The sequence below is a fragment of the Talpa europaea genome, assembly GCF_964194135.1.
Source record: "Talpa europaea genome assembly, chromosome: 4".
In the NCBI taxonomy this organism is placed as follows: Eukaryota; Metazoa; Chordata; class Mammalia; order Eulipotyphla; family Talpidae; genus Talpa; species Talpa europaea.
The window spans coordinates 71,393,133-71,537,311 of record NC_140070.1 but is presented as its reverse complement, the minus strand read 5'-3'; the positions used below and the strand labels follow the sequence as shown (position 1 = coordinate 71,537,311).

At 41.7% G+C, this 144,179-nt stretch overlaps 1 protein-coding gene across 1 annotated transcript; it reads left to right on the top strand.

Moving 5' to 3' along the window:
* Positions 1 to 66,513: 66,513 nt before the first annotated feature.
* On the top strand, positions 66,514 to 115,649 carry SLC7A14 (solute carrier family 7 member 14; the record flags this gene model as incomplete). Its single annotated transcript, XM_084231626.1, has 7 exons — positions 66,514 to 66,817; positions 86,071 to 86,307; positions 88,496 to 88,713; positions 97,733 to 97,879; positions 100,391 to 100,599; positions 102,720 to 103,597; positions 115,327 to 115,649. 7 exons carry the CDS (start codon positions 66,514 to 66,516, stop codon positions 115,647 to 115,649), a joined length of 2,316 nt encoding a protein of 771 aa, XP_084087752.1.
* Between the last annotated feature and the right edge of the window lie 28,530 nt (positions 115,650 to 144,179).

Genomic DNA, 144,179 nt, shown 5'->3' with positions numbered 1-144,179 from the left:
CAGTACTATTTGGTGACATTATAAGACCCTCTAGAGATCCAGTCCTTCATTTGTAAAATGTGGACGAGCATTGCCATACCTATATCTATCTATATCTATATCTGTATCTATCTATATCTATATCTATATCCATATCTATATCTATATCTATCTATATGAGACTGAAAGTGCAGCTATAAGAATAAAGGTATTTTGTAAGAAACATTTTTGAATCTGTAATGGTTGATCATTGCATTTAGATAGAACATGGTGTAATGCAGTGTAGTAATGAACAAATAGGGCAATTAACCAAATGTATTTCTGAACATTTTTATCCCTGGTATCAATGTATTTTGATTTGTTGTCATTTTTTCAGTGAAGTGAAAAGTAGAACACTGAAGAAAAAAATATTTTTGGTTGTTGATATTTCCGGCTGGTCATGGTCTATTAATTTAAACACTGTGTATTGTTTGTGGTTGTTTAGTTTGTTTGGTCCTAGATATTTCCTTCCGGTTCAAAATAATAGTAACTAAAAGCTTGCAGTTGTTCTGAAACAGCTTTTACTTTTTAACTAATGTTTTTCAATCAATTGCCAATAATTTCCTTGTCATAATAATAGTGGTTCAGAGATAATAGAAAAAATATTATGGATATTCCTCAGTAAGAGCTGGTAAGAGAGGTAACATAAAAGGAATGTTTTTACTAATTATAATGAGCTTCTACCCATTTCATAAATCAATGAGAAAATAATACTTTCATGAATTAATTAACCCAAAATGTAAGAAAAGATCATAATTCCTGAGGTTACACTGAGGTCCTGACCTTAAATAAGAAATCTTTAGACCATCCATTCTCTAAGGTAAAATTTGTTAGGGTCATGTAGAAGCTTAAGCAACTAACTGACCTTTATTCCCAAACCTGTCACCTACTGCCGACTTGCACCTTCATTTATGGTGTTTATGTCTCAACTAGGAGGCTTTTGTATATCCCTGACTGGGTGAAGAGATGACACTAAAGTAGCCCTCATTTTTTTTAATTGCTTACTATTTTGATACTTAAATAATTTTCTCTTACAACATAGTACTCAGACATTATAGAAAAAAGCCTACAAAGGAAGCTATTTCGTCAGATGCTTTTTAATTATATTTATTATGGTTGAAATGTCATGAATTATTGAAACTTCTTGAAAACTTTAAAAAGTAATTTATTTTAATTGTTTAAAACTTTTTTTCTTTTTTTCAAAGCAACTGAGAAATCAAGCTGAAGATGGTCAATGACTCTAGATTCAATTTGGTTCCAGGAGATCTGGCAGGCTATTTCCGTTCAGGATTCTAGTTAACCTTTGTTAAGACTTAACAATGTCTTAAAAAAAAATGCATGGATGGTGTCATGTAAGATGCTCTGCTGGAGAAATAGTTAAAACATGTTTTCAGTCATGTTGATGACCATGCCATTCTCAGGCCTTTGTTCCAAAAGGAATTCTATTTCTAAAGGAGAAATTAGTGAGATTGTCAACTCTAGCTTCTAGTACATCATGCTGGCTTCAATGATAAATGGCTTTTGTTGGGAACTGTGTTTTATACTTTTTATTAGACTTGTTTATCTCTTAAAAGGGCCTCACTTTTAGAAAGGGAAATACACATTACCTCAGCTGAAAAGAGTTTAATTTCCACTGTCTTTAGCTTGAGGGATTTCACTGATTTTATATTACTGATTTTTATATTTTTATATTTTATATTTCATTGATTTTTATATTAGGAAATAAAGAGAACAGAAAACGTAGCTCTAAAATTCATGCTTGTTGCATGCAGTTGTTTAAACATAATCAGTAAAGTACCTGAGGAGTGTCTCACATTGGCATGTAAAGGCTTGGACCCTTGCTGCTTGGAACTCATACAGTCCAGGACAGAGGCACTGAATAAGTTTGTGTTGAATTCAGGCCATTGTCCCAGGTCAGTTCATGCCATGCAATCATCTAGTGGAGAAATGAGTGTTCCCTGCGGCACTTTGCTTTAACAAATAAAATAGGAGACAAAGAGAACATCAGCTCTTAGCCTGACATCCACACTCCTAGTCCTTCCAGGGCAGAGAGAGTGATGGCCAAGACAGGCTGCTCCTGAGAATTGCATCCTGCTGCCCTCTTCCAGGGAAAAAAGGACACATGGGTGCAAGGGTCTTGATTTCACTGTCATGAAGCAACTTCATTATCTCGACGTTTAACTAGTTATATTTTACTTTCCATTTTTATATTAAAGAGATGTTTGTTATTTCCTTGAGAAAATATTTGATTGGCCCTCCTGATTGTGGGCAATTGTCATTGTTTTTAAATTCAGAAAGAGCTTAGCTTAGATTGAAAGCACTTTATTAATTAGAGAAGAACAGAAGATATCACAGTTTTGGCAGGTCACAGAATATTATCCTTTTCCAGCAATAATTTGTCCTCCTTTTAAGAGTTTTAACTGGGGATTACTGACAAAAATGAAAGAAAAACAGATCATTTGGTGCTAGCAAGTCAATAAGCAAATGCCTGGAATTAACTGATTCTCACTTGCCAAAGGCAAAATAATCCAGCCCAATACACTGTCCTACAAATGAACAAGCTGGCTTCCATTGCTTGTTCATTTTTAAATTTTGTTTGTTTGTTTTAAAATAATCAGCAAATTAGAAAACAATTGCATACAGGTGTTGGAACATCCTGATGACAAAATAGCTTCCATAATTGTAAAGACTTGATTGTTCATTAAAGATTATATTTATAATATCTATCATGTTACCAATATTCTATACAAGTACCAGTGTTCTTTATAACCCAAATCTTCCATTTTACATAGAAACTGAACCTGAGGATAATCACTTACATTAATAGCCTCTCTTCCAAACCTCTGCTCTTTGAATCTTTAATATCATACATTTTTTCACTAGCCATGAAAACTTACTTAGTCAATGTCAATAAAGTTTGACTTTGTTGACTCTTCCATCAAAGTTTTACCAGAGTTCCTAGCAGTAGGAAAGTGAATGTATTTGTATGTCAAGTTATTTCCCTTCACGCTTCCAGGTGAAATAGCTACTGGTTAAAGATAGTTTACAAAAATTTCATGATTGGAAGTATGGGCTAGAAAAAAAGGATTCAAACCTTTTTTGAATACTGGTTGTAAGAATTTGGGTTGAATCCTGGTTGTAGAATCCTGGTTGTAAGAATTTGGGCAAAGATTTAACTCCTCTTACCTTCATCATCTTCATCTCTAAAATAAAAGAAATTTGATTAGTGTTTTAGGTCCTACAAACTAAATATTCTATGGTTCCATAAAATGGTACCAAGGACTTCAGAAACCCATGTTCTAGTTTGTTCAGTCCAAAAATTCAAAAATAAATCAAGATTCTTATTTTACATCATTACATATTGAAAATTCTGTCATTGTATATTAGAACTTCACTCAGTAACAATTATATTAATAACAATAGCAATGGTGTTGGTGATAATAATGATAGCTAATGCTCATTTACTTATTTACAGTCATTGTGATCCTAAAATATCGGTACATGCATAGTCTCCATTACCGATGAGAAACCTACATCCCAACATAATTAAATAATTTCCTATTTGTGTAAATAATAAATTTGTGCTCTAACCAGCATGCTACACTGCCTCTTTGAAAGCCACAGCTCTCAGATAACTGGTGTGCATTGTTTATTGTCCACTTACCACACAAGCTCCTACTTTAGGGGAATTTCCATTTTATCTACATTTTCTAGGCTAGGAAGGTAATACAGAGGATGAATAGAACCTTGGATCCCTAGCTCTGATGAAACTTTCCAGGGACCTGTATTTCTTTCTGTAAGATGGCTCCTTGTCCTTTTGCATCTGATGCCATTATCTATGGTTCAGTATCAAATATTGATTGTTTCCAGGCTACTGCATGTAATGAGGACCACTATGTTGCTTTCCCCAGAATGTATAGAGGAGCTGCATTGCCAGAAATGGATAGAAGCTGGTGTAGGATCCAGTACCTCCTAAAGCTACAAAAGTCAGCCCAATACATCTTCGTTGTTGAGTGGAGTCTTAGATTCTGTATCCAGGTTTTTGACTCAAAGTGACACCCTAAATAGTTCTTAAGACAGAGAGGAAGAGGTTGCAGGGTATCATTTCCTGGTGGGAGTCAAGTGTAAGACTAAAACTTTCAAGATCATGTGTGAGATTCTATTTTTTCTCATTAAATCTACCTTACCAAAGTAGCCATAAATATAGTACACTACAATGCCCATCTATTTCACTGTGGGTTTTAATGTGTGCTAAATCCGCTAATGGGCATCCAGCACTTAATAGGGCATAGCTAATATGCTGAAAATGCTTTGACAGCAGCCAAATGTATATATCGTTTTTCCTTAGCTCTTGTTTCCAGCTTGGTAATTTAGCCACATATCCCAACACCAAAGCCAATAATAGCATGCATAACTACATCTGCCTCTGTGGTTTTATAGATATTTTGTGAAGAGTGGGGTGGTCTAGGAGTCAGATGGTTTCCAGTTTCAGCTTAGAAATGGCTACAAGACTTGAATCCACATTCAACTTCTTCAAGACTCAGTTTCCTTACTTTATAAGATTTATCCTTCTAGCATAAGAAAGGCCAATGAGAGGCCATTTGTTTAACTCCCTGTAACTATAAAGTCTATATAAAAGAAAGGATGGGGATTTCTATCCTATTAGTGCTTCTCAGTCAAAAATAACTTTCAAGTTACTGACACCCAGTCTTGAACGAAAGTTGGCAGTTAACACGAAGTCTTCAAGATTAAGAAGATCTTGAATCTAAACTTGCATGTTTGGAGAATGATGTTTTACAGTATGGGAGGCCTCCTGTTTTCTTGTAAAATCAGTAGCTGTCAACCTGGGGCAGAGCCATCTCACCAAAGAGTATTTTTTATTGTCACAGACACTGGAGATAGATATTACTGCTGGCTTTTGGAAGAATGGAATCCAAAATGCTAAGTATCCTACTGGGCAGAATAATCCTACACAATTTTAAAAAACAGTCTCACCCAAAATGTCAATAACATGCCTCGTCTTCTGAGAAATACTGTTCAAATAATGTGCTAGTCATGGTCCCTAATTTTCCTAATGCGGACAGTATTTACTTTTGGTCTCCTCGCCCAGGTGAAATCCAGCCATACTCACATGAGCTCTGTAGCAACACAGAGGCATTACTGGTTCCAACAATTTTATTGAGAGGTAAAATAGGGACTAAAAGATCAAAAGTTTTCAAACTGATCCTCAGAAATTTTTGCAAGAAGTCCCCTACAACTTCAATAGGGCCAAGGAGTCCCAACAGCTTAACAGACATGGCTCTAGCTTAGCCCTGAGCACAGTCCCGTCTCTCAAGTCATCAACAGTCTGACAGTAAACAGATAAAAAGTCCATATATTATGTATGCAACGTGACACTGTACAGCATGTCATGAGGGAGCCTCTAATGAGAAAACAGGAATGATTCACCTGCACAGAAAAATTATAGTTGATCTGCACTTTGAGTGATGTGTAATGTTCTCTCATTTGGATAAATGAGAGAGGAAGCTGTTGTATGAATGAGAAGCGCATGAGCAGATGCTGGAAGGATGAATACAAATGACACATGTTCAGGCTGATGTAGTTAGTGCCCTGGCTTGATATGGTGGGAGGACATACAGGAAGGACTCTGAAGGGATTTGGATGCAGCCTAGAGTTTATCCTTTGAACAGCATTTTTATGCATATTTTAAGAATATTATTAAATCCAGGGCTGGTTCAATGCAATACATCACAACCATGAAGTCTAATCTCACAGCTAGACAGAACTTCAGAAATCATCCTACCCTTCTCCCTTCCCTATGTTTTGTAGTTGAAGTAATTAAAACCTAGAAATGTTCCATGATTTGCCCAAGGTCAGCCAGCGAGTTAGTGACAGAACAAGGACTGAAGTCTAGTCCAATCTCTTAGGTCATAGCATTTGCCTTGCTCTGGGCTGCCTTTGGGAATTTTACTCAGCTTTCGAACATAATCCAGTGTAGCACACCATGTGATTATTAAGTTTTTATGAAGCCCTAAATTTTCCATTGCTCACTATGAAGATGCAGTTTCTTCATTAAAACTAGGTGGTAGATCAGAGCCTGGGCAGCTGTACATGAGAGCATTCTCTTCCGAAACGGAGACAAACAACAAATCCAGCACATGGGTATGCTATTCTTCCCCCGCCTCGCACGCAGGCCCGCCCCTGCATCATTCCTTTCAAACTGCCAGAGATTATGCATGCACAGCCTGAACAGAAGGCATCTTAATCTCTGGTGGTTCTGTAAATAATATGCGGTTCATGCTTGTGTACAAGTGATCACAGCCTATTTTCTAGATGGGGAACCTTCAGAAAGATGAAGTTGCCTGCACACAGAGTGCAGCAGAGATAGGGCTGCAGAGTGCCGGCCCTCTGCAACAGTGTTGAAATTTTCAGCTGTCTGCACACTCCTAATAACTTATCCAGGTTTATGGTCTTAAATTTCATCTCATAGTTGAGTTAGTCTGTCCATAGTTAGGTTTTTGAGGTTGGTGATTTCCCACTTACCTTTCTCCAGCCACTTTCCTCACCTTTCATCCCGTGTACCTCCAACAGAAATACTGAGAACTGGAGTGGTAAAGCTAATTGCTTGAGGTTGTACAGCTAAAAGCAACACTGAGAAGAGATGTCCTGACTCCCAGTCCAATGCTTTTTCCTCTACACTAAGCTATTGCTTCCTAAGTATATGAGAACATAGAAATCCCCCACTCTCTACCACCCCTACCCCCATCATTGCATAACCCCATAAAGGATGGATAGAAATGGCTGCTTGCACTGTGCTCAGAGGTCCATTCCAGAACCTTGTTTTGAATGCCCCCTGTTATCCTGCATTCTGCATTGGTCCATCTAGCATAGTGAGAAGCTGGATATGGAGGACCTGAATACATTTTCTAGTCTAGAGGATACATATGACTGAAGCCATTACTCAGGTGGAGACTACCACAGAAAACTGTGTGCCGAGGAAGGAAGAGGGCAGAGTACGTGACTCCCATCATTTGATAACGGAGCTAAGTTCATCCAGAGTTCACTGTAAGTGTCAGGTTATTAGATTTATAATCCCAGAGGCCAGGCAATTGGGTAATTGGATGGATTTAAGTAAGATTAGTAGCGGCCAAGAAAGTAAAATAAAAAGAAAACCCAAACCATTTCTGCTTCAGGGGCAAGGTGCTTTGGCTGGATTGGTCAGGGGCAAGGTGCTTTGGCTGGATTGGTCACACATTTAATTTACAGAGCAAAATTTACAGTGATAGATTTTTTTTAAATAAAAGTCAATGGAGCCCAAATTTTCTGTCTAAATTCTTTCTGAGGAATCATTTTAAGACAAAAACAGGTGTTTTTTTTCAGTACAGTATATTTTGAAATAAAAAAAGAAGCAGGGAAGAGAGAGTAGGAATCCAAGAATTAGCTTCTCAAGCAGGGCTTTGTCTCAGTCCAAGCAGGCAACTTGATTGTGTCAGTTCTATGGAAAGTGATCTAGCTCTGCAGAATCAAGCCATGCTCCCGAGATCCCAGCAGGCTGATTTATAAACAAGATGCCAAAGTAGTCCCAGGCAATAGAGTACGTTATGTTTGTTGCCCCAGTTATTCCCTTCCTGGTGCTAGGGGAGTGAGAAAGTCCAATGAATGGTCAAAGACATTTGGTGAGCACAGCATCAGGATTGACAGAGTTGGACAGTCCTTGAAAGGTGCTAATCAAGCTACAACAGAAACTAGAGATTTATTCCAAGTTCTACCCAAGAATACCTTTAAGGTTACTGGAAGGTGTTTCTGCTTCTCCCAGTGCTGGAGACTTTGGCAAATTCTTAAATGGAAGATAGTTACTTTCTCTAGTCTCTATCCAGTCCCTGTCTTCTATGAGTATATTATTTCAGACATTTTGTAACTTCTTAATTCATAGTCTATCTGACATCAGTTACATGCTAGTCTCCTTTAGAGAGTTTTAGTAGATGCCCAGCAATCAATACCAATTGCCTAAGAGCAGCTACCTTTGTGTTGAATATGTGTATTCCTCCTCAGAGGGTACCATGACTCAAACTTGCCCCGGGACCACTAGGTCTGGTTGATCCTGGTCAGTAATCTCTGTGTGTGGACCTGACATTTGAAGCTGCATGCATTAGTCACTCTCAATATAGGAAACATTCACGGGGTGACTATGACTCATCCACAAAATGACAAAAGAATCAACTCTCAAAAGAATTTTTTTAATCATATAACATTGTTACCACTGAAAGAGGCCAACAACCATTTTGACTATTTTTATTTTCCCCTGAGCTGACTGGTTATCCTGGTTCCCAGCAGGCACAAACTACACAGACAGTTTGGAGATCATTTTAAGTTCTTTCCTAGTCACACAGACTTTTGACACACTTTCTATTCCAGCATCAGAACCCAGAGGAAGAAAATATCTGAATGAGTATAGACTGTCATGCCAGAAATAAATTCCTAATATAGAAAACCAAAATATGTCACTATGGAAGTTAGTCGTCAAAATAGAATCAAGACTTGTCTGTTTTGATGTCATCTTAGTGATTAGCCTATGTTCTTCCTTTCTGTCCCCAAGTCTAGCCCAAACTGCAGTTATAAATACAATGGTGCCATCACAGAACATTTACAATCTGGGGAGAACTTGTCACTTGAGCATCAGATGTTATCTCTAATACAAGTGATTTCAATATGGCAAAGTTTTGAGTGTTCTTCTTGCAGTCAAGGATAAATAGCTCTATCATAATCCTGATAATAGTAACTATAGCTCACAGTTTCTCATTGAATCCAAGGAAGTAATATGATCATACCAACTTTATATGCGAGGATATAAAATTTAAATGACTTTCCCAAGGTCTCACAGCCAGAGAGGGTCCAATACAAGATTCAAAATGCTGTGTCACCTAACCCCTAAATCCTCCCCATCTGTACTGCCCATTCATTGCTTTAAAATTCTCTCCAAAATAAACCAATTTTGTGTATTTACATAAGTACTTGGATAAAAGGAATAACTTTGCAGGTCTACTTAATCAGTGTAATCAGTGGATAAAAACCAAGGATCCAAAGACTCAGAATGGGACTTTGGGAAAGTAACTCCATTTCTAGGCCTCAGTCACTCCATCTAAGTAAAAACAGAGAAATAGAGTCTTTTCATATATTTATTCATTCATTCATTCATTCAACAAATATGCTTTAAAATGATGCTATAGTGGGAAAAAGCAGTCTGGGGAAATAAAAATAAGATCCAATGTGGAGAATATTGCTGCTGAAATAAAAACAAAACCAATTGCCTTGGGTACATGGAAAATTGCTATCAAGATTGGTTGGTTAGCTTTGGTTTTCTTAATCAGTAAAATGATTTGAATTCTCATGCAACTGTCAAATAAACAAAAGCATCGTCCTAACTGACTGATGTAATGCAAGTTACTACTTTATAAAAAAAGTAAAGGCCTCCATCCTTAAGGCTTCAGCGACTGGTTTGTGGAAGACAAATTTGCTCTAATTGACAGTGACACACACTACATTTCTTGACTTAAAATGAATTAATATTGTAGAACTTCAAAGTACATTTTCATTTGCCCACAGGAACTTATTCCTTTCACTAAAGACTGAGATGGTTTGATTACCCCAAAGCAAGAACACAGTACAGGAAGACTAATAACAGTGATGGCAGAACTGATGGCAGAAGGGATCTGTATTAAACAAATCAGAATGGGGGATTTGAAATAAAGGAATTTAAAAGGCCATTTTTTTTCAGTTGAAGAGAATTCTAAAGTTTAATCTTGCTGATTGATAAGAATGTGTTAAGGACATGGTAAATGAGGGAATAAAAAAGAAAAATGAACAAAAAAGGAGGGGGAGAGAAACTACATTCTTCCCAAAGTGTCTCTCTTTAAAGAGAGAGTTGGGGTTGAGGACCCCAAGCATTTTACAGACAGGAAGAGGTGAAGACACCTTTCATCCTCTCTATTCAAAACTTTTGCCTATGTCCCGGGTTTGCAAGAGGTACGTCTCACACCAAAATAAACAGTTGGCTCTTTCTCAGTTCATTTTACAAATGAACAAACTGAGTCATTCAATTTGTTTCCAATTTCAGAAGTCACTTGCAAAAAGCGTCATCGCATAGCCATTAACTAATGAGCATGCTGCACCAAACCTTATTTCTCTATTTGTACTTATTGTACTTTTAAGGTGATGTTCCTCTTCTTAAAACAAGGGGCATCACGCCTTTCCAAGACCAAAGACAAAACCAAGCCCAAGACCAAAATGAACAAACATATTTAAGGTGAAGCCACTATCCTTAGAAAATGAACCAAATTTTCCAGTCTAAGCTCACAGCCCACTAGACAGGTAGGGCCAGTTTCCGTGGTAGATGGAATGTTGAAGGAGAACTTGGGGCATGAAGCTATCATATCACGCAGAGCAGAACATTTCAACTTTTCTTTAAAGCAAAGGGTTGGCTTTAGGTTTTGTTTGTTTGTTTTTATTTTGTTTTGTTTAATGAACTATAAGGTAATCCTCACCAGAATTTGTTGAGTGCTCACCTCCTTGGAGTTTTTTTAGAGAAACATTCATTACAAGCTCTGTGGCAACAAAATGAAGGAAACCCATCTCTCCTGAAAGCCAAATGCTGAGCTGAGAAGACTAGGCTTTGCCACAGGCAGTGGGGTTCACTGCAGGTTTTGGTGGAATTGTGACCAGAAGACAGAAGTTTCTGGCAAGGGGGATAGAGAAAGACAGTGGAAATAGAAAAGTCAAGTCAGAAGATTAAACAGAAAATGCGCAAGAGAAAGAGCATTTCATGGATGTAGATTCAGGGGTCCTTGCTGTGCTTCCTGGCTGGTACTGAACCGTGTCACCCAAATCTTACTGGAGATGACCGTAACTCTGAGGACTGGGGAGAGAGAGTGCCTGGCTTCACGTCTGACTTCTGTGGCCTTCCTATCCCTCAACTGGCAGGCACCACTTTTCACTCGAGGTGAAAGGGTTTCTGGGTATGGGCAGAAGTGAGGAAAGGGGAGAAACTATGAGGTTGGCGTGCCTGGAAACAAAACAATTCCAAGGACACATACAGGGAAGTGGACTGCGGTGGTGGTGCCAGGCCAGCCCTCTCCACACACAGGTCCCTTTGCTTCCTTGGGCCTGGGATGTTTCATTTATAAGACGGGGAGGCTGCCACAGATGACTGCCATGGCTCTTTCCAGCTTGAAAATTTATAGCATCAGGAGCACATTATTAATTTAAAGGTGCACTTCATGGATCATAGTCAATTCAATTCAACTCCAGAATGAACCACTCTACAAAATACCAAAGCTCCCATTTCTTGTGGGATTTTATTCCATTACTTTTTATGTCACAGTGTTTTCCCTCTCTCCCCATTTGTCTTTTGTTTGTTTTCTAAAAGCAACAGGGAAGGGCTGTTTCCATGGGACAAGAAACTGAGATCATCTGCCGTCCATAGGACAAGGAGGCACCAGGGGTCTAGCCAGCCAGTTCTTTTCACACCATTCTACCCTGACCCGTAGCCCTGCACCAGCAAGAGAGGGAAGCTGAACTCAGGTTCTGTTCTGACTCATTATATGACCACTGCTTTCTCCGCCAAGCCACAGGCTTCCAGATATTCTAGGCAGCTCTCTTCCTCACTACCTACGGGCCAAGGAATATGATTGTTGTGACCCCTTCCCTAGTAAAAGTGATATAGATGGAGGTGATTACTATAGTTTAGCTTGACAGTAACCACTACGCACTTGCACACATACACACAGCCCCAGCCTCCCATCTACAACTGCATCTATATAGTCCACTTTGGCCTGCTCAGTTCCAACAGGTCTGCAGAGTGACAGAGGCTGCATTTCCAAGGAAAAGACTAGACCCCAGATTTGTCATTTTCTAGTCCCTTAGCTATGAGGGGGACAATCAACAACAGTCTGTTTCTCCTGGTCCTAAGGGCCTGCAGAATCTAGAGCTCCTCCTAAAAATCCAGGATTCTCCAGTAAAAACCAGTTTGGAGGGTAGTTAGAAATCCTTAAAAAATCGAAGTCTCAATTCCCAAGAGACCTGCATGGAACCCAGATCTACATAGAACCCAAGGCTGTGGCAAAGAGGAAACACTTAGTTGTGTTAGGAATGCAATTTACCATTAAAGTTAAAGTTAGTAATTGGTTTAACTCCATCTCCTCAAACACTACCAAAAACAGCATATCTGCATTTAGTCTTGTACCTACCAGGCACTTCATATCCATATGAAGGACATGGGCAATAATCTTACCAGGTGGGTGAATTCTCTCAACCTCCCGCGCGCTTCTGATTGTACCCAGTGCTTGTATAAATAAATAAATAAATCTTTAAAAAATAAAAATAGGGCCTCCCCGGTGGCACAGCAGTTGAGCGCTGGGCTGCGAAGCTGCCCGCAGCTTCTGCAGCGCCAGTTCGATCCCGGGCCAGCCAGCAAGAGTCCCACATGGCATGACAGACCTCTCCTGCTGCCCGCTGCTCCCCTCAGCAGTGTATATCATTAGTCTGCCTGTTCTACTCCCTGCTCTGGCTCTGATGAGTTCTCTCACCCTCCCACACTTCTGACTGTACTCAGTGCTTGTATAAATAAATAAATAAATAAATAAATAAATAAATCTTTAAAAAAATAAAACTAACTAAATAAATAATCTTACCAGGTGGACATTTTTATTCTCATCATTTAGATGAATAGCTGAGACTTATGAAGATGGTACACTTGTAACAAGTGGGACAGAGATTCTAACACAGGTCTGTCTGACTTAGGAGACTATTACTTCTGCATAAGGATAAACCGATAGAACTTAAACTTACTAAAATAAAACCAGTGAACTGGTGTCAGACCCAGGGTCCCAGGACCACTGCTTCTAACTAGTGATATATTCCTTTGAGACTTCATTCTCCTCATCTATGAAATGGTATCAGGTCTTATTCTTTTTTTCTAGCTCCAGCACCTGGGAGTGTGCTTCCTAGAGTCTGAGTGCCTCCTCCATGGGGCCAGCAGCTATTGATAAAACCTTTCCCAGCACAATAGATCTCTAACAACAGGAAGTGCCACTTCAGAGGCTCTGGAAATGACTCAGAGAATAATTCTGTTCTCCAGAGAGAACCTATAATTTATATGACTGTGATTACCCACTGGCCAGGGCTGGCCTAGGTAACATTCACTGCTGTTTATTCCTCCATCACTCCACTCCATGGCACGCTCTAGCAACAGGGGAAGAGGAGCTGTGCTCAATATTTGTCACCCACCTGTTTAAAGAGGCAATGACTCAAAAGTGACAGGGTGAGGAAAGATAAATATTACACACCCAACATACGTTCTATGAACATCCATTACAAGAACACATTAAAAGCAGATGGTGCTGCAAGTATTTGCCAGTGAGGAGTGTTCACTTAATAAAAAGAAACCAGGTTCCTACTGTATGTCTACAATCCGTCAGAGACTAAATTTGATGGAGAGATAAGTATAAATCCAAAGTTGACTAAATGCAGATCAAAACCAAAGGAGGGACAAGTGTTATTTAATATAAATAGATGATACTCTGTTTGCAAAACTTTTTTACATGCAACCTGGAGGAGACAGCATTTGCTGAACTGATGTGAATGCATCTTTATCTGGCAGGAAGCTCGCTCCAGGAGTCTATGCAGAGAGGCTGGGTACACACTGGTGAGGGGGGGAGGAGAGGAGCAGAGAAGAAATGTGAGTGAAACCTGTTTCTGCTTAGAAAGGCTTCATGTTGGCAAATGTTTTGACTTTAAAAGACACTGGAAGGATATTGTTAGTAGAGAAGATGATATTTGCTTAAATGCTTTGAATGAAGAAACTAAAGTAAAGCTCTATCTGATCATCAAGAACAGCAGTAAGACCATTTTGGTCTTGTTAACCATTAAAGGGAGTTTGAAAAGCAAAAACAATATTTCGTGTAACAAAACCAGCAACCGTGGCCTCCCTTGTGTTGCAAGGGGTTAAGATTCAACAGGAGTTCGATCCCTGTCCAGGGTGCTAACCTACATGGCGCAGCAGACCTCTCCTGACTTGCCTGCTGCTCCCCTCAGCAGTGTATTTCAGTCAGTCTGCCTGTTCTGCTCCCCACTCTGGTGAGTCCTCTCACCCCCCACACCTCTGATCTGTACCCCACTTCTTGTATGCATAAATAAATCTTTGAAGAGGAAAAAATAAACCAGCAACCAGACAATACCACAATAACCTATATTTCCCAGGAAAAATCAAGAAAATCTTATTGCTGTCTGTGTGTTTTGCCATGTCTTGACCCACAAACAACAACATATTATCAGCTGCATACTATGGACAGCCTCTTAAAGTTCATCCCACTTTTCTGGATGCCCTTTCTCATATAATCCCCATCAGAACCTTGTGGAATGACCAGGCAGATATAATGTTCTGATTTTGTAGATAAGCAAACTAAGGTTAGAGAGGTAGAATGACTTGTCTAAATTTTTCTATAACAGATTAGATTTCTATAACAAATTTCTATAAGAGAAGTGATAAACCTGTAACAGATTTTCTATAACTGTAAAACTCTGGATTTCTGACTTCGAGTCCAATGCTCTCTCCACAACACCCCAGTAGGACCTGAATTGGCATCATTAAATCAACTATATCAGTTAATTGGAAAACTGCTTATATCTATAATATGTATCTCATATATTATATATAAATAATATATATTATATGAAGATACACACACTGAAGAGTTTGTGGCTCCATTAGCAAATATTCAGCAAGAAATTTAGTATGTTCTATATTAACCCTGAAAAAAAACCGAAAATGTGTCATACCTCAGAATCTGACAGCTGTAGAGCTAGATTGTGAAGAGACTTGAGAGCACAGATGTACAATGAGAAGTAGCATGAGCAGCAAATTAAGGGTCAGAGAATGAAGAGGGGAAAGTGCCAGAACTGAAAAATGGGAGCATGTTCTTGCTGGTGTGAGGGGATGAAACAAAAGAAAACTCAGGCCTAAGTGTTGGGATGGCAAGGCCCACGCAGTAGAGACCGTTGGAAGGGGAATTAGAACTGAGAACTCCACATAGACCTAGGATTCTCAAATCACCCCACTCTCAGTGAAAAAAGGAGCTAGAAAAATCCTACCCACTGCATCAGTGATCATCAAGGATAATTGTCCCAGCCCAGTGTCCTGAATAGAGAATCAAAAAAGACTTGCATGAAATCAAGCTATTTATTCTGCAAAAAAATCAAAGCCTCAAGCCTTTCCATGCAAGAGTTTGAAGTCCAGGGCCTCCCTGATGGCGCAGAGGTTGAGTGCTGGGCTACAAAGCTGCCTGTAGCATCTGAAGTGCCGGTTCGATCTCTGGCCACTGGCAAGGGTCCCACATGGTGTGCAGACCTCTCCTCCTGCGCCCGCTGCTCCCCTCAGCAGTGTACTTCGTCAGTCTGCCGGCTCTGCTTCCTGCTCTGGCTCTGGTGAATTCTCTCACCCTCCTGTGCTTCTGACTGTACCCAGTACTTATATAAATAAATAAATAAATCTTTGGGAAAAAAAAAAAGAGTTTGAAGTCCAAATTCACACTAGGTACTGTTGTAAGACTGAGAATTTAACATGAAAGTTGGACCATGGGTACCCATATTGCACCTGGCAGAAGAAAAATGCAAAACAACTCTGGGGGAATATTCCCACAAACCAGGCCAGATAAGATACCCCCAGGGAAAATAAGTTCACAATCAAAATTGATAACACATATAAAAAACATATAAAGAAATGTCTTCCTGAGTAAGAATGAATGAACTCAAAGAACTGGAAGCTAATAATCCATGAAAATCTGAAAGAAATTATGAAATAAATGAGTTTAAAATAACTTAAGAACTAAAAGACAGTGAGAGTGGAGAGCACAAAGAAAGAAAAGAATGTAATGAGAAAAAAAACTAATTGGTTTGGGAAAAAAACAACTGAATTTTTAGAAATGAAAAATATGGTCATTGAAATTTGCAGCTTAAGGAGAAAATTTCATAGCTAGTGAGCGAATCATTGAACTAAAAGATCCAGTAGAGAAAGATAGGAGATATTTGAAAACACCATCAAGAGATAAGGGGAATGAGATGAGGATGTTAAGTGTTTATCAAATAGGCATTTCAGAAAGAAAAATCAGAGAAAAATGTGTGGGTCACATGTCTGAAAACAAAATCTGAGAATTTTCCAGGAATTAATAAAGATGTGAATTTTCAGGGATAAGGATAATCTCTAGCTCTAAGCAAGATAAATAAAAATAAATCCACACCTAGACATACATAATAAATTTCATATTCTCAAAGACAAAAGGAAAAAAAATCCTAAATGCACATAGTTTTGACTGCGAATGGGGCAGTTGCAATATATAGGCGAAAATAAAATAAGTCAAATAGATTAAGTGAATATAATTTTTCATCAGAAATTTTAAAAATACTGTCCAACTATGCTTAGGATTATCCTCTGTTATTTAGAAAAGTTGCAAATACTGAATAACTCTCAACTCTTGCTCTTGTTTTCCATGAACCAGACCTTGGTCAGTTATGTGAGGTTATGGGGGGGGCAATGCTTGTTTTGTCTTTGGTGGAGGCTCATCTCCCAGATAAGCAATTTCTTTTGTTGTTAGAACATAAAAGTTTTTTGTTTTTTTTTTTTTAAGATTTATTTATTTATACAGGAACTGGAGTACAGGCCAGATGCGCTGGAGGGTAAGGGGATGATTCACCAGAGACAGAGCCGGGAACAGAACAAGCAGACTGACAAAATACACTGCTGAGGGGAGCAGTCTCTAGGTCTCTAGACCTAGAGACCCATAAATCTCAGAAATAAAAATCTGAGTCAAAAAGCTTGTCGACACTATTAATAAGCATTTTGAGCACACACAAAATAATAAACTATATGGGTACAACTTGTGTAGTTAAAAAAGTTTTCAACAGGGCCTGCCTGGTGGCGCAGGGGTTAAAGTCTCCACACTATCACACTATTTGCAGGAGAGACAAGAGAGGTCTGCCAGGACATGTGGGACCCTCGCAGGCCGGCGGGATCTAACCGGCGCTGCAGAGGCTGCGGGCAGCTTCACAACCGCCTGTGCCACCAGGAAGGCCCCATAAGAGTTTTTTTAAACAAATTTTTTGAAAGAATACCAGCAGTGTTAGATAAAGAAAATCCAATTTCATAATCCCTTCTTTGTTTTTTGGTTTTGGCTTTCTCTTTTGGTAAAGCTTCTCTCCTTGGTATTTTCACAAGAAATAAGTGACAAAGCATTATCCCAACTAAGTTCCCTTTTGGAGCAAACGTTTCTTAAGCTCTCAAGGTGGAGCAAAACATCACCATAAAGCCCACATTTGCCATGCAAATCTAGAAGCTTCCATTTTAGGTTCTGAAAACCAAGCTCTGTTGGGAAAAAAAATCCCCGTTAAATTTTAAGATTCTGTCGGAAGGATAAACACAATAGTTGTAAGTCTTCTCAATACCATAATAAAATGTACTTAAAAAGAGGAAAAAATAATAACCTCTTTTGATTAATACTTGAAAATGTTGATTTTTTTCTATAGCTTTATATTAAACCTTTCTGTGCTTCATGCTTTTTAATGATATCCCTTATAAATAAAATATTAAAAAATTCTCCCTTAGAATCTTAAAAATTGCTTTTTAATCAGTTTATATTTATTGCGTTACTGGTATATTTAGATTTAATTCCACTATATTATTTCCATAGACCTGGAGAAGACAGAGTCGATGCATATATTTACCAAAGGATTAGCACAAATCATACATATTTTAAAATTCCTACAGCTGTATAAGAAAAAAGCAAACAACATGGCAAGAAAATGAGCAATGGTTAGGAACAAGCAATTTACTAAAAAAGGAAATCTGTGTGGTGAAAATCCACATAAAAAGACTACTAAATTTCACGAATAAGCAGAGAAATAAAACATTAAATTCATCGAAGCCACTTCAAACTATCATATAAGCAGCAGTTTTAAAATATGATGCCACTAGATACTAGAGAGGATTTGCAAAAAGAAGAAGTCTTACTTGTTGCTGGTGGAAGTGTACATTTTCTACAATGACTTTGGAGAGCAATTTGGCAATATCTAAATAACCTAATAAATATCTAAAATTAAAGACCCCCTCCAACCTTACAGTCCAGCAATTCCAACCACAGGTGATTAAGGAGGCATCGTCTGCAGGGTTATTTATTCACTGCAGCCTTGTTTGTATTGGTGGTGAAAAGACAAGCAACAAAACCACCAGCATTAGGAGAAAGAATCAGTAAGCCACACAGAGGTATTACACCTGAATTCAAATGGATTTTCTAGACCTAGAGACCCATAAATCTCAGAAATAAAAATCTGAGTCAAAAAGCTTGTCGACACTATTAATAAGCATTTTGAGCACACACAAAATAATAAACTATATGGGTACAACTTGTGTAGTTAAAAAAGTTTTCAACAGGGCCTGCCTGGTGGCGCAGGGGTTAAAGTCTCCACACTATCAAGCTATTGCCAGCCACTCTGTCCTGTGTTCAATCTCCAGGCAGGGGAGCTAACCCACATGGCGCAGCAGACCTCTCCTGTCTTGTCCGCTGCTCCCCTCAGCAGTGTACTTCAGCAGATGTGCCTGTTCTGCTCCCCACTTTGCATCTGGTGAATCTTCTCACCCTCCCCGCCTTCTGGCCTATGACCCAGTTCTTGTATGCATAAATAATTTTTTTTTAAAAAGTTTTAAACATCCCTGGGAATGAGACAATGGTCACCTCTGTGGTAAAAGAGGGAAAGATGAAATAAAGGAGACTTAGCCATTAATTGGTACTTTTTTCCTTTTCAGGAAGAGAGATGACAAAAATGTTAACAATCTATTAAATAAATTCATTGCTTTCTATACATTTACATATGTCTGAGATATTTAATAATTTAAATATTTTAATAATTTTTTTTAGAGGAGAGGCACATGCTCTGTGCCTAGCCGGGTGTTAGGACAACAAAATGGCCTCAGTGAGGTCGGGGGTTCCTAACTATTCCTGAGCTAGAGAATGTTGGCAGTCACAGTAGTGGGGAGAGAGACAGAGAATAACAGGACCAACAGGCACTCAGTCAATCCAATTCACACTTGTTTCTTCAGAGTCTTGACATCCCATCTGCTTTAGCCACACGTGCTTTGTAATGGAAGCAAACACTTCCTTGGGATTACTCCTGGCCCCCATGATGACCACTCGTTCAGGTCAGGGAGATGGCAAAGACTCGGCCAGTCCTTCTGATGTGACAGTTCTGTTTGGCTGCTGATTGCACACTGTATAAGCCTGGAGTGCCACCAAAAGCCACGTTTGTGGTCCTCCCACAGTCAGGAGGGGGTGGTGGAAAGAGAAGTTCTGTGTGTGGCCCATGGGCTCTATTTGCTTGATTTTTTTAATCCAAGTGTTAGAATTTTTAATCCAAGTGTTAGTGATTTTTTAAAGATCTATAGTATTTAATTCGACCACGGACTAATCAATAAGCCTTTCTTAAATAATGAAAACTAATTAGGGGTAAAAATGTTGGAAAGTGTCACTTTCTGGGAATCCTTTCTGAATGTCAAAAATGTGACCAAAGATGTATACTCAAGCAACTTTATTTTTTTTTGTTTTTTGTGGGACCCTCGCTGGCGGCTGGGGAACAAACTGGCGCTGCAGAGGCTGCGGGCAGCCTCGCAGCCCAGCGCTCAACTGCTGCGCCACCAGGGGAGGCCCACTCAAGCAACTTTATTTTTTTTTTTTAAAGATTTATTTATTTTTATACAAGATTTGGGGTACAGGCCAGAGATGCACGGGAAGGTGAGAGGATTCACCAGAGACAGAGTGGGGAATAGAACAGGCAGATATACGAAATACACTGCTGAGGGGAGCAGCAGGCGAGACAGGAGAGGTCTGTCCCGCCATGTGGGTTTCTCTCTGGCCGGCTGGGAATCGAACTTGTGCTGCAGTGGCTGCGGATTGCTTCATAGGTTGCGTCTTAACCCCTGTGCCACCAGGAAGGCCCTCAAGCAACTTTATTTAGCATTATTTGTGAAAATTTGATAGGAGCCTAAATAGCTAATAACAGTAACAATAAAGCTGACTACATGAATTATGGTACAATTAAACAATGGAACATTGAATAGCCCTTAAAATATTTTACAAGAATATTTTCATGATCTGAACAAATATCCTAAATATAAGTGAAAATAGTATAGTACAATTTGAGCATCATTTGGACAATTTTGGACCAAAATATTAATGGTGACTGATTCTAGGTGGCAGGATGTAGTGATTACTATTTTCTTCCTTACAATCCCTCTATTTTATAAAAAATGCCAGAGATAAACAAAGGAACAAAAATTTACTCAGTGAATGCTACATCTTATATATAAAAATAATTTTAAAATTGGTATAATAGTCATCATGTGAACATGATAGATATAGGTCTTTTTTTCGACTTTCTAAATTTTCTAAAATGATAATTACTACTTTTCTAGTTACCAAATTTTAAGAAAAAGGGTTAATGTCATATTTCCAAAATCAATTAGTCTGACTGATTAAGAGAAATGACTCTTTTTAAGTAACCAGAAAAAATTGTACAATCACTTTAAAATATCAATTTTAATTTAATAATAATCTGCCTCTTTAAAAGAAAAAGAATTACATTCTATATTCTCCTCCGAACACATTTAGAAGTTGTAACAACCCTTTGAAATTACTAATGTGTATTTAAATGGGTCCTTTATCATTATTAATGCTGGCAATTGATGAAATATGTGAATTAGTAATTTCATGAGGTACAGGTCCAGAAAGAAGTGTCACTTGTGGGTTTTGAAGCTGGCTGTACCGCAGTGGCATTCCTATAGAAACCTCTCCTGCCAGTCATTCACCCAGGCAGTTACTAGCATAAAAATCAACAGTTGCCATCCTTCAACTGAGCAGGGCCACATGCAGACAGATCTATTTATACCAGGGCTAAGCACTGTTATAACAAAAAAGAATTGCCACCCTTTCTGTGTAAGGTGTAAGTAGAAGCTTAAACAAACCATTCTTATACTATAACCTTATGTTTATAGCCAGTGAAAAAGCCCAGTCATTGAAATTCAACTTTGTAATTCTCCATTCAGAATGACACTGTAGGAAAAACATCATGTTTAACTCTATCATTTGACATTTTTCATATGATGTGGGTGTGTTTTCTATTGGCATTTCAACCACATAGTCTTATTACTGAGCCACTCACATCTACCATAGGGATCTGAAAATAAAACTGGCTATTTGCCCAAATACCTCAGTGTGCTTTGTAAAATACAGCAAGGTGGAAGGAGAATAGGGAATTAGAAGTGGAGAATTGTAAGTACTTAAATTTAAGTACTTAAATTTCCTGTAGTCCCCGCATACACCTTTTTTTAATTTTATATATATTTTTACATCATTCTTTATTCCTGTACAATGTATGCTTTCTCATCTTGGTTATATTCCCCATGAAATTCCCACCACCAAGTCACCTGTGTACCATCACCATAGTCCCTTGTGCTCTTCCCTCCCCTGTTTTGATCCTTCTCCCCCTCTGTAGAATGTCTTTGGTTCATATTTACTTTATTATAATTACTTTTTCCCCCTGATACTTCATTTGGATCCTCTACATTCCTCCTAAAAGTGAAACCATCTGGTATTTTTCTTTTTCTTTCTAGCTTATTTCACTGAGCATGTTCCCTTCCAGCTCCACCCAGCCACATACACCTTCTTGAACCCAGTGGTAATACCACCCAATTTCCCCTTGATGACCAGGTCTAATCAGTCTAGCAAATACAGTAATCCTCTTCCTTCTCTTTGACTCAGAGGCATGAGTCTTGCCCAGGATTACAAAAGTATTCAGAGGAAGAGAGGAATTCAGGTCTTTGACCTCTCAATCAACAGTAGCAACCAACATTTACTGATGCTTACTATCAGCCCTGCATTTTGTAAGCAAGTTCTATGAAGCATCTCACTTTTTTTAAATATTTTATTTTATATAACTCTTACATCATTTTTCATCTTCACACAATGTATGCATTTTCATTATGGTTATATTCCCCATACAATTGAACCCCCCCCCTTATTTTGACTCTAGTCCTTCCTCTCCCTCTCCCTCCCCTCATAGTGTGTCTGGTTTATAGTTGCTTGTTGATTTTGATTTTTACTTTGTATTGATTAGTCTTTTTCCTGGTCTCTTATTTAGATTTTCTAAATTCCTGCTATGAGTGAGACCATCTAGTATTTTTCTTTTTCTTTCTGACTTTTTTCACTGAGCATGATCCCTTCTAGCTCCATCCATGTTGCTGCAAACTGCATGTGTTTATCTTTTTTTGATTGCTGAGTAATATTCCATGGTGTATATGTACCACATATTCTTGATCCAGTCATCTATTTTGGGGCATTTGGGTTGTTTCCATAGCTTAGCTATTGTAAATTGTGCTGCTATAAACATAGGCGTGCAGGTGCTCTTTGGAATTGATGTTTCTGTGTCCTTTGGGTAAATACTTAGGAGTGGAATTGCTGGATCATATGGAAGCTCTATGTTTAGTAGGTCCAGAAATCTCCACACAGCTCTCCATAGTGGTAGGACCAGTTTGCACTCCCACCAGCAGTGCAGGAGAGTTCCTTTTTCTCTACAACCTCGCCAACATTTGTTGTTGCTAGTTTTTTTAATATGAAGCATCTCACTTAATCCTTACAATAATACTTTTAGGGGATCTCCCTGATGGCCTAGGGGTTAAGTCTCAGAGCTATCACCTACCACTGCGACAGTCTGAGTTCAATCCCCAGCCAGGTAGCTAATCCACATGGGGCAGCAAACCTCTCCTGTCTCACCCACCGCTCCCCTCAGCAGTGTATTTCAGTAGATCTTCCTGTTCTGCTTCCCACTCTGTCTCTGGTGAATCCTCTCAAACCCCCCCACCCCGTACCTCAGTTCTTGTATGCAAAAATAAATAAATAAATAAAATCTTTTTTTAGTTATTTTTGGGGACAATACTATTGTTACCCTCATTTTACAAAAGGAAAAATTCAAACTGAGATGAGGAGAGCTCCAATTTCAGGTTAAGTAGCTGGTCAGTGACAGGTGGTTTGAATGGAGGTCTGGATGGCAAAAATGCCCATTGAGTCACGCTGCTTCCTTCCCATCCAAGTCTCCCAATCCAGTGACATTTGCTCTCCAGCTAGAAGCACCCAAATATGAGATCCCAGCACCCAGTGCAGGCCTGAAACAGAGTCATCACTTGTTAAGAATTTGATGAATGGCATTGAACTTCTCCAGGAAACAAAATTAGGCAAATTCAGATGCACTTATCTTAAAATTAATACCAAATTTCCTAAGTCAGGGACAGTGACAAAAGAAGACTGAAAACTTCCTGTCCTGAAGTCATGATATTTTAAATAATAGAAAGGTTTGTTCATGCAACTGTCTGGGTTTATTTTCCTTTTTCTTTTTTTCAAAACGGAAGTAACATTACACTTTAACATCATGCAAGTTTCAGAGTCCAATCCTTCCCTTCCCAGTACCTTGCTCCTTTTCCCCAATTTACTCACCGTCCTTCCCCTTCTTTCTGATAACCGTTAATTGGTCCTATAGTCAAAAATTTTATTTTTGTATTATTTCATTTCTCTGTTTGACCTATTACCACCTAATTTTCTTTCTCCACATGACTGACCTCACTAGAAAGAATAATAACCTCTCTGTCCATCCACGTAGAGTGTGTTAGCTTGTTTTCTTAGTTCTCCCTAAGAAGTGCTATGCTAGCACTTCACATACGTTAGTCTATATAATTGCTCACGACGAGCCCGTAAGATAGATGCTATAATTATCTGTAATTTATACATGGGAAAATGAAAGCCATGGAGAGCTAGAATACTTGCCCAAGACCCCAGAGTAAATGAGGGGAGAGATGCTTTCAGTACAGGTAATCACACAGGTATACCTCATTCCAGTGTGTGCACTAGACTACTGGCAATATAAGATCTATGTTTATCCAGCCATCTTGATATTTTTCCCCAAATACCCTTATCAGCTTGTTAATATAAAGACTAGTATTGAAGATCACACGCCTGCTGCTCAGTGTGGGCTCAGCATGGGGCCCAGCTGCTGCAAGGGGAAAGGCACCAAGGGCAGTGCCAGCTCAGAGGGAATCCAGGCCAAGCTCCCTCCGGAGAGCATGGTTCTGCCTTTTCCTCTGACATATAAACAGTAAGGATCTGGGCAATGCCCAAGCAGCAAGCACTCGTATTACTCATCACCTGGCCCCAGGCCTCCTCAGCCATGCTTTCCTCCTTGACTGGGCTGACTCAGCCTCTGATGCCTCCATCCTGTGAACCCTGGCTCAGCTGGGTAGTAGGTCCACCTACCATTATGTGACTTCTAGGAAAGTGGATTCCATGTACCAAAGGATGAGCTTACCAGGGCCTCCCTGGTGGCACAAGGGGTTAAACACAGCGCTGAAGCTTTCTGCAGCTTCTGCAGCATGAGTTCGATCCCTGGCCAACCAGGGAGCTACCCACATGGTGCAGTAGACTTCTCCTGACTTGCCTGCTGCTCCCCTCAGCAGTGTATTTCAGTCAGTCTGCCTGTTCTGTTCCCCACTGTGTCCCTGGTGTCCCTGGTGAATCCTCTCACTCCTGCACCTCTGGACTATATCCCAGTTCTAAAAAAAAAAAAAAAAAAGGAAAGGAAAGGAAAGGAAGGGGAAGGGAAAGGAGGGAGGGAGGGAGGAAGAGAGAGAGAGAGAGAGAGAGGGAAAGAAAGAGAGAAAGAAAGAAAGGAAAGAAGGAAAGAAGGAAAGAAGGAAAGAAGGAAAGAAGGAAAGAAGGAAAGAAGGAAAGAAGGAAAGAGAGAAAGAGAGAAAGAGAGAAAGAGAGAAAGAGAGAAAGAGAGAAAGAGAGAAAGAGAGAAAGAGAGAAAGAGAGAAAGAGAGAAAGAGAGAAAGAAAGAAAGAAAGAAAGAAAGATGAGCTTACCAGGGAAGCCCCATAACACATTCCACTAGAAAACCCTGGCCGTCTCGACCAACTCATGCTACAGAAGTCAAGGAGTTACCACAACAGGAGAATTGTGTGTTGTGATCCACCTGGAAGCAACTAGAAAAAGCCTAATCTGGCTCCCTGTCTGATTAGGATTAAAAGATTGGTATAATAGGAAGAAATCCCTTAAGAAACCAGAAAGTTGTCATGAACACTCTTATAATTGAAGCTCTCATTTATTCATTTATTCCTCTGGACTCTTCTAGGCCTCTTTGCTTGTTTTTCTCCTTAGTATTTTACTGGCTTTAATATCTTGCTACAAAGGAGGTGATGAGAATGAGGGAGAACATAGTAGGCTATTCCAAGTGAGGGTATGTAGGTCTTGAAATAATTTACCTGAAAAAAAAAAGAAGAATTGGCTTGGCTGTGTCTGTGTCTATCTATGGAAAGGCAAATCAGAACCAAGGTCTCCAGATGTTGGAGAAAATGTCTAAATAGGACCCATGTCTAGCTTTTCTATTAAAATCACACATGCAGAAAATAGGCTTATAGGGTGAATCATCTTTCATCAGGCTGATGTTGAAAAATGATTAATGCCTTCCGTGGAGAATCACCCTGAAATATCAAACTTTTGATATCATCCAGGGCCCATGAGGCCTATATAATTTACTGAAATGTGTGTTACAATAATAGCTATGAAAATTCAAATACACTATCATGAGGAGTCCTACATGTATTATCCCATTTAGTATTCCATCATTCCTGCAAAAAAGTCATGATTAATAGTTTGACAGAAGAAGATCTGAATCTAGAGGAGTTTACACCCTTTACCCAAGGTCACACAGTGGAGAAATTGAAGCCAGGGCTAAGGAAGTAAAAACCCCATGGTCTTCCCCGCTTACCATATGGCCTCTGCACAGCTAACCTCAGTCCTTAAAGGGGCAGTAGGCCATCCCAAGCCCTGTATGAAATTAGTCACTCATACAAGAAGTGGGTTGTGATCACAACTAATTGTGAATATCATATCTTAGATATTTATTATGAGCCAGAGACTGAAGGTATAAGGACTTTTGATTGGCATGATGAAAAGCTAATATAACCTTCATTTTACAAATAAAAAAACTGAGACTCAGGATAGTGAACAGTCTTTCAGTTCAGCCAACATTTGCAATACATTAACTGCAAGCAGAATTTTTGTTAGTTTGCACATGATAGACAAACATTCAATAAGAGAGATAAAATAGAGGCCGGTTATTAAAACAAAAGGCAAATAAGTTGTAAGGTGTCGCATTCTGGGAATCCCTTCTGAATGTCAAAAATGTGACCAAAGATGTGTACTCAAGCAACTTTATTTAGCATATTTATGATAGTGAAAATTTGATCAGAACCTAAATATCTAATATCAGTAACAACAGAGATGACTACATGAATTATGGCACAATTAAACAATGGAACATTGAACAGCCTTAAAATATTTTATAAGAATATTTTAATGATCTGAACAAATATCCATACTATCATCATCGTCATCATCATCATCATAAGTGAAAAGAGTATAGTACAGCTTGAGTATAATTTGGACCATTTTGACCAAAATATTAGCAGTGGCTGATTCTGAAGATGGCGGGATTTAAGTGATTATTATTTTCTTCCTTACAGTTCCTCTATCTTCTAAATTGTCTACAATGGGCACATATAACTTTCACAATTAGTTAAACATTTTTTTCCCCAAAATTCTTGGCAGCCTGTTCAGAGATTACTTCCCTCTGGAGTCATCTAAAGGTAACAGAATATTAAGCTGGAAAAGTAGATGTGGATACAATGAGATACCACCTTACACCTGTGAGAATGGCACATATTAAAAAAAAATAAAAATAAATAAACAGGAAACAATAAATGTTGGCAAGGATGTGGAGAAAAAGGTACTCTCCTACACTGCTGGAGGGAATGCAAACTGGTCTAATCACTCTGGAAAGCTGGGGGGAGTTATCTCAAGCTACTAAAAATGGAGCTTCCGTATGACCCAGCAATTCCACTCCTAGATTTCTAAAAAAACTAAAGAACACAAAATCTAAAGGACACAAAAACATTAATTCAAAAAGGATACTGGCACCCCTATGTTTTTTGCAGCACTATTTACAAAGGTAAGAGATGGAAACAAACCAAGTGCCCCAAAACAGATGACTGGCTCAAAAAGATGTGGTTATATACACAATGGAATGCTATTCAGCAATCAAAAAAGATAAGCGCATGCCATTCGCAGCAATGTGGATGGAACTGAAAGGGATTATGCTGGAAGGAAAAAAAATATCGGATGGTTTCACTCATAGGAGGAATGTAGGGGAAACAAATAAGGGACCAGGAGAAAAATAATTATAATAAATCAAAAAACAAAATTAACAGGCAACTATTAATCAGAGTCACTCTGCAGGGGAGGGGGAGGGAGAGGGATCAGAACAGGGGAGGGAATGTGTTCTTACACAAGGGTCTATGGTGATGGTGCACGGGTGAATTGGTGATGGGGATTTTGTGGAGACTACACCTGAAGGGAGAAAGCATGCACTGTACAAAAAGGAAGAACTATGTAAAAGTATATATAAAATTAATCCAAATTAAAAAAAAAATTAAAAAAAACTAGATGTGGGTAAATGACCTGCTATGGCAGGGAGCTTCATTCCATTAGCATCAGAAGTGTTTGAAGATCCAGAACACAGATGTAATAACCAGGACTGGACTTCAGGGGCAGTATTTGTCAAGGCTGCAGTGAGGGAAGGTTGTGGGAAGAAGGAGGAAGTCACTGGGTGGCGGGTGCCATGTGCTAACACACATGTATAGAGGTGTGATCCTACTCCTCTAAAACATAGTGTTGTAAACCAAGACTACCTCAAAAAACACAAAAAGTACATTTAATTTATTTGTAAGTTATTTATTTATTTTTAACTGAGGTAATAGTGGGGTATCCCCATCAGGTATTACCACCATAGAGTACTCACCACCAACTCCCCCATATTCCACCACCATAGACCACTGTGCTTCCTTCTTCTTTTGTTCTTTCCACTACCTCATCCTCTCTCTCGTTGGTGTTTCAGTTCTGTAGTCAGCTACCAAAGGTTAGTTTTTCAGCTTGTCTTTATCTGTTAATTTCGTTACTTTATATCCCTATATTCGTGACACCATCCAGCACTTACCTTTTCCCTTCTGACTTATTTTGTTTAGCAAGATCCCTTCCAATTCCATCCACGTTGCTGCAAATGGCATGAGTCTATCTTTTTCATTGCCAAGTAGTATTCCATTATGTATATACACCACATATTCTTGATCCACTCATCTGTTTGGGGGCACTTAGGTTGTTCCCATAGTTCAGCTATAGTAAATAGCACTGCAACAAACAGGGGAGAGCAAGTTTCCTTTCAAATTATAAGCAAAATAAATAAATTTTAAAAAGCAAAGAAAAAGGGGAGAACCAAACCAGAGACTGCACAGTTCAGTGCTAGAAAATTGAGGAGCTGAAGGAAAAATCCTCAGTCAGGAGAAGAAAGTGCTGAACATCAATTATGGTTGTTTCAAGGCGGCCCTTTGGATTTTATACTGAATAAATGAAACACAGACAGAGGAGAAAAGGTTGCATTGATAAACCCCCACCAAAAACCATTTCTCTTCATCTTAAAAAGCCAGGAGCTGCCATCTGACTCACGGTTAATCTCGTTTTGGTCTTTCTGAATCGCATTATGGACTGTCATGGCTGTGCAGTGCAGGACGTAATAGAATCAATACTCTAATCACTCCTCACCAGAAACAGCCCCCAGACAGAGAAGAGCTGGCAAAGTCCTCAACATTTCTTGTTCTCCCCTGGTCTTGCTTTTGCCATTTTTTTTCTTTCTTAGCTCTGAAATGAACAGTTTTTCCCCAAGGACTGAGGAGGGGTTAAAAATACTAGTAGCTAGAAGTTTATACTCCAGAATATTCACAGTGCCACCTGTAGGCGGTTGAATTCATGATGATGGACACCGTTTCATCTTTTCTCTTTTCCTTCTTTTTTTTCAGGTCGCTGAATTTTATTTTTTTCATTTGTTTACCATTGGTTTACAATGCTCTGTAAGTTTTAGGACTGCAGCTGCACAGCTCAATATATGTGTGATGTGTGTCCCACAACAAAGTCCTGGAATCACCACTGTTAATTTGACCCCTGGTACCCCTTTCTCACAACCCCTTTCATGTTCCCTCCAGAAACCACCTCATTTTTCTCAGAGTGTTTCTTTTTACTTTGCCATATTTCTTAAGATTATTCATTTTGGAAACAGCAAAAAAGTAAATTTAAAATGTCAAATAATGCAAAAAATATTTTTTTTTAATCAGTGGCTTGGGTGTCAGGTTGCAGTGAGGAGGGAGTGGGAAGCCTAGTGTCCTAGGCTGACTCCAGCACCAATGTTTGTAAACAAGTCACATAAACGCATCAGGTGCCACTTTAGAGAAATGTATTCTCTCAGCCTATTCTCTTTTTAGAGACTCCTCAGCTATGGCTCCATTTAAGTCCCTGGGGCCTCCTCATCTCTCCACAGAGACGCTTATCTTCCATCAGGCATTTCCACTGTCCTTGAATGTCTCTCAGGGGCTATTTGAATTTTAAACTACTTCTTTCCTTATGGAACAAAAAAACTTTGCCCTATTAGAAAATGTCGAGTATGAGGAAAATTTTCTGTTGTTGTTCTTGATGATTGTAGTGATGTTGTTGATGCTTTGAACTGGGAGGTTCCTTCCCCTGTTTATTGGAATTAGACATGCAATTCCCTATCTATCAATATCTTCTTAAAAGCACATGTATTATATGAATAAATGGTAATAAAGCTTTATGAACTACGAGGCTAATCAATGTCTCCAGAGAACTAGAGCCATATGCTAGTGGGTAAAAACTTAATGTAAATACTAAAGATTCATTCTTTCAACCCAAACTCACTGGTAGTGCAGTTGGCACTGAGGTGGAACAAAGAACACCAAGATGTACCAGGGAAGGCCCCCACAGCCAGCGACAGAAGGATACAGCCCATGCATTTCAGAATGATCATTGCTAGAAAGGAATTCTCCCAAAGTTCCTTGGTCCTGCAGTCAGGAGGTGTGCAGGACAAGGATTTAGAGGGTGACTGAGCTGATAGATCACATTGAAAAGCTTAAACTTCATCTCACATGGCTTAAAGAGCCACTAAAGTTTTTCAAGCAAGGAATAGCCTGAAAGCTCATATTTTAGTAATGTGGGAGATGGGCTGGAGAAGGCAAAGAAGGAAATAAAGTGCAGAATGTAACTTAGAGAAGTGATTCTCCATAGAGCATTGCCTCCTGAGAAGTGTTCTAGAAATTCGTGACACATTTTGATACACTGGCATTCAGGGGCTAATAATGCTAAAGGTACTGCAATGAGCAACAAAAGCCCACAGGAGGTAGTACTCCCTTGCCTCCCACATGACTTTCAAATGTTCTAGTACACAATCATGTAGGTGAAAACCCTGGTGATAATTGTCCACACCCATGTAATTTACCACATGTAAATACTGTGCATAAACTTTGTATGTTCTATAACGATAGACATGGGAACTAATGGAATAGAATTGAGAATCAGAAATAAACTTCTATTGTTGGGTAATTGATTTTGACAAATCTGCCAAGACAATTCAATGGACAAGAATAATATTTTCAACAAACGGTATGGGGCATCGGGATACCCACAAACAAAAGAATGAAGTTGAACTCTTATCTCTCTCAGACCATAGGCACAAATAAATTTAGAGACCTAAATGTAAGCATTAACAATTACAAGGCTGTTAGAAAACATAAACATAAATCTTTGTCACCTTAGATTAGGCAATGGTTTCTTACATATAACGCCAAAAACATTAACAATAAGAGAAAGACAGTAAGTTAGAGTACATTAAAACCAAAAACATTCACATTGCAAATGATACCATCAAGAAAGTGAAAAGACAACTGATGAATTAGGAGAAATTATTTGCAAATTGTACACCCAATAGAGTCTAGTATCCAGGATATATAAAGCACTTATGACTCACCAATAAAAAAATTTTAAAAAATCCTTTTAATGGGAATAGTATTTGAATAGATATTTCTCTAAGGGAGGTCTACATATGGCCAATAAGCACATGAAAATTGGCTAATTAGCTATTATGGAAATACAAATCAAAATCACAATGAGATATCACTTCATACTTAGTAGGATGATTATAGTAAAATAGATCAACAATATCAAGTGTTGATGAAGAGGTGAAGAAATTAGAAACTTCATACAATCCTGTGGGAATGAAAATGCTTCTGTGCCTTGGAACACAGTCTGACAGCTCCTCAAATGTTAAACAGAGTTGTCATCTGACCCAGCACAACTACTCCTAGGATACACCAAACAGACCTGAAAATACATCCATACAAAAATTTAGGCGCAAATATTCATAGCAACATTCTTTGTAATAATCAAAAAGTGTAAACAACGCAAGTGGTATTAATGATTGCATAAACAAAATGTGGTGTATCCCTACAATACAATAGGTTATTATTTAACCATAAAAGAAATACAGTACTAACACTAAAGACAAAATGGATGATCTTCGGAAACATTGTAAGTAAAAGAAGACAGACAGAAAAGGCCACATATTGTATTATTACATTTACATGAAATTTCCAACATAAACAAATTCAGAGACAGAAAGTAAACTAGTAATTTCTAGGAGTGGGAGGAAGGAGCCATGGGGAGTAAATGCTCATGGGTATAGGTTTCTTTTGGGGTGATAAAATTAGATAATCTGGGCCTCCCCGCTGGCGCAGCGGTTGAGCGCTGGGTTGCGAAGCTGCCCGCAGCCTCTGCAGTGCTGGTTCAATTCCCGGCTGCTCCCCGGCCACCGGAGGAGGGTCCCACATGGCGCGCAGACCTCTCCTGCCGCCCGCTGCTCCCCTCAGCAGTGTACTTCGGTCCTTCTGCCTGTTCTGCTCCCCGCTCCGGCTCTGGTGAATTCTCACCCTCCTGCGCTTCTGACTGTACCCAGTGCTTGTATAAATAAATAAATCTTTTAAAAAAAAAAAGAAAGAAAGAAAGAACCTTTAAAAAAATTAGATAATCTATGCATAGGTTAAAAGCCATTGAATTACCTTTAAAAGGAATTACCTTTTAATTACCTTTAAAAGCCCTTTAAAAGGATGAATTTTATACTATTCTACCTCAATTTTATATACACATATATTGCTGAGTATTTTAGAAATGTTACTAATGTAAAAATCAAGGAAAGATAGAATTAAGTTTAATTGGAAGTTTTCAGAAACTCACTTCACCCACAAGCCCTCATCCATAGTATTTGAATCACCAAAACTTTATCATTTGTGACTGTTGAGATCACAGTGATTCTATGCATGGATGCAAGTTTGAGTACTTCATTATAATGTCCTAGAAATGTTATAGTTTGAAGAGCATCTTTATTATAAATTAATAGCCATCTAGTTCTTGTTATCCTGCATGCACTATATTGATTTTTTAATGATATGTATGGGTTGCTTATATTATCAATGAATTTCATTTCTGGATAGATACAGGTCAAGTGCCCTATCACATTTGTAATGTGAGGTGTGCTATAAAAACGTGGTAGTGAGGCTAATGGGATTGGAGGTCTTTGACCTATTTTCAGGTCAACCCTGCATTACACACAAGCTGATTCACAACCATCATTTAATTATATTTCCAAGGTCTTCCTCATGTTCCTTCTCCACATAAATTCCACAACAGGAAAACTGTGGCTAACCTAGAATGAAGCTTCACTCATCAGGCCTCTTGCCCCTGCAAATGTAAAGATCTCCTTGTAAAGAGCTTAAATGGCTTCCCTGTCCTCACTCTCATTCAAACTCCACATGAGGTTAGGAAAAGGTGATTTTTTTGCTGATTAATCTATGTATGTTTATTCCCCTGCACATGTTTTAAAAATATAAATGTGGAAGTGACCAAGGGAAGCATTGTGTATTCTCAAGGGTGCAATCTTCATGTCACCGTTCAAGCCAAGTGCCTCTCCCTGGGATGTCAGATGGGGATAACTGTGAACATTTTGAATTTCTGAGATCATAGTAAGAGTCACAATGGGGACACTTGTGCAAACTTCCTCAGGTTGGACTGAGAATAAAAGTTATAGAGGAGCAGCATGGAGAGGTAGAAGGGACTAGCTGGCATTCAGAGGCCATTGCTGAAGTCTGTACTCAAGCCACATCATCACTGAATAAGTCACTTTCCTTCTTTAGACCTTTCCTTTTCCATTTGTAAGATGAGGATTATATGCCGTTTCTTCCTGCCCTACAGACATACGGACCATCGAATGTAAAGGTATTTACAAAGTGTTTCATCAAGTATGTCCACTGTATTTGCTCCTACTTGCCAGGAGGTCTGGCTTGGCACTGGGGACACTCCAGCGCCCAAGACAGACACTGTCTGCACTCCCAGAAATCAGAGACTAAAAGAGACACAGAATCTAAAATGAGTAATGACACAATTAACTCACTTATTACATGGAGTAGTGGGAGACATGGAAGACACTATAAAGTGAATAGTGGTGGGACAGCTCAGAGGTGATAGTCAGGGTGACGATAGTAACTAGTAGCTCAGAGAAACCAGTATTCAATATTGTTTAAAATACTAGTCCACATTCCCAGAGAGATGGTTTCGGCAGAAAAACCTGAGGAGTTGTGCTTTTTGTATTTTGTTTTTCCCAGCTGGATCTCACATGCAGTCCAATATGGGAACAACTGAACAGGCAAAGACTAGGGAATGAGCAAACCAGGCAGAGGGAACAGCTGTTGGAAGGACCCAGAGGTAGGCACAAGCCTTGCTGCTAGCGCAGGCATTTTCTGAAAGCCTCTTAGAAACAGAATCTCAAGCCCCATCTCAGACTCACAGAGGCGGAAACTGCATTTTATAAGATGCTGGGTGATAATTAAAATTTCCTGAAGGGAAGAAGTCTGGCTTGTATGTCTTGGTCTTCTCAGCACCAGCACTGTAACAGGGCTTGCATCAAGCTATCCAGCTGCAAATTTCTCTTTTATGGGAGTTGCAAGTTTCAGAGACAAGACAACTGATCAGAAATGGACACAGGCAGGTATTAACTGAGTAGCGAGTGTGTAGACTGCAGAATCTTGAGAGGGCAATCTGGGAACGGGACCAGAACATAAAAGAGGTATACCTGTTAATTTGGTAAATCTGCTTCTAGGGATTTAGGCAAAGGGATTATATGAAAATCTCCACAAAATATATTGCCACTGTGGCATTGTTTATAAAAGTAAGATAATGAGAAGAGCTTCAATTTTCCTTAAAAGATTAAAGTATTTGTGGGATGGACAAAATAGGCATCTCTTGCAGCTCTTGAAAACAATGTATGTCTACATTTTTGTGTCCTGGAATGATATCTCTGATATATTTATGTAAAAAAAAATCATAAAGTAGTCTCAGTTTATATATATATATATATATATATATGTATATTTCTAGAAAACAATGAGGAAAGTCACATGTAGTTCTTATCTCTAGTGGGTTATGAGTGGTTTTGACTTTCTTTGTCAGAGTTCTCTAAATTGTCTGAAATAATTCATAATATGAATATATTGTTTTATTTATAGGAGATGGAAAATACTTTTATATTCATCAAACAAAAGCCTCTGCTTCAGCAAATGGGAGCTACTCTATTTGGCTCATTGAGCCTGATGACCTGAGGTGCTGGTTGCTCCAGTCAACTGGTCTCAGCTCTGTCTGTGCCTCAGAAGTACCTGGGGAGCCCTCCCACCACACTGATGCTGGGTCTCTCCTCAGACCAACTAAATGGTAATATCATTGGAGTGGGCTAATCACTAGCTTAGTTTTAGAAGCTAAAGAATCTAGTGGGCTGCAAACCTCTGGAAGGTCTGTGCTCCATCCCCCTGCATTGGTGTTACTCAGGGAGCTACGGCAATCACCAGTTCTAGTTCAAGTCCAGCCTCAGGGAGAACAAAGTTATTGGACCAGTTAAAGGCTGATCCAAATCACTTCTAGAACCAGCTGTCCATCAGCAGGAGAGAACCTCCCTTCTAGCTGCTATACTGCAGGGCATCAGCGGGCAGCAGGGATGAGAGTCAGAGGTAGCTTGGAGGTCTGATTCGGAGCAGGAAGAGCTTCTGTTTAAAAGTATAATGCTAGATTTCATATCTTGATAAATTATAAAATGCATTCTTATCCCTTTTTCTGCCTTGGTTCATACCACATGTGAACTTGTTCCTTCCTAAATGACTCTATGGAAATGAGCATGCTCATTTATGTCAATGTTCCGCATTTTTAAATGCCATCAAGGTAGCTGTACTGACAGAGATCAATCATGTGGGATCCTCCAAGTTCAGGGTAGTCACAGAGGGATGAGGAGCATTGAAGACAAGCACCCAAGCACCGACGCCCTTTCTCCCTAATTTTTTTTTCAAAGTCCTGAAAGAGACCTCCCAGATCTCTTGTGAAGTCAGTTTCCTATAGACACCCACTTTCCAGGTCACTGGAAATACTGGCATGTTCCTCTCCACCAGGAAACACGAGACTCTGCCTACTTCTGTCTGGGAGCTGGGTGAGTTTTCATCTCCAGATAAGACAGTGATCACATTTTGTGATCAGATTGGCAGGTTGCCCTCTGACAAAGTAACAGCATTTGTTCTCTGCTGCCACCAAAAGGGATTGCTTGGTGCATTAAGCCTAGGCCCACTGGTATGTTAATTCAGTTTCTCTTTGTTAAACAGGGTCTATCTTCTCAGTTCATGCTCAATGGCTAGAGTGAGTTTTCCTAGCAGGTATGTCCTAAGTTACTCAAGGAAACTAGGGGAAGGCAGATCAATGAAATGTTAATAGTGACTGAGAGATTACCAGGTAAAAGGTACTGGCCTCACCACAGGTTAACTTATGTTGTTTTATTCAAAACTGTGCTTCCGAAAAAGTGACAGTTTGCCAAACCACAAATGGTTGTGTTTTTTTTTTTTTCTTTCATAATAGTATCATTAGTGAATGTGAACTGATTTGAAGAATTTAGGGGCTTGGGGGAGGGGGATTTCAAATTAAATAGTGAAGCATGAAGTGAACTTTAGCACTTTCAGCCAAAGGCTATTTTAATTATGCACATAGATTTTGTTACCAACATGGAAGAATTAGGATAAGCTGGAAAGAAGAATAAGCAAAACAGAAGAGAAGACAAAAAACTCCCTCAGGATAAGCCCTTAAGAATGCGTTGGTGGTGGGAGTGCTAAGGTGACTACATCTGAGGCGAGAAATTCTATTATATACTGTCAAAATATTAACAGGCATGTAAAACAATGGTGCTCCACTTTAAAAAAAAAATCAAATTTAAAAGATAAATGCTAGAATATAAAAAGAAAAAAAAAAAGAGGGCCTCCCCAGTGGCACAGGGGTTGAACACTGGACTGTGAAGCTGCCCGCAGCCTCTGCAGCGCGGGTTCAGTTCGATCCCCAGCCGCCGGCAAGGGTCCCACATGGCGCGCAGACCTATCCTGCCGCGCCCGCTGCTCCCCTCAGCAGTGTACTTTGTCAGTCTACCTGTTCTGCCTCCCACTCTGGCTCTGGTGAATTCTCTCACTCTCCCGCGCTTCTTACTGTACCCAGTGCTTCTATAAATAAATAAATAAATCTTTAAAAAAAAAGAAAGAAAAGAATGTTAATGAGTATAAACCATCTACTACCAAGGTAAGCCAGTTGAATTTGACAAAATAAACTGCAGGGCCATGCCACGTCCCGCACAGATAGAGCGTGACGTTCTGTCACAAGGGCTGTTCTACTGTTACAACGTTAATAATAGAGGAAAGGAAAAACAGACCCTTTGATAAGGATGAAGGAAGAAAGATACGCTTTCCAATCCTGTCTGGAAAGAGATGAAGAGCCAGGAGAGCTAATTGGGGGAGGGGGGCTTTTCTCTGGTGCCCAGAGAATGTGGCTTAAAAACTGGCATCCTGGCTTTCCCACGTCCTAGCTTCAATTTTAGCTGACTCCCCCAAGTTCCCTGACATTCAGTGTCCCCTCAGTGAAAGAGACCACCACGTTTCTGATGCTATTTTAGAAGTTATTAAGCAGAGACTTTAGAGCTATGCTGTCCAGCTTAATAACCACTTGTCACATGTGGCCATTTAGATGGAAAATAAGTAAAATTTAAAATTCAGTGTCCCAGTTGCAAAAGCTACATTTCCAGTGCTCAGTAGCTACATGTGGCTTTGTGGCTACCATCAAGAGCACCAAGAACATTTCATTATCACAGAAAGCCTGCAGGACAGTGCTGCTCTGGAAGGGCCACTGCTCTGGAGCTCCACTTCCTGGGTTCAAATCCCAGCTCTGCCACTAAGGAGTTGTGTTCACTTTGAACAAATACCTTCATTGCTCAGTTCCCTCACCTTTTAATTTGGGGGGATTAAAATGGTAGTATGAATAGGGTTATTGTAAGAAAAACAAATGTCAGTCAGATTAAACCATACACAGTAGCTATCATATAAACGATGCTATTCTCTAAGTCGAGGATACCTATGATAAGACATGGGCAGCATCTAGTTTTGATGAGATGTTGGGGTTCAGCACGCGGGCTCCTTGGGTTACTTCTGAGAAAAGTTTTGGCAGAGTTCCCCTTCCAGCAGCACATGGCAAGTTTACCAAGGAGTAGAAGGTGTTTGCACAGACATAGGCAGTCAATTATATTCAGAAGGGCAAGTTTATTAAAGAAAAAGAGAGAAAAGAAAATGCCTGCATAAACACAGGTGGGCAGAGACCTGCACTTGAAAAGGACAGGTTTGTTAAAAGAAACCCCGGTGTAGTTACAGGCAGTCTTGGGAGGAGAGTGGCTCACCCGAGCTTTAGGTCTCAGACAGAGCAACCATCTTAAACAAGGTACCAAGAGAACCGAACAGTACAGATGGGCCCAAGAGTTTGGGAACCATCTAACCCTCTACCTTGAGGAATATTTTTATTCTTGTTCATATCTGTCAAACATATTCTCCCATTTCTTTTTTCACGTTGAACTAAAAGGCGTCTAGACAATCTCTTTCCCTTTCTAGACCACTCTTGCAGCAAAGATATTTCAGACAATATGACATGATTTATTGATGTTGACTCATCCTGACCAATATGTGGCCCCATCTAACGATCACTCTGATTCCATTTAATAGTCGATACCATCTTAAAGACTAAGCACACCAGCAGTGAGGATTTTTTGAAGGATGTGTTCTTCCTTTCAAAATCCCATTATACTGAAGAAGAAGATGAAATCACAGTAGATTTTCCCTGAAAGAGTGACAGGAGGCCACCATCAAACTTGCACATGACACAAGCACACACAGCCCATGACTCCCACTGCTGTGAAATGAAACCAGAGAGTTTCGAGAAGGAGTTGAACAATTGTGCCTCCAACAGGTCAAGCGAGGGAGATAAGGGCTGAAATATGTTCTTTTTAAAAAACTATTTTATTTTACATAATTCTTACATCATTTTTCATCTTAGCACAATGTATGCATTTTCACTATGGTTATATTCCCCATACAATTGCACCCCCCCCCTTATTTTGACTCTAGTCCTTCCTCTCCCCCTCCCTCCATTTCCACCCCCCATAGTGTGTCTGGTTTATAGTTGCTTGTTGATTTTGATTTTTACTTTGTATTGATTAGTCTTTTTCCTGGTCTCTTATTTAGGTTTTCTAAATTCCTGCTATGAGTGAGACCATCTGGTATTTTTCTTTTTCTTTCTCACTTATTTCGCTGAGCATGATCCCTTCCAGCTCCTTCCATGTTGCTGCAAATTGCATGTGTTTATCTTTTTTGAATGCTGAGTAATATTCCATGGTGTATATGTACCACATCTTCTTGATCCAGTCATCTATTTTTGGGCATTTGGGTTGTTTCCATAGCTTAGCAATTGTAAATAGTGCTGCTATAAACATAGGCGTGCAGGTGCTCTTTGAAATTGATGTTTCTGTGTCCTTTGGGTAAATACCTAGGAGTGGAATTGCTGGATCATATGGAAGCTCTATGTTTAGTAGGTCCAGAAATCTCCACACAGCTCTCCATAGTGGTTGGACCAGTTTGCACTCCCACCAGCAGTGCAGAAGAGTTCCTTTTTCTCCACACCCTCGCCAACATTAGTTGTTGCTAGTTTTTTTAATATGTGCCATTCTCACTGGTGTAAGATGGTATCTCATTGTAGTTTTGATTTGCATTTCCCTGATTACAAGTGATGTTGAACATTTTTTCATATGTCTGTTGGCCATTTGTATTTCTTCTTCAGAGAAGTTTCTTTTTAGCTCTTCCGCCCATTTTTTGACTGGGTTATTTTCTTTGTTTTTGTTGAGTTTCATCAGCTCTTTGTAGATTTTTGTGATCAGTCCTTTATCATTAGTGTTCTGTGCAAAAATGTTCTCCCAGTCGGTGGGATTTCTTTTTGTTTTGGTTATTGTCTCTTTTGCTGTGCAGAAGCTCTTTAATTTGATGGAGTCCCAGCTGTTTATCTTTGCCTTCACTATCAATGCTTTGGGTGATGTATCTGTAAAGATGTCTTTGAGGTGCATGTCATGTAGAGTTTTGCCTATATTTTCTTCTATGTATTTTATGGTTTCAGGTCTTATGTCTAGTTCTTTAATCCATTTTTTTTATTTTTTTTGTTTTGTTTTGTTTTTTATTTTATTTTTTTTAAATAATAAATTTTATTTTAATATTCCCCATACAATTACAACCCCCCCATTCTGACCCCAATCCCTCCCCTCCCGCCCCCCACCCCCCAAAAAGTGTCTCTGGTTCATAGTTTTTTGTTGATTTTGATTTTCACTTTCTTATAGTTATTCATTTTCCTGGTCCCTTATTTAAGTTTTCTAGATTCCAGCTATGAATGAGACCATCCGTTATTTTTCTTTTTCTTTCTGGCTTATTTCGCTGAGCATGATTCCTTCCAGCGCCATCCATGTTGCTGCAAATTGCATGTGTTTATCTTTATTGAATGCTGAGTAATAGTCCATGGTATATATGTACCACATCTTCTTGATCCAGTCATCTATTTTTGGGCATTTGGGCTGTTTCCAAAGCTTAGCTATTGTAAATAGTGCGCTATAAACATAGGCGTGCAGGTATTCTTTGGAATTGATGTTTCTGTGTCCTTTGGGTAAATACCTAGGAGTGGAATTGCTGGATCATATGGAAGCTCTATGTTTAGTAGGTCCAGAAATCTCCACACAGCTCTCCATAGTGGTTGGACCAGTTTGCACTCCCACCAGCAGTGCAGAAGAGTTCCTTTTTCTCCACAACCTCGACAACATTTGTTGTTGCTAGTTTTTTTAATATGTGCCATTCTCACTGGTGTAAGATGGCATCTCATGGTAGTTTTGATTTGCATTTCCCAGATTACAAGGGATGTTGAACATTTTTTCATATGCCTGTTGGCCATTTGCATTTCCTCTTCAGAGAAGTTTCTTTGGTTTTTATGCATGGTGTGAGGTAGTGGTCAAGCTTCATTCTTTTGCATGTAGCAACCCAGTTTTCCCAGCACCATTTATTGAACAAACTTTCTTTGCCCCAGTGCATATTCTTTGCTCATTTGTCAAATACTAGTTGACCATAAATCTGTGGGTTTATTTCTGGATTTTCTATTCTATTCCATTGGTCTGTATGTCTGTTCTTGTTCCAATACCATACAGTTTTGATGATTATGGCTTTGTAGTATAGTTTGAAGTCTGAGCGTGTGATGCCTCCATTCCCTTCTTTTTTTTTTTTTTTCAGAAGAGCTTTGGCTACTCAGGGTTTTTGGTGATTCCATATGAATTTCATCAATAATGGTTCTATTTCTTTGAAGAATGTCATTGAAATTTTTATTGTAATAGCATTGAATCTGTATATTGCTTTTGGTAGGATGGCCATTTTGATAATATTGGTTCTTCCAATCCATGAGCAGGGGATGTCTTTCCATTTCTTTGTGTCTTCTTCTATTTCTTTTAACAATGTTTTATAGTTTTCTTTGTATAGGTCCTTTACCTCTTTTATTAGATTTATTCCAAAGTATTTGATTTTTTTCACTTCAATAATAAAAGGGATGGTTTTTTTTATTTCTTCTTCTTCAGATTTATTGTTTGTGTATAGGAAGGTTACTGATTTTTGCGTGTTGATTTTGTATCCTGCCACTTTACTAAACTGATTGATGAGTTGAAATAGTTTTTCTGTGGAGTTTTTGGGGTTCTCTATGTATATTATCATATCATCTGCAAATAGTGATAGTTTGACTTCTTCTTTTCCTATTTGGATTCCTTGTATGTCTTTCTCTTGTCTTATTGCTCTGGCTAGGACTTCCAGTATTATATTGAAAAGCAGTGGTGAGAGTGGACAGCCTTGTCTTGTTCCAGATCTTAATGGAATTGCTTTCAGCTTTTCACCATTGAGAATGATACTGGCTGTTGGCTTGTCATAGATGGCCTTTATGATGTTGAGGTGTGTTCCTTGTATCCCAAGAATTTCAAGGGCTTTTATCATGAATGGGTGTTGCACTTTGTCGAAGGCTTTCTCAGCATCTATTGATACTATCATATGGTTTTTATATTTCTTTTTGTTGATGTGTTGGATAACGTTGATTGATTTTCGGATGTTGAACCATCCTTGTGTCCCTAGAATGAATCCTACTTGGTTGTGGTGAATTATCTTATGGATACATTGTTGGATTCTGATAGCTAAAATTTTATTGAGGATTTTTGCATCAGTGTTCATTAGGGAGATTGGCCTGTAGTTTTCCTTTTTTGTGTTGTCCTTGTTTGGTTTTGGTATTAGTGTAATGCTGGCTTCATAGAACGTGTTTGGTATTGTCCCTTCCTTCTCAATTTTTTGGAAGAGTTTATAGGCACTAATTCGTCTCTGAATGTTTGGTAGAATTCATTTGTAAATCCATCAGGTCCTGGGCTTTTGTTTTTGGGGAGGTTTTTGATTACCATTTCAATTTCGCTGCTTGTAATTGGTCTGTTTAGGTGTTCTATTTCTTCTTTATCTAGCTTTGGGTGATTGTAGAGTTGTAGGAATTTGTCCATCTCCTCTAGATTGTTGAACTTGTTTCCATATAACTGTTCATAGTAGTTACTGATTATTCTTTTGATTTCCGCTGTGTCCGTTGTGATTTCTCCTCTTTCATTTATGATCCTATTTATTTGTGCTTTCTCCCTTTTTTCCTTTGTGAGCCTGGCTAGGGGTTTGTCTATTTTATTGATTTTTTTCAAAGAACCAGCTCTTGGTTTCATTGATCTTTTGGATTGTTTTTTTAGTTTCAATTTCATTTATTTCTGCTTTGGTTTTTATTATTTCTTTTCTTCTATTGGTTTTGGGGTTTTTTTGTTGTTCTTTTTCTAGATCTCTGAGCTTTGAGATTAGGTTGTTTTTTTGAGTTCTTTCTTGTTTCTTGATGTGAGCCTCTATTGCTATATATTTTCCTCTTATTACTGCTTTTGCTGCATCCCATACATTTAGGAAATTGGTGTCCTCCTTGTCATTCAACTCAAAGAATTTTTTAATTTCTTCTTTGATCTCCTCATTAGTCTAGTGGTCTTCCGGTAGTGTGGGTTTCAATCTCCATGAGGTAGGAGAGTTCCTTGCCTTCTTTTTATGGTTTATTTCTAGTTTGATGCCTTCATGGTCAGAGAAGTGGTTGGTATGATTTCGATCTTGGTATATCGGTTGATATTTGTCTTGTGTCCCAGTATGTGATCGATCCTGGAGAATGATCCATGTGCACTTGAGAAAAATGTGTACTCAGATTTTTGGGGGTTTAGTGTTCTGTAGATGTGTGTTAAGCCCAAGCGTTCTAGATCCTTATTTAGAGCTTCAGGGTCTTTACTTATTTTTTGTCTCATTGATCTATCCATTGTTGATAGTAGTGTGTTGAAGTCTCCTACTGCATATGTGTTTTCTCTGATGTCTGTTTTCAAAGATTATAATAGTTGTCTGATATATTTTGGTGCTCCTTCATTTGGTGAGTATATGTTAATGAGTGTTATTTCTTCTTTAAGTATTGTCCCCTTGATCATAATGTAGTGACCATTGGGGTCTCTTTTTACCTTTTTGAGTTTGAAATCTGTTTTATCTGATATAAGCATAGCTGTTCCTGCTTTCTTTTTCGGTCCATTTGCTTGCAGAATTGTTTTCCATCCTTTAACTTTGAGTCTATTTTTATCTTTTGTAGTTAAATGTGTTTCCTGGAGACAGCAAAAGATTGGGTTTTGTTTCTTAATCCAGCCTGCGACTCTGTGTCTTTTTATTGAAGAGTTTAGCCCATTTACATTTAGAGTTAATATTGATATGTTAGCATCTGTATTTGCCATTGTGTTTGTCTTTCCTCTGGTTTTATTTATTTATTCTTTTAATAACTTTTTTTTTGGCCTTCTTTCATTGTTATTTGTCCCTCTGTTGGTTCTGGCTTTAGGACTCCTTGTAGTATTTTTTGGAGTGGGGGGTTAGTCATAATGAAATTCCAGAGCTTCTGTTTGTCTGGGAAGGTCCTTACTCTTTCTTCATAGAGGAAGGAAAGCTTTGCGGGATAGAGTATTCTTGGTTGGCATTTGTTGTCTTGGAGCCTGTTGACTATGTCCCTCCACTCTCTCCTTGCCCGTAGTGTTTCTTCAGAGAAGTCTGATGTCAGTCTGATTGGTTTTCCTTTGAATGTTATCTGTTTCTTCCCTCTTGTCAGCTTCATTATTTTTCCCTTGTCTTGGATTCTTGGGAGCTTTATTATTATGTGTCTTGCTGTATTTTTCCTTTCGTCGTGGAAGTTTGGTGTTCTTCTTGCTTCTTGTATGTCTATTTTCAGCTCCTTTATGTTTGGGAAGTTCTCTTCAATTATTTCCTCAAATATTTTATCTGTTCCTACGTCTCTCTCCTCTCCTTCTGGGATTCCTATAACTCTTATATTTCCTTTCCTCATGGAGTCAGATAGTTTCCGAAGTCTTTCTTCAGTCTTTTTCCTTCGTACTTCTCTTTCCTTTTCTTGTTTTGGTTCTTTTTAGTTCTGTGTCTTCAAGAGTACTTATTCATTCTTCCATTTCATCTATTCTGCTTTCATTGCTTTTCCCAGAGTTCTTTAGCACCTCCATTGATTCTGGGACTCAATTTCATTCTTCTGATTGTTAATTATTTTTCCAATGTCATTTTTTACTTTCTTCAGATTTTTAATCATGGCAATGTTAAATTCTCTTTCTGGAAGGCTCAGAAGTTCTTCTAAGTCACTGTCATTGCAATCTGGTGGGTGGTTTTCTTTTTGTGGTGTGTTTTTTTCCTGAGGAGTTGCTAGGTTGCATGTAGTTTTTCTTCTCCCTGCTGCCTGTTTTCTAATTTGCCATATGCATTGGGACACTGTGTTGCTGGACCTGCCGACATCTTTTTGGTGTGCTCTTTGTGGGGTTTCAGAAACTGGTGGTCCCAATGAGTCAAATACTGTTATGCCAGAAGTCTAGTGAGGCAGTGGTACTTTGCGTACGCTAATGGTCGCTGTTACAGAATATATCCTCTTTCTGTGCATAATTACAATGGTTTGTCTTTAAGTCTTACAAACTTCCTGGAGGTGGGGCAGCTGGATTGCACTCTGGGTTCCAAATCACTGGATCTCCCTCTGGGCTCTGACTTCCTGCCAGGCGGGACCAGGCTTGTGGAGGCCTTCAGCTCACCTCTGACTGTGCAGGGAACCTTCTCCCTCTGGCTCTGCGGGGAGCCTTCTGCCAGTTTCAAGCAGTCTTTATTGAAGAAAGGTCCCTGTTCTAAAATGCGATGTGGAGACATACTCCCCTCATACCCCGTCTGCCCAAGCCTTGGGTGCTGCTCCCCCTCTGGGCTCGGACTGCTGGCCAGAAGGGGCCTGGCATGAGCAAACATCCCAGCTCACCTCTGGCTCCGCCGGAGCCTTCTGCCAGTTTCAAGCAGTCTTTATTGTAGAAAGGTTCCTGTTCTAAAATGGTGATGTGGAGATGCACTCCCCTACGTGCCCAGTCTGCCCCGGCCGTGGATGCCTGCTGCTGAAATATATTCTTTGGATTTTGCAACATAGAAGCCACTGATAACCTCTGAAAGAGCAGTTTTGAAGGCCAGAAGGTGCAGAAGGCAAAATGGAGAGGGCTGATGACTGGTATGATTGAAGCAGAGACAGCCTGGAGGACAACAGTGAAAGCACAACACCTCTGGCAGACATGGTGTTGGGAGAGGAGGGTTGGCTTTACTTATTTGTTCTGTGAAATGAACCTGCTAAGAATAATTAGAATTCTTAGAGCAGACCATGAAGTTATCAGAATTGCTACCTGTGAGAGATGGTCAACATGGAAAGACAGAAAAACCAAGCTATAATATAAGAAATCCAAGTCCTCTGGGATGAGGGATTTGCTTCAGGGACAGATTTTTCCCAACAGAAATCTGGCTGAGCTTTGTGTCGCTAACTGGGAGAATCCAACCTGCAGGCTGTTGGTGACTCCGTTCTACTAAGGAAGGCTGACTCTGTAACCAAGCTGGAGCTTTCTCTGGGCCTGAAAATGCTATCTCCAAAGTGAAAAGTTAATCTAATCCCATGGGGAAAGAGTTTCCTACAAGAGTTTCCCATCATGGAGATGCACAAAAGCCTGACTAAAAGCAGAGCATATTTCTTCCTTGCCAAGGGCAGGAACATCCTCATTATTCTGGGATCTTCTAGATGTTCTTCTGGTTTCTAAATAATTTTTTTTCTGATTTTAAAGAAACACATTCTGACCAAAGAAAAGATGAAAATAGAAACCATTCCTAATCCCACTACTCTCCTTTTAACCTCTCAGCACACTGTCTTTTTTTTTTTAAGATTTATTTATTTATGCATACAAGAACTGGGATATAGGCCAGAGGTATGGGGGGAGGGGGGGAGAGGATTCACCAAAAACAGAGTAGAGTGCAGAACAGGCAGACTGACTGAAATACACTGCTGAGGGGAGCAGTAGGTGAGACAGGAGAGGTCTGCTGCGCCATGTGGGTAGCTCCCTGGCAGGCCGGGGAAGAAACTCATGCTGTAGAGGCTGCAGATAGCTTAATAGTGTTGTGCTTAACCCCTTGCACCACCAGGGAGGCCCTCAGCACACTATCTTGAGAGGAGAGAATGACATTGGGTCATACTCTATGCATGTTTCCATGGTTCTTTTCCTGTAATAAATATATGCTGATTAATTTTGTCATTAAATATTATTTTAGAACAATATTTTATTAGTTGCTTAATGTTTTATTCTTTGAAAGCCTCATAATTCATATAACTCTGCCCCTGTTTTTGGACATTTAGGTTATCTCCAATTTTTAAGACTATAAATCATATTGCAATGGATAACCTTGATAAGAACCTTTTTTCTGCACCTGATTATTTCCATATGATAGATTTATTTTCCAAAAACATTCATGTCAGTTTTAACTCATAGCTATGAGTTTTTGGCCCCTCTTTAGCCATGAATATGTTTCTTTTCTTAATCTTTGCCATGTTAATTAGCAAAAATTTGGCATTTTGTGATAATAGACATGGTAGTCCATATTACTGAATATCTATATTTACATTTACAGTTGCTCCTTACTATAATCTCTGAGGAATACATTTGAACTTAAGAATTTGCAGTCTGATGTTTCTGTGTCCTTTGGGTAAATACCTAGGAGTGGAATTGCTGAATCATATGGCAGCTCCATCTTTAGTAGGTTGAGGAATCCACACAGCTCTCCATAGTGGTTGGACCAGTTTGCACTCCCACCAGCAGTGGTCTCACTCATAGCAGGAATTTAGAAAACCTAAATAAGGGACCAGGAAAAAGACTAATTATAATAAAGTAAAAATCAAAATTAACAAGCAACTATAAACCAGAGACACACTACAGGGGAGTGGGGGAAGGGAGTAGGATAAAAACAAGGGTGGTGGGAATTGTATGGGGACTATAACCAAGATGAAAATGCATACATTGTGCAAAAATGAAAAATGATGTGAAAAATATATGAAATTAAAGTTTTTTTTAAAAACGCAAAGCAAAAAAAAAAAAAAAGAATTTGCAGTCTGGAAAAATTTTTACTCACAGCTTGAAAGCATGCATTTTTCAGTCAAATAGCTAGTAGGTAGGAAATTCATTTAAAAGTTTCCATATGAAATTTGACATTCCTCTATGAATTAGGGCTGTTGTTATTGAAATATGCTCACCTAACTTTCAGATCTCCTGATAAAAAGATATGATGATAGTCAGGAAAGAAACCTGCCTCTAGAGGAAAATTCTTCTGGGCTGTAAAGCTGGAGTGTACCCCGAGGGCCCACAGACTCACAAGCCCTGCACAGGCGTGTCCTCAAAGTAGACTCAGAAGCAAGGAAGGAACAGGGTACCCACAAGGCAAAGCAGATCTTCAATTTTCAAAACTGTGTTAAATTCCCAAGTTGTCAAAAGAGCTCAACTCTTTTCTAAAAATATATACCCTCTTTTCTAAGGTGCATGCTCTATGATTGAGAAGGTTGTTACTGTTCTGATCAAGTAAAGGGTTGTCTGAGGTCTCCAAGGAGTTAAACAGAACCTCTACATCAAAAAGCACAACTCAAACCTTGACTAGAGTTTAATATTTTAATATTAAAGATTTTAATATTATAATACTATGGATCTTAAACCAGTCTTCCCTTGGTATAGTGAAGATAAATTAATAAAAATATATAGTGATGATTTAAAATTAGATATGCTTACTTATAGATAATTTAGTTTCTCCAAGGAATCTGTGAAGGCATTTAATGAAAAGAGAATTTTCTCATCTGTAAAATATGAGACTTAGACCAGAGATATCTAAAGTTTTATGATTCTGTGATTTTTATGCACAAATCAATCAACAAAAAAAAGGTCATCTTATATTGCAAAAGGTGTCTCAAGATAGAAGGGATTATTACAAACTGCTATTGTACAAGCTATCTTTTATAAAGAAATGGCGCCTAATACTCTTTTTGGTGCTGTAGAGAAGCTGTTATAGGCAACCCCAAAAGGAAATGGGATGGCATAGGTGTGAGTCCTCACCCCAGGGCTTAGTAAAAAAGTTGGGACAGGACCCCAGGGCAGACACACAGAGAAAGGTTAATAAAAGGTTTGTTTACAAAGGAAACAAGGAGAGGGGAAGAGAGACAGAAAGAGAGAAATTAATTGGTCAATATATCCTACAGTAACACTATCTGAGCTGAGAACCAGGGTGCAAGCTGAAGGCAGGCAAAACCAAGCCCCCAGGCCCACATGTGCTTGGTTTTATACCCAGTATGGCTGCTTAACCACACCCTTGTTCCCAGCAATTCTCCCTTTAAGAAGTCAAGTGTCGGGCCTCCCTGGTGGCACAAAGGGTTAAGCACAGCAATGTGAAGCTATCCACCTATCCACAGCTGGCCATGGCACAGCAGACCTCTCCTGTCTTGCCCACTGCTCCCCTCAGCAGTGTATTTCAGTAGATCTACCTGTTTTGTCCCCCACTCTGTCTCTGGTGAATCCTCTCACACATAACCCCACCCCCAACCCGCCCTACACCTCTGGCCTACACCCCAGTTCTTGTATGCATAAATAAATCTTAAAAAAAAAAAAAAGAAGAAGCCGGGTCTCCCCTGGTGGCGCAGCGGTTGAGCGCTGGGCTGTGAAGCTGCCGGCAGCCTCTGCAGTGCTGGTTCATTCCTTGGTCGCTGGCGAGGGTCCCACAAAAAAAAAAAAAAAAGAAAAAAAAAAAAAAAAGAAGTCAAGTGTCATGACAGTTTCATGGCATGATGGGATTTAAAATCCTCTACGCCTCCTTTGGCATGGAGGTGGGGGTAGAATCCATAAACCATTTGTGGATGGAGTTTATTCAGGACATGCTGTTCTCCCAACAGAAGCTTAATCTACAAATATTGTTGATTACTTACTGTGTCCCAGTCTTTGCTCTGGTAACTGGGAATTCAGCAAAAGAATGAAACAGACAAAATTTCTACCTTAAAGAGGTTTACAGTCTAGAGGGAGAACACAGACAATGAAACTGTAAACAACCAAGTCAGAGAGCACGAAAGAACATGAGGGAATGTACAACAGACCAGAGCTACTTTTAGTTCAGGTAGTCTGGGAGGGCCTCCCTCTCCTGACATTGCAACTGAAACTAGAATCATGAGGAGACAGCTGTACAATGACCTGGGACAAGAGATTCCAGGAAACAAGGACAAAGGCCCTGAAATAACAGAGTTGAGTGTATTTCAAGAATTGAGGGAGGTCAGGGTGGCTGGACCACAAGGGCGTGGGTCAGGAAATGAACAGGAAAATGAAGCAGACACCATTGTTTAGGACTTTGGAGGCCATTGTAAGGAGTTTGCTTTTCACTTTCTTTGCAGTACAAACTAGTGAAGAGTTTTGAGGAGATCTAAGCCCTCAGGTGTGTAACAATCTACAGAAGGTAATTTAAGAATATGCTGAGTTGAGAACCCCATAGGAAATCAAAGAAAAGGAGGCACAAGTGGTTATCATACATTTAATGACAAATAGCTGAATTCCAAAAGAACATGAAAATGTGGAAAACTTGGGGGTGGGGGAAGATGAGAAAAATGGCAAAAAGAAAAGCTAAGAAAGGAAATCACTGTGGTCAAAGAGCAGGCAGGCCACTTCCCTGTCTTCCCTGCTGCACAGGAGCTCCTGGAAAGCAGGACAATCTCTTCCTCTTTCAGGCTCTGCATCTCCCACACACAGCGTCAGGCATTTACTAAGTGCTCTGTGCCATCCAAGCAGATGGTTTGTGTTGTGAACAGTGCAGACCAACAGTGCCCCAAGCAAGGCTGGGGGCACGGAGTTGGACTTTGCTGAGAACTGAAAGTTCGTGTAGCATGTATAATAACCTGTATCAGTAAAATTTAGATTCTGCCTATTTGTTTTTTGTTGTATTGCATAAAGCAGGCATTATCAAAACTTGAAGGAACTGGGCCTCCATGGTGGTGCAAGGGGTTAAGTCTCAACACAACAAAGCTATCGGCAGCCACTGCAGCACAGCTTCGATTCCAGGTCAGGGAGCTACCCTCATGGCACAGCAGACCTCTCCTGTCTCACCTGCTGCTCCCCTCAGCAGTAGATACAGCTGTTCTGCCCCCCACTCTGTCTCTGGTTAATCCTCTCACCCCCCACCTCTGTCCTACACCCCAGTTCTTATATGCATAAATGCATAAAATAAATCTTTAAAAAAAAAAACTTGAAGGAACCACCACACTCCTTATAATAGAGAAGCAGAGATCAAAGAGGAGAAAAGATGCCGTACCCATAACCCATCTGCTTCCATGTACCCTTTCCCCTATTCTCTCTGGGGGTCATTATTTTGTTGTTGTTGTTTGCTGAGTTTAAATTTTTATTTCTTCTATTATTGTTTGCATGTAATTGTTGGGTTTTTGGTATTTATATTCTACAGATGAGTGAAACCATCCAATTTCTGTCTTTCACTTTTTGGCTAATTTCATTCAACATAATCACCTCAAGTTCCATCCATTTTGCACTAAGGGCCACCACCTCATCTTTCTTCATAGCTGTGTAATATTCCATCAGATATATTCTCCACAGTTTCTCTATCCATTCATCTGTTGAAGGCTTTGATTTGCATTTCATGGAGATGATGAACAATTTTTCTTATGTTTATAGGCCATCTGAATATCTTCTTTAAAGAAGTGTCTATTGAGGTCCCTTGTCCATTTTTTAATTGGGTCATTTGTTTCTTTGTCATTAGATTGTGTAAGTACTTTGTAAATTTTGAAGATACTCCCTTGTTAGATGTATGGTATGCAAATGTTTTTGCCCATTTCGTAGGCTGCCTTTTTGGTTTTGTGATGGTTTCTTTTGAAGTGCAAAAGCTTTTGATATAGTCCTGCTTGTTTATTTTTATTTTTCTTCCCTTACTGCTGAGGTTGTATTCCCAAATACATCCTTATGGTAGATGTCTATAGAGTGCCCCCTATATTTTCTTTCAAGTACTTTTTGGTTTCAATTCCTATGGCCAAGTCATTAATCCATTTTGAGTGAATTTTCATGTATGGTGCTAAATATGGGTCTTGCTTTTTTTTTTTTTTTTTTTTTTTTTTGCATATGGCTATCCATGTTTCCAAACACAATTTATTTAAAAGACATCTTTTTTCTACTATGTGGTCTTAATTCCTTTGTCAAAAATTAACCATCCAAGCCCTCCTTTGGTTCATAGTTGTTTGTTGATTTTGATATTTTCTTTCTTACAGTTATTCTTTTTCCTGGTCCCTTATTTAAGTTTTCTAGATTCCTGCTATGAGTGAGACCATCCGTTATTTTTCTTTTTCTTTCTGGCTTATTTCGCTGAGCATGATCCCTTCCAGCTCCATCCATGTTGCTGCAAACTGCATGTGTTTATCTTTTTTGAATGCTGAGTAATATTCCATGGTGTATATGTACCACATCTTCTTGATCCAGTCATCTATTTTGGAGCATTTGGGTTGTTTCCATAGCTTAGCTATTGTAAATAGTGCTGCTATAAACATAGGGGTGCAGGTGCTCTTTGGAATTGATGTTTCTGTGTCCTTTGGGTAAATACCTAGGAGTGGAATTGCTGGATCATATGGAAGCTCTATGTTTAGTAGGTCAAGAAATCTCCACACAGCTCTCCATAGTGGTTGAAGCAGTTTGTACTCCCACCAGCAGTGCAGGAGAGTTCCCTTTTCTCCACACCCTCGCCAACATTTGTTGTTGCTTGTTTTTTTAATATGTGCCATTCTCACTGGTGTAAGATGGTATCTCATTGGAGTTTTGATTTGCATTTTCCTGATTACAAGTGATGTTGAACATTTTTTCATATAAAATAAGGGGGTTGTCCAAATGCCCAAAAATAGATGACTGGATCAAGAAGATGTGGTACATATATACCATGGAATATTACTCAGCATTCAATAAAGATAAACACATGCAATTTGCAGCAACATGGATGGTGCTGGAAGGGACCATGCTCAGCAAAATAAGCCAGAAAGAAAAAGAAAAATACCGGATGGTCTCATTCATAGCAGGAATCTAGAAAACTTAAATAAGGGACCAGGAAAATGAATAACTATAAGAAAGTGAAAATCAAAATCAACAAAAAACTATGAACCAGAGACACTCCATAGGGGGTAGGGGGCGGGAGGGGAAGGATTGGGGTCAAAATAAGGGGGTTGCAATTGTATGGGGAATATAAAAATAAAATTTAAATAATAAAAAAATTAAAAATTAAAAAATATCTAGTTCTGGAAAAAATAAAATAAAATAAAATAATAAAAAATTAACCATCCATATTTATATATATATATTTATCCCTGGCTTTCAATTTTGTTCCATTGGTCTGAGCTTCTGTTTTGGTTCCAGAACAATACTGTTTTGATTACTATTGCTGTGTGCTATTGTTTGATATCAGGAAGTGTAATGCTTCCATTTTTCTTCCTTTCTTTCAAAATTGTTTTAGCTATTTGGGGCCTTTTGTGGTTCCATATGAATTTGATAATTGTTTTTTCTATTTCCTTTAAAAAGTCATTGATATTTTGATAGGTATTGCATTAAATCTTTAAATTGCTCTGGGTAATGTAACCATTTAATGATGTTAATCCTTCCAATCCTGAGCATGGAATATCTTTCCATTTTTTTGTGTCTTTTACTTCCTTTAATAGAGTTTTATAGTTTTCATTGTACAAGTGATTCACCTCCTTTGTCAGGTTTATTTCCAGGTATTTCATTCTTTCTGGCATGATTGTAAATGGAACTGTATTCCTTCATTCCCTTTTCTTCTGATACATTGTTTACATAAGGAAATGTCACTGATTTTTGTCTACTAATTTTGTATCCTGCCACTTTGTGCATTCATTTATTATTTCTAGAAGTTTTCATGAATAGATCAAATACTAGGACATAAAACAAGCCTCAAAAATATACAAAAATTGAAATTATATCAAGCATCTTCACAGAGCATAATGTTATAAAGCTAGAAATTAACCATAAAGGAAATCCTGGAGCAAAGCAAACTATGTGGAAACTAAACAGAATGCTTTTGAACAATGCTTAGGTCAATGAAGAAGTCAAAGAAAAGATAAAAAAGTATCTAGAGGGCCTACCCGGTAGCGCAGCGGTTGAGCCCTGGGTTGCAAAGCTGCCCACAGCCTCTGCAGTGCCGGTTCAGTTCGATCCCCAGCTGCAGGCGAGGGTCCCACATGGCGCAACAGACCTATCGTGCCACGCCCACTGCTCGCCTCAGCAGTGTACTTCATCAGTCTGCCTGTTCTGTTCCCTGCTCTGACTCTGGTGAATTCTCTCACCCTCCCGTGCTTCTGACTGTACCCAGTGCTTGTATAAATAAATAAATAAATCTTAAAAAAAAAAAAAAGTATCTAGAGACTAATGAAAATGGAGAGACAAGCTACCAGACTTTGCAAAATGCTTTAAAAGCAGTACTTTATAGGAAATTCATAGCAATACAGGCCCATATAAAAATACATCCTCCCCCTCCAGTAGTCTCAATTTTGCAGTTAGACTTCTAGAGTGTTTTTTTTTTTGTTTGTTTGTTTAATTTTGTCTGCTCCTTTATTTTCTTTCTTAGAGTTCCACATATGAGTGAGATCATTCAGTATTTATCTTTTTCCTTCTGATTTGTTTCAGTTAGCATAATCCCCTCCAGTTGCATCTGCATTGTCATAACTGGCAAGATCTCATCTATTTTTTTCACTATTGAGTATTATTCCTTTGTTTACATATACCACATCTTCCTTATCCACTCATCTGTCATTCGTCACTTAAATTGTTTCCATAATGTAATTATTGTAAATAGTGCTACAATGAACATAGGAGTCTCAGTGTTCAGATTAGTGTTTTTATGTTCTTCAGATAGATATCTAGAAGTGAAATTGCTAGATCATATGATAGATCTAGTTTTAATATTTGGAGGAAACTCCATACTGTTTTCTACAGGGGCGGGACCAGTCTGCATTCCCACCAGCAGTGCATGAGGATTCTTTTCTCTCTGCACTACTGCCAAAATTTGTTGTTTCTCACAGAGAAACTTGAAATATCTGCAGGTGATTTTGGAAATATCCTATGGGCTCATCATGTTTCTCAATAATTTTTGTATACAATTGAACTCTAAGTAACTGGAATTCTTGGGAAATATGTTATAGCAAATTAATTTTTCTGACTAGCCAAATGTGAGTCAGGAAAAGAAAAGTCCTGTCATATCAACCTTCTTGTTCAAAGGTTTTCAAACCTTTAATGGCTCACCATCCCACTTAGGTATGAGAAGCAAGGCAAACAGGTTTTTGTCTATTTTTATTAATTACCCAATTTCTCGCCATGTCTCAGACATTTTTTGAGGCACAGGTTACTATTTCAATGCCAGTGCTGAAAGACAGCTTTGTAGTTTCCAAACTGCATTCACAGTTATGGTGCCCTCATAGCAACTCTATGGGGGTAACTGTGATGACTTTTATCTTTCAGGTGAGAAAACTGTGGCTCAGAGATCTTGAAACTCAGTCAAGTTCACATAGCAGAATTCTGGCCTCAGTGACCTGATTTCAAACCCAGTATCTCTAAAGAACTCAGTGTAATTGATTATACTGATTAAACTGTATTTCTCAGGCCCCAAGATATCCCCCCGGATCAGTCAGGGTCTTAGCATGAAGCAGATGACACTCAAATCTGATATTTTGTGTAATGATTTTGAAAAGAATATAGAAATGCTGGCAGCAGGTAGATCATCCCAAGGTAAAGTTCAGTTCTGGGGATTAGAGCTATGGGTAGCAGCCTCTGGCTAACAGGACGAAAGGAGAGAAGAGTTACCAGGTAAGAGAGAGAGCACTGTACATGGGGAGGCCACCTGGCAAGAACCAGAGTCTTTAATGGATGGACATGGTCAACCCACTGTGACTGGCAGGGAGAAGCTGCAGAAAGGCCCTTAGCCATCCTCCATCCTCCCAACTGCCTGCAGGTACCTCTCATTGACCATGCCAATCAAAAGACAAAGGAGCCTTTAATGTACCCCATGCTGGTCAGAAAACTGGCACAGCTTATAGGAAAGACAAACAGATCTCACCCACACCCCACTGGACTTGTCTTGTGTCTAAATTCCTGATGGTCTGTATCTTATAGGAATTTCTTTTATGACCATAACAGCTACCATTAATCTAAATGCATTGTAAGAATTCATTAAATGCTTTTGGCAATGATTAATTTAATGTGATTTCTTAAATCTTTAGCAGTGGTCATGGAAGGATAACTAATTTTATTGCGTGATGTGTCCCTTCGGGAAGAAAGGTCTCCCAGTAATGTCTGTCTAGTGGAGTTCTTCTTTTCCTGCACTCTGGCTTTGTTCATATGATTATATGTACAATGAATAACACATGATACCACAGAGACCAGAAACCCAACTGGGATCAGTGGGCGAACAGAATGGAAGGTGATATCAGACTGTGATATCCTCCCAAGCTGGGGTGTTCCAGAAGAACACGGGTATCTTGTGCTAAATAACCAGATCTCAGAATGAGCTTCTCACTTATCCCATGAAGTAGATGCCAGACATTTTCTTGAGAGTGTTTTCATGACAGTTTCTACCAAATAAATACATACTCAACCCCTGGAGTACTGATAAACAAGGAAGCAGAGTAGGATACTTTTTTTAAAGCAGAAATATTATCCCAAAACAAGGTAAATACCAATTATCCTCATACACGGTTTTAAAGAAATGATGTATTGTTTTGTTCTGCATGGTGTCAGAAATAGATCAATTTTGGATTTATGCTGGTCACTGAAGGAAATCGATAGTTACACCTCACAGCATAAATTGTGGAAGTGCAAGAATGAACACAACAGAATTTCTTTATTTTCACACCTCAGGTGCCCATTTCAGGAAGAGAAAAAAAAAACTAAAGAAAAAAATACAGTCGCTTTGCCTAGTACATAGTAGCAGCTCAGCAGTGTGACTTAAGTTATTGTCACAGCTGTCCACATTCTCCTTTAAAAGAAAAGGGTACAACTTCACCCTTTAATTTATGACTCATCTGCTTTCATAGGGCAAGTATCCAAGCTACCCTGTTAAGTTTAGGCCTGTTCTTTTGACTCACTTTAGCCAGAACAAAGTCTGTGGAAACACCAGTTCCAAACAGAGGCAGCAGGGCATGGCCCATTCCCCTATGTCCTTTGTCTTACCCTGGGCCACAAGACAACAGTGTGTGTCAGGTAGAAATGGCTCTTTAGCCTGAGATGCTTCCAGAATGAGAAGACGTTTGCGGATTCACATTCCAGATTGATGAAAAGAGCAGAAGCCAATTTACAGTCAGAAGTAGGGTCACAGCAAGAGATCAAAGTTATGTTTGTAACTTTGAAATTGAGGGTTGCTTGTAACTGCAAACGAATGCTGCAAAAACTGATTAATGTTCTCAATCATTTTAGAAATAATAAATAAATAGTAACTTTCAAACTTTTGAAAAGGAAACTGAATTGGCACGGCCTCTTGTGCAGGTTACTCAACTGTCAGAGAGTCAAACTCCCCCTTAAAAGATATTACAGGCAAAACAAAGCCAGCTGTGGCTGAGATTCCACAATGTTAAATAAAATGGTAGGTGATCTAAAAATACTTGAAGTAGTTTTGACCAAACACTTTGCGAAGTTGTCACTGTGGAGAATAGCGCTCTGAAAATCAGGTATTCTGCCAGTTGCACATCTGAGTGAATTTTCTGGACACCCACACACCAATAAATCAAAAACATCTTCCTTATCACTCTGCCACAGTCCCAAAATGTCAACCATGATAAACTGCAGCCTGCCCAAGAAGTGCAAATCAGAATGTGATTGATCTAGAAACTGTAACATACAAGACACTGTTGGTCACTGAAGAAAGTGAAATGTTTAGTCTGGGGAAGATAAGGCTCCAAGAGAATGTTAGTTGCCTTCAAATTTAAAGATGTTTCCTGTAAACAGATTAGCCCTACTCTGCATAGATACACAGAACCAAAGTGGGAACAACAGGAGAAAATTACCAAGACACAGATCTGGATTTCAATTACTAGGGGGTTCTGTTCGATGAGGCTGGCCCTGTCATACACACAAACTGAGCTGTACCTGGATACCCTGTACAGTCACAGTGACTGACAGGCACGTACATCCACAGCTGGTTGCAAACAGAGAGTCACATCTTGCAGCTTGGAGAGAATAAAAAGACTAACAAAAGCAAGGACCTCAGCAGAGAATCCACAAAAACTGGTTGAACGAGACACAGTAAGTCACAGGCAGAAAGATCAGGAGTTGGGGGCTAATTGTAGATGATCCTACCTCATCCTAGCCAAATGAGGGTGTGTGTACATCTTGGGGAGAAAAATCAAGTGCTAAAAGAATGAAATGCGTAACACCAAAAGACTCAAGCATATTTGCTGAGGCACCCCTTTAGATACCAACAGCCCTTCTCAGTTGACTGGAGTGCAAAGATTTTTTTCCCAATCAGTGGGGTGTCTCTCTGTTTTGGTTAATGTCTCTTTGGCTGTACAGAAGCTTTTCAGTTTGATGTAATCTCAGGTGTTTATCTTTGTCTTCACTATCACTGCTTGGGGTGATGAGTCTTTAAAGATGTTTCTGAGATGTATGTCCTGTAGTGTTTTACCTATATTTTCTTCTATATGTTTCATGGTTTCAGGTCTTATGTCCAGGTCTTTTATCCATTTTGAGTTGATTTTTGTGCACGGTGAGAGGTAGTGGTCTGGTTTCATTTTTTTGCATGTGGAGGTCCAGTTTTCCCAGCACCATTTATTGAACAAACTGTCCGTGTTCCGATGCATATCCTTTGCTCTTTTGTCAAAGATTATTCAGCAATCAAAAAAGATAAACTCATGCCATTCGTAGCAATGTGGATGTAGCTAAAGGGAATTATGCTCAGTGAAATAAGCCAGAAGGAGAAAGAAAAATATCGGATGGTTTCACTTATAACAGGAATATAGGGGAACCAAATAAGGCATCAGTATAAATAATAATAATAATAACAGTACAAAACATAACAAAGCAAAAACAGACAAGTATAAACCAGAGACACACTGCAGGGGAGGAGGAGGGAGAGGGGTGGGAGGGAGGGAGGGAGGGAGGAGCACAGGGGACTGTGGTGACGGTGCATGGGTGCCTTGGGGAAGGAGATTCTATGGGACTCAATCTGAGGGGGTGGGGGGAAGAAAATATTGTCTAAGAAATGTAAAAAATGATAAATCCTAAAATAAAAAAAAAGCCCTTCTCTCTAAGCATGACAAAGATAAGCATGAATCCCTTGGGGTGAAAATGTCAGGGTGCACAGTCTGTAGTCAGAAGAAACATGGGGGAGTTTGAGGAGAGAAAAAACCAGGGTAAGGACAATACAGCAGGCAAAGCATTCTTGGAGAGCTGCCTAGAGAAGTGGAGGGAACATAGATGGGCCAGGGCATTGGCAGTAAGGGATAAAGACAGTCAGGGACGGCCTCGGTCTATTTATTAGACTGCTTTGGACTCCTTGATGACTCCTCATCAAGGAGGCATTTTTGCTCTGTGTCCTCTCTTTGCCGGGAGATGTTGATTGCGAGACCTACGTAGCAGTCACGCCTGTCCAGCCAGGTGAGGGGGCTGTTTCTCTCAGCCAGTGCTCCCTGCTGCTCCAGATGTTTCAACAAAGCTGGGCAAGTGCTCCCCGGGAATGTCATGAAAGGATTTTTGTGATCCCTTAGTGTATTTGCAAAATCAGGAATGATTTGGGGCTGTTTACGGTTTTGCTAGCCCTCATTTCCTTCCTCTCCTCGCCTCCAAAGTCGGACTCTAGCCTAATTCTATAATCCTACCTATTCAGTGAACTTCTAAACCGTAATTACCTCCATCCTTACACAAACCTGCTTTTACTGTCATTATACTTGGAGCCACCGAGCCCTGAAGCGCGCCAGGGCACCACATGATAACTGTCTTCTCCCGGAGGCCCTGCAAGCCCTCTTAGGTATAGCTGTGAAGTATTTTGAGAAACTTGAATTAGAGTGCTAGAGAAAGCACAAACACACATTTATTGCTCATCTTGGAAAGACAACAGCAATGAGCTTCCAAAACTATCTCTGATTAACATAATCTGAGGGTATGGATGAATATGGATATTGTCAATATCATTTAGAAGCGTGTTTTCTTTTGTACATTTTGTTCTCTTCAGTAAATTTCCTACCAAGAAAGGAAATGCCCCCAAGCTCTTGTTTTCATCAATAAAGCAAACACTTGGAGGAATTGCATAAAAGGAAGAGAGCCAAGAAGGAATTCTTGCCACTCTCAACTTTTGTTCTAGTTGGTTCTCTTATGTTTTCACCCCAGTTTCCAATTATCTATCAAATGGAAACTGTCACACACACACCCCCAATAAGCTGATGCATTTCTCCATGTTCTGGTGACAATTTCTCGTTCAGGACAAGTGTCACAGAAGATAGCTTCAGACCACAGTCATTGCCTGCAGAAGACAGCTTCCCACGGACCCAGGAAGAGAAACAGGAAGCGCCTGTCAGACATGATCACACGAGCAAAGTGATAATGTGCTAGCTAGAGTTCTCCAGAGAAACAGAAGCAATAGGATATATAGAGGTACGGATGGCGGGGGAGGATTAATGTAGGGATTGGCTCACATATTATGTGGCCTAAAGTCCCACAATCAGCGTCTGCAAGCTGGAGAAGCAGGAAGGCCTGAGGAGAGAGGTGAAGGAACAAATGGTTTAAGTCCCCATCACAGGGCAAATGCTTAAGAAATAGAAGACTAAAGCCCAAGGACAGAAGATGGATGTCTCAGTACAAACAAATTCACCATGCCTCTGTCTCTCTGCTGTATTCAGCCCTCTACTGATAAATCCAGATGCCACCCAGCCAAGCAGGGGAGAAGACCTTCTGCAGCCAGTTTGCTAACTGAAACACTAGTCTCTTCCAGAGATGCCCTTCCAGACACACTGGACATAATGATTTACCAGCAATCATCTGTTATCAACCCATTCAGGCTGACACAGAAAATTCACCATCATCGTCCATGTCTGGTTTTCCATCAGCACCATAATCATTTGTGGGGCAAAAGACAGTGGACCCCAATCCTCACTGGCCAGAACCATTTGTGGAGCTTTACAGAATTCCTATATCTAATCCATACATCAGGCCAATTAAATTGGAATTTCTGGGGTGGGGGCCACACACCACTATTTCTGAAAGATCCCTTGGTGATTCCATTGTGCAGTCAAGAGGAAGAACCCCTGGAAAGGGATTTTGTCATCTGAAAAGCCTTTACCATCATCAAAATGCCGATGGCAAAGCCACCTGCAGTTACTGTGCCTGCCAGGGGCCACCACACTCCTCATTTCCAAAACACGTGCCTGTGGCTCTCTGTGGGTCTCCTAGTTTGTCCCCCTCCCTCCAGGTACAGTCTTTGGGTACAGGCCATGCCAAGGCTGCAGAACTGCCCTGGGCACAAGTTGTCTGTTTGCTTGTCTGCCTCCCTGGGCAGCTAGCCCACCACTCACTCACCTTTTCACCTCCATTCTGGGATGAACTTATCCTCAGGACACGAATCTTCATGTCTCAACTTCACACAGTCGCAACAATGAGCGTTTAAAGTAAACAGCCCAAATGCCCACAAATAGATGACTGGATCAAGAAGATGTGGTACATATACACCATGGAATATTACTCAGCATTCAAAAAAGATAAACACATGCAATTTGCAACAACATGGATGGCGCTGGAAGGGATCATGCTCAGCGAAATAAGCCAAAAAGAAAAAGAAAAATACCGGATGGTCTCACTCATAGCAGGAATCTAGAAAACTTAAATAAGGGACCAGGAAAATGAATATAAGAAAGTGAAAATCAAAATCAACAGAAAACTATGAACCAGAGACACTTTTTGGGGGGTGGGGGGCGGGAGGGGAGGGATTGGGGTCAGAATGGGGGGTTTGCAATTGTATGGGGGAATATAAAAATAAAATTTATTATTTAAAAAAATAAATAAGTAAACACAATAAAAAATAAAAAAAGTGTAAATCAAATCACACCTCTCACCTGAGCAAAACCTTCCAATGGCTTCTCACTGCACAAACGGCAAACTTGAGCTTCTTGGTCTGCAAGAGCCTCCGCTGTCTCACCTTTGCCTCTCAGGAAGGAAAGCTGGGAGCAAGGAGGTGAGCTCTGCAAGCAGACACCCCAGGGCCAAGGGCTGGTTCTACCTTATGAGCTCCATGACTTAGCCCTCACTGCCTCCTCTGTAAAGGCCAATTTGGGTTTTTTTTTTTTCCTTTTTTGGCTGCTGTTTTTTTTTTTTATATTTATTTTCTTACATTGTTAATTTTTGGATAATGTTTGATTTCTCCCCTCATGTGTTGTCCTCATAGTTCTCCCACCACTACAGCACCCATGACCCATCGCCATATTCCATTGTGTTCTTCCCTCTCCTGTTTTGACTCCTCTCCTTCTCCCTCCCCTGCTGTGTGCCTTAGATCCATGGTCACCTTACAAGCTTTGTATTTTTCCTGACCCTTTGTCTTTTATAGAGAAATTTTCAGTTTCTCTATATTCTGCATGTTCGTGAAACCATCAACATTTAGCTTTCTCCTTCTGATTTATTTGGCTGCCCATAATCCCTTCCAGCTCCATCCATGTTGATGCAAATAGCATGAGTTTATCCCTTTTGATGGTTGAGTAGTATTCCGTTGTGTCTATATCACATCTTCTTAATCCACTCATGTGCTCTAGGGCATTTAGGTTGTTTCCTTATCTTGACTATTGTAAATAGTGCTGCAATAAACAGGAATGTGGGTTTCCTTTTGGATTAGTATTATAGTGCCATTTGGGTAGATTCCTAGGAGTGAAATCACTGGTCACATGGTAGATCCATTTTTGAGGAGCCTCCAAACATCTGTAAAAGCCAATTTGCCATAGGATTCAATTGGTCAACACACACGCAGCTATAACACAGCATTCTAATCCTTCCCCTCCCCTGTACCATACAGGCCGCCCAGCTCTCCCTCTGGACTTATCCCACTCTTGCAGGAACACAATTCCCTGACACCAGGCACTACAGCTCCTATGTCACTAGGGAGCCAATGTTCTGACCTCAGAGACCACGTTGCTTGCTCCTTCATCACCTGGTTTAATTCCTGTATCTCCTGTATTCATGCGCTAGGACTGCTGTAAAAAGAATGCTATGGGGTGACTTTTATTCCTACAGTAAACAGCATTGCATTGAACAAAAGAGGGCATCTATCCCTTTGAATTAGTGGTTTTGTTTTCTATAGATAGATACCAAGGAGTGGAATTGCTAGATCATATGCTAGAGCTATTTTTTTTAATTTATTCATTGTTATTGGAAGTACTTTTGCTCTACATCCTTGCCAACATTTTGACAGTATAGGATCCCCACCCCACCCTCCAAGTTGTGGTCACCATAGCTCCCCACCAAGGACAATGGGTGCTTCCCTCCACCCAAGGACCTATTATCTTCCACCAAAGACCATTGTGCTCTTCCTCCATCTGCCCCCCATCCCTCCCCCTCCCCACTGAAAGTCACATGGTCAGCTTGAACACCACACTGGGCGTGACTTCACATAAAACATCTCACATTCTGGAGGCTGCACATTTGAGATCAGGTGCCGGCAGGGTGGCAAGGATGGGTCTGTGCCTGGCCTCTGTCTCTTGGCCTCTGGTGGTTCATTGGCCATAGACCTGGCACCCTGATCTCTGCTTCTTTTTCACATCTCCTTTTCCCAGCATGTGTATTTCAATGTCCCAACCTCCTCTTTTGAAAAGGACAGTCATATAGGATAAGCTGCCCATCTAACCCCACGACGAACTCATCTTAACTAATTACATCTACAACAACTCTGCTTCCAAATAAGGTCACAGTCTGAGGTCTGGGGGGGGGGGCGGGGGGGGTAGTAATTCAATAAATTGGTGGGGGGTGCACAATTCAACATATAACTTAGCCCTTATTGCTCCCTGGAATAATGTGGTTTTATCAACATTGTATAGTCTAGTCTCTCATTATTTATATTGTCTAATTTTTCTCTAAAAGATGTGCTATTCCTTTCTAATAAGAAAGATAATAAAAGGCAAAGGACTAAGCTGGTGGACTGTGGGTGCTATGGTATTGGGAGAACCACAGTGGCCACACCTGAGGGAAGAAATCATATATTGTCCAAAAATAAAAATAAATAAACAAATTTTCCCCTATGTATTGTTCCATGGGAACAGGACCATGTTTTTGCACCTCCAAACTTGATGCTATACCTGGTGCATAATGGATGTTCCACACATGCTGACTATATTGAAATAAAATAAATGTATACATTAGTTTCTCCATAAAAGCTCAAGCAAAGTCTTTGTTCTTAGAGTCTTCCAAGTATACATGTGACACATTTTCTCACAAATCTGGAAATCTAAACAAAAATACGCTGACATTCTAGGCTATTAAATGACTCTGGAATACACAGTGGTGCTATCCAACTTTTGTGATATGTAAACCACCAGCAAAATTAAAATACAGCACGTGGCAACCTGTCATGTCTTGGAAGAAATTAAAACAGTGGGGTTATCCCCCAACCCCTGTGAACCAAACTGCCACATTTCACCTAATCGCCTGATTAGGTAGTGTTTGCAAAAGGTTTAGAAGCAGATAAGTGTTACAGTAAGTGCTAAGTAGTATTAATTAATAATATCAGTAGATTGCATGGGAGGGTACTTATTGTAAATGTGAATTCCTGGGCTTATTAGCACAATACTTGGAATAAGTGTTCAGTTTTACTTTAAAAATTGTTTTAAAATTTTGTAAAATTTCTGTCTTTCAAAAAGTAGCCTCATAATCTTTGCAATTTCTAACTTGACAAAACTTTAGAAATCATCTAACATAATATCACCAACCCCATCAGACCCAACACCTCTTTCCTTGTAATAAATATCTTGTCTCTCTTCATTAATATCTTAAAGCAAAACTCATGGCTAAGCTTTCTGCCTGTAAAACATTGCCACATGCAAACTCTTGAGCAGTGCAGAGGGAGTTGTCAGGTGCTTGCTCTATATGAAGTATCATTGCCACAAGATATAGTGGCAGGTGTGCTATGTGGGGGATGGGCAGCATTGCCATGAGAAGCTTGCTTTTCTGAAATGGTGAGCCACGCCTATTTTGTAAAATTTTTTTAAAGGTGGTTTTTTTCCTAAAGATTTATTTATTTATTTATACAAGCACTGGGTACACTCAGAAGCGCGGCAGGGCGAGAGAATTCACCAGAGCCAGAGTAGGGAGCAGAACAGGCAGACTGACAAAATACACTGCTGAGGGGAGCAGCGGGCACAGCAGGAGAGGTCTGCACACCATGTGGGACCCTCGCCAGCAGCTGGGGATCGAACTGGTGCTGCAGAGGCTGTGAGCAGCTTCACAGCCCAGCACTCAACTGCTGCGCCACCAGGGGAGGCCCTATTTTTTTTTTAATTTTTATTTAATATATATATATTACATCATTCTTCCTCCTTGCACATTGCATGCTTTCTCCTCTCAGGTGTAGTTCCTGTAAAATTCCCACCACCAATTCACCTGTGCACCATCACCATAGTCCCTTGTATAAGAACTGGATCAAGAAGATGTGGTATATATTCACGTGGAATGCTATTCAGCAATCAAAAAAAAAAAAAAAAACCACTCCTCTTAAGTTTCAAGCTAAAGAAATTACCACTGCCCTTCAATTTATCCTATAGTTGCATTCCTGAAAATTCAATGCACATGTATATTTAAACGATTCCAAAAAATCCTGTGTGTTTATTTGTAAAATAGATTTTTATTAATTTATTTTTTATTTTCTTACATTGTTCATTTCTGTACAATATTTGATTTCTCCCCTCATGTGTACTCCCCATAATTCTACCACCACATCACCTAGGACATCACCACAGTCCCTTGTGCTATTCCCTCCCCTGTTTTGACACCTCCCCTACCCCTCCCCTGCTGTGTGCCTCAGATCTATGCTCTGTCTACAAGTTTTGTTACTTCCTTGATACTTTGTTCAGTTCCCCTATATTCCCTATATTCCCCTATAGTGAAACCATCAGATATTTTTTTTTTACTTCTGACTTTAAAATAGTTAGATTTTATTTATTTTTTTAAAGATTTATTTATTTATGCATACAAGATCTGAGGCACAGGCCAGAGATGCAGGGGGTGAGAGGATTCACCAGAGACAGAGTGGGGAACAGAACAGGCAGATCTACTGAAATACACTGCTGAGGGGAGCAGCAGGAGAGACAGGAGAGTTCTGCCTCGCCATTTGGGTTGCTCCCTGGCCAGCTGGGGATCGAACTCATGCTGCAGAGGCTGCGGGTTGCTTCATAGTGCAGTGCTTAACCCCTTGCACCACCAGGGAGGCCCAAAATAGTTAGATTTTAGATTCAGATCATCACAACCAGAATTTTCATCTAAAGAATGTCTCATATTTTAAAATTTCATGGCAATGGCAACATCCCGAATATTTGGCCTGCCCACCAAATCTTGGAAAGCAAAAAATTGCTCTAAACATATTTCATGTCATTTGAGCATAAAGTTCCAAAATGATCCTGTGGAGTGGCACTTATCCTATTGAGAGTCATTGATCTAATTCTCATCCTTATGTTAAAATAAGGATATTGTGCCCCACCCCCAAAATATCCCCAAGAATGACAGACCAAATCTTGGCTGAAGCAGGTAAGAACTTCAAGTTTAGACAGCCATTTCCATGTGCCAGCTTAAGATCCTTTCAGATATACATTAATTTAATCTTCACATCAACACTAAGTGACTTTTTTTTTTTGAAGATGTATTTATTTACACAAGAACCGGGGCACAGGCCAGAGGCGCGGAAGGGTGAGAGGATTCACCAGAGACAGAGCAGGGGACAGAAAAGGCAGACTATGAAATACACTGCTGAGGGGAGCCGCAGGTGAGACAGGAGAGGTTTGCCACGCCATGTGGGACCCTCACCGACCGGCCGGGATTGAACTGGCGCTGCAGAGGCTGCGGGCAGCTCCACAGCATGGCGCTCAACCGCCTGCGCCACCAGGGGAGACCCCACTAAGTGACTTTATAATGATAGAGCCTTGTTTTAAACCACCCTTTCAGGATGACTATGTGACACAGTGCAAGCTACAGCCTGTGATTTAGGACTCCCAGGGACACAAAGGGAGCAATGCGTCCTTCCTGCACTGTGAGTCCCCAGGCCAGAGCAGTCTGCCATTCAGCACACTGACCTCCAGCTGAGTCCCCAGTCAGGGTTGTTTCTCACTTGGTCTCACCTCCTCCTTTCTTGTGTTTCCCGCAGACATTCGTGCCCAGGAGGAGGCTGCATTGGGACCTTTTGGATCTTTCCAAGAGGGCGATCCCTGACCACTAGATGAGTCCCAGAAGTATCCACTAAGGCTTCCATAGCCCCTTCCAACAGTCGACCTTCACCGTAACCCCCCACCGTTCAGGATGAGTGGCCTCCTCACCTCCCTGGACCCCCGGCGGGTGCAATGGGGGGCTGCCTGGAACGCCATGCACTCCAGGATCCTGCGCACCAAACCAGTGGAGTCCATGCTGGAGGGAACAGGGGCCACCTCAGCACATGGCACCAAGCTTGCCCAGGTGCTCACCACTGTGGACCTCATCTCGCTTGGTGTTGGCAGCTGCGTGGGCACTGGGATGTACGTGGTCTCTGGCCTGGTCGCCAAAGAAATGGCAGGACCTGGTGTCATTGTGTCCTTCATCATAGCAGCCGTTGCATCCATATTGTCTGGTGAGTGTCTCGGTGCAGGGGAAGGTCTGAGGAAAGCGTGCTTGCTGGCCAACTGCTATTCATTCCACTCTTCTAGAATATTTATTGGTGCGATTTCTGAAGTGGCTAATAAGAGGTACTCTTTGTTCCCTTTTTGCCAAGGAATTCAGTTCTAGGTCTTGATTCAATTGTAATAACTTCCCCTTTTTTCTGTTTTTTTGATACAAATCATTATTCTGGCACCCAGCTATCTCCCAACTCCTCACCACCAGCCCCCTGACCCCATCATATCACCATGGCTCTGTTCTTACTATAACCCTCCCTTTCACTGTGGGAAGGTGGATATAGCTATGATATAAATAATAATAAAGGATAGGCAGAGTAGCAAATTACAAGTCAGTGAATCTCACATGATTGGGGTTTAATGAGCAAAAATTAGTACTATAATCTCCCAAGCACCTAGGAAATATGAAGCCATTGTAAGAACCCCAAAGTACCATTTGTCACAGCACTTTGACAGGTTGATATTCTACACAGGTAGCTCAGCTCAATCCTTGGCTCCCCTGAGAAAGAATTATAAAACTCATTTTTAAGTACCAGGACTTACATGTTGATAATTTATGAAATGCCTCTCCTATTCCCTTTCTCTCTTCCCACCTCTCCTATTGAATCGCAAACCACAGAATCTTCCTAGAATGCCATGGATAGGTCAATGGACAACTTGAAAAAGACAGAAAGAAAATATTCCTGCTTCCTGATGGTTATTTTGCAAGAGTATAAAGTTTACTGAGCTATAGAGTGGCAGGTCATATTGTACAACTTACATAATGGAGGTGAATGTCATAGTCCCTTCAAAATATTTCAGGAGAAGTAAGATTGCTAAGATATATACAGGGCATTCTGTGTGCTAATGCAGACCATCACAAGTTCTACACTCATATCACAGATGCAGCTTAAAGAGTCTTCATTTGTGTGGGATAAACAGTGAACATGCAATGGCCTGTATTTGTCATCTTTTTAATTTGATGAGGAAAATATTTCCAGACTGAGTTTGTTTCCCTCCTGCCTCAGTTTACTTTCCCTCTTGGCTTCACCACTCACTATATCCTCTCCCTGAAGTCATTCTCTGCATGAATTGCCTAATAATTTAGGTTCCTGCAGAATAGATGGGTTGTTTTTTCCTTATAGATGAAAATAAATTATTCACAGGGATGCATTCCGTAGATACTTGAAATTCCATTAACCTGATTGCAATCATTTTCAAACTTCTTTGGCAAAGAGATTATTTGGGAGAAGATGCCAGATTCTTATCATCAATTTACATATCTGAAATTGTTAGCATATAGAACAGAATAGCGTAGAAGGACAGAAGGCTGATGTGTGACCAGGGAGTCTCGCACAGGGCAGAGGGCGGATGGCTTAAGACTCCTGCCCAGTTAGTACAGGCTTCAGTCTCCTCTAGACCCATTCTATCATGGCCCAGCTCCTTCAAACCACTATCATTCCTGTGAGTGACTCATCCACATCTAACCTTTATGGCACTGCATTATATTTTCCTGAGAACGAATCACCCATGTCTATCCTTCAGGTGCTACATTATATTTAGGAGCCCGCCTCCCTCCCGCGATGCTCATGAGTGCTGTGGTGTAGACTTTTCTGTGGTTGTGATGCATGGCCCAAGATCGGCCTGCTCACATCAGCTACCAGGAGCCCCAATTACATACCCCTCTTTCTAACTTTGCATTCAATGAGGTCATAAGTTGAAATCAGTTGTGGTGGGAGTACTTACACCAGAGAAATTGGCAAATGCTACAAATCAGTTTGTTTTCACAGAGTCAGTTGTTAAACATTGACCAGTTGTTAAACATTGACACTACTGGTCCAGTTCCATCAAGGCCCTGGGAATGCCCAGCGCCCTCAGCAAGCACCCAAAGAACACCATACTCTGCCTCAGTCAAGGAGCCGCCCTTCACATCGGGCCACCTCCCCGGCAATCCTGGTGCTCTGTCACCGGTTCATCTCCCTGCTGAGTCCAGCCAGAGTACTCCTCAGCATTCAGTCAGTGCTGGGACCAAAATAACTCGTGTCAAAGTTTAGCATATTTATAGCAGGTTTTACCAACCAGACCTGTCATTCTCCGATCCTTTGTCACTGAAGAAGTCCCCCTCCACTGTCTTGCCACTACTCCCACATCACCAGCCCCATGTTGCTTCTCCCTTAACCAAACTTCCCACTGCTTCTCCATATCAAATACCCCTCTGTCTTCAGGGCTTTTCTCTGAAAGCTGGGTATTTTGGCTTTTATTTCTTTTTTTAAAAAAGATTTATTTATTTTATACAAGAACCGGGGTACCGGCCAGATGCGCAAGAGGGTGAGAGGATTCAACAGAGACAGAGCAGGGAACAGAACCGGCAGATTGACTGAAATACCCTGCTGAGGGGAGCAGCGGGCAAGACAGGAGAGGTCTGCTTCGCCATGTGGGATTCTCGCCAGCTGGCCGGGATCGAACCCGCGCTGCAGAGGCTTCACAGCGCGGCACTCAACCACCTGCGCCACCAGGGAGGCTCTTTATTTCTTTTTTTAACTTATTATTTTCTATTGAAATAATACTACATTATAATATTATATAAATTCCAGATGTGCATCACAGAGAGTCAGTTTCTGCATATACTACATTAAGTTCACCATATAACTGACACTTTAGATCCAACTTATGCCCTTCCTCCTTCCTTTCTGGTAACTACCAATGACTCTTTATTTAGTTCATTCATTTGTTTTATATCTCTGTATAAATTTCACTCATATATGAGTGAAATTACGTATTTGTCTCTCCTTTCTGACTTATTTCACTAAGACATAAGACCTTCTAGGTCTATCCATATGTTCTCATAGTTGTTACAAATGGCAAGAAAATGATGATTTTTTTTATAGCTCTGTGTGTGTGTGTGTGTGTGTGTCATATCTTCTTTATCCACTCATTTTCCGGTTGGCATTTAGACTGTTTACAGCTCTTCACTATTGCAAATAATGCTGCAGTAAACATGGCAGTGCGTATATCCCTTCGAATTAGTGCTTTTGTATTTTTCGTGCGGATACTTAGAAGTTATCTTTGGACTTTTTGATACATGGTTCTTTTTTCCTTTCACCTTAACTAAAACCTGGCTCAGCTTTGAGGATGCCGCTGCCCCACCGGCATTCCCACACTCCATGCCCGCCCCCAAGACCAGGAGGATCTGCACCTCTCTCCCCTTTCCAGACCCCTGTTCTCCCATCATAATGTCAAAGCCCCTTGACTGGCTGCCGTGTGAGTCTTAGAAAGTTGCTGAACCTCTTAAACTTCTTGATGTTTTATTTTCCTTGCCTGCAAAATGGGATAATAATAGTGCTTAATAGACAGAGTTGTTATGATGAGTTTATGTGAAAATATATGCCAAGCTCTTGGCACAATGCCTGTCATGGCAAGCCTCCATTAACATTCATCATCCTGATGCTTACCAATATTTTGATCTCCTGAGAGGTCTCCTTCTCAGTCGTCCTCTCCAGCCCAGGCAATTTGAACATCCAGGTGGATAAGCCCATTCACCAGCCCCCCTCAGTCAAAACTCAGCATTGTTATGCCCACAACCCTCACTCCACAACCCTCATGCCACATCAGCCATGAATTTGTGGCCATACCCTGTTCCATGCAACTACCTCAAGAACCTCAAAGGAAACCCATTCTGACCATATAGCTCATCCCTTCACTCCCGCTAGAGTTGCTCCTAAACCTCATTAAGAAAAATAGATGAATGGGCCTCCCCGGTGGCGCAGGGGTTGAGCGCTGGGTTGCGAACCTGCCCGCAGCCTCTGTAGTGCTGGTTCAATCCCCGGCTGCTCCCCGGCCACCGGAGGAGGGTCCCGCATGGCGCGCAGACCTCTCCTGCCGCCCGCTGCTCCCCTCAGCAGTGTACTTCAGTCCTTCTGCCTGCTCTGCTCCCCGCTCTGGCTCTGGTGAATTCTCTCACCCTCCCGCGCTTCTGACTGTACCCGGTGCTTGTATAAATAATAAATAAATAAATCTTTAAAAAAGAAAAATAGATGACTGGGTTAAGAAGATGTGGTACATATACACAATGGAATATTACTCAGCAATCAAAAAAGATAAACACATGCCATTTGCAGCAACATGGATGGAGCTTTGAGGGATCATGCTCAGTGAAATAAGCCAGGAAGAAAAAGAAAAATACCAGATGGTCTCACTTATAGGAGGAATGTAGGGGATCTAAATAAGGGATCAGGAAAAAAAAATAACTGTAATAAAGCAAAAATCAAAATCAACAGACAATTATAAAACAGAGACATTCTGCAGGGGCGGGGAAGAAGGGAATAGGATCAAAACCAGGGTGGGAAGAGCACAAAGGACCAAGGTGATAGATCACTGATGACTGGGGGGTGGGAATTTCATGGGGACTATAACCGAGGTGAAAATGCATACACTGTACAAAAATGAAAAATGATGTAAAAATATTTAAAATAAAATAAAAGAATTCCCCCAGCTTCTTTTGCTCCCTTGTGCATTACCCAGCCTATAAAACTACCCAGAAAAATTCATCCCACAATCTCTGTCTTCCCAAGTCCACATCTGGATGACAAGAGATCTTGGGAAATGTCACTCAAGCTCAGGAGGAGCACATCACAGATTTGTCTCCAGTCTCCCTCAGCTGGGCCCACAAATTTTTTTACTTGCCCATTGTCAAATCTGCTCAATGATTTTTCTATACTTTCATGGTTTTCTTCAAGCCCCACTCTAATCATATCTCTTCACATTGAGCTTGAAGATCTCTGCCATGAGATCCTTAAATATTTTACCACCAAATATGTGTCTATATCCTCACCACACTTGTCACCTTACTTCCAATTTCAGGAGAAGTAGGACTGCTAAGGTATAGGGCATTCTGTGTAGTAATGTGTACCATCACAAGAAGAGATCTATATACATATCATATATCCAGCTTAAATAGTTGTCATGCATGTGGGATGTACAGAAAATGAAAGTACCCTGATTTGTATTTAACATCCTTTTTAATTTGATGAGACAACTCAACTTGAATCATCAAGTTAAATATAATCCTTGATCCCTTAAGCCTCTCCCTGTACACCCTCAATAATCCACCCAATTGTATTTTCAGTCTCTCCATCTCAAAACTGGCTTCTTCTCCTAGTCAAGTCTCTCCCATCTGAAAAAATAATTCCTTCTAGGCCCACACCCTCTCTAGACATTTCCAGTGTATCTCCACTCATTCTCATTCAAATTTCTCAACAGTGCCCATCAATGTCTCAACCTTCAACTCATTCTTCAACCCACTGTTTTCTGACATCTGTACCTACTACATATGATGTAAGAATTATATAAAATAAAATATTAAAAAAGTAAGTTGAATTGAGGTGTGTCTTGAACATACAATGGGAGATGTTTGGCAGGGCATAGGGAGCATGGAGGAGATGTAGATGGATTTTTTTACCAAGTCTTGTAGATGTTTTTCAGCACTTACCTTATGGGGATTCTCTGTTGTATGTGACAAAGTCATACCATTCCACTTCAAACATTTTATATTGTCTTGATTGTGGTGTGACCACATAGTCCTTATTCTTTTCGTACCTATCTGATCATTTCTTCTCTATCTTCATCATGGCTTCCACTTGTTCCTAAATATTCACCACTCTACACTTTCTCCAAGGTGTCCTCTTATTGTTTCAATTTTCATCAATATCCTGATGCTCATCAATATCCATATTCATGTCTCCACCATCTACATCTGGTTCCTCTTTCTACATTCTCACTCTCTTTCAGCCATCCCAGGGGACTCTCTGATAATATCTTTTCTGCCTCATCTTTCACATTCAGTCATGAGTCCCACCAGCTTTGACTTTTAAATGGTTCTCAAATTAATCCCCCTCTCTATCTTCCCTGCCCTGAACTGTATTCATCAAAACCCTCTATTAAAGCCAAAGTGGCAATACAACCAACATATTGGTGCAATGGTTGGATCCAGAGCTTGATATTGCTCCATGTTTTCCCTCTTCAACTATTTTGTCTCCTTCTTTTGTGTACTGACTTCATCTTTAGGACAGCTATTTTTCATCTTTACAGCTCACAATTCAAAGAAAAGAAATCTTCCCCCAGTGTCCACATATCAAAAATCACTGAAAGATTCTCATTGACTTTCCTTTGGTCATGCATGCACCTTTATGTTGCTGAACAAGACAAACACAGTTAATACTTTTGCTGAGAGATGCCATGCCAAACTGGACACAACTGACTGCCCATTTAAGATTCATGGTTAGGGGGCTCCCTCGTGGTGCAAGTGGTTAAGCACCGCACTATGAAGCAATCTGCAGCCTCTGCAGCATGAGTTCAATCCCCAGGCAGCCAGGGAGCTACCCACATGGCGAAGAAGACTTCTCCTGTCTCGCCCATCTGCTGCTCCCCTCAGCAGTGTATTTCGGTCAATCTGCCTGTTCTGTTCCCCACTCTGTCTCTGGTGAATCCTCTCACCTGCCCCACCCTGCATTTCTGGCCTGTACCCCAGATCTTGTATGCATAAATAAATAAATCTTTAAAAAAAATTCATGGTTATAAATTCGAAGGTGAATCCAGTCTCCACAGTCTGCATTTATCTCCAATAATAATCACTGCTTGGTTGCAAGAGTGGAATAAAAGAAAAATTGTGAAAAAATGTGAAATTGTGAAAAAAATTCACTAGGTTTAGCTTTTTTTAGGCAATGAGAATAAAAGGGAAGGGGTTAGGAGTATTTGCCAAAAGAGAGGAAATAGCACAGGACCATGTGATATAACTTGGATATGGAAGAAAGTGAGAATATGAAGGTAGTGGTGATTCATGAGACGTGTATGATAGATGGAGAAGGGTGCTGTCTATTAGTTCAGGAAATCGTTGGAATGAAAATATTGAGAAAATGAGCGTGGAGGATAAGAAGTGTGTCTTGAACATACAGAGGGAGATGTTTGGCAGGGAGTGGGGAGGAAGGAGGAGATGTAGCTGGTGGAGACATGAATATGGATATTGATGAGCATCAGGATAAGAAGTAACAATCAAAGAGCAGGGCATTTGAAATTAAGATTGCAGAAGTGTACAGTGATCCTTAATGTTAAGTTTAGACTTGAAACTGGCAGACTGCTGTGAGACTCTGGCTGGTTTCCATAACCTCTCTGAGCCTCAGTTTCTCCTCTCTGAAAACTGTCATATTAGTGCCCACTTCATGATCCTGTGAGGACTAAATGAGAGGCCTGCAAAAGGCCTGGGACAATCCTGCACACATAGTACTAAATGAGTGATTAATGTTATTTGGTGTCAAGCCTTGCATTAAACACATGTCATGCACTAACATACTTAAAACACATGAAGTCTCTTCAACTTTACATGTGAGGAAATTGAAATTTAAATAATAGAATCTAGATTCAAATTTGTTATGCTGGCAGTGTCTTTCAACCCTGACTATAAATTTAAATCCCTTTGGGAAATTTTTTTCTGAATAATGGATTTGGGTTCAGGGAAAATCGGTTTTACTGAGTTATAATTACATACAGTAGAACTCAACCTTGACAATAAACAATTCCTTGAGTTTTGACCAGCACATGCTGTATAATCTCTAGCACAGTGAAGATAAGGGAGAGTCGCAGCACACCCAAATAATTCCTTCATGCTACTGCTTTGTAGTTTTCCCTCCTCCCACTCCCACTCCCTGGAAATCATTCATCTGTTTTCTGACTCTATACGTTTGCCTATTCCAGAATGTCATGTCAATGGAATCATTCAGTATGTAAGCTTTTGAATTCTGTTGCTTTCCGGGAGTATGTTGCATTCAAGATACTTCATGTTGTGTGTATCGGTAATTCACTCCATTTTACAGCTGAGTAGTATCCCATCCTACCAATTTGTTTATCCACTTGCTCACTGAAGGACAACTGGGTTATTTCCAGTCTAGGGCTTCTAGGAATAAAAGCATTGTAAATAATACAGATATGCCAGTTAGGTGGGAACACAAGTTGACATTTCTCTGGAGTAAATAGCTAGAAGTGTAATTGATGGTTTGTATGGTAAGTGGGTGTTTAAATTTGTGATAAATTTCCAAGGATTTCTCCAAAATGACTGTACTATTCTTCATTCTCACCAGCTATCTGTGAGAATTCCAGGAGTTCTGGAATTGCTAACACGAAGAATTATCAGGTTTTTTTCCTTTCTGTGTGGTTGTGGTGGATTTGTTTGTCATTTTTAAAGATATATAGGGCCTCCCCAGTGGTGCAGGGGGTTGAGAGCAGCACTGTGAAGCTGTCCACAGCCTCTGCAGCAAGTGTTCAATTCCCAGACAGCCAGGGAGATACCCACATGGTGCAGCAGACCTCTCCTGTCTCACCCATTGCTCTGTCTGCCTGTTCTGATCCCCGCTCTGTCTCTGGTGAATCCTCTCACCCTCCCGCACCTCTGGCCTGTACCCCAGTTCTTGTATAAATAAATAAATCTTTAATAAAAAAATCATTTAAAAAATTAAAAAAGAAAAGGTATATAGTAAAATTTCAATTGGTTTTAGTTTGCACTTCCCTAATTACTAATATTTTGACATATTTTTATGTTCTCAGTTGCCATCTTTTATTTTCTTAGAAGTGTCTGTACAAATCTTTTGTTCATTTTTTTAATTGGGTGCTTAATTTTCTTATTGATAAATTTTAAGAGTTCTTTATATATTCTGGATTTGAGTACTTTGTTAGATGTGTTTTGTTTTTTTTTTAAGAGGCATGAATTTTTATTTATTTATTTGTTTGTTTGTTTGTTTATACATGCACTGGGTACAGTCAGAAGCGCGGGAGGGTGAGAGAATTCACCAGAGCCAGAGCGGGGAGCAGAGCAGGCAGAAGGACCAAAGTACACTGCTGAGGGGAGCAGCGGGCAGCAGGAGAGGTCTGTGCGCCATGTGGGACCCTCCTGCGGTGGCTGGGGAGCAGCCGGGGATTGAACCGGCGCCGCAGAGGCCGCAGAGGCTTCGCAACCCAGCGCTCAACCGCTGCGCCACCGGGGAGGCCCTGTTAGATGTGTTTTTTTGCAAATATTTTCTTGCAGTTTGTGTCTCATTTTTTAATTTCTGTTTATTTCTTTTTTAGAAGTAATGATATTCAGTCTGCATCCCCAGAGATTCTAAATCGACTAGACTCGGGTAGCATCCAGGAACTGTAGTTTTTTTAAGTTCCTCCGGGAATTCTAATGTGCAGACAAAATTAAGAACTGTTCTGTCCTAAGGACAGAATTTACCATCTGATGCAGCCATGACCTACAAACAGAGAAAATGTATGTTAACATTGAAACTGTTTGACCAACAGCTTCTTAAGAGATTTTCATGGCTTTGTGACATCATCCCTTTGGTGATGTAAACCAACTTATAATATCAAATAAATATGACAGGAAAAGAGTCAATTTACAAGACCCAAAGTTACAATAACTTCCCAAACTCCTCCAACTCGCCCTTTCCCAACACTGTAACTCCCCACAGCCCTATCACAGGTGAAGGGAAACTTATCAGAGGAAGCAGCTTGTGCTGTAACCTATAGCCTTTGTCTAAAAGACCTTTAATATCCCAACAGGCTTCAACCAGACCCAGGCACATACCAAAACCTAAAATTTAAAAAAATCCTTCTGTGTATACCAGATTAAACAAACCAGATATGGAAATAGTTTTTCTTCCTGGTTCTCATTCTCAGCCTAGTTGAGAATGACAGGGATAGAGGCAGGGTGGTTTACAGAAGTTCTTTAATTCAGTTGGCTTGGGATGAAACACAAAGCCAAGGTCACCATGTCAGCGATGTCTGGCCCTTCCAAGTCCAAAATGGATCCTATGAACTTGAGTGGGGAAGGATGGCCAGTTTGACTTTTTTCCTAAGTTTATTTCCAGTTCTCTTTTAACATTGTTAAAATTGGACCTCAGACATATTATAGGTCTAAATGATTCCTAAGCTCGCGCACTTTCTACAGCAAGCCTTCAAGCTCATATCTCAAATGATTTGGATAAGCGTTAAATAAAAATATGCACACACCACATCCATCTGCTGCCTGGTGCATAATACCAGCAATTTTTACCATCTTCTTATAAAAGATAATTGGCAGAAATCTAATAAGAAATGATCAGTAACGATGTATTGGTTTTCCAATGTATACTAGTCTTGAGGCAGTTCCAAAGATAAATAAGAAATTGTTTCTACCCTTAAAAACCATTTGCTTATTGATGGAGATGAGTATCAAACCTGATAAGTAATGATGGCAATAATAGTAGTAATAATGGTAATTTAGAAACAGCAGTTACTATTTATTGAGCACTTACTGTGTACCAAGAATTCTAAGTGTTAACACATTATTTGACTTAGTCTTCACAACAATCTTATGTGGAAACCAGATGAGAATGAAAGGCTTCTGAAGTTTGGAAACTTACTAAATGCTCCCGATTAAGAAATGACAGAGTAAGGAATAGAGTAAAAGCACCCTTCCTCCACAGTCCACTCCTTAATCACTCTGATATTCTGCTATTGTATGAGCAGATTAGGATTAGGTTTAATACATACAACAAAAAACTTACAATGAGAGATAAATTTGCTTCTCTGTGTGTAAAAGAAATCTGGAGGAAGGCTGATATTGTGACTCTGCAGTTACTGGGACTCCATTTCCTCAATCTGGCTGCTCTATCACCCCAACACTTGGCTTCCATCCTCAAGGGAACTTCAAAATCCAAGATGGCTGCTGTTGCTCCAGTCAGTATGTCTGAGTCCCAAAAGGCAGCAAAGAGAACAGAACAGTGACGCAGCTCATTTCCCACATTTCTTTTTTTCTTTTAAGAAACTTTCTCATAAGTCCGTTTCCTACAGCTTCCACTGACACTGACTAAACCCTGGACCGTTGGCCACAGCAAGTATGACTGAGAAATGGAGTCTTCAGACTGGCTATATTTCCCTGAGGGGCTCAGTTGATGGGAAAGAAAATAAAAGCTGACTGTCATTGCCACAAATATAATATCTGTGTGATCCCAATGCCTGCTAGTTTCCTGAGATAAATTTGCTCTGAAATATTTAAGTAAAATGGTTCTGATTCCCAATAATGTATAACTGGAAAATCTACCCCCACACACACACCACCCCCACCACCATTCCAATAAACCTAAGAGGTTTGAGGCCTACCTTTTCCTAGGTCTTCTCACTCTCAATCTCTGCTTCCATGGAGTCTCTGTCTCCACACTGAATTTCACTTGCTTCTGCCTCTTTTCTTCATCTCATTGTCCAACCAGATGCCACCCTAACCCTGCCTCTCTCCCAAGTACAGCAAGGCTAAGTTGTATGTACAGTGGGTCAGAGAAATTTTGGGCTAAACCCAGAAGATCTGAGGAAGTCCCTCCCAGCAAACAGCAGCAATTGAATAAATGACACTGCAATTCTCCCTGCACTTAGAGAATGTCCACCAACCCTCTCTTCTTGGTTCCAACTCTAGTCTCCTTGATGAGCAGCCTTTTTCCTACAACCTCCTACTCCCTGGCTTGCTCAATGTCAGCCCCTGAGCCCCTTGTGCATGGAGTATCTGGAGCAGTTTACTTACTCTATCTCCCTACAAGTTTATCCTGTTTGTTCTGCCAAGACTATCATCTCCTAACCAAAAATGATCAAGATAATTCACTAGACAATGTGAGTTCTTAAAGGAGGGGCTGAACCAAGTCAGAAAGGCAAGACATCAGGCTGTCAGCACTGAGAAGTCAGTGACATTATTATATCTGTAATTTACTGACATGGTAAGGAGAGAGCGGAGGTGGAGAAAATGGCTACGTGCATTTGTCTAGAACAGGCAAAAGATCATGAGGCCTTTCGTGCTGACTGTGGATGTTGAAAGGAAGCTTAAGATGGAGAGGATTTGGAATGTGGGTGGATGAGAGAGAAGGATAAATGATTTTTCTAGCCAAGAAAAGATGCACAATAAATGAAAATGTTTTTAAAATAATGTAATTAGAATAATGGATTGACAATGCAGTTTGACTCCCAGAAAATGAAAGTGAAAAAAAAAAGAAATTTTGAAGAAAGATGATCGATCACCACAGAACACCAGGAGGGATAGTAAACTAATCTCTGAATGCCGAATATTACACGAGGTATTGTCATGTCTCAACTCCTTTCCATCCCCGCTAACCCAGGGAAGGGAGGGGTGATTTTAGTTTTGCCCTCAGATGAGGAGCCAGAGGGCCAGAGGTTCAAGAAACTTCCTGAGAGTCAGGCAGATATTTAGTGGCAGAACCAGAACTCAAACCTAAGACACCAAACTTCTAGCACTTCCAATTTAGCAAGTTGCCTCTGAAATCTTTGAAGACAAGCCATCTTCTAGCTCTATGTGGATTAATAAGTTGCAGCTGATGAGAGGGTTCAATAGCAAGAAAGGGCTTACACCCTGAGCAGTATTCTTCTCAGCACTCCTAGCCTACGGGTCATCACTAGAGCTTAGCATCTGTATTTCCTGCCAACCTCATTTGCTCTGTAGCATCTTCTGATACGTCATCAGGGGAGCCCATGGTTAACAGGATCCCTAGGGAGGTGGTAAAGGGAGCAGAACGCTGTGGGGCTCTGGCAAGGTTCCTTGCCAGCCTCCTCCCTGCGCTGGTTCTGTGGACCCTCACAAAGCTCTGTCTCCCATTCCAGTATTCTACTCAGGTTGGCTTTTGCGTGACCAAGGAAGATTTCTAAAGATTTAGTCTATTTAGACAGATCAATGTGTTCCCTAGTTTTGTTTTTCAAAACAAACCACTTTCATCTTCTCAAATTGAAGCCAGATTTCAGAGGTGGATGCCAGGAGGGTTGCATCTTTTGTAGGCCATTCTCAGTGACCTACCATCATCATTCCTCCCACAAACTTGCATTTATTTGCTCCTTCAAACGTATATAAATACTGCTCTCAACCATACTGGTGGGGGAGATATTGGGGGCGGGGGCTTTGGAGGAGAGACAAAAGCATTGAGAGAGCAGGGAAGAAATGCAAAGACGAACAATTGCATGCCAACTGCCAAGTCTCTAGGAGACTTGCTCTCCCAAATACTGTCCTCATGCACATCCTTGTATCAAAAGCTCAATGAGAGCAGCTACCCCAGATTTGTAAAGTCTTAAGGCATAATTTGGTATGCACTGAGTAAATGTTAACTACTACTATTATTATTGTTTTTACTATTATTAGGGAAATACTGTGCCCCAGACACTGTGCATGCCTTACCTCATTTCATTCTCAACCTCCCCGCTGGGTAGATTAGTGTTCCCTCTCTGTGGTTCATCATAATAGCTAAACCACTAAGGGTTTAGGATGGACCTGGCACTAGCTGAACATCATTTCCATAATCTTTCCAAAAATCCTTTTTAAAAGTGGCATTACTGAGTCCTCCCCGGTGGCGCAGTGGTTGAGCGCTGGGTTGCGAAGCTGCCCGCAGCCTCTGCAGCGCCGGTTCACTCCCCGGCTGCTCCCCTGCCACCACCACCAGAGGAGGGTCCCACATGGCACACAGACCTCTCCTGCCGCCCACTGCTCCCCTCAGCAGTGTACTTCGGTCCTTCTGCCTGCTCTGCTCCCCGCTCTGGCTCTGGTGAATTCTCTCACCCTCCCGCGCTTCTCACTGTACCCAGTGCTTGTATAAATAAATAAAAATAAATCTTAAAAAACAAACAAATGAATAAATAAATAAATTAAATAAAAGTGGCATTACTAAGTGAACTAAGTCAGAAGGAAACAATAAGTATGTGATGATTTCACTTATATGTGGAATACGGTAAAACCAAAGGGTCAGACAAAGACAGACCTTAAAAGCTGACCTTAGATAAGCATCCAGGAAGGGAAGGGCCAAAACAGTGAGGGAAGCGCACAAAGGACTATGGTGATGGACGATGGGGGTTTTGGTAGTGGGAGAACTACGGTAATCACCCCTAAGGAGAGAAATCATAAATTTTTGGACAATTTGGACAACAAATCTCTGACTAGAGATCTCCAAGCTGCTTCAAGCAGACAGTTCCCCCAAATTTATTTATTTATTTTTTTAAGATATATTTATTTATTGATAGAAGCACTGGGTACAGTCAGAAGCGCAGGAGGGTGAGAGAATTCACCAGAGCCAGAGCGGGGAGCAGAGCAGGCAGAAGGACCGAAGTACACTGCTGAGGGGAGCAGCGGGCAGCAGGAGAGGTCTGCGCGCCATGTGGGACCCTTGCCGGTGGCCGGGAATCGAACCGGCACTGCAGAGGCTGCCAGCAGTTTCGCAGCCCAGCACTCAACCACTGTGCCACCAGGGGATGCCCAGATCCCCAAATTTAAAACTCAATAAAATAAATCAAGTGAATCAAGGAAACCCTCACGCTTATTGGAGTTTCAGAAGAGCCTGCAGCTCACCCTCTTACACTGATTAGGAGAGCACTTTCTTAGATCAGAACTTTTTAACCCAGGTCATGAAAATGACTTCTAAGTTCAGAGTCTTTTGTTACCTGTCAGCAATGAGAGGGTGTTGTGAAGTGCCTATCACTCTTCTCTCTAGGCTGGGTTGACAGCCCTGTAAGAATGATGTCAGTTTCCAGTTTAGAGAAAGTGAGAATCTTTGCGTGGAAATTTGCAAGTTTCTCAAATTGCTGATTGTAAAAATGACTTTCTTCCAGAAAATTCAGATGATCTGGGCTTCTTTTCCATCTTCTACAGCACCTGGTAGAGTGGACAGGGCACCCTGAGAGCAGGTTGTGCTGCTGTGGGAGAAGGACTGGTCACCTGTCCTGCGCTCCGCATGGCAGGGTGCTGTGGGACACAGCGGGAGGACCTGTGGGTCAAAGAGTGTGAGGTTGATGTGAAAAAACAGGACAGGCACACATGAAATAATCATAAGCACTGCCAGGAACAGGGTCTGAGTCAGAGCTCAGGACAGTGGAGATCTAGTTCCAACTTTGTCCTTCACCAGCTCAGGACCCTCGGCAAGTCATTCATTCACATCTCTCAAATTCAATTGCCTTTTCTGAAAAATGAAGAGTTTGAATTAGATTGCTTGTATGGGTTAGGATGAAGAAGAACCCAGGGAGTGAAAGATACATAAAGATAGGTCCAATGTCCCAACTCCCTACATGCGAGGTGCGCACGCATGTGCGCGCGCGCACACACGCGCGCGCACACACACACAGACCCCAAACCCATGCTACATCTAGGAGGCTAATGCAATTTGTCCCTGTAGTTGATCCATGCTGCTTAAAAACCCTGCTCTTTTATTTATGTGTGACTTGGAAAATGTACTTCATCTAGAATACCCCAAACAAGTTTCCAAAAATTACAGATGTGCCAAGGTATTGAGCCCCCACCCTCAGGGCAGCTAGGATGGTGCACCAGGCAGATATTTCTGGGCGCAACCTTCCCTTTTACATATAATCATATAAATACAGTCATACAAATATCATTTTTTAGGTGTGTCTGACAAGGAGAAAAGGTTGGGAAGTCCTGATAAGACCTATTTAGATCTTGGAGTCATCATGTGTAAAAGGAAATAATAATATTCTCTACATCATAAACATCTTGAGAAGATTAAAATCTTGTATGTAAAGTGACTTACGTACAAGTATAGCTGGTGCACATAGTAAATGTTCAGTAATGTTTGTTGTTGTTATTATCTCTGCTACTGACCAACTGCCCAACTTAACAAGACTACATTTGATCTGAATGCCAATGAGCAGTCCCTGGTTCAGATTTCAAAGCCCCTCTTGTGCACACCGGGCAAAAGACCCAGCAGCAAAAGACCCTCTCTCCAGACGTAGCTTGTGTAGAGATTACTCTGGACTCTGCAGGTTCTTGCCCCCATGGAATTCCCATCTCTAAGGGACAGCCCCCTATAATATGTCTGTGTTTCAAAGCAGACAAATAAGCAGAGCCTTAGAAAATAAATAAATATATATATAATAATTTAAATTGTGATAAGTGCTCTAAGGAAATTAAACAGGGTATCGTGACAAAAAGTGAAGAAGTGATTATGTTAGCAACCTCAACCCTGTGCTGACATGGGAGCTGGGTATGAGTAAGGCACGATGGCCAGGCAATAGGTGCCTGCGATGCTGACAGCATCCCATGAAGAGGGGCCACGCTGCCCTCCAGCCTCACCCTCGCAGCGGGATCCTCTTAGCTCTCCCACTTCCAAAGCACACATAAGTCCTCCACCATAGACTGTTGTCACACATAAACTTGTAAACACACACATAAAAAACTTAGATCCTACCAACTCTCTGGCCACAGCCCCAAACAATGGTTATACAATTCAGTGGGAAAATGCACACAGATCACTTGGCCCAGGGCCTGACACGCAGTCAGAGCATGATGAATGGCAACTCAAGTTTCACTGCAAGTGGCCTTGAGCATGGCACCCAATCCACTGGGCCTCTGGCTAACCTGAGGTCACCTACCTAACAATGTCAGAAGCAGAGAAAAGGGCACTTCCAGCCTCCTGCCACCTTGGAAACACAGAAAGACCAAAATGGGTTCAACGAACCCACTTTCATGGTCTTCCGTTGGAGGCCACCACATGAGTATTATAATTAGTGTCATCATCAATACCATCCTCCTCATCATCTGGTGAAGCAAGCAAGTCAAATAATGTATACTAATGATGACAATCAACAAGCGCACCACCAGGCAATATAATGCTTAAATTATCACATGGAAACTGTACCTCCCATAACCTCCAGAAAGGTGGAGACCAGAGAGTCTGGTCCCATTTAATCAGCATGTTATTGAACTTCTTCACCTGTTTCAGGGGTAACTTTGCTGACTATGAGGACAGCCTTTCTTTCCTGTTTCAATGTGGACACAGTGGGGCTGCGGCTGGGGAGCTGGGAGCGCTCTGCTCCAGATCCAGCTCTAACTGGAGGCCTGTCAGGCTCCGTAACTAATGGTGTGGCACACACCCTGATTGAAGACACTGCCTGTCCCTAAATACAGGCTCCTCCTGTCCCCCTGGAGCCTGCTTTGGCAGAAAAATTATAAGTCTTGTCCAAGGCACAAAGAAACGTAGGCATTCCCAGACAAATTGCTTTTCTTCCAGACGCATTTGTAAAAATTGCCTCGACTTTGCTGACAGGTGACGGAGTGGCCAAGGCTGCTCAGGTGAAGAGACAGAAGCAAGGAGGTGGGAGGAAGGGAGATGACACCCTGGAAAACAAACCCACAATTTTCTTGGCTAACCAAGAACATTAGGAAAAGAATATCAGTGCAGCATCACAGGATCCCAACACTCTGAGGAGGCAAAATAGATGTTTCTCAGAACACAGCGACCAGCTTGTGAAGGGAGATGGCTAGGATGGGGAAACTCCATTAGCCGCCATCTGGAATCCAATGTCACAGAGAAAAGGAATGTTTCCAAGAGAATTCACACTCTATTTCTCTCTGAGGCCCTGTGATTTCTCCTTCTACCCCTCACATGTATATAAACAGCAGTAGTATTCACAGCAAAGTATGCAACATATCTAGCCCGTCCGTGAATGTATATATAAACAGAGACGTTTTAAGAAAAGTAAGAAAGTGAAACAGATGTGGGTAACAAACATCTTGGCACAAGGCCATCTTTGGTGAGGACCTTCTGAAAGACATGTTTGGGGCCGGATTGGCATGTTGAACTGAGTCCTGGGTCTGGGAGATGGCAGATAATTGGCACTTGGGAGGAGCTGACCTCATGAATGAGGATTCACTCACCTCATCCATTCGCCAGATCAGCCAACCCCAAACCTTCTACCTCCCCAGTAGGCAGGATCAAAGACACAGTATGTTCACAACAACTAATCAAGCCCAGTGTCCACTACTGGTGGCCCATCCCCCACAGTGTGACCTTCTGAGCTGCATTCAAGATGCTCTGACCCCAGGGGCCTGAGTGAAACTGCAGAGTTGGCCTATTTTCCACCCCCTCCACTCCCCATTTTAGCTCTTTCCCATCGGGTAGTCCTTCTGACTGACTGTCTTACCGCAAAATTCAATTCTGTAGTCCTTTAAAGCAGCTCACACATTTTCCTCCCAACCCCCACAACCAATGTGTCCTTTCTTCTTTTATTCTATTGTTGGCTATCAAGGCTTTCTTCCTCACTACACTATAAGACCCAAAGAAAAGGAATAGGTTCTTACTGTTCACCTTTTCATCCCTAGCATCTAACACAGAATCATCAAGATCGTACCTTATAACTGTTATGAATAAATGAATGAATGAATTGGAAAACTCCTACAGCAGCATCAGGAGACTTCAGTTCTAGCTCCCAGTTGTCATTAAATATGTCCTTCAGGTCTGGGTTCATTTGCATCACGTATGATGTGAGAGAACAATCCTAATGAACAGTTGACTCTCATCCCCATGCTGTGCTCTGTGGGTGCGCAGAGGAGGGTCAGGAACCTTGGGGATGTAGGGGACGAAGCAGATCTTTAGTAGACCAACCTCAGGACTCCCACCTATCTTAAACTGAGTCACCTGCTTTTACTTCTTTATGTACTGGGCTCTCAAGTAATACTTTGTGTGCCAAAGGGAAAAAAAAAAACCTATAACAAATGCAAACCTTTAAAATGTTAGAATAGATCAACTGCACAGTCCTTTTCAGCTAGATTCCTCCAACCTATTAAAAAGGGCCTACTTCCTCAATCACTTGATTACACTCCAGCTCTGCAGACTCATCTTCCTCATTCCTTAAAGAAGCCAGCAAGTGTCATTCCAGCTATGCCTCTTCATCGGCCTGACACCATCCTTTCTCCATTTTTCTCTTCTTGGCAAAGCCCAGCTCACCCTCCAAGATGCAAAACAAAAGGCTTCCTCCTTCCTCCCCGCTGCCCCTACAACCAAGGAACCATACTTACCCCAGGGAACTCCAATAGCAGCACCTCATAAACACTCTGCAGTATTAAAACTGGTCATGTGGAATCATTTAAACTCTTTCCTGATTGGAAAATAGATGCTTTACGATTAGGAGATCTGCCTTACTTATCTTTAGTGTGTCTGGTATTCACTAGTGTCCACTTAGTAGGCACTAGTGTGTCTGGTATTCACTAGTGTCCACTTAGCAGGCACTTAACAATATGTGTCATGTCAAGGAAGGAAGTTAGGAAGTCAGACGTTGCTTCATATCCATAAAACTTTGTATGTTTGTTCTAAGTTTCCGGCAATTGCCAATATTTTCCACCCAAGATGATTCACTCATCTGAATTCCACCCCCCATGTGTGTTTGCCCACCCATACAGGTGTCTGCTATGCAGAGTTCGGAGTTCGGGTCCCCAAGACCACGGGGTCAGCCTACACCTACAGCTATGTCACTGTTGGGGAATTTGTGGCATTTTTCATCGGCTGGAACCTGATCCTGGAGTACCTGATTGGCACTGCGGCTGGTGCCAGCGCTCTCAGCAGCATGTTTGACTCGCTGGCCAACCACACCATCAGCCGGTGGATGGTGGACACCGTGGGGACCCTCAATGGCCTGGGTGAGACCTGTCACATCCTCTTACACCAACCTGCAGTCTTACTGAGCCAAATTAATGGGCTCCCTTCTCAGCGTGCATTTTGACAAACATTCAAGAGCTCTTATTCTATCTTTTTTTTTTTTTTTTGGCAAAGTGATTCTTCCCCTGTGAATCTATCTATTAAGGGAATTCACTCTAATTTCCACAAATGCTGTACACAAAAAGATGCTCAGCACAGCCTTATTTACAATAACAAAAAAATCAGAAACAGCCCTAATATTCTACAATGGAACAACTAATTAAATAAATTGTGTAAGAGTATTATGAGGCCAGCAATTAAAAGAATGATTTGACTATTGTACTAACATGAAATATGTTTTTGCTGTCATGTCACCCGACAAAAGATAGAAACTGTATATGTGTCATGTCAATAACTATATAAATATAAGACCAACACAGGAAAAGGAACTATAAGAAAAGTTCTCAAGTGGTATCATTAGAAGATCTATTTTAATTTTCATTAAGAAACATGAATTTTTAAATAAGAAAGTATGTTTATAAAAGGAACAAAATAGATTCCATTTTAGCAGAGATCAAAGAGGATTGCTGTAACTGAATGCTAAGTAATCAGACACTCACATAACAAATACTGTGAGACTTCAGACTCCATCCATCACTTGCCACCCTCTTCCCATCCTGGTATCTGACTCTCCTTTTGCATTCGTGGAAAGTCAGACAATAGTTGAGGGACTTTGGGGTCTTGCTCCAGAACTTCGAAGGGCTGATTCTGAGGCCAGGTACAAGTCATTTGACTTTGGATTCTCTATCTCAGAATAATTGGCAAAGATACTGAGCACACAGATATCCTGATAAGATAAAAAGTATGGAGACCACACTATGAAGCTATCGGCAGCCACTGCAGAACAAGTTTGATTCCCGGACAGGAAGGTGACCCACATGGCACAGCAGGCCTCTCCTGTCTTGCCCACTGCTCCCCTCAGCAGTGCATTTCACTCAATCCACCTGTTCTGCTCCCCTCAGTCTCTGGTGAATCCTCTCACCCCCTTCCCCCTGCACCCCTGGCCTACACCCCAGTTCTTGCATGCATAAATAATAAAATAAATCATTAAAAAAGAAAGTATGGAGATCATATCTGCTCCATATACTGATTGCATGGAACTTTAGGTCAGGAGTCCTTCAAAATCACTTAGTCTAACTCCTCAACTTGAAGGCTGAAGTCCAAGGTCACCCGGCTAGTTATGGGAAAACACCCAAGCAAAATTCTGGAGCCTGACTGCGAGGCAGTGCCTTTTCCACTCTGTAGAGGGCAGGAGTCCATTGGCCAACAGACAAGACCAAGCAGGCTGGGCATGTTCCCTGCTCATTTCCTCTGCAACCACACAGACATAAATGGAAAGAACACTATTCTTACAATAGCTTTCGAAGAAACACATTGTTTAACTTGCTAATAATGAAAAGATTACTGAATAAAAATGGAAATGTGTGGACTAGAAAATGGGCAATAAAGAAAAAGCAGTTTTCTTTTTTTTATTTTTATTTTATAAATATTCTTTTTTAAATTTTTTTTATTTATAAAATAGCTGGGGTACAGGCCAGAGGCACGGGAGGGTGAGAGGATTCACCAGAGACAGACCAGGGAGCAGAACAGGCAGACTGACTGAGCGACACTGCTGAGGGGAGCAGCGGGCGAGTCAGGAGAGGTCTGCCTCACTGTGTGGGTAGCTCCCTGGCCTACCGGGCATTGAACCCACACTGCAGAGGCTGCAGACAGCTTGACAGCACTGCGCTCAATATGCTGCGCCACCAGGGAGGCCCAAAAAAGCAGTTTTCAAATAACATGCAAGACCGTATGTACATTCCAATGTCCCAGGACTGTCCTGACTTTGAGTGTTCTGTGTCCTAGCTCCATGAGCAGGGAGCGCTGTTGCCAAAATTTGGGTTCAGGATACTCAGTCATCTTACCTGTAAACCAAAACCTGCCCATCTGCCAGTAGAGACTTGTATCTGCTGGGCGACCACACTGTCAGCACCCACGTGCATACACACATAGTCCAGTCTCCTCCCTCCTTGACCAACTGACCAGCCTTCCCATCACTGAGCACAGATGCTGTGGAGTGGGGCTGCAAGTTGGTGTGGCCCTCCCCCCACCCCACTCTGGAGAAAACTAACTCATGTCTCTCCCCTTCAGGGAAAGGTGAAGAATCCTACCCTGACCTTCTGGCTCTAGTGATCGCTGTCATCGTCACCATCATCGTTGCTCTGGGGGTGAAGAATTCTGTGGGTCTCAACAACGTCCTCAACGTGCTGAACCTGGCGGTGTGGGTGTTCATCATGATCGCAGGCCTCTTCTTCATCAATGGGAAATACTGGGCTGAGGGCCAGTTCTTGCCCCATGGCTGGTCAGGGGTGAGTTCATTCCTGGTGCACCTATCCCTTGCCCTGTCTGCCTCCTGGTGACCAGCCTGAGGAATGCTTTCACATCTCATACTCTTTATGGCACCCTCCTCATCACCTTGTATCTGAACTTCATTGGAAAAGTGCTTCCTCTTTTCTTGTTTCACAAACATCTATTGAGATCTTATTTTAATGAATAACAATATACCTAATACTGTGCTAAGTGCTTTGAATGTAATATACCACTCCATCTTCCCAATAACCTTGCAAGGAAGATATTTACATTCTGGTCTTACAGAGGAAGAAAATCACCTTCAGCGAGGCCCAATGACTGGCTATTAAGCACATGGTGTAAGTGGCAGAGTCAGGACCCAAAGCCAGGACTGCATGGTTCCAAAGCCTGTACAGGAGCATTCAGTTCTATAGAACCGCTCCACATACAGTCTATTCAGAGAGACAGAGAATCCACAGCAGACAAGGCAATAAAGGAGGCCAGGGAGAGTGGACATGCAGGGAAGGGATGAGTGTCACCTGGGTTTAGAACTGGGAAAGGACAACTTTTTTTGAACTTTCTTTTATTAACTTTTTTTTCATACATCGTTGTAGTCCCCACAGTTCTCCCGCCACCATATCACTCATGAATCATCACCAGATTCCCTTGTGTTCATCCCTCCCCTGTTTTGCCCCCCACCATTTCCCTTCTTTGCTGTATGCCTCAATTCTATGCTCAGCTTACTAGTTTTGACTTTTTCTTGACCTTTTGTTTGGTTTCTCTATATTCCACATATAATGAGACCATCCAATATTTATCTTTTTTTCTTCTGATTGATTTTGGCTATCATAATCCCTTCCAGCTCCATCCATGTTCCTGCAAAGGGCATGAGTTTATCTTTTTTGATCACAGAGTAACAGTAGGAAAGAACAATTCTTCAATACAATCCAAACATCTGACCCAAGACGGCGAGCCCTGTTGGGTTCTGAGGGTATTTGAGCAGCTCCGGTGGGTTTGGGGCTATAAATCCATTCCAGAGGTGTGATTTATGGCAGAGAAGCCTACCTGGTGTATTCTGGGGCTTGGCAAGAGTGTGGGCAGGGCCAAAAGGACATCTTCAGATCTCACCCCCATGATCTGCATGGTGTGGTTTACACGAAAGAAAAATGGGCAGGTCAAAGTGGCGAATTCTTCACACTGACAAGCAGTGCTAAGTGGCACCTGGGTTCTTTCTCCGGGGTAGGTAACATTCCTGCATTATGGATTTATTGGAAAAGTCACCCATCCACCCTTTTTTAAAATAGTAGAACATAAATCAGAGCCTTCAAGCTGGAAAGGATCTTAGAGGTCACCTGTGCTATCCTTTCATGTAATAGGTGAAGTTGAGGCTGAGGGAGGAAAACCTGCCTAGGGCTGGTAGCAAAAGAAAAGTCTATGATTCCACCAGTGCTGCTTTGGTAGTTTTTGTTTAAACAGGTTTTCCTCCAAGATGTCCAGAGACCAGAAATCCCTCTTGGAGAACATTCAAAATAACTTCAGTTTATGCTGAAGTGATTTTGCCACACTGTTCAATGCAGAGAAATAGCAAGGGAGGAATATAAGCCAAGATTTCTAGTCTTCTGCTTATCTGTAGGAATTCCCCAGAACTACAAAGTTCATCCCTCCTCCTTGAATAAATCCTAAAACTGGTTAAAACCAGAAGAAATGACAAAGAAACATTGTTGACCCCTTTGAATCCTCAAGTCTATTTTATGATACAAAACATGTCTTTCCTATCACATAAGAGAAACAACAAATTACAAAAGTGACAAAGAAAGATTGTTTTTCCGGAACTCAGCTGCATTTTCATCATAGCACATGAGGATGTTCTCACCATTTTCTTGACAGTATAAGAAATCATTGGGTGGTGACTAACACTAAGACTTTGGCCAATGGCTAACGTCTGTGCTAACTTCTTCAGGTTTTCTCATCTACCAACTGGGAAAAAAGAACCACATCAAATGTTTGCCAAAAAAAAACATTTTTGGGGGGTGTTTTTATGTGTGTATTGTATAGTTAGCAGCAGTGATAATGACAGGAGGAAAGAACGAGAATGTGTCCCCTGACCCTTAGATCCCTGGCGTTGTGCTCTGCGAATATTATCTCCCTCTTCTAACAAACTTCAAAGCAGGTGCTGCTACCCTTAACTGACAGATGGAGACTCTGTGGCTTGGAGAGTCTGGGTTACTCACTGAAGCCATTCAGCTAGTCTGCCAGGGCTGAAACTTGTGTCCACCCACGTCTTGATAACTCCAGGTCCTTTCCACTATGTCAAATACCTTGTACATGAAACCTCCCTTCCGAGGCTTCTTTTTTTTTTTTTTTAAAGATTTGTTTATTTATTTATTTATACAAGAACCAGGGTACAGGCCAGATGCACAGGAGGGTGAGAGGATTCACCAGAGACAGAGCAGGGAACAGAACAGGCAGACTGATGATGTGCACTGCTGAGGGGAGCAGCGGGCATGGCAGGAGAGGTCTGCCACGCCATGTGGGACCCTCGCCAGCGGCCGGGGATGGAACTGGTGCTGCAAAGGCTGCAGGCGGCTTCGCAGCCCAGCACTCAACCACTGCGCCACCAGAGGAGGTCCTTCCGAGGCTTCTTTAAATTAAACAAAAAAACTAATAAGGTAATTAATGTCAAATGATGCATCTTCCTTTTCTTTATGCTCTCACAGACATGGAGAATTGAACTAAGAGGAGCATTAAGACATGGTTTCTTTTCTGGTCTCATATGGAAGTGCAGTTAAAACAGCCCAGGTTGCAGGTGCCTTGTTTATTACATGTCAAGCAATTGAAAAACTTTTCTTACTTACCTGATTCATGTTGAATTTTCAAAATCCTCTTAAATAGCTCGCCTAAATGGCACACACTATAGGTTAGGCCCCATGTAAAGACTGGAAAGAGTTAATATCCTTTGTATAAGCACAGTTTGCCCATCCATGCTGAAGATGCTGAATGAGCACTTCCCCTGTGCTTTGTTCTGGGTCTGGTCACGCTGGGGGCTCACGTCTTTTCTCAGTCAGCAGCCCATCTCATCAAGGAAGGTAATACTCAATCCAACGTGAGGGACTCCCCATTTTCACATAACCTTTGTATATGAAAAGAAGAGCAGAAGTTAGGTATAAAGAAGAAGGAAGGATGACCTTCCTAAGTTTTTTAAAATTTATTTTTGTATAGAAGAACTGGGGTGTAGGGCAGAGGTGCAGGGGGTTAGAGGATACACCAGAGACAGAATGGGGAGCAGAACAGGCAGATTGACTGAAATATACTGCTAAGGGGAGCAGTGGGCAAAACAGGAGAGGTCTGCTGCACCATATGTGCGTCAGCTCCCTGGTTGGGGATTGAACTCAGGTCATAGCAGTGACAGAACTGAGACTTAACCCCTAGGCCACCAGGAAGTCCCCACTTTCCTAACTCTTAACATTTACTTTTGACAAACACTTTGATATACACTTTTCATTTAATCTTCACAATAGCCCTGAAAAATAAGTGCAGTTATCTCCACTTTAGCCTCAAAATAACTAAAATGCAGAAACATGAAGGTCACAGCACGAGTTCATAATTGAGCTAAAATTCAATCCCAGTTCTGCAAGAGCAAGAGTTTTTATCTACTCCTCTCCCTGGCTTTGGATGCAAGGCACCAATTCTCTTTTATTGCACCTTTGGCTGCTGACCTACTTCAATCCACAACTACTATCTTTTTTTTTAAAGATTTATTTATTTATGTGTACAATAACTGGGGTAGAGGCCAGAAGTGGGGGGGGTGAGAGGATTCACCAGAGACAGAGTGGGGAACAGAACAGGCAGACTGACTGAAATACACTGCTGAGGGGAGCAGCAGATGAGATAGGAGAGATCTGCTGCACCATGTGGGTAGCTCCCTGGCTGGGGATTGAACTCGTGCTGCAGTGGCTGTGGCCAGCTTGACAGCTTCACAGGTTGAGTCTTAACGCCTTGCACCACAAGGGAGGACCCACAACTACTATCTTTTTTTTTTTAAAGATTTATTTATTTATTTATACAAGAACCAGGGTACAGGCCAGATGTGCGGGAGGGTGCAAGGATTCACCAGAGACAGAGCAGGGAACAGAACAGGCAGACTGAAGAAATACACTGCTGAGGGGAGCAGCAGGCGAGACAGGAGAGGTCTGCTTTGCCTCACCGTCCATCCGGGATAAAACTGGCGCTGCAGAGACTGCAGACAGCTTCACAGTGTGGCACTCAACACGCTGCGCCACTGGGAAAGCTCACAACTACTATCTTGAGTAGGCTTGTCATTGACTACCAAAAAGCTTGACTGAGATTTTGGATTTTTTTGCTGCAAATCCATTATCCCTGCCAGAAGTTCTAAAGTGTGCCCTAGTAACTGTGACTAAAGGCATCATCTGAGCACAAAGAACAGTCCAGTGTAAAGATGTTGCTGATTCATCCTCTTTGATATCTGCCTGGCCTTGGATTTCTGGGTAGTACATTTCCTCCCTAACAGACTGGCCTGGACCTGTTGTTTCTCAACTTAGGTTTCAGGTTACTTTTCCTGTTCAGCCAGGTCATGTTGAATATAAATTCTATTTTTTAAGGTCTGACACCCTCTTGTGAGTGTGTTATCCACCAAATTAATGAACATGCTCCCTACTCTGTTAGCCAACAAGTTCAACAAAAGTGAGTTTCCTGCTTGGCAGCTGCAGGATCTTCAGGAATAGGGCTTGTCAGAACCCCTACTCCTGGCAAGGGGACTAGTACAGAGTTCCGATCCACTTTATTCTTCAATCACTAATCAGGTAGGATTAGGAAACCATTGGATTTGGAAACCATTGTGGAGGAGATAGCTCACTATCACATAACCTGAAACACTCTCAAGTACTTTGAAAGAGTTAATGAGCTATGTGTCCTTGGCCATGGACCCCTCATCAGCCTACTCTTTCCCGGCTCCAATTGCTTCCTTCCAAAGAAAATAGCTTAAGGAATGGTTTACTCACTTACAGGTTTTGGGCCAAATGCTTCTTTGGTTTTGAAGAACTTAAGAACAACAAACATTTTTCCCTATATCAAGTAACTTCTGGCCCTCGGATGAACCCCTGCTTCCATCTGCAATTCCTCAGCCCGCGAACATTGTTGGATGTGTATTCCCTGTATGTTATTTGTTCTCGATGCTATCTTATGGTTTTTCTTTAACCAAATAAGACACTCTACCCGCACAAATAGCTCCCAGGAAAATGGTCCATAGCAAGCATGTGTGGGGAATGCTAACAGCCTCCAAAGGAGAAGTTGTTTTTCATGTTCCCCCATTTGAATGCATTTATTGGAACCTATCAGCACATTCCACTGTCACTGTGGACAGGCTGCGATTAGATCAGGGGCATGTGAGTGGTAGAAAAGGCCATTTAAGTTAGAGTTTTGTCTTCTTACCTTGGGAGTGAATTGTATATAGGAGGATTTCTGCCCGATTTTCCCCTAGGCATCTGGCCAAGGTAGACTACGGAGGGCTGTCTTGTCTAATGCCTCGCAAATATCATCAGGGCACAGTGGGCTGGCTTTAGGGTCCCCACACACTGTGTCACAGGCCACAAGTGACATTGCTTCTGGCAACTAATTAAGCAGCTGTTCTCCAGCAATGGAGGCATGTGCTGCTTCCCTCGAAGACCTATAGAGGGACAGACCATTCTAGATTGGCTGAGCAGCTACACCAAGAAAGCCTTGAGAACAACATTTGCTTATGTCATAAAACTAAAAAAAGTCAGCACTGCTTTTCACTTATGTAAAACATTAAAGGAAAGTTAGGGGGAAGTACCAATAAGCCCAGAAACCTATATGTGCACATACACTGCACCCATCAATTTCATTCGCAGATGCTCAGCCCTAAGTATGACACATAGTTATTGCGTGAGTGGAAAGGTGTCCTAATCATAAATACCAGTGGCCATAACTGAGATGGAGAGAGTGAAGTGAGAAGCAGTGTCTGTGGTTGTAGAGACACCTCTAGTGGTTAGTAGAGACACACTTTCACTTCTGGACGCCTTTGTATTTACTAATCAGGGATCAGTTGAATGCAAGGTTAAAAGCCCATTTCAACTAACTCCAGTGAAAAGGCAACCTTATTTTATAACTATATTATCTTCTCTTTGATAATCTATTTAGAAAATATCTGGCTTTTTAGAGTAGGATCTATTTGATCTTGATAATTAGCTCATTTTTCTCCATTTGCCTCCACTCCCCAGATCCATTCTCCACCCTGCATGTGCTGGTCTATGTTCCAGAAGACCCCAGCTGTGTGCCTCCCACTGGGGTTAGCCAGTGAAGATATTACCAGGAGACATGAAAGGGAGTAGAGAGCAAGCAAGCAAGGATATTTCTGCCTCACGTCTTCCTGGCCTTGGTGCCTATAGTGCCTTTTCTGAAATCGTTTCATTTAACCATCCGGGTTAAGTTCTCTCTCCTGCCTGATGCAGTAGGACCTCCAAATACCCAGCCTCATTTCTTCAACCATAAACTCTTCGGGCACCTCGGATTTCCCATCCAGAACTGACCACACCAAACAGGCATGACACTGTAGCCCTGGGTCATCCTCATTGGAGTGAGTCACCCTGCTGATCATCATACTACTTCACTGTATGATTTACGCTGTGTGTATGCATGTGTATGCACATGTGTGTCTGTGTATGTGTGCAAGGAAGATGCTAAAGATGGAGAAAAGAGGACCTGTAAGTTCTGTAAGTTGTCTTACAGTGAGGTTTCCCTGGATTGGGGGAGCTTCATGAGCCAGCAACTCCATCATCCATCCTCGAAGAACAAAAACCTTTTCTAGACAAGTGACACCCAGCATGTTTCCAAACCTGTGACTATCCATGTGTGCTGAGGTTGAGATCCATCTCTCAAAGTCCTGAAACAAAGGACTTCACAGGAGTGAAACTAGGAGTTATCTCCTCTCCCAGAAAGTGGGCCTCTGGCGACAACAGTTGTTTGAGAATTTCTTGCTATACTACCTGGATTATTAGAATACATCAGGAGTTGTACTTATTTTTCTTTTTTTTTTTTTTGTACCATGGACTCCTTGTCAGTCTGATGAAGATGATAGACCCCTTTTCTGAGAATTGTGTGATAAGTGAATAACTTAATTACATTGGAATTCAAAAGAAATCAATTTTTACTGAAATATTTAAGATGTTTACATTGTGATATGACAGCAATGTATTTACTAATGCTTTAAATAGTAATAGATTTGCCTAATAAATATCATAATTTGGAAGGAACAATTAGCACAAATTTCAAGATCTCAGCAATGACCATGACATGATAGGAAAATACCTGACCACTATTGGTGACAAAGTCACAGGTATTGTTGGCTCTTCACCCACAGTCATAATTGAACGAAATGCTAACATTCAGGCAGAGGCCTGAATGATGTAGTATTTTTGTCAGCAAAAATTTTCAAACTTTCCTGAATTGCATGGGACCCCAAGATAAGAATCCCATATAGGGAACTGAAATATTAGGACCCTAATGGAAAAGACTGTAGAGAAGATCTTATCATTTTACAGATGATCAAAAATTGCTTTGGAAAGTCTGAGATCTTCAATTCTGTGATGTACCTTGCAGGTTTCAATATGTACTATTTTGTCTTTTACTTACTGATAAGTCGGTGGGAAAGGTAAGGGCCTGGTCTACACTCAGCGTCATTCCTGGGCCGTGGGGAGAGAGTGCATGTTACCCAGACCCTCACCTTTTACACACAAGTCCAGAAATATCTCTCATCTTCCCCTGAAGGGATATCCCCAAGCATACAAACAGGCACAATTTTCACTTTCAGCAGGTAGTGAAAATGCTAATATGGGGAAATGTCATTTAAACTTCAAACTTCTGCCATGTTCGGAAGAAAGTAACATATTCCTCAATGCAAGATGTTTACTGAAGTCTTGATTTCACTTGGACTTAACCAGTCCTAAGCCCCCTGGGAGCCCCGCAGGCGCCTGTCAAACAGACACCCAGCAGATGTCACTGGATACCACTGCCAGCTTATGCTGCCTCCACCTCAAATCTTTGCTGCGTTATAGCCCAACTAGGTCCCTTGAGCCCCCAAAGGAGAAGAATCAAACTGACTCTGCATTGTATTCCCACAAGAGATAACAGAGTGTCTGAAGACATGAAAGTCTTTTATGTTGTTCCAGATCTGGAAGCCACCATGGAGACGCTCTGTCAGGGACACTAACAGAATATTAGTGGAAAATCTTCTTTGTGGAGAAGCATCTGAGTCCCCACACTAAATGCCAACAGTACCGCCCCTGTGTCTCTGTGGCAGTCACAAGTACCTGCTCACTTTTCCAAACATCCTTCAGGGACAGTCATATGTATGACCAGAGTCATTATAGTCATGTAGCCCTTGGTGGTAGCTGAGAACCATTGAATGAAAGCAAAGCAAAGAAAGGTTAATGAGTCCCCAAGATGAAGGGAGAGCCAATCACCCCACTTACAACCAAAAATGATTTGAATTTGTTGAAGACCACTTTCACTTGGGCATAATTCTTCTGATTTCCATTTTTTTAAAGATTTATTTATTTATTTATTAATACAAGCACAGAAGCACAGGAGGGTGAGAGAATTCACCAGAGCCAGAGCTGGGAGCAGAACAGGCAGACTGACAAAGTACACTGCTGAGGGGAGCAGCGGGCGTGGCAGGAGAGGTCTGCGTGTCATGTAGGACCCTCATCGGTGGCCGGGGATCGAACTGGCACTGCAGAGGCTGCGGGCAGTTTCGCAGCCCAGCGCTCAACCACTGTGCCACCAGAGAGGACCCTGATCTCCATTTTACACAAGGCACTTGCCAGGGGTCACCCAACTGGAGAGTCCAGGTGATAAAAACTCCAGTGCTCAGCACTATTTCTACCCTGTCCCCCCGCACCCCACAACCTGCACCTCAGTGAAGTCTGCCGGGCCCTGGGTGGATGTGAGTGCCACACGTAAACCCTGACATTCTGAATCTGATGGATGCCATCTTCCCCACAGGTGCTGCAAGGAGCGGCTACATGTTTCTACGCTTTCATTGGCTTTGACATCATTGCCACCACTGGAGAGGAAGCCAAGAACCCCAACACATCCATCCCTTATGCTATCACTGCCTCCCTGGTCATCTGCCTGACAGCATATGTATCTGTAAGTACTCACTGCTGGTGGGACCCCACGCATGGCCTTTTCATATTTGACCTTTAAAATGTGCCTTTCCCACCGGATTCCCTTCTGTCAGGAAGTAGCCTTCCCTTGGGCCTTCTTGGTGAGCATGTGTGTGTGTGTCTGTGCCCCGTGTCCCCACTCACTGATGACAAGAAGAAAATCAGGACTCCAGACTGGAACCCCTGGTCCTCACTTCAACTATGGCCCCTGGGTCTCCATCCCTACCCCGCCACACACAGAGCCTGGTGTCCGCTGCTGCCCAGGGATGGTGCCCAGGGAGCGGGCTGCCATCCAACAGCTCAGATCACAGGCTGGCAGTAACGGGTGGGTGTGTGGGCAGAGGCACTGTGGACTCTGTGCCTGCTCAATGCTCTTCTGTCTTCTGGGAGCTTCCCGGCAGCAGAGGCGAGGCTCCCCCAGCGCGGGAGAGAATACCTCGTTCTCTAGACACGCTTCCCCTTCAACCTCTGGGGGAGGGACAGATGGAATTTCTGCCCTTGCTCCCTCTCTTTGCCCTGGCTCAAGCTCACCCTTTTGCATCTCCCTGCCAAGGGGTGTTCTCAGAATGGAATCTTCAGTCTTGTCTCCTGGTGGTAACCCCTCCCCACCAAACACACCTCTGATGTGTCATCTCTCAGCTCCCATCCCAGAACTTCTATCACAGAAACAGTTTGGCCACATCCAGCACCCCCCTCAGTCCCTGGCAATGGGGAGAACCAGCTGGCACTGCAAGTGTGTGGTGACACAGAGAGCCCCAGGGCCTGGGTCCCCCTCCTGTCTGTCACCACAATTAGGAAGGAGTCAACAAGCAGCGGTGTGGCAGCTCCTTCCAAAAAGACTTGAGCCTAAGATTTCTGCCTAAGAAAGCCATACACACTGATTATTAACATGAGCTACAAAACAGGATTGCTCTGGAAGACAAAGGAACACATAAGAGTGGCCTTGGATGTGGTTTATAGAACTTCACTTGCCATCTGAACACACTTGGAGAGCCAGCTGGATCTCCCCATTGCCAGGTGCTGAGAGGGGGTGCTGGATGTGGCCACACTATTTCTGTGATAGAAGTTCTGGGATGGGAGCTGAGAAATGTCCTTGGTGGGGAGGGGTTACCCCTAGGAGACAGGGCTGAAGCCTCCACCTGAACATTGGCAAGGGGTCCATTGTCACCTTCCCTAGAGGCACACATGCAGGTGCCTCCATCTTCTTTGTCTCTACAGACAGAGCATTCACGGCTGGGTGGTGGTGTGGGGAACAGCAGGACCCTCTGCATTTCCCCTCCCCTTCTTCCCTGGTCCCACCCCCACCTGCAGGGTGTACCCTTGCAGCACACACAGCTAATAATCACAGCTCCTTCCTTACAATAGCACTTTGCAGACCACAGACTGCTCCTGCCCATTTTGCCCATCCTTATCTAGTATAGGCAGGAGACATCGCTGTAAGAACTAACCCTCTCTCCTCAAGCCCACCCTACTACACACCACCCCCAAAGACACATTCCCAGTAGTGATATTGCTGGGAAACACACATAGGCTTTCAGCAGCCCAGTCGGTAGCTGCCATCCCACCACCATGAGAAGAGCCCTTGGCTGGGCTCTGGGGGGCCGCCCTGCTCTCCTCCAAGCAGCCCATGGCTTCCCTGGGAGCTACTGGCTCTCTCCCGATCAGGCTGCACTCCGCCTTTGACGCTAGGACTTTCCTCTACCAGATGGACGGAGGGCAGCCCCAGGTCTGGCCATAAGACAGGCAATTCCATAACCGAGGGCCAATCCTGAAGGGTGGGGTGTGATGGCAGATCTACGACCTATGGAAGGAGGTGGGCTCTGGGACCCCCAAGTGATTCCCAGTGAAGCAAACTTAGGTCTTGCAGCCCTAAAGGAGGACTCATTCCACACTGATGCGATAACTTGTTGGCCCGCCAAGGTCCTAGGCCTGAACTACAAAAGGAAAATTAAAATATATATAAGTCTTCATCTGGGTGTCACCAGTTAATTGATTGTGGGCCTCACAACACACTTATCTTTGGAGCTTTGACCTCTGATCTTTGGAGCAATAGGAAGTACAAGCCAGGCTTTGTAGGACCCTGACAGTAAAAGAAATGAGTCTTGCCCCTGTGAGCAGGATGCTCAGGTTAACTCCCAGGCACTGGCTCCAGAGCCTTGCTGCCTCTCCTCCTGCAATGTCTGCCCACCACTGACCTGTCAGGGGCGCGAGCCTTTCTCGGGCTCCATCCTGCAGACTTACTCCTCCAGGCGAAAGGGCCATAAGGTGATATGATTCAAAGCACTAAATTCACATGCGGGGAGAAAATACTGAGACCAAGAGCTCTACCAAAACGAATGACTGGATGAAAAAAGTTCCATGCCAGGAAGCGGCAGATCCAAACTGCCACGCCAGCCCCCGACGCCAGATCCAGGGCGCTTTCCCATCACCTGGGACGGCCATCGGTGCTGTCTGTCCTCTCTACCTCCAGCCACATTTGCTCTTGTTTTAACAGGTGAGCATGATCTTAACTCTGATGGTCCCATATCATGCCATCGACACGGAGTCGCCACTCATGGAGATGTTTGTGGCCCACGGGTTCTATGCTGCAAAATTTGTGGTCGCCATTGGGTCGGTGGCGGGACTGTCAGTCAGTTTGCTGGGCTCGCTCTTCCCGATGCCGAGGGTCATTTATGCCATGGCTGGCGATGGGCTCCTTTTCAGGTAAGGGCTGTGCTCTGTGGAATTGCTGCTGTTTTGCCTTGCCTGGGCAGGATGAATGTCACCTGCTGACAGCCTGACTGTGATTTTGATGTAAGTGCCTGTTAAGTAGACTGTTAGATATCTGACAGTTTGCGTGGAAAGGGTTGAGGCCTGAAACAGTCCCTGAGTTTGACTGTCGTTCTTCAGTGTAGCCCAAATGTCCATGTTCCCGTAGCTGCCCCCCACTCCTGACTGACCTTGTGTGTGCCTTTGTGAAGACAGTGGGTGCCAAATTGCTGCATTGGTGGCCTTCAGGAGAGAGAACCCAGCCCAGGGATGTGTTGGGTCTGGCCTCATACTGGGGTCTGGCAATGGCCCCTTTCTCTACATCTCCTCCAAAGTTGCAATAGCTCAAAGCTGCAATCAAAGAGATGATCAGACCCTCTGAAGAGAACCCAATAACACAATAGCTACCGTTCACGGGACGTTTGTGTTTCTGAGGTGCTTTCCATTATTCCACTGAGACATCACTATCACTCTATTTTGCAGATGAGTACACGAGATGTCAGAAATGGTGGGAGAAACTTGCCCCTAGACCCCAGCTGAACTGGAAGCCAGGCTTTGAAACTAGGATTATCAGACTCCAAAGTCAGAATTCTTAACCACACCCACCTATCGTCACTTCTGGCCCCCATTAGGGTCTATGTGCCCATGGCACAGAGGGGTCCCCATCTTTTGGGTCCCAAGGCACACCCTATGAGGGGCTGGCAAAGATCGCCTTCTCCAAGCACACAGGAAAGGGGCAACCACAGAGGCTGGGTTGCTCTGAGGGGTGCAGATCAGAGACTCTCCTCCGCTAACTCATCTTCTGCTCCAGTTCGTCTGCATACCCCTGAAGTCATGGTCAGGTCAGAGCTGCTGTCCTTGGGAAACTGGGCAGATCAAGAAGTTTCTGACAACTTCACATATCCAGAAGGTTCTTCTGCTAAGAAGCTTTTGTCAAAAGAACACTAAGAGTAAAGATGCTGGGCTCCGAGCACAGTCTAGAGTCTTGTGTGAATCGATGCCCCTTGGTTTGGGGAGTTCTGTGTTGTTTTTGTTTTTAGTAATTTATAAATTTATTTATTTTCTTACATCTTTGTTACTTTGGGAACGGTATTTGATTTCTCCACTCAGGTGTAGTCCCTGTAGTTCTCCCACCACCACAGATCCATCTCCACAGTCCCCTGTGCTCCTGCCTCCCCTGTTCTGATTGCTCTCCCTCACCCATCCCCTGCTGAGTGCCTCAGACTTCTGGTCAGCTTGCAAGTTTTGTCTGTTTTTTTCTTCTGACCCTTTGGTTTCTCTATATTCTGCATCTGATATTTGTCTTTCTCCTTCTGACTTATTTCACTTAGCATAATCCCTTCCAGCTCCATCCACATTGCTGCAAATGACCTGAGTTTATCTTTTTTTGATCACTGAGTAGTATTCCGTTGTGTATATGCATCTTCTTGATGCATCTGTTTTGAGGCAATCGGTTGCTTCCCTATCTTGGCTATTGTAAATAATGTTGTCAATGGCCCTTGTTGATCTTCTCCAGCTGGTAATGGGCTGGATTAAGCTTGCATCTGTGAGCATATTATCTTAATTGTTATGCTACTATGCCAGCTAAGTCCCTGCAATTTTGTAGTGCAGTGCGTCTCAAGCTTTGGCATAAATCAGAATCCTCTAGAGGTATTTTAAAGCATAGTTTGCTGGGTTCCAACCCAGAAATTCTGATGTAATACAAACATTTCCAGTAGAACCCAAAAATATGAATTTCCAATAAGTTCCAAGGTTATACTGCTAATCCACACACCACACTTTGAGTAACATATGTCTGGCCTACAATTTTGGTTTCTGACAAACCTCCCAAATTCAATCAACCTTCCTATTATATAGCAAAGTAGGAACTTTAAAAGTTTGCCCCCAAACTAAGGAATTAAATTGATTTTAAATTATATTCCAGGGAATCAAATCCAGGAGTAGGAATAGTAGATGTGTTAAAAGCAGTGAATCCAGAAGTAAATTAGCAGAGAGGGGCCAGGAAGCACTAAGCCGTGTTGAGGGAGCCACCCTCTGTAGCCCACCATTAACCCTCTGTGTGTACCTCCCTCCAGGTTCCTGGCTCACGTGAGCTCCTACACAGAGACGCCAGTGGTGGCCTGCATCGTGTCAGGCTTCCTGGCAGCCCTCCTCTCGCTACTAGTCAGCCTGCGAGACCTCATAGAGATGATGTCCATCGGCACGCTCCTGGCCTACACCTTGGTGTCTGTCTGTGTCTTGCTCCTTCGATACCAACCAGAGAGTGATATTGATGGTTTTGTCAAGTTCTTGTCTGAGGAGCACACAAAGAAGAAGGAGGGCATTCTGGCCGAGTGTGAGAAGGACGTGTGTTCTCCAGTGAGTGAAGGGGAAGAGTTTTCTGGCCCAGCCACCAACACATGTGGGGCCAAGAACTTACCATCCTTGGGCGACAACGAGATGCTTATAGGGAAATCAGACAAGACAACCTACAATATCAACCACCCGAACTATGGCACTGTGGACATGACCACAGGCATAGAAGCCGATGAATCTGAAAACATTTATCTCATCAAGTTAAAGAAGCTGATTGGACCCCGATACTATACCATGAGGATCCGGTTGGGCCTTCCAGGAAAAATGGATCGGCCCACAGCAGCGACAGGGCACACGGTGACCATCTGCGTGCTCCTGCTCTTCATTCTCATGTTCATCTTCTGCTCCTTCATCATCTTTGGTTCTGACTACATCTCAGAGCAGAGCTGGTGGGCCATCCTTCTGGTTGTTCTGATGGTGCTGCTGATCAGCGCCCTGGTGTTTGTGATCCTGCAGCAGCCAGAGAACCCCAAGAAGCTGCCCTACATGGCCCCCTGCCTCCCCTTTGTGCCCGCCTTTGCCATGCTGGTGAACATCTATCTCATGCTAAAGCTCTCCACCATCACATGGATCCGGTTTGCAGTCTGGTGCTTTGTGGGTAAGCAACTTCCTTTGGAGCCTTAAGAGTTCCTTTTTAAGGTGTTGAGCAAGCTTATCCCAAAATGACCTCCTAGCTAGACTAGGTGGCTCTGGTCCACGAGAAACCTGGCTGGTTCTTATGAACACTTGCTTTCTGCATTAGCATCAAATAAGGCCAGTTGTGCCCTTTCTGCCTCTTAGGGTCTTGACCCTTGGTTCTGAAGAATGATGCTGATCAATCCATCACTTCATTGAATAATACTAGATGGACTTCTAGTGGATAATTAGTACCATAGAAAGTCCACTTAAAATTAAGCCACTTTAGAAATGTGGCTTTCCTGAAGGCAGGAAAGTGATTCGTGTTCTATCTTAGAAACTAAAAGTGTGAAACTAAAAATTACTGTTAAAATTATTTATCTTATATTTAATAGTTATGATTAAAATGGCAATCATGCCCTAATTTTTAAAATGAGCAAAGGATGAATTAAGTGTGGATTTGTTGGCATAATTTTTCTGACACAATTGCATCATGGCAACATTTAACATCCCTCATTTCATACTGACTTTTGTAAAATATACAAGGGTTTTCTCATTTTTTTCCCGTGTTCCCTTCTACATCCCTCAATATTCCCATCATTCTCTTGAGAAGTAACCATCATCACATCATCCTCATTATTTTCTCTTCTTCCGTAAATAATATGACTTGGGTAGGTCCTCCATCACCCACAGCTTTCTGTGTGTTTAGAGTTGTTCTTTAAACTCAAATTCATGGCCTTCAGGAAGTCCCCTACCTGTCCCAAGATTTCTGAATTTTCCTCTGTGACCACTTTACTATGTATTCACATTACAAGTTCATCATATCAAACAAGCACTGACAATTATGAGAAGGCTGGGGCCTAGTGTTTTTGATAACTTGAGAGGGCAAAGTGCAGGCTAATTTTAATTTAAGTTATGAGTTTCATGTTCCCTACACAACTTTGTAACCCTGGAGTCTCTGGTACATAGTACTTAGTTAAGGAGGATCCTTAGGTGCTTCGAAGAATAGGAAAGTAATAGAATAAATAGCCTCTTCCTTAAGAACATGCAGGACAAATGCAGCCCGGGTCAAGCAGTATAGAGACTCATTGATGAGGAACCCACCCATATCTTGAGTGATACAGGTGTTCAAAACTGTATCCTCTGTGCCTAGAACATACTATGTGCTCAATGATTATAAAGACACTTCAGATAAGAAAACAGAAGCTTCTAGACAGAACAACTGGAAAGGAATTTTAGGGAGTAGAATTTGAACTGACCTATGAGATAATATTTAGAGAGAAGGAAATGGGGTGGGGGAGTGTGGTACTCAAGGGAAGGGCATGTGTCTTCCATCAGATGCTTCCCCTCCAATGGCCTGCAATGACTTCCTATAAGCATGTATTCCCAATTTTTCACTAAATGTTTCCTCCCTCATTCAACTTTAGGGGGATTTCTTAAGGGCACACCCTTGACTTTGTGTGATTTCTTCACAAGCTCTCTTCTCTGTTTAAAAATTTTTATACTAGAACATGTAGCTAACCAATGGAAGGATTCTACTATGGTCAGCAGTGACTAAAGTGGGGAGAAATATTTTTGTCATGTATTTGTCCAGTGAATGAAAGTATAAACATAAATGCTCATAGACTTATTCATTCGTTCCTAGGCCATGAAAGCTGGGAGGGGCCTTCAATATCTAATACAGTGTTACCCACAGTTTGGTGATATATGGACTGATTTTGGTAATATATGGGCTGATTTTAGAGTATTTGAATGAACTTTTTAAAATACATAGTTATAAATTTTCACATGCACTAGGAAAGATACATACTCATGGATCTGATAATTATGTTTTAATTTAAAAGTGGGTCAAATTAAAGGAAAAACCATATCTTAGCAATTTGAGTGTTCAAAACTAGTACTAGTACCGGTGCCATATGTTTCGTAGAAATAATTAGCACTTATATAGCACTTATCACCTATCTGTCATTATTTCAAGGGCTTTACTTATATTAATTTATTTAATCCTTACAACAATCTCCATTTTACAGATGAGGAAACTGAGGCATTTGACTGAGGTCACATAGTTACAATACAGCAGAGTCAAAATCAGAACTCATTTGGTGTGTGTTCGGAGTCCATGATCACAGCCATCATACTAAATATAGGATAGATTGTTTGAAATGTGGTATGTACATATACAGTTTTTAAAAGTTTGAGAAACACTGTGAGGGTCTAGAAATGCCCCAATTTGCCCTCTCCTTATTTACAGATGAATGAACTGAACCTGAGAGGTTAAATAAAGGCTTGAGGTCAACAGGAATAATAGGACATTATTCACTGTGCTATTATTACAATCCATTAACTCTATTCTCAGATCTGAGGCTCCTACTCCCCACTAGGGTGCCTCTGAGCAGACTTTCTTATTTAAGCAGAATGTTTGATAGCAGTTTGTGCAGGTTAAGACATAACATCAGGTCTGGCTTCATGGGCATGAGGCTGTGCTTAGTACAGGGCCCTGGTTCATTGCTCTGCTGCTGCCCTCTTGGATTCTTAAAAAAAAAAAAATTTAATATTTTATTTTATATAATTCTTACATCATTTTTCATTTTTTCACAATGTATGCATTTTCATTTTGGTTATATTCCCCATACAACTGCATCCACCCCCTTATTTTGACCCTAATCCTTCCTCTCCCCATTTCCCCCTCCCCACCCTGGTAGTGTGTCTCTGGATTATAGTTGCTTGTTGACTTTGATTTTTACTTTGTATTCATTAGTCTTTTTCCTGGTCTCTTATTTAGGTTTTCTAAATTCCTGCTATGAGTGAGACCATCCAGTATTTTTCTTTTTCTTTCTGACTTATTTCGCTGAGCATAATCCCTTCTAGCTCCATCCATGTTGCTGCAAACTGCATGTGTTTATCTTTTTTGATTGCTGAGTAGTATTCCATTGTGTATATGTACCACATCTTCTTGATCCAGTCATCTATTTTTGGGCATTTGGGCTGTTTCCAAAGCTTAGCTATTGTAAATAGTGCTGCTATAAACATAGGGGTGCAAGTGCCCTTTGGAATTAATGTTTCTGTGTCCTTTGGGTAAATACCTAGGAGTGGAATTGCTGGATCATATGGAAGCTCTATCTTTGGTAGGTCAAGATTCTTAAAGTATTTTTAACAAAATACTTTATTTTGTACTGAGATGCACAAATTATGCGGCCAATCTGCATGGTATCAATGGTCTCCAGAGCACCAGAGGCCTCTGCAAAAGTGGTGAGGTGGCAGGGGCCCTGTCTTTGGAGTGAAACAGCCTGGTTCAAATTACAGATCCATCACCACCTTGTGATTAAGTTCACTTAACTCTGTTGGGCCTCAGTTTATGCATCTGTAAGACTGCAGAAAATTCTACTAGCCTCCTTCTGGTTGCGTTTGTAGCTTAAATAAGAAAATATTGGGGAAAGCAGAAAGAATTGTTTCTTTCTTGCCTTTCTTTTAAAAATCTAAAAATGATTCATTGTCCCCCAGATTAGCTATCACATACCAAAGAACAACGTGAACCTGTTCTGACTCAGGCTGCCCTCCCAGTTATCAGGGAGAAGAAAACTCCCAGAAGCCTTTGTAATCTTGCTGATAGCACAAACTTCAAACTCTTTCCAGAAAGTGCTACTCCCTGCATGGGAGGATGCCATCCTGCACCCTGTGGCTGTCCAGACGGAGGGCACAGGAGCTTGCAGTTCAACAAGTACCTCGCTGTTGTTTTGCCCTCATGGTCTTTGAAGTGGTATATGAGTAGGCTTTGTGAAGAACAAAGAATCTCAGTCTTGGCTGCCTGAATCAGGATCACCTGAATTGCTTTAGAAATATTCTATGTCCAAGACTTCCTAGACACCAGAGAGAGAGAGAGAGAGAGAGAGAGAGAGATTCTGTCTCTGTGTGACCAAGCATTTGGAGATTTTTTTTAAGTTCCCCAGATACTTTTAGTGTGCAGTCAGTGAATACTTTAGGTTTATAGTGATCTAGAACATTGGTTCCTTAAAGAGTGGTCCCAGATCAGCAGCATTGATATCACATGGGAACTAATTAGCAATACAATTTTGGGTCCCATCCCAGAGGGACCTAATCAGAACCTCCAAGGGCAATTTAAGTTAACAAGTCATCCAGGTGACTCTGATGCTTTGCTCAAATTTGGAAGCCACCAATCTAGAGAGAAGAATAAGATATTAGCAAACAGGGCAGATAATTTAATCGTAAAAATTCCCTGTTTTTAAAAAAGTAATTTTTGGCATATATAAAATTTATCAATCCCCCAGCCCAAGGGTAGCTTATAAAACTTTGATGATCTCATTCAAATATCCCACCTCTCAACTTCTAAGCTTCCAAAATGTCAGATTTTTCTTCTTTATGTCTGTATTCACAGCATAGCTTTGCTAGGAAGAACAGTAGAGATATTTTTAAATAGAGCTTCTTATGAAACATCAGCTACTTTTAAAAAAGAAGATTTACATAGTTCAGCTGAGTCATAACTTGATAATTTTCTTAGACACATTTTTTATCTGACCTTCTCTAAATGAATCTTAATTACAGCAGTTTTGAAACAGTGTTTGGCTAAGCTTTTGACCTTTGCAAGACTGCACTCACAGTGGAATGAGACACAAGTCCCAACAAGATTCACCAAGCACTGTTGCTTTCCCTTCAGACGGGCAATAATACAGATAGCAAATGTTTAAAATCCCAACAAAATGAACTCAGAACAGTCTTCATTTTTCTCTGAAAATGGAGCAGTTTTGTAGAAGAGGATCTCAAGGGGTTGGGCAGAGTCTCAGAATGTGAAACTTGCAGGGCCCAGGGAGAAGGCTGTACCTCGATGTTTCCAGGGCATTTTTCAGGTCAATGATTCCCTGCGGGCCTTTATTATAAATTAATCATCTCTCAGGCCAACTCTTGGGCCTCCTTCCCCTAGGGGGCTGCCAAGTTTTCATTTGGAATGCTTTCAGTCCCTCTGAGAAAACACGCTTTTTTCTGCAAATGTAGGGACCGGACAGTGGCTTGGGCCATGGGTCTCCTAAAGCCTGTGCTGAGACATAAATATTTCAGAGAAGACAAACTTTAGGGTCTTTACCTGAGACAGGGCCTGAAATCCTATTGGGAACTGATCCAGAGCAGCCACTGTGGTGAATGTGAGTGAAGGGGAACAAGGGGGTCAGAAACTGGGACCTGGCAGCACACCAAGAAACAAAGTCCTGGTGACCAGTCCCATAATAAATTTGAAGTTCTCCATGGAGGCAGAGGAGTACACAGTTGGCACTTTCGGCCTCAAGATCGTGCTCGGAAGAGCGCGGGAAATCATGAAGTTCTGGAGGAGGATGCCCCAGGGGATGCAGTTCCAGGAAGGAGGGAGCAAAGGCGAATCCGCAGCAGTGCCAGAGGCGCTGTGCTGGGTAGGGTGATCTGGCCAGGAAGTGGCAGAGCGCCCCTGCTGTGCATCCAGTAGCAGTTGAAAATTTGACTCTCCTTTGAGACAAAATTAGGAAGGGAGAGAGGGTCCTGGAAGAGGTGGAAGGTCCTGGGAGCAAGGCTGGGCTATACACCTGGGACAGAAGCAGAGCCCTGATGAGAGGGGTTGGGGTGCTGGCCCTCAACATTTCCTATGGGAGATTCATCCTCTGTGTTGCCTGCAGTTTGAGTGTGTTTATTCTCCCACCTGTCCAATCTCCCACCTGTCCAGTTTTCCACTGTGTTAATAGCCCACAGTACATTTACCCATTCTTGTGTCCCCGGGCATTTAGCTTGTTTCTAGTCTGGGACTGTTAGAAATAGAGCTGCTAAGAACAGTCTTGTATGTATTTTTGGTGGCTACATGGACACATTTCCCCTGGGTTTAGAAGTGGGATTGCTGGCTTGGGTTATTGGATTCCTTAATACTCTTAAGAAGATTGCATTCTGTCTCATGACCACTGTACCCCTCAAACAAAATTAGGGTCCCTAGCTCCATTTTGAGGGAAGGAAATTGAGGCATAATATGCCTTTATGTAGGATCAGTTGCATGCTCAGGGAGAGAACCGCCCCCCCCCCACACTCACCCTCCACATCCACCCATTCCATCCTAAGTCTGCTCTTCCTGGACACACCATATTAAACAAACCTTATTGTTATTATGATCCACAGGGCTTGTGGTGGTATTTTTTTTTAATAAAAAATAATCAGCAAGAGGGGAATCAGCGGGGGTTGTGGTGGGTGTGGGTGGAAAGGATACCTTCTCCTTACCTTCCAGTCTTCATTTCTGTGTGGGCAAATGTCTGTTTTGGAAAGTTAATCCCAGGGTAGTGAAAATAAAAAAGTCTCTGGACATAACAAAGTGCCTCAGTTATCTGCAGCGGGCAGGGCTTCCTGCTGGAAAGTGCACCCCAGGAAGAGGCAGCCCCACCTCGTCTGAAGTCAGGTGACCCACCGCCCCTTGGCTGAACATGGAGCTGCCTGGGGAGAACAGGAGCCTCCCCGAGCACTCCAGAGATCAGGGAGCTGCTCCTCCACTTGAGTTTGTGCCCACAGGTTTGGACATCTGCTATTATTGTTTTCTCCCATAGGATGCAGAGACCCACCTTCCCGCGCCCCTTCTCGCTTAGGTTTGGGGTCATTTGCTTACTTTGCACAGGGTGGAACAACAAAAGCAGAATGAGGCTTGTTTCACCAGATGGGGCTTGGCATTCCTAACCCTTCCCTAGAGGCACCTGGGAGGGAAGGGACAACCCTCAGTTCAGCTTGAGCGATATGAGTCCCTGTGCCATTTCAATCACTAATCCATTGCACGGTTCTTAACTTCCCTGGGATAATGGGCAAGAAAGTGCTTCACAAAGGGTTTATGATCATAAAGTGTTCTGTCACTTAAAGAAAGGCCATTCAATTGCTGATGGCATGATTCTTTACCTTGCCTAGCCCGAACCTCTTCAGGAACATTCTCCACCAAGAAAGTTCTAAAGCCTTTCTTTTTGTTTCCCTTCCATGCAAATAACCTCCCACAGTTCTCACTGCATTAGCTTTCACCAGGTACCGCGTTCAACCTATAGGCCCCAGTGCAGCCACATCTATAGTTAAAACAGTGAAACACTTCTGCATCTGCTGCTAGCTAGCCCTGCCCTGAGGGCCCCCTCCCACCCTCAGGTCCCCCTTCATCAACTAAAAATACCTCCAACCCAGCAGGGGGCCTCCAGCACCCTGCTGCTGCACAGAAGCTGGTTCCCTTCTGATTTTTCACATCACACCTGCCTCTCGTGAGTACAGAGACGATGAGTAACTCCAAAGCAATGGATCTAAGTTTTTAAGAAATAGCAGAACTAAATATGCAAATAGAAATAAATATTATTTGTCAGTTTATTCTTGAGACTTGTTTCTAAAAGACTTCTGGCTTCCGCTGAAAGCAAACCCACACTCAAAAGATAAAACTTTGCCTCCTGGAAGGTTGACAAAAGAATATGAAGCCAGTCCTAGTGACAGAAAATTCACACTGCCCCACAACTCTAAAGAGCAGAGAGAGCTTCAGGGGAATAAATGTACAACCTCTTGAGTCAAAGAACTTCTCCCTACATGTATAAAAAGCCCAGGAAAATTGTCATACTGCCAGTGAGGAGATGATATTAAGGAATTAGTAATAGTTTTTAGATGCAATGATGATGCTGTTATGTTTTTTAAAGGAGTCTATTTTAAAGAAACATACTAAAATATTTATGGCTGAACCATACGATGGGAGGTTTCTGTCGTATGGAAATCTATGGGAAGGAAAGGTATGGGAGTGGGGGGCTGAGAAGGAACTAGTGATGAATCCAAGTGTTCAGGTGGCAACTGAAGTTCTCTAAACCGTATCCAAGGCCACTCTTATGTGTTCCTTTGGCTTCCAGAACAATCCTGTTTTGTCGTTCACCTTAATAATCAGTGTGTATGGCTTTCTTAGGCAGAAATCTTAGGCTCAAGTCTTTTTGGAAGGAGCTGCCACACCGCTGCTTGTTGACTCCTTCCTAATTGTGGTGACAGACAGGAGGGGAACCCAGGCCCCGGGGGCTCTCTGTGTCACCACACACTTGCAGTGCCAGCTGGTTCTCCCCATTGCCAGGGGCTGAGGGGTGCTGGGTGTGGCCAAACTGTTTCTGTGATAGAAGTTCTGGGATGGGAGCTGAGAGATGACACATCAGAGGTGTGCTTGGTGGGGAGAGGGTTACCCCCAGGAGATAAAACTGAAGATTCCACTCTGAGAACACCCCTTGGCAAGGAGACGCAAAAGGGTGAGCTCGAGTCAGGGCAAAGAGGGAACAAGGGCAGAAATTCCATCTGTCCCTCCCCCAGAGGTTGAAGGGGAAGCGTGTCTCTAGAGAACGGTTGGATTGGGACGTGGAGAGACCCAAAAGTGCTCACAGTCTGACTGATAACTGTGTTAATGTGGACAATCCTTTACTTTGTCAAAGTGCACATAATTATGAACACACACATAACTTCCCCAACGGGGAAGGAGGAGTCTAAACAAGATAATATTTGTATAACATTGTGAGCTCCTTGGAAGAGCGGTTCAACAGAAATGAGGCATCATCGTAGGGACTCAGCACCCAGAGGTGCCATGTGACGTTTAGTTTAGACAACTCAGTATTCCCAGAACCCCCACAGATTTTGCAGAAACTACCTCATGCTTAGTTCTCTTAGCCAACTGAAAAAAGAAGCAGAAACAAAACTCCCTGTTTCTACACAGGAGGCTTTTAGCAGCTCTGTTTACTCCTCCAACACAAAGCCCTTGTTTATGTGTGACAGATGGTAGTACATGTTTTCTCTCTTCTTTCTCTCTCTCTCTCTCCCCTCCAACTCCCCCTCCCTCCTCTCTTTCTGTTTCCCCTACCTCACTTTACTTGTTCCCCTCTATTTCTTTGCCCCCACTCCATTTTTCCTTTTCTCCAATCCTTCTCTGCCTTACGCCACTTTTCCTAAATCGCCTCAGAGAGCAAGAAGGATAAAGGCAGACAGAACACCAAGACTTAAGAGAATGCCTTTGCCCTGCCAGCTATTTATTCCATCAGGCTGCATGCTCAGAGTCGCTTCGTGGTTCACAGCACTCATATTTGAAATGTATTTTTGAAGACGAAGTGACACATCTTTGAAACTGTAGGGAGCACAGAGCAAACATTAAAGGGTCCATAAATATTTATGTGGCAGCTTTCCATGGGGTGCTTTCCCAAAGTAATCACAGCCGATGCATCTGCGTGCATGCCACACACACACACACACACACACACACACGCTCACACACTCACTCACTCACACACTCACACATGTTCCTTCCGGGTCCAGCCATTCCCAAAGAACAAATATAAACCCACCCTCTTCCTGAATACTTACACTAAGCATCATCTATAAACCAGCCAGAGTGCAGGGCAGTGTGAAAAGCTGGATGCGCGAGAGACTTTCTCCTCTCTACGTGGAATACTGTTTGGTCCCTCAAATCCAAGGAAGTGACTTAGTCTATCCCACTAAGGTATTCCACTAGATGGATGGTCTAGAGACTCTTTTCCAGCTGTAAATAACACGGTTCCCTGAGCAATCACACCAAGGCTTTTAGAGAACTCCCACAAATATCAATCTGCCTGACACCCCAAAACCTGGTGAAGGCAAAGAAAAGCTTGTCATCACAAGTGCCAAGCCACATTTGAACAATGACCTGTGTAGTTGCAGAGAAGTTAGGGATAAGGTGAAAAGAAAAAATTGGCATTAAGTTCACTAAGGAAATAGCTCACTTTATGCCATCATAAAGAACTGATATAATAGGTACCAAGCAGGAGTAAAAGACAAGATTTGGCACCCGACTGGATATGGAGGACAAAAGAGAGTCAAAAGGAAAATTGGGCAAAAGGAGGGGTGTGCCTGCTGATCTCCTTGGTCTCCTGAAATCATGCTCGGATTTCAAACATGTTTCGAACAGAAGCGTTCTCCAGAAGCAACACGCTGGCCCTTTTAAAAGTGGCCTTAGTTTGATGCATAATATTATCCCCCTGACACACCCCACCCACAGACAAGAGAGACACAGGCTCAGAAAAAGGAAGTCGCTATTTGAGAATAGCCACATCTGCAAATGATTAACTCTAGGATTTACTACCAATTAGGACTATAAATCTCTGCTTTCTTTGGCTCCTGGAGACTTGATTTCACTGACGGTTATAGGAGGGGGGCGGAAAGAAAGTCATTCGAGACAAGGAGGGAGAAATCCAAGCTTAAAAAGACACACTTCAAATTCCAAAGGGAGCCGGATTTCTGAAGCAGCAACGTGGAAAGCAGTCCTGCGGTTCTAAGCAAACAGCCCAGTAGATACCCGCAAGGTTAGCAGAGTCAAAGGGACCAGGGCCCCTCACAAGGGGCATCAGGTTGCATGACTGAGCGCTCCCCCAGTGGCCAAGCCATAGTATGGCCAGAGTTAGCAGTGGAGTCCATGCAGCAGGCACTTTAGGTGCCTGATCAAGGATTCTCAGCGTTGGCCAAGCACTGGAATCATCTTTGAAGGTTTAGGAACATCTCTCTGCTTAGGTCCCGCTGCAGGACAGTGAAATTAGGAGGTCCAGTGGCGGGGCTGGGGTACCAGCATGGTTCAAAAGCTCCCAGGTGATCCTCAGGTGCAGGTCGGGTGGAGAACCACCTTCTGTCTTTTTTCGTGCTTATGGCAACCCCATGTTTTAGGGACAGTAATTCTAGTGGCTTAACAGAAAACTGAGGCTAAGTAATTGATCCCAGGTTACACAGCCAAAAGTGAAGGAGACAGGATTTGAACCCAGACTTTACACTCTTAATCATCATGTTCTATGGCCTCCCAGGCCCTAGGCCTTCATGGGTTTTTCAAGGTAGAAAATGTGGGGCCTCAAATTTTCATATATTGTTTTTTATATTCTAGTGAAAATGAACCATGTGCCCATATTAATGTTTTGTATTGATTAAGAAGGCAAATTTCTAATTTCTAATTATTAATTCTTTGCTTGGAATGACATTACAGCAGGAAGTTGCTCTGGACATTTCATGTTCCTTAGGACTCATTCATTCATTCAACAAACTGAAAACTTAAGTTTTAGGTTTCTACAGTCTATAAAATAGAATCACCCTGTGCAGTAAGGGCCATAGCCATGGATTGCACTAGTTGTTCTGAAGACACATAAAAGAAAATTGACAGCTCTAAGTGGCAGTAATATATTATGCTTTCGATGAGAGAAAAATGGCAAGAGAAATCAAAGAATTAATATATACACATTTCTAAGTGGTGAAATAAAAGATAGAGTCCCTAAGTGGTGGCATAGGGTAATAAAATGTTATGAGAAAATGGGGAATACACTATTTCTGATCCATATATATTTAACTGAGGATACAAAATGCAAATTTCTGTATGGCCCCTACATGAGTGGAGGGAACTGAATGGCATATCCTGTCCAACAAGGCAGCTAATTCTCACCTCCAGCCAAAAGTTGCTGTACAGGTGTGCAAGCACAGCATTGTCAAATCTTCTGACTTCTTTAGCAAAAGTTATAAATGCAGAGTGCTTAATGCAAGGCCTCCAGATTGTTTTAATGGCATCCAATTTAAGTCATTTTAAAATATTGTGTAGACCTAAGAAAACACAACCACTGCCAGTTCAGCTTTCACCATTGAGGGAGATCTCCCTGCTAGTCCTGAGGATCCCCCAAACAACTGCTTATTCATGTTGCCTTCTCCCCACCCCCCTTGCAGGTATGCTCATTTATTTTGGGTACGGCATCTGGAACAGCACCTTGGAAATCAGCGCCCGAGAAGAGGCCCTGCACCAAAGCATGTACCAGCGCTATGACGTGGACGACCCTTTCTCGGTGGAGGAAGGCTTCTCCTACGCCACAGAAGGCGAGAGCCAGGAGAACTGGGGCGGGCCGGCAGAAGACAAAGGCTTCCATTACCAACAGATGTCAGATGCAAAGGCAAACACCCGGACAAGTAGCAAAGCAAAGAGCAAAAGCAAACACAAACAGAACTCAGAGGCCCTAATTGCAAATGATGAGTTAGATTACTCTCCAGAATAGCAGCAAACACACAAGAAATGTGTAGAAATGATTTATTTTCAGTAACTCAACCTGTGGGCTAGAAGGTGAAAACTCTTTTGGCTCTCATTTCAAAAATCCAGCCTTCCCCAAAGTCAGTCCCCAGTCATAGTCTGTCATTTGCTACTTTTGTTCTTCGAGATATTCTGCAGAAGGGTTTATCCTGGGTCCCACAACTGGTCCCCTTGTAAAATAAATTAAACAAGAAACTCTATCTTGAGAGCAACTGTCATTGCTGATGGCAGCGAATTATTTTCTGAGTCACTGCTTTGCTGGTTGAATCTTTTTGCTTCTTACTGAGATCCCTAGAAGCAAGGAGCAGACTCAATGACAGTGAGGCTGCAGCTCTTCCTGGAGATGTGCCAAAGCAGGCGGGTGTGGGCACAGGGCAACATTTCGACCCCTGGACCACAAGGGCAGAGATCTGCCCTCGGTCCGCCCAGCTGAGAGCAGCTCCCCAGGCCAGGTGGGCCAGGGAGATTTGGCACCTCCTCAGCAAGCAGCACTGTGTCCAGAAAGCTCACAAAAACAAATTCATACAGAAGACACATATTACTTTTATTCACCAAGGTTCTCAGTCTCCAAACTATCATTCTGGGATCCAGAAAAAGGTCAAGAATTCTGAGACCATGTCCCCCAAAAGATCCAGATTCACCATAAAGCAGATATGCAGACCCAAAAACATGGTCAAAACACCATCAAAAAATGTTGAAATGCCCAGAAAATATTAAATAACCATTTTTTTTTGTGGGGAAGGCCAGAAGGGCATTGGCAGAAATGAACGCTCTGTCATGCCTTCTCTTCTACCAGACTGTAAGATCCTACAGATAGGAGAAAAGAGGGCAAAACTGAAGCATGATTTCATGGCATTAATATGCCTTGAAGAAGCAGGCCATTTGTTTTATACTCAGATAAAAATCTTTACAAGGAGAAGTGACCCAGTCACTGAGATCACATTGCAAATTCTCTATCAGATTTCTAAAATTATAAATTCTGTCTCTTTTTTTGAGATCGGCAACCACTTGATTGGTGGGTTCCATAAAAATGCTGAAGCCCAGCTACTTAGGTATTGGCATTCCCTGGGATCGCATTTCAGCTCTGAGCCTTTCTCCTCTAGGATAGCTCACTTTCAGACATGTATTTCTCCTGTTATTTCCCAGAGTAGTTTTTTGAAGCCCAGAAAGATATCTACCTGAGATATCTACCTGGTAAGGTCTAAATCTGGGCCACAAGAGGGGCTCCTAAAGGGATGTTATCAGAAACAAGGTAGATGAGAGTATTTGCAGCAGGAAAACACATGGGCTATAAATTCTACTCTTGGGTGCCAGGGATCCCCAAGGTTGAGCCAAGATGTGTGGAAAAGGATGTGAAGGCACCATTCAGATCAAGCTAATATCTTTAAGAGAATTTCCTGAAAGGGGAGAAATGTAGCAAATTCCTTGCTCTTTCTCTCCTGAATTAGGGTGATGCCAAAAGGTTTTCAGAATGCACTGACTAATGTTTAGGTCTATTCTTTTTTTAAGGGTGGGGCTTCTGCCATCTTGGCATGCCTTTGGATTATGGAGAGGAGGTAAAAGTCCATTTCTTCACTCAACACTGATTGAGAATGTACCAATTAGTAACAAGTAATGGGAATGAAAAGAAGTATAACATCTGCCCTTGGGCTCACAGTCCACATAATGAGTAGCACTGGAGCTGATAAATGTAGATAAAACAAGCAAACCTGGCAAGTTCTCACAGTTGATTGCACTGAGCTTTAACATAGTAAGAGGGGGAAAAAAATCAATTGAAACTATTTTTTTTAATTATGCTTTCAAAGAAATTGCATATTACACCAATACCCAATGTATGTTACTGAATTCAAAAAAACTACTATTTTCTAGATCCTTTTCATTCCTCAACAGTAAATGTTTAGAATGCTGGTTCTGTGGGGTCGTTTTGTCATTTTAAAGTAATAAAATGGCAATACCCTGTTTTCTCTCCCCTAAACTTAACCATAAGGATACTGTGCCTGGGCCGTGAAATGCATCCTTGGGGATTCAGTGTAAAGTAATTATCAGCAATTTGTGTAGAAATGAAGCCTTGAGCTGGTTGTAAGTCTCAACAAATCTGCCCAATTAAATTACATTTTGTTAGACTTGCGATACATCCAGACAGGTAGGATGGGGCTATCTCTATTCATTCAAAGTGTTCAAAATGAAATATGAGTGGAAAATAACAAAATCTGAATATGGGTGAAGGATCTTCTCTTTCCTAGTGAGGTTTGGGTAGTGAAGTGACAGTGGTCTGGTGGGGAGGCAAGGGAAGATGTGGGAATATGACGCAAAAAATGTTGTACCTCAGGAGCAGGGACAGCAGCGACCTCAGCCTGTGCAAGGAGCTGACAAACTATATTCATACTCCAAGTTATCTAACATATTAAAGGGGAAAAAAACAGCTGCATGTAAAGCAATCTACGAGTTTTCCTTTGAGTCCTATGTCTGATTTCATCATTAACCTAGAAGTATAGGCATTTAATTCATGCAAAGACAATTGAACAAAGTTCTTTGCAGCCACTTGAAAATGTTCAGGTTTAAGCAACCAAACCTAAAAAAATTTGACATCTATGTAAGCTTGCGATTTCACCCAGCCTGAACATAAGTCACTCCAAACTAGTGAAGGCAAGTGATTAACAGAATTAGGTTAAGAATCCAGTTCTGTTTCTTAGAAGCAAATTAATAGCTAATCCAATGTCCACACAGTGGTTGTGATAAGCCTGTTTAAATAAACAGGCAGAAAGGTTGTAGACTTTGATGATCTGTCCTTCTCTAGAGGCTGCAGGCTGGTCAGGAGATAAAACTAGTAATTGTTGGGAAACCAAACACAAACTTTTTCAAAGAAGTGTCTTTTCCCTCTTCTCCTGAAAAGAGTTGATAACTTGACCTCTTTTATATCACTCTGTTGGAGATGTCTGCCTTACAAGGGGCTACCTCTTCTCTGCATTATAAATAGAAGCTATAGAGCCTCAGGGTGGCCTCAAAGACTAGGAAACTGCAGTCCCTTGCCCACCAGTTTTTGCACTGAGAGTCATTCACAGGTTCAGATTAGAATGTCTTGTTGGGGGAAGAAGTCAGAAACCAGAAAATGTGCCTGAAGCCAGAGCTGGGGTGAGTTCACCAACCCAGGAGGCAAATATGTTCCATTGTTGTGTATAAGCCTTCAGGCTAGTGAGCAGTCCAGAGAACACCTTCATTTCTCATGCTGGTGAGGTGGGAAGAGCAAAGGAGACAGGCACCCCAAAGCTCACCTCTAGGCTACTTGACAGCACCCCTTTGCATGCTCTCTGAAACAAAACTATTGGAGAAAAGTATTTCTCCCCAAAGTTTTCACGGGGCCTCAGTTTCTCCTGTATGCATGTGTCCGCTGACACCCAGGGCCCATCTGTCAATAGAGGCCCTTTGGAGTCCCTAAGAGAGCGCCACAAGCTGGGAACCGTGGTGGCCCGGCTATGATAGAGGCATCATCTGTAGCTGGACAGAGCACAGGGGCAGAACCAGCAACTCTCCTGAAAGCAGGAGCCAGTAAGCAGTCCCACCAAGGCGTTTACTGTGTATCTCCCAAGTGGAATGGTGACAGGTAGCTAAAAGCCCCGTCCATGTACTTGATTATTAGTCCCATGCCTACTTTCATTTGCCCGAAGATCAAGGGGAGAGGTTGTTGTCATTGGTTTCCCTCCTCAGGAACAATTTCCTTTCCAAAATGCTTTCCTCTTCTTGCTTGGCTTGAGTAACACATGCATCATCCTGAAATACCAAGGCAGTAGGTATTTTGCCAAAACTACTTTTCTAAGAAAATGGTCGCATTTTTTAGGACTTAAAACCCAAAAGGAATTGAAGCCCATTAAACAATTATAACTAAATGAAAATAGAGTTAGAAATCAACTACAATAGTGTTAGAAATCACTAAGCAGTGTTCACCATGCATGGAATGACCAAATTCTCAGAGGACTTTCATGAAGACAGCCTTCAGGTTGAAGACTTCTGGGAGTAGGTAGTGCTCACGTCTTGCTCTTTGCAAACATTCAGTGCATTTTGATGCATTCAGGAAAGAAAATGGGATTGTACTGGAACTAGGAAATAGGGGAAACCTGGATCTGCTCCTTAGGGAGTCACTCTGCTTTTTTTCCCCTTCTATTATGCTTTCCTAACATTGACACCGGTGACACCGATTTAAGAGAATTGTGGGTCATGTACATTCTCCAGGAAGTGCAAACTCTGAGGGATTGTGTTCATTTTGATATGGAATGAGGTCACTGTTCTTTGCACATCTCCTAGTGATTGGTCCTGGCAGTTGCCAGTACACACCCCTGAAGTTCAATTACACTGGAAATCAAAACCCCTGCTTTCAAAGCAAAAGCACTGTTACTACTACGATGGAGCATAAATACCTCAAATGTCTGGGCTGATAGAAGGGGTGGCAGGATTAAGAGAGCAGCTATTGTCCTCATCCCGTGTATTTATACTATTTAACAACAGGCTCAACATTCTAGCTTTTCTCACTGTGGAAAAGAAGCGTTACTGTCTAATTCATATCCAAAGTTATTAATACAGCTTGTAAATTTTACTAACTTGTTTCTTTTTTGTTTGGTCCTTGAGAAGTACAACTTGCTTTTTGCAGATGGTAATTTCTGGTGTCATTCTCTGCTTTTCTTTTTTGGTATGGAATTGCTGTATTTGTTCAAGTTTGTTCGTTTTGTGATTTTTAATTCCCATTGGTGCACTGTACAATGGGGTGTTGTCGTGTATCATGAAGAAAGAAATAATATGCAGATATGTTATGGAGCGTGTTTTATTTTCAAATGACTGTGGTATTGACAATATATTGATTTATCGAGATACTAAGGGAAAATTCTAAATCTACCAAAATGTGTATATTTTAATAAATGCATAAAGCTTTATGGTGTGCCTTTAAATTTAAAAATGGGTTCAAAGAAAGTCAAAAGCAAAAGTGTCTTACTATAAAATATTCATAGTGATGGAAAGCTCTTACACAGGAGACTACCAAAAGGAAAAACAGAACAGGCAAAGGAGCTTTCCCATATTTTGTTAACTTGAACCAATTCCTGAAGTCCAGTGTTTTGTTTCCATTCTAAAATGGAGATGAACAAGTGAATCTTGCCTTAAATGTTTCAATTGTCCTTTGTAGAAAAGCCAGATAAATGAGCTCTTTTTTTTTTCTTTTGGAAAGAATTGCATTATTGTGGAAAATTGATTTTCAGAATAAAAAATATTTTAAAATGATATTTAATCGACTATTAAAATTTAAATCTGAAGAAAGTCAGTGCCATATTACCTTTTTAAAGTCACTCTACTTCCATGAGGAGAACTAAAAGTTCCACTCCAGTAGACTCTTGGGGAACCGTGAAATGGTCCCAACTCTCTCACCATTTTTATAAAGATTTATTTATTTATGTATACAAGAACTGGGGGTACAGACCCGAGATATGGGGGGTGAGAGGATTCACCAGAGACAGAGTGGGGAACAGAACAGGCAGACTGACTGAAATACACTGCTGAGGGAAGCAGCGGGCAAGGAGAGGTCTGCTGCCCCATGTGGGTAGCTCCCTGGCTGGCCGGGTATTGAACTTGGCTACAGAGGCTGCGGACAGCTTCACAATACTGTGCTTAACCCCTTTCTTCCAACAAAGTACAGGACTCAGTCCATGTAACCAATGGAGTCTGAGAGGAAATCATCTGTCCTTGTAGGACTGGTCCATAATATCTTCCACGCTGTATTCTTCAGGTACTTTCTCTCCTGGTTGAGGTAGCAGCACTTGATGACCTTCAAAGCCATTTATTGAAGATGGTGGATCCATGAGAGGCAAGGAACCCAGGTTAAAAAGACTCACATGCTAATCACTACGCTGCCTCCTCAACTACCTCACCCCCAGCTCCAGCTCTTTGTCACAGCCACATCCTCCCCAGCACCACGGAGCATTTGATTCATGCCCCACATTCATTTTAAGGACAAGTCAGAGGAACATTACCTGGCTACAGCCCCAAACCCAGTTACAATAGCAATTGTGGCGCTTCAATTGATTTTACTTTTGAGGGGCAGAAGCAGAGACACCTGGAGAAAAGATGGAGCAGTGCAGCAGGCCACACCATGTGGAGTGCAAAGAACCTGCTGTGTCTTTATTTCCTACAATCCATAGGTCTACCTAGCAAAGGTCTGCCTGCCACCTGGATAGTGGGACAGAGATAAACAAACTTAAATGTATTAATTTACAGAATCACAGTTGTCTTCTGGTGTAGTCTGCCTTTATATTTTTTTAAAGATTTATTTATTTATGCATACAAGAACTGGGGCACAGGCCAGAGGTGTGGGGGGTGAGAGGATTCACCACAGACAGAGTGGGGAACAGAGCAGGCGGATCTACTGAAATACACTGTTGAGGGGAGCAGCAAGTGAGTCAGGAGAGGTCTGCTATGCCACATGTGTAGCTCCCTGGCTGGGGATTGAACTAGTGCCGCAGTGGCTGTGGATACCTTCACAATGCTGCGTCTTAACCCCTTGCATCACCAGGGAGCCCACCCACCAATCTGCTTTTAGATGGTAAGTCTCTTTGGGAAAAACATTTGATCTTTTAGAGTTCCTCTTCTCCCCCTTGTTTCTTTCCAAAATGGCATCTGGGAACAGAGACTATCTGATCTCATAAGGAAGGGGCGAGGTTGGGGGGGACACTTGAGAATCAGGGTGTCTTCCACTCCCGATGGATGTTCTGCAGAGTGGTTACCTGGTCTGCTCCCTGCACAGGTGGGCCCTGAAGCCCCCCCCCCCATCTAACGACATGGGCTTCTTAATGACATGCACATCCAATTCCACAGGTCCAGCTTTACCCCCACTCATGAAGTTCTTGCACATTCATGCCTCCTCCTTTGGACCCCCAGCCCTTGCCAACCCACTGAGCCCTCAGCACATCCACTTCGGAATCCATCGCACCCCCCTGGCCCAAGATCTGGGGAATCAGGAGCACTACCTCGGCATCAAGCACGCAGTCGACTCCTTCACTGATGATGCAGGGTCACTTTGTGGGTGCTGCTCACTGAAGCTCGAGGCCAGTGGTGTGCTGGAGCCTGCTCGTGAGTAGGATCACACTTCAGAACTTTTGTGAGTTGGTCACTAAACACAGTCATTACTAAAATTTAACTTCTATAGACTTACAATTAGTTACATTGAAAACAAAGAAGGGGGCCTCCCTGGTGGTGCAAGAGGTTAAGACACAGCACTATAAAGCTATCCGCAGCCACTGCAGCACGAGTTCAACCCCTGGCCAGGGAAGTGACCCACAAGGTGCAGCAGACCTCTTCTGACTCGCCCATTGCTCCCCCTCAGCAGTGTATTTCAGTACGTCTGCCTGTTCTGCTTCCCACTCTGTCTCTGGTGAACCCTCTCAGCCCCCATACCGCTGGCCTGCACCCCAGTTCTTGTATGAATAAATAAATAAATCTTAAAAAAAGAAAACAAAGGATAAATACTCAAAATTAACTACTTTTCTACATTTAACTGTCATCTATGCCCTTGAGTTATTTACAACTATTATTTTTTTCTTTTTTTAATTTTTATTTATATACTTTTTACATTGTTGCTCATTTTTGCACAATGTTTGATTTCTCCTCTCAGGTGTTATTTACAGTTATTATATCTGCTGGGGGGAAATACTTTACAATGATGTGCTGTTGCACATCTCTTCCCAACTTTGTGTTCAGTGAGTTTGCTTTGGTATTTTGGAGCCAGCCATGGTGGGAGTATTTACACCATGCAAATTAGCAAATGCTAAAAAAAAATCAGTGTGGTTTTTTTCCCCAGAGAGTTGTCTGTTTCTGAGCACACCACTGCTTATATCCTTCCCAATTAAGTACCAGTAACGCAGCCAACGTTCCCAAACGTTCTCACTGCTGTCACAACCCCTCTCTTGGAAGGGGAAATCCTGGGCAAGTATTTTAGCTCTCTCCATACTACATCTATTTTTCTTCCTCTCCCCACCATCCAACAAGACCAGCAGTGGCTGACTTTTCACATTTCTCTCTATCTGACAAGGATCCCCCAAGATATTTTTCTCCTTTCTGGGGACAAAAAGTCTCATAATTCAGTCTCACTGGTAGAAAGGTTGCCTTTGCCTATATGCAAGTAAAATACAAGAAGAGTCACAGGAAAACATGGAACTAGGAATGACCAGCATCAAAAAAAGATTAATATTGCAAAATACAAACTCTTTACATGGGTCTAAGAATTAAAAGCTTATTTCATGCCAAATGCTGGCAAGGGTGTGGTGAAATTGGAAACCATATACACTGTTAATGGGAATGCAAAATGGTGCAGCCACTGTGGAAAAACAACCTGTTATTTCCTCAAAATTATGATCCAGAAATTCCTCTTCTGGGTATACATCCAAAAGCATTGACATCTGGATCTTAAAGAAATTTGTTCATAGCAGCTTATTCATAATGGCTTACACATGAAAGGAACCCCAGGGTCCATAATACACAAATGGATAAAGAAAATGTTTTGGGTGTGTGTGTTGGGTTTGGGGTGTGTGTGTGTGCATATTAGAATATTATTCAGCCTTTAAAAGAAAGGAAATAAAGGAAAGGAAATTCTTATTTTCTTTTGAGGACATTATGTAAATGAATGAGACAATCACAAAAAGACAGATACTGTATAACACCACTTCTATGAAGTACCTCGAATAGTCAAAATCATAGAGACAGTAAGAAGAGAGGGGGGAAGAGAAAGTGGGGAGTTATTGTTTAATGGTACAGAATTTCAGACTTGCTAGATGAAAAGAATTTGAAACAGTGGTGAAGGTTGTACAATGATGTGAATATACCTAATGCCACTGAACTGTACACTTAAAAGTTGTTAACATGGTAACTTTGTGTTATATGTAGTTTACTGGAGAAGCTGTTTTAGAGGAGTCTTCTTACACTATTATTCAAAATCTTTTTTATGCTTTTTATAAATTTATTTATTTTCATATATATCATTTTTATACAAAATTTGATTTCTCCCCTCAGGTGTAGTCCCCATAGTTCTCCCACCATCTATGACCCATCACCACATCACCTGTGATCCATCACCACAGTCCCTTGTGCTCTTCCCTCCCCTGTTTTGACTCCTCTCCCTCCCCTCCCGTGCTGGGCGCCTCAGATCTATAGTCATCTTGTAAATTTTATCTTTTTTTCCCTACCGATCCTTTGTTTGTTTCTCTATATTTCACACATAAGGGAAACCATCCGATCTTTATTTTTCTCCTTCTGACTTATTTTGCTTAGCTTAATCTCTTCCAGCTCTATCCATGTTGCTGCAAATGGCATGAGTTTATCTTTTTTGATCCCTAAGTAATAATCCATTACTCAAAATCATTTTAAAAATTAAGTATTCCATTTGAAAAGTAAGAGATTCCAATGTCCCAAACATTCAATCAATAACTCATCCACACTTATTTCCAGCTATCACCAGTTCCTTGACTGGCAATAAGAGTCCTTTCTCTGCCAAGTTCCCTTCCTCCCCTTTACCTGTGTGCATCTCTTCCTTCTTCCCCACCACCCAGGATGTCTTCCTTCCATTCTCATGGCCTCACTCAAATAAGGACAGAATTGTAAAATGTGACGCTCAAAGATAAAAATCTCACCCTCCCGCGGGGGCGGAGCAACATGGCGGCGAGGAGACGCTGCGAGTAAGATCTCCCATTAAAAAAAGTTAATAGGGAGGAAAAGCGGCAGGTCCCAGTGAGAACTGGGACACGGAAGATAAACGGACGACTCCAGCAAACTGCCCGAAGAAGAAAGTTGCCATAAAAGAGGACGAGAAGGGAGGGAAGCGCAGAACCCTGCTCCCCTCCCCCGCCCACAAAGTCGGCACTCTCCGACCGGCAGAAAGGAGGGAAACAACAAACCAAAACGGCCAACAAGAAAAACGGACGCAGCAAGTGGGACTGTGAGTGGAAAGGAACTATTGCAGCCACCACACCCCGTGAACGGGAGAGGCGAACCCTGCAGGATCCGCCGCGGAGGTGAGCTCCAGGCGCCATTAAAGAGAGCCACGCCCCCCAGGAGGAGACCAGCACCAGCACACAGCCCCGGCCGCCCGGTAAGGTTGCATACTGAAAGCGGCGCGGATCCGACCGGATCGCAGCTGCCCAGGTCCCCGCGCCTGCGACCTAGGCTTGCGGGGAGACAGCGGAGGCCCTCCCTGAGTGAGCAGGAACAAGGTGCCCAGGCAGGGGAGCGGGATTCAAAAGGCGCCATTCCCGCGCCACTGATCTGGGGTACAGCCCGCGTCCTGGACCTGAGGGCTTTGGAACTGAGACCCGGGCGAGGCCCTCCCTGAGTGAGCAGGAACAAGGCGCCCAGGCAGGGGAGCGGGATTCAAAAGGCGCCATTCCCGCGCCACTGATCTGGGCTACAGCCCGCATCCTGGAACTGAGGGCTTTGGAACTGAGACCCGGGCACGAAATTAGGGGGAGACGGCGGAGGCCCATCCTGAGTGAGCAGGAACAAGGCGCCCAGGCAGGGGAGCAGGATTCAAAAGACGCCATTCCCGCCCCACTGATCTGGGCTACAGCCCGCGTCCTAGAGACCCGGGGCACGAAATTAGGGGCGTGGGTTCCCCACGACGGTGGGGCACAAGGCAGACACAGCACCCCAAAGCCGTTGAGGTGTACCCTACCATCCCCGCTCTGCTCCCTGTCCCACGGGGTGGAAAATCAGCTCCCCAAGGGCTCTAGGAGAGATCTCTGGCACCACCTAGCGACTTGAAGCCAGCAGAGGCTCCTGAAGGAGCTAGTGGCCAGCTGGGGAGTTTGCCCACACCGGGCCCCTTCCGAACAAGTAGTCTGAGCCCACAGGGAGAGCGAGCACCCACAGCCGGGGCAGACCAGGTGCGCAGAAGAGTGTGCCTGAGACCAGACACGCAGGGAGTGTGTCCCACATCACCATTTTAGAACAGGGACATTTCTTCAGTAAAGACTACCTGCAGAAGGCTTCCTCAGGAGCCAGAGGTGAGCGGGGGAAGTTCGCCCACGCCAGACCCCCTCTGGCCTGCAGTCCAAGCCCAGAGGGGAGCAGGAACCCACCGCCGGGGCAGACCAGGCGCACAGGGGAGTGTGTCCCTACATCGACATTTTAGAACAGGGACCTTTCTCCAGTAAAGACTGCTTGAAACTGACAGATGACTCCTGGAAGAACCAGAGGGGAACAGAGAAGCCCACCCAAGATGCCGGCCAGTCCCAACAACACACTGTCCCAACGCATACGGCAAATTAGAAAACAGACAGTAGGGAAGAGAAGAACCACACGCAACCTAGCAACTCTCCAGAGAAAAAGCACACCACAAAAAGAAAGCCAGCCCCCAGATTGCAAAGACAATAACTTGGAAGAATTTCTGAGCCTTCCAGAAAGAGAATTTAAAATTGCCGTGATTAAAAAACTAACAGAAGTCATAAAGGAAAACAATGATAAGGGAAAAATAATCAACGATCAGAAGAATGCAATTGAGTCCCTAGAGAGGGAAAACAATGGTCAGAAGAAAGAAATTGAATCCCTAAAGAGGGAAGTAAAAGAAATGCAGGAGATCAAAGAATTAATGGAAGAACTAAAGAATTCTGGGAAAAGCAATGAAAGCAGAATAGATGAAATGGAAGAACGAATAAGTAATCTTGAAGACATAGAAATAAAAAGAACCAAAACAGAAAAGGAAAGAGAAGTACGAAGGAAAAAGAACGAAGAAAGACTTCGGGAACTATCTGACTCCATGAGGAAAGGAAATATAAGAGTTATAGGAATACCAGAAGGAGAGGAGAGAGATGTAGGAACAGAGAAAATATTCAAAGAGATAATTGAAGAGAACTTCCCAAATGTGAAGAAGGAGCTGAAAATTGATATACAAGAAGCAAGAAGAACACCAAACTTCCACGACGAAAGGAAAAATACAGCAAGACACATAATAGTAAAGCTCCCAAGAATCCAGGACAAGGAAAAAATAATGAAGCTGGCAAGAGGGAAGAAACAGATAACATTCAAAGGAAAACCAATCAGGCTGACATCAGACTTCTCCGAAGAAACACTACGGGCAAGGAGAGAGTGGAGGGACATAGTCAACAGACTCCAAGAAAACAGATGCCAACCAAGAATACTCTATCCCGCAAAGCTCTCCTTCCTCTTTGAAGAAAGAATATGGACCTTTCCAGACAAACAGAAACTCCGGAATTTCATTGCAACTAAACCCCCACTCCAAAAAATACTACAAGGAGTCCTAAAGCCAGAACCTCAGAGGGACGAATAACAATGAAAGAAGGCCAAAAAAAAAAGTTATTAAAAGAATAAATAAATAAAATCAAAGGAAAGACAAACACAATGGCAAATACAGATGTTAACATATCAATAATAACTCTGAATGTAAATGGACTAAACTCTTCAATAAAAAGACACAGAGTTGCAGCCTGGATTAAGAAACAAAACCCAACCTTTTGCTGTCTCCAGGAAACACATTTAGCTACAAAAGATAAAAATAGGCTCAAAGTTAAAGGATGGAAAACAATCCTACAAGCAAATGGACCAAAAAAGAAAGCAGGAACAGCTATACTTATATCAGATAAAACAGATTTCAAACTCAAAAAGATAAAAAGAGACCCCAAGGGTCACTACATTATGATCAAGGGGACAATACTTCAAGAAGAAATAACACTCATTAACATATACTCACCAAACGAAGGAGCACCAAAATATATCAGACAACTGTTGTCCTCTCTGAAAACAGACATCAGAGAAAACACATACGTAGTGGGAGACTTCAACACACCACTATCAACAATGGATAGATCAACAAGACAAAAAATAAGTAAAGAAACTAAAGCTCTAAATAAGGACCTAGAGCAATTGGGCTTAACAGACATCTATAGAACACTAAACCCCAAAAAAACGGAGTACACATTTTTCTCAAGCGCACACGGATCATTCTCCAGGATCGATCACATACTGGGGCACAAGACAAACATCAACAGATACACCAAGATTGAAATCATATCAACCATCTTTTCTGACCATGAAGGCATCAAACTAGAAATAAACCATAAAAAGAAGGCAAGGAACTTTCCTACCTCATGGAGATTAAAAACCACACTACTGGAAGACCATTGGACTAATGAGGAGATCAAAGAAGAAATTAAAAAATTTTTTGAATTGAACGACAAGGAGGACACCAATATCCTAAATGTATGGGATGCAGCAAAAGCAGTAATAAGAGGAAAATATATAGCAATAGAAGCTCACATCAAGAAACAAGAAAGAACGCAAAGAAACAACCTAATCTCGAAGCTCAAAGATCTAGAAAAAGAACAACAAAAAAACCCCAAAACCAGTAGAAGAAAAGAAATAATAAAAACCAAAGCAGAAATAAATGAAATTGAAACTAAAAAAACAATCCAAAAGATCAATGAAACCAAGAGCTGGTTCTTTGAAAAAATCAATAAAATAGACAAACCCCTAGCCAGGCTCACAAAGGAAAAAAGGGAGAAAGCACAAATAAACAGGATCATCAATGAAAGAGGAGAAATCACAACGGACACAGCAGAAATCAAAAGAATAATCAGTAACTACTATGAACAGTTATATGGAAACAAGTTCAACAATCTAGAGGAGATGGACAAATTCCTACAACTCTACAATCACCCAAAGCTAGATAAAGAAGAAATAGAACACCTAAACAGACCAATTACAATTAGCGAAATTGAAATGGTAATAAAAAACCTCCCCAAAAACAAAAGCCCAGGACCTGATGGATTTACAAATGAATTCTACCAAACATTCAGAGACGAATTAGTGCCTATCCTTCACAAACTCTTCCAAAAAATTGAGAAGGAAGGGACAATACCAAACACGTTTTATGAAGCCAACATTACACTAATACCAAAACCGAACAAGGACAACACAAAAAAGGAAAACTACAGGCCAATCTCCCTAATGAACACTGATGCAAAAATCCTCAATAAAATTTTAGCTATCAGAATCCAACAATGTATCCATAAGATAAATCACCACGACCAAGTTGGATTCATTCCAGGGGCACAAGGATGGTTTAACATCCGAAAATCAATCAACGTTATCCAACACATCAACAAAAAGAAATATAAAAACCATATGATAATATCAATAGATGCTGAGAAAGCTTTCGACAAAGTGCAACACCCATTCATGATAAAAGCCCTTGAAATTCTTGGGATACAAGGAACATACCTCAACATCATAAAGGCCATCTATGACAAGCCAACAGCCAGTATCATTCTCAATGGTGAAAAGCTGAAAGCAATTCCATTAAGATCTGGAACAAGACAAGGATGTCCACTCTCACCATTGCTTTTCAATATAATACTGGAAGTCCTAGCCAGGGCAATAAGACAAGAGAAAGACATCCAAGGAATCCAAATAGGAAAAGAAGAAGTCAAACTATCACTATTTGCAGACGATATGATATTATATATAGAGAACCCCAAAAACTCCACAGAAAAGCTAATTCAACTCATCAATCAGTTCAGTAAAGTGGCAGGATACAAAATCAACACGCAAAAGTCAGTAGCCTTCCTATACACAAACAATAAATCTGAAGAAGAAGAAATCAAAAAGACCATCCCTTTTGTTATTGAAACAAAAAAAATCAAATATTTGGGAATAAATCTAACAAAAGAGGTAAAGGACCTATACAAAGAAAACTATAAAACACTGTTAAAAGAAATAGAAGAAGACACAAAGAAATGGAGAGACATCCCCTGCTCATGGATTGGAAGAATAAACATTATTAAAATGGCCATCCTTCCAAAAGCAATATACAGATTCAATGCTATTCCAATCAAAATTTCAATGTCATTCTTCAAAGAAATAGAACAATTATTGATGAAATTCATATGGAATCACAAAAAACCCCGAATAGCCAAAGCTCTCCTGAAAAAAAAAGAAGGGAATGGAGGCATCAGACTCCCAGACTTCAAACTATACTACAAAGCCATAATCATCAAAACTGCATGGTATTGGAACAAGAACAGACATACAGACCAATGGAATCGAATAGAAAATCCAGAAATAAACCCACAGATTTATGGTCAACTAATCTTTGACAAAGGAGCAAAGAATATGCATTGGAGCAAAGAAAGTTTGTTCAATAAATGGTGCTGGGAAAACTGGGTCGCTACATGCAAAAGAATGAAGCTTGACCACCACCTCACACCATACACAAAAATCAACTCAAAATGGATTAAAGAACTAGACATAAGACCTGAAACCATAAAATATATAGAAGGAAATATAGGCGAAACACTACGTGATTTGCACATCAAAGACATCTTTACAGACACATCACCCAAAGCAGTGATAGTGAAGGCAAAGATAAACAGCTGGGACTACATCAAATTAAAGAGCTTTTGCACAGCAAAAGAGACAATAACAAAAACAAAGAGAAACCCCACCAACTGGGAGAACATTTTTGCACCCAACACTAATGATAAAGGACTGATCACAAAAATCTGCAAAGAGCTGATGAGACTCAACAACAACAAAGAAAATAATCCAGTCAAAAAATGGGCAGAAGAGCTTAAAAGAAACTTCTCTGAAGAGGAAATGCAAATGGCCAACAGGCATATGAAAAAATGTTCAACATCACTTGTCATCAGGGAAATGCAAATCAAAACTACCATGAGATACCATCTTACACCAGTGAGAATGGCACATATTAAAAAAACTAGCAACAACAAATGTTGGCGAGGGTGTGGAGAAAAAGGAACTCTTCTGCACTGTTGGTGGGAGTGCAAACTGGTCCAACCACTGTGGAAAGCTGTGTGGAGATTTCTGGACCTACTAAACATAGAGCTTCCATATGATCCAGCAATTCCACTCCTAGGTATTTACCCAAAGGACACAGAAACATCAATTCCAAAGAACACCTGCACCCCTATGTTTATAGCAGCACTGTTTACAATAGCTAAGCTTTGGAAACAGCCCAAATGCCCAAAAATAGATGACTGGATCAAGAAGATGTGGTACATATATACCATGGAATATTACTCAGCATTCAAAAAAGATAAACACATGCAATTTGCAGCAACATGGATGGCGCTGGAAGGGATCATGCTCAGCGAAATAAGCCAAAAAGAAAAAGAAAAATACCGGATGGTCTCACTCATAGCAGGAATCTAGAAAACTTAAATAAGGGACCAGGAAAATGAATAACTATAAGATAGTGAAAATCAAAATCAACAAAAAACTATGAACCAGAGACACTTTTAGGGGGGCGGGAGGGGAGGGATTGGGGTCAGAATGGGGGGGCTGCAATTGTATGGGGAATATAACAATAAAATTTATTTAAAAAAAAAAAATAAATATAAAAATAAAAAAAAAAAAAAAAAAAATCTCACCCTCCCACTTCTATGACCTAGAAATTTGAATTCTCCAAACTTTTATTACCTATATGTGTAAGCCTGATGCTTAACCATCAGAGCCATTTAGAGTGTTTTCAGGAAGGGATGAGCCCTCTGTGAGTCAGTTAACTGGGTGAGATAAGTCCTGTGACAGGATTTTCTTCAGAAAAGGGAAATGCAAGTGATTTGTGACTCTAATTAACTTCAAACACAGTAACAGGAACACAATTTGGAACAGAATCCAAAGAGGAAATAGTCCATCCAAATTCAATTCTGGTGGCTGAAAGACTGATTGAATTTCCTTCCTAGAGGAGACACTCCTCACAGGGTGGGGAGGAGGTGTGGGATTCCTAGTAATGGGATCCCCTTCTCTGGAGCTCTTCTCTGGTCCAAAGCAAGACCTTTAATGTACTGAAAATAAGTTCAGGGTGGATAAAACGTCCTCCACATCCTCCCCCAGCCTTGTCACTTTGTATGAGAAGGAAGAGACTGGGTTGGCCAAACTTGGTATAGAAGGCTTGGGCAGGAGATGTGCCGTGAGTGAGCCTTGAGGACTAGTAGAGTTAGGGCACCTCTATCCTATCTTCCCCAATGCTCAAACTGCCTTCACTGGAAACAAATTCTGCACATCCCTTGAAATAAAAAAGAGATCTTATTTTTTTTTAAGGCTTATGTATTTATACAAGAACTGGGGTATAGGATAGAGGCGAGGGAGGGTGAGAGAATTCACCAGAAACAGAACGGGGAGCAGAACAGGCAGACGACCAAGAACACTGCTGAGGGAAGCACTGAAAACACTGCTGAGGTGAGCAGCGGGAGAGACAGGAGAGGTCTGCTGCGCCATGTGGGTTTCTCCCTGGCTGACCAACCTGGAATCGAACCCATGCTGCAGAGGCTGTAGACAGCTTCATGGCACTGCGCTCAATCAGCTGCACCGCTGGGGAGGCCCCCAAAAAGATCTTTTAATGCCTTCACATTAACTCCCCTTGAAGAATGAACATAGTGTCTTCAACCATCCACATTGACACATGAATAACTGGTACCAGTTTTTTCTTAGAAAGCCAGTTTGCATAAACCACAGAAAAGGCCCCTGAGGGCCTGAGAAGGTGTTGGGGGACTGCAAAGGGGAAAGCACAGAAGCAGAAGAGATCAGAATCCCAAAGACACACTGGCCCCAATGTCTTCACAACCATGTGGAGCCAGAGATAAAGAGAGCCAGGGTAGAAGACACCATAAACCTTCCCTGATGTGATGCCCCTCAAGACCACTATGAAGAAAGAGGTGGCTGGTGATTTACAAAGGGCTTGGACAACAAGAGAGAACCCCATATTCTAATCGAGGTTCTCCATCATGGCTATGTCAACTCAGTCATGTCGTTTCCCATGATTCTAATTTTCCAGATCACTGGCACTTCACTTCCTTCTACTATATCTTGGCACCTAATTACAGAGCCTGGGACACAGAAGGCGTTTGATGAATAGATGTGCAAGGAATGAATGGAAGGAGATTAAGTTTTCCCTCATCAAAGCCCCCCCCCCCCGCTTTCGCCACAGAGAAGAACAATTTTAATCATTCCATTTAAACTTCACCTCTCCAAAAGTTTTCAAATATTTTGGGGTTTTTTTGTTTTTTTTTTTTTAAGATTTTTTTTTAAGATTTATATATTTATTTTATACAAGCACTGGATACAGTCAGAAGAGCGGGAGGGTGAGAGAATTCACCAGAGCCAGAGCGGAAAGCAGAGCAGGCAGAAGGACCGAAGTACACTGCTGAGGGGAGCACGGGCGGCAGGAGAGGTCTGCGCGCCATGTGGGACCCTCCTCCGGTGGCCGGGGAGCAGCCGGGGATCGAACTGGCACTTCAAAGGCTGACAGGCAGCTTCGCAACCCAGCGTTCAACTGCTGCGCCACTGGGAAGGCCCAGTTTTCAGATATTTTGAATGACTTTTTGAAATTGATTCTAATGATGTTGAACATCTTTTCATGCTCATGAATCATCAGGGAAATGCAAATCCAAACCACAATGAGATATCACCTTACACCTGTTAGACTGGTTATTATCTAAAAGACAAGAAATTACAAGTGTTGGGGGAAGTTTATACAGTGTTGGTGGGAATGTAAATTTGGAAAACAGTGTGGTGAGTCCTCAAAACTTTAAAAATAGAAAGACCATAGGGTCCCATAATTCCACTCCTGAATATTAATCTGAAGAAAATGAAAATACTAACTTGAAAAGATAGATGTATCCCTATGTCCATTTACAGCATTATTTACAATAGCCAAGACATGGAGGCAACCTAAGTGTCCATCAACAGATAAGTGGGATAAAGAAATTGTGGGGTGTGTGTGTGTGTGCTTATATATAAATTTATATTTAATGAAATATAAAATATATTTATAAATAAATATAATTATAAATAATTATAAATAAAATACAAAATATATTTATATATAAATATATATACACACATACATACACACACACACAATGAATATTATTCCAGCATAAAAAATAATGAAATCTTTACCATTTGCCACAACATACCTAGAGGTCATTAGGGTAAGTGAAACAAATCAGAGAGTCAAATACCATATGCTTTCTCTTATATGTAGAATATTTATTTTTCATGACTGAATTTTTGTCAGGTTCTTTTGAACTCTTTTTCAACTCAGCCTCAACTTTTTTGGCTTCCTTATTTGTCTGTACATTATCTAATTTTAGCAAGAATCCTTCTTGCCAAACTAAAATCCCTTATTCTCTCTATCTATCCATATCGGATGAAAATCCTTATACCCCACCATCTTCCAGGTGATATCTTGGCTCTCTGATCTAGCGAGAAAGCCCTTAAACCTGTGGATTCTTCGTAGTCATTTGCCATCTTACAAGTGGAATCTTTAAAAAAATTTCATGGATACAGAGAGCAGATTGGTGGTGGCCAGAGGCTGCAGTTGGGGGCATGGAAAAATTGGGTGAGGAGTGTAAAAAAGTGAATAAATAAATAAATAAAAGTTATCCTAAGAAAATTAAAAAATCAGAGCTCTGGTCAAAGGTTTATGACAGAGGATATAGATATAATTATAGGGGAAAATACCCCAAAAATCGAAATCAATCTAATGTCCCAGACTGGAGGTTGTTTAAATTACAGTGTATAACTGTAGAACTCTACATTAGATAATCATCTAAATATGTCTTCAAAATATGTCTAAAAATGACGAAGAAAGCTTCATTAATTATTTAAATTTTAAAAATAGGCTGCGGGGGTGAGAGGATTCACCAGTGTGGGGAGCAGAACAGGCAGATCAACTGAGACACGCTGCTGAGGGGAGCAGCGGGTGAGTCAGGAGAGGTCTGTCGTGCCATGTTGGGAGCTCCCTGTCTGGGGATTGAACTCGTGCTGCAGTGGCTGTGGATAGCTTCTAGGTTGCATCTTAACCCCTTGCGCCACCAGGGAGGCCCACTTTCTTGTCTTCTTGAATGTCCTTCACCCTCTTGTCCACAAAGTAAATTCTTATTCACCCCTCAGTTTCCTTCCAAATGAAACTCTTCTCTGAATATCTAAAATCAACCCTCTGCCCTACCTTCCCTTCCTCAACCACATGTCCCCATAACATTTGCTTCAAAAATATATATAGCATTTTGCATGTTGAATACAGTTGTTTACAGTAGTGTATTTACAGTATCTTTCCCCACTATAGATCAGAAACCTCCAAAATGTTATGAAAAAGAAAACATTGAAACTTCTATTGTCTAAAATATTTCAATGCAAACATTAAGCCTCACATTCAACAGACTCATTTAATATTGATGTGTTTTTATAATATACTTAATATAATGTATTAACATATAATTATAGTGTGTTAAATATGCAATTTGATTTGATTTGTAATATGGACCCTGTTATGAATTATTTTGAGCCACATATTCATCAGCTCATCCCCAAGCATATCTAATGGTCATCTGCGACTTCAACGCCCGGGGGACAGAGAATCCTCTCCAGTGAGGAGGGGCAGACGGCACCACCTTCGCTAACCCCCCTCTACCCACCCACCCCGCCCCGCTGTCTCATTCGTGTTATAATAGTTTGTAAATTACTAATACCCAGTTTAAGTGAACTAATAAAATGCATTATCTGTTTTTACTAAATGTAGGGTAAATGAAAGTTATCAGGTTTTTTCTGCCCTCCCGCCAATAGCATCAATGGTTGACACCTGTGGTCTTACCCGCGTGCCTGATGGCGGCACCTGGAGTGTGGCGTGCGCCTGCGTGGGGGCGCACCTGAGCAGGGACACGGAGCATATCAAGCGGGGCAGCAGAGGACAGAAGCGGTAGAGGAATATGCAGCAGAGAACAGCCGAGAGCATGTAGGATTCGCAGCGGGGCCCAAGTTGCTGTCTCCCTGCTGGCTTTTTTCCCCTGACCTGTGGGGATGATGCCAAGGGCTCCAAGGTTCTCTTTCAAGCCGCCTGAACTGACAGTGAACCTACCCAGCCTGGGATGGTTGCAGAACACTAAACTAACCCTACCAAAATAAATTAGTCATATATTAGTCAATCAATTCCCAACGACTATACAAATATTAAATCATTATTTTGTATACCTGAAACTAATGTTTTATGTCAATTGTGCCTCAATAAAAGTCAGATTTTTTAATGGTCTTATCAAATAATAAGTAGGATCAAACTCATTGCTCCCATTAAAATATTGTCACTAATATAAAGAAGTTTCATCTTTCATAACATGAAATGAAATACATTTCATTTTCCCCGTCATTGTAATATTTTTGACTATATTTGATACTATATGTAATATATTAATACAATTTTATGTCTGGATAGAAAAGGAAATTAACATACATATACAGGGCCTCTCTGGTGGTGCAAGGGGTTAAGACTCAACCAATGAAGCTATTAGCAGCCACTGCAGCATGAGTTCGATTCCCAGCAGGGAGCTACCCACATGGCACAGCAGAGCTCTCCTGACTAGCCCACTGCTCCCTTCAGCAGTGTATTTCAGTCAGTCTGTTCCCCACAGTCTCTGGTGAATCCTCTCACCCCCCACACCACTGGCCTGTACCCCAGTTCTTATACACATAAATACATTTTTTTAAAAATACATATTTGGGCCTCCCCGGGTGGCGCAGGCGGTTGAGCGCAGCGCTGTGAAACTGTCCGCAGCCTCTGCAATGCCGGTTCGAACCCAGCCACACAGTGAGGGTCCCACATGGCGCGGCAGACCTCTCCTGTCTCGCCTGCTGCTCCCCTCAGCAGTGTATTTCGTCAGTCTGCCTGTTCTGTTTCCCGCTCTGTCTCTGGTGAATCCTCTCACTCTCCCAGGCATCTGGCCTGTACCCCAATTCTAAAAAAAATACATATTTACATTTAAGACAGAAGAGTTAAAGTTTGCAGAATGAAAACCATGTTACAAAATTCAACAGACAAGGTAAAACATGCCGATGAAGCCTGTGCACAGAAGGTGCAGGAAGACAGAAAAATTAACTCTTAGGTAAGACTTGGTGTGCTTATTTTATAGAAGCAAAAGAAATCCTCTCTAAAAGTTGTATTCTAGAATTTGAACTATAACAGTGGCTCAAAGATAATAATGTGGAATTACATATCCAGTTAGGAAAATCTATTAGAGAAGAATTATACATTGAAGTTTAGTGGCATTTTCTGGCAAATACTCAAGATCCAATCATTAAATTCACTTGACCAAACAAAGGCAGGTTCTAATATCTTTCCCGAGAACACACTCATTTGAATTCATGAATCTGAGGGCATTCTACTGTTTCCTGAAAATGCCCATCCAGCTAGTGAAAAAAAAGGTAGAAGGAAATTAGAGGCATTTTTAGCACTATCATTATAGGGCAAAGAATGCAGTGCTTTGAAAAATGAGATTGCAAATTGTTTTGTTTTCTTCTCTTAAATTCTGTGGAGCTTTTGTTTCTGTCTAGCAGATTAGAAGATGGATACATCTGAAGCTAATTCACTGATTGCTGTGCTTAGATCTTCAATGGTTGTGGCATGTTTACCCAATCTTCTTTGACAAAACTTGCACCTCAAAGCTCCCCTTCTCAAATGCTGAGATCTGTAAGGTGAGGTGAGCAGGCTTGGTAGCATCCAAATGGAGTATTGACAGGATGATGAAACTGGCTCTCAGGAGACAATGTGAGGACCAATAAAAGGAAAAACTACTTTCACCATGGGTGGCAAACATGTGGAACTGGTTAACTCCAAGTGCCAGTGTTAGCAGAAGCATAGATGGGGTCAAGGAGAGTTCACATGCATTTGTGGAGAATAACTCTCTAACAAGTCACTAAATGCAAGTTCAATTTGCTCAGGGAAAAAACTCCCACTATGAGAGGACACAAAGTCTACTCCCTTCTCCATCAGGCACACAGCAGCTATCCCGCTTGACACAAATTGAGGTTCCCTTGCTCTTTTCATGACGTCAGAAGTAAATTCCAAAACCTAACACACAGGGAGTCTTTGACAGCCCTCCAGGTCTTGGCTCTGTCCACCCTCTTTGGGTTTGTGGGGGAGGGGAGGGAGAGGGCAGAGAAAGTGCATGACTGCAAAATCAGAACCCTGGCTGTCTTTCTTACCCATTCTGAAGCCAATTACATATATTTAAAACAACAAAAACAAAAGTCAAGTGTAAGGGCAGAACTGGCCACAGTGCAGGTTTTCTGATCCCATGCAGACCGGGTAAAGGAGGAGTCAGAGTCCTCAGTGGTTTTGCAGGTCTTTTATTGGGGTTCAGCGGGTATATGGCAGGCAGGGGTGCTGGCTGGGGGGCTGGGAGGCTGGCAGACCTCCCAGCCCCCAGCAAGTCTTCACTCTATCTGGGCTCTCTGACGTTCTCTGCTTCTGCTTCGGCTTCTCCTTCAGGTTCTGCTGCTGCTGCTGCTGCTGCTGCTGCTGCTGCTGCTGCTGCTGCTGCTGCTGCTGCTGCTGCTGCTGCTGCTGCTGCTGCTGGTGCTGCTGGCGTCCCCCCCATGACGCCGCCCTTAAAAAGCACAGTCTTAGCTCAGCTGAATCCCATCTACCTATGCCCACACCCTATTCCAGGTGCCCGCCATCAGGCATGCATTCAGGATAAGAATCCATCATCTATCCTGATGGCGGAAGGGCAGAAAAGCCTGACATTTTCTTTACCCTACATCAAGGCCCTACATTCCTTCTAGGGCTCTTGCAGGATGGAAAGTAGCTCAGAAAGACCTCCTGACCCAGCGTGCTCTCTTCTTTTATTTTCAAGTTTTAAGCCAAAACTGGTTAACTTCAAAGGGACTCTGTGCAAAAATCATAACATTGTTTTCCTAAGGAGGCCTTATTGAATGATTGATATTTGGGAGGGTTTTCCAGCCCAATGACTTCTATGCTAAAAACAGACTGTACTCACTTACTTTGGTATTTTGTTTGCAAACCAAACCCAAAGTCTAAACACTATTCATTCCCCACCCCCACCCACCTTCACAACATTGGAAATTGCTACCAGGTGGTCACCACAGTGGCCCAAACCTTGCAAAAGTCACTCCCATATGACTCGATTTTTTATATACAGATGATGGGCTCTGCCATCATTAGGACTTCAAAGCTTATGCAAGCGTTTACTCCCCGTGGTCGCTAATTCCCCTTATATCCTGAAAATCCATTTGTGGAGCGATGGGAAATGAGTCCACATTTCCTCTTTCCAAAGAGACGAATATCCACTAGGCCTTATACTACAAAGACCCTTGAGTTCCCTTTTTTCCAGTTGACCACTGACAAAGTTTTCCTTTCTAAAAATAATTGTTCTGTAGCAGTCAAACTATAAATTGGAGACATTCATCAGCGGAGGGGGAGCGAAAGGGGCCAAAATGGGGGCGGGAGAGCACAAGAGAATATGGTGATGGCTCACGGGGGTCTCTGTGGTGGGAATTTTGTGGGGATAACACCTGAGAGAAGAAATCAAACATTGTACAAAAATGAACAACAATGTAAAAATATGTATAAATAAAGTTGCTACAAAAAATAAATAAAACATAAAAAGAATTGTTTTGAAGACTAGCAGATTCAGAATTTAGTCCTACCCCCAAACCAACATTTTTTTATAAATCTATGAGACTAGAGTTTAATCTTTTTATTATTTTTTGGGTGATCTAAAATTTAATTTTTAATTTTTTTTTATTTTAACATTTATCCTTTTTTTACATTTTTTAGACAATATTTGCTTCCCCCCAGCCCCTCAGATTGAGTCCCCATAGAATTTCCTTCCCCAAGGCACCGGTGCACCATCACCTCAGTCCCCTGTGCTCCTCCCTCCATCCCTCTGATCCCTCTCCCTCCTCCTCCCCTGTAGTGTGTCTCTGGCCAAACCAACATTTTTAGTTGGGAGAGTATTTATGTGAAAGAATCTTGTGTTAATTTTCAATCTTTCTTTTTACTAAACAGTTTTCCACAGTAATTCATTCTACCTTTTTAGGGAATAATTACTTTAAAAAAAAAAACAAAACACAACAACAAGGGAAGCTGCCCGCAGCCTCTACAGGGAAGGTTAGATCCCCTGCCACCGGAGAGGGTCCCACATGGCACACAGACCTCTCCTGCCCGCTGCTCCCCTCAGCGGTGTATTTCGTCAGTCTGTCTGTTCTGTTCCCCGCTCTGGCTCTGGTGAATTCTCTCGCCCTCCCTCACTTCTGACTGTGCCCAGTGCTTGTATAAATAAATAAATAAATCTTAAAAAAAAAAAAAAGAAAGAAAGAAAAAGAAAGGGAAAGATGGAGTGTCTTCTAAGTGCCTTTTCATTTTAGTCTTTCCTTACGCATCAGTGAACTAAGAGGTAGAGAATATTGGCAGAATATGTGGATATCAAGAAGTAAAATTAAAAAAAAAGTTGAGTGTGTTTTGTGCAACGTGTCCAATGTCCCTATAAAATAAAACACACATACCTGCATGACATACCACAAATTGTGCCATGTTAGTGTTTCCCAATGAAAGTGAATGCTTTTATGTTTGCATTTGAAACTGGCATTGCACCATATAAATAATGGTAAAATTCAAGACAGTAATTTAAAATTTTAATTTTCCTTACATAGAACAAAATCAAGTAGCTTTAAAAAAAAAAAAAGACAATTCAAAAGAAAGACTACAGGGCCTCCCTGGTGCCCCAAGGGGTTAAGATGCAGCACTATGAAGCTATAGTGAGCCACTGCAGCACTGAATTCCATCCCCTGCCAGGGAAGTGACCTAGATGGCCAGGGAGCAGAGTCCACATGGCACAGCAGACCTCTGTCTCGCCTGCTGCTCCTCTCGGCAGTGTATTTCATTCTGCCTGTTCTGCTCCCCACTCTGTCTCTGGTGAATCCTCTCACCCCCCATACCACTAGCCCGTACCCCAGTTCTTATATGTATAAATAAATCAATCTTTTTTTTTTATAAAATGCTTATAGGAAAAGGACAATATTTTAAATTTTAGTATCTTAACAAGATGTTTTTCCAGCTTGTTATAAAAAAAGCTCCACATTTTGGCTATCCACTGGGCACCACAATTACGTAAGCAGCCCTGATGAAGACTATATTTCCCAACCTCTATTGCAGCTGGGTGTGTCCATGTGGCTTACTGCAAGCAGACTTCAGGGAACTATTCTTAGAGAGAGCGCGCGTGAACCTGTGTCCCATTTCTTTGATCCTTTCTCCATCTGCAATGTAGATGGTCCCATTTTGAATCCTGAGTTCAAGAGTCACCTCCTAGGGTTGGTGAAGCCCTGAGTTTGGAAAGGGGTCCTTGAGGACTTTGTGAGCCAGGACCACCACACTAGGTCAAGACTGTGGATCATGAGACTTTTCCAATTCATGAAATAGATTTCACAAGATGAGTCATTTGATAGTGTGTTGCCTATGTTAGTCACCCAATAAGTGCCTATAATTTTGATTTTATTGTTAATTTGTTCATTTGTTTGTTTGAATCAACTATTTAAAAGGACATTGCTTTTCATATTTTTCTTTAAAATAGTCTGCACCCTCAGACCAGCCACAGTCCCTAATATGGGGGTCTTTGTACTGGTCTCCAATTGACGCAGCTAACTCTACCTGGCGGCGCCAGGTACATGTTAGTACCAGTCAATGCAGCTATGTTTTTGTTGAACCTATCACAATAAAAGGTGAGCACTGACAAGTGTAAAGGGGGTTTTTAAATCTCAGACAAGCAACGAATTGATGCCTTCAACTAAATTCCACTCCTAAGAAGTAGCAGTGCGCTGCTCTGCTAACAGTCTCAACAGGACATTGTGCAGAAAGCTGGAGAAGGCTCTTCACCATCAACCCTCATTGTTTGCTCATACTTAGATCAATAGTTTAAGGGTTGACTTACTCACAGCACTCTTTAAAAAAGGTGCAAGTTTGGGAGAAGACCCAGTCCAAACGTTTACACATCAAATTCTCTGTAAACTCGGATCTTCAATTTGGGCGATAATGTGCTTCTGTTGGTATTTCATTTTTCCCCTCTCATTCAAGGCATAAAGATTAAAGATGATAACATTAAGAAGCCAACAACATCATTATTCATGATGTACCTAACTACCAGCACTAGACTAGGAGTTATTGGAGGGCTGGGTCTGACTTGGTGCTTCTTTTGCATATCTGGGCTAATGCATGACTTAGCACAGAGAGAGGGTTCATTGGATGCTTGCTTTATTAACTAATTTCCAAATGAATAAATAATTTTAACAGATGCTCATAAAACCCATTTTAAGATGACCAAAGTTTTAAAAGCTTGTAAATTTTTAAATGACACAAGATTTCAAACCTTGAACTACCAGTAAGTTCTAAGGAAGCCCAGACCTAAAAACCTAACAACCATGTATCTTGTATTATACACTGAAAGCCTCCTTATTCAGAATTCTGTTCCAGAATGAGGGATATGCTTTAATTATAATAGCTCTTTAGATCTACTGAAAATGCAAAAAGGCTCAGGAAAAGAATTTAAAATTTATAATAATCCCCAGGAGATTGTTTAGTGATGACTGAGTCCTTCTGAAAGATTCTCTAAGTGATAGCAAGGGGCAAAAGGGTAACGGAGCCGGTGAAATTGAAGTTTAATGATTGAATTAAATGTTTGGCTAATGGTAAGTGTAGTGACAAGTTTATTTTGAATCTACTTAGCATCAATGTCCTCTTTCTTTGGTAAAAGCATCCTAACTTCCATTGGGGAAACCATTCTCTTTCTCAAACCCTAGGAAAAGAAATACATAGGAAGCATATGACCCAGGCCTTCAGTCATTGGCTCAGGACCCGCACATGCCCCTTCTACACCAATCAGATGCCTCCTTCCTGGTAGCTGACTCCCAGGTTGAGTGACAGCTCACCCAACTGCCCTCTTTGTGCTTGACCTTATCTGAGTGTATCCCTGAAAAACTAAGTTTTCTTCCCCCCAAATTCCTGTTCTTCTATGCCTACCCCAAATTCCTTTCTTGTTTCATCTCAACAGAGTCTGTTCCTTTTATGCTTAGTCAAACACTTTTATAGAAATATATTAAATAAAGATCAGGTAGGTTAGGGGTACATTATAAAGTCTTGTGTGTTAAGCTAATGCAGTTGTACTTTACCTGGTGGGACAAAGGGGGTACATTCCAGAATGTTAAATCAGGAAAACACATGTCCAGAGTTGCATATTGAGGAAGCAGAAAGTAGACTGGAAGGAGGAGAGGAAGGAGTCATCCATGAAGGCATTCTTGAGACAATAGGAGCCAGTGAGAACCAAGGGGAGAAGAGGCTTCAGAGTGGACCGTCAAGGTAGCATGGACAGAAAAGGATGTGGTCCAGAATCAGAGTTCTGACTTTGGTTCCAGGCAGCAACAAAACCAAAGCAGAGTGTATCAAATGCGTAACCAGGTCCAGTGCAGGAGGTAGCTTTGAGAATCAGTTCTGGATTTTTTGTTTTGCTTTGTTTTTTCAGAAAATGACTTTAATAGTAATAAAACTTATTTTTTTTACAATATCACTATAAACTAAAGGTTGTTTTCTACATAATTTTGAGAATTGTTATACTTGAGGTTTTGGCTCAGTGGGGCTGAAATCAACAAAAGGACTGTG